This window comes from Thamnophis sirtalis, unplaced genomic scaffold (assembly GCF_051295495.1).
Source record: "Thamnophis sirtalis isolate CommonGarterSnake01/CBP01778 unplaced genomic scaffold, rThaSir2_p1.2 scaffold_8, whole genome shotgun sequence".
Lineage (NCBI taxonomy): Eukaryota > Metazoa > Chordata > Lepidosauria > Squamata > Natricidae > Thamnophis > Thamnophis sirtalis.
Genome location: NW_028261388.1, coordinates 14,991,989 through 15,136,167, shown reverse-complemented (window position 1 = coordinate 15,136,167; position 144,179 = coordinate 14,991,989). Strand labels below are relative to the sequence as shown.

Below are 144,179 nucleotides of genomic sequence, written 5' to 3'. Positions count from 1 at the left end.
TTAGAAGAAGTGAAGTATACCACAAGAAAATTACTTTGTGTGTATATTTGAACAGTTCTGTGCCTTGAGAAAAGCAAGAATGCTGTACGGCCTGTTTGTTGTAAAGGTAAAAGTTCCCCTTGCACATATGTGCTAGTCGTTCTTGACTCTAGGGGGCAGCGTTGTCCGAAGACGCCTCCGTGGTCATGTGGCCAGCATGACTAAATGCCAAAGGTGCACGGAACGTTGTTACCTTCCCACCAAAGGTGGTTCCTATTTTTCTACTTGCATTTTTACATGCTTTCAAACAACAAAGCACAACACAAGAGACGAAGCCCCTCCCCTTTAAAGAGGAGGGCGGGAAAGGGAAAACGAACCAGAAATTTTATTGCTTTAAATTGCCCATGTATCATTTTCTCCTTTGGATTCATCCCAAGTGGGATGAATTTCCCTAGTTGAAACAGAGAAGACCTGTTTACCCTTTGCCTACAGACACATAGCTGTGGTGATGTATAAATATTGGCAAATACATAAATAAAGAAATAAAAGGGGTGGGGGAAACTTTCGCCACCAATTGAAGTTAAGCACTAAATCTAGCGGATGTTTAATTGATTGCGATCTAAAATTTGTAGCTGGGTATTACGGGTTATTAATTAATTCTAGGAAGAAAAGGGATGGATGGATGCCTGGACACCTGCTTATTACGCAGTTATCTGCTGATTTATTTATGAATTTCTTTCTTTCTTTCTTTTTTGGCTTTTCTTTGCCCAGCCATAAACTATGCCTGGAGAGAGGGTTTTACAGGTAGGAAATAGGAGATAGGAGGAAATATTAGACCCATGATGGCAAACCTATGGCATACGTGTCACAGGTGGCACGCAGAGCCCTCTCTGCGGGCATGCGAGTTGTTGTCCCAGCTCAGCTCCACCGCACATCACCCGCCAGCCAGCTGCTTTCTGGGTTTCTACTTCGTGGGGAGGGAGGCGCATGTGGGACACTCATGCTCATGTGCGGGAGGTGGGGTTGCATTCACATCCATAGGCCACACATGGATGTGTGGGGGCTGCACATGGGGGTCCACATGGACATGTGTGAGGGAGCACATGAGGGGGTCATACGTGCATGTGGGGGGATTGGGTGCACACCGGATCCCATATGCATGCACAGGGGGCAGGGGGCATGGGGTGGGTTGCACGTGCATTGCATTATGGGTATGCATGTGCCCAAAAGGTTAGCTATCACTCTACTAGACTGTCCTTTTGGCTTCTTTTGAGGGATTCCATGATATTACATAATTGTCAGCCAATGAGAGGAATAAACACCACCAGGAAATGCATGCTGGCTTACTTCTTGTTGCGTGGCAACCACAATTTAAATTTCTCTCACAAGGAAACAATATTATAATATCGTCCCACTCGTTCTAAAGAATTTTTAAGGGGAAATAAGACAACAACCGCCTGGTTGCCAGTAAAATTCCCAAATCACTACCAAAATGGGGGAGATGTGAATTGATGAAGAGAAATAAATGTGTTTTAGCTCACTGTTACTTGTAAAAGATGTAATAGATCCCCAAATTTCTTTTTTTTTTAAATTTGGAAATTAAAAACAAACAAGCAAATGGTGGTTTGCAACGTAGTCACAAAGTTGTGGATAATCACCAAGGATCGTAAATGAATGGATTATCTGGAACCATGCCAATCAAATTTCAAAATCTTTCTAATACTGTAGCATTGCTACTCTGTGCTGAACTGAAAAAGATATTGCGAGTCTGAAACGGCTGGAGGTTTGAGCTCAAATGCTGGTTCCAAACCAGTAGCGAAGGTAAGAAGATTTCATGCCTGCCCTACACATGGTTGCCCGCTTTTGAACTGCTGGTTTGGCAGGAGCAGGAGCATGTGATGGGAGCTCACTCCCCTCTCCTGTGGAGCAAGGCAGTGGTGGGTTGCAGGTGGTACGCCCCAGTACAGGCGTACCGGTGCCTCCCCAGAGCACCGGGTACCGTTCCGGTACGGTGCTCTGGAGGACCCGCCTGCCCGTCATCCTTACCTATCTTTAAACTCTTCAGTGCTTCCGGCACGCGCACACCACGTTCAGCGTCTGCGGGATGCTCCGCCGAGCAGCTGGAGCGTCACGGAGGCTCGCGGAGGTGTCGCTGGAGGGTAAGATGCATGTGCATGCTGCACGCATTCATGTGGAGGATGCCAGGCCCCGTTGCAACCGTACTGGTTGCAACGGGATCCGGAACCCACCACTGGAGCAAGGGGTCTTGAACACCGGCCTGCCAATCAGCAGCTCAGTGTTCTAACCCCGTGAGCCACCGTGCTCCCATGCCACAGGGTTAGAGTGTCTGCATTGACTTAGAAATTCAAAAGTATTCTTTTTTCAACAGAATGATATAGTATGAGTGTCCGAAATATCATTATTTCTATTCTAGAATACAGCTAATCGCAGTGAATAAGAGAACTGGCACTGGGACTGTAACATTCCTTGAGGCTCATAAATATTTTTTGAGCACCTGCTTCCTTGTAAATTCAATTGTGTCAATTTTATGGACACATCCACACTGTTTTCTGGGTGATAATAAGGAAATAAATTGTTGCATTTTTCCAGAACATTTTTTTTTTTAAAGTTCCAGTCTCACTTACAGCCCTCCAGTATCACTGGCCTTATCCCACCTAGCGATTCTGAAATCAATCAAGGGGAACTCAGTGTTAGTACCTAGAGCCATGTAATACATGAAATTTCAAAATATAATTTTGTGACAATAATAGAACAAAAAGGGACAATGCATGAACTCCAGATGTTGCCAACCCCAATTTTCCTTGTCAAGGATGACCAACAACAAGGGGGTAATAAGCGGCCTAGTTCAGCAACATCTGGAGATCATATATTATGCATTCATATAATAGAGGATATGTCCTGCCAAAGTATTGCTGCAAATCTGGAGGCCTCTTTAGTGTCATTTGCCAATGCTTTATATTACTGTATCGCAACAAAACGTTCCCAGTGTTTTTATATCTACATTCTATATTTTTGTGACATGCTACTTAAACCCCTTTCATGGCCATTTTTCATATCCTACATTCCCATTGTTAGAAAGTATACCTCCCTAAGAGAAATCCCAAAATGGGTAAACTGAATCACCCAATTCCAAAACCAAATCTTCTTTTAATGCTTTCTAAGGGGTCAAAGAGCCACACTGAACTTGACCATAATTCTTATTCAGACATAACGTAATACATTTTTGCTATATAGCCAAATATGACCAAAAAATAAGGAGTCTCCATGAAATAATTTTGAGAGAGGGCGAAGAACAGTGTGTCCACCCAGAATTGTCCTGAGGGTGTTATTAGCGAATGACATTCTATGTTATAGATATGAGTGCTGCGCAAAACATTCAAAAGTCTTTCACAATATGTAGTAGCACAAGTAAGGATCTCTTCAAATTGTCGATGCAGCAATGCTTTTGCAACATTTAACACTTTGCTTTGAAAGCTTTCCCCAGCTGCTTTTGTCTGCGCATACACACAGCCACTTCCATGCTGCTTCCACCTTCTATTCAATGGTACTTATGAGTTTAGCAGATTCCCATTTGCAAATTGGTTTTTCAGGATTAATGCTGCTTTGTTATTGTTAGTTGCGAAGCCGTGCCCAACCCATCATCACGAACCCATGGACAATGTTCCTCCAGGCCTTCCTGTCCTCTACCATCCTCTGGAGTCCATTTAAGCTCATACCAACTGCTTCGGTGACTCCATCCAGCCACTTCATTCTCTGTCGTTCCATTCTTCTTTTGCCCTCAATCTTTCCCAGCGTTAGGCTCTTCTCCAGTCAGTCCTTCCTTTTCATCAGGTGGCCAAAGTATTTGAGTTTCATCTTCAGGATCTGACCTTCTAAAGAGCAGTCAGGGTTGATCTCCTCTAGGACCAGTGGTGGGATTCAGCCAGTTTGCACCTATTCGGGAGAACCAGTTGTTAACTGTCTAAGCAGTTTGGAGAACTGGTTTTGGAAGAAATCTCCTTTTGTTTTTTTCCACTTTACAGGGCTAATCCTGTAAGGAAGGCAGGAAGGAAACATTCTGGTGTTGTTTCTAGACTAATCTTTATTGCCCTGCTTACAGAAACTGCCTCTCCAGTTAACCCTTAGTACATTGTAACAGCTAAGATGATGTGCCCATCAACCTGAGTGACATTGAGTTGGCCATGCCCATCCAGTCACATGACCACTGAGCCATGCCTGCCCAGCTGGTCATTAAGGCAGAGAACCGGTTGTTAAATTAGTTGAATCCCACCACTGTCTAGGACTGACTGGTTGCATCGCTTTGCAGCCTTGCTGGAGTCTTCTCCAGTACTATAGTTCAAAGGCCTCAATTCTTTGGCACTCAGCCTTCCTTATGGTCCAACTTTCACAGCCATACTTTGCAACTGGGAAAACCATAGCCTATACTAAAAGTGACTATGCACACATTTGTTGGCAGGGTGATGTCTCTGCTTTTTAGTATGCTGTCTAGATTTGCCACAGCTTTCCTCCCCAGGAGCGAGCCTCTTTTAATTTCTTGGCTGCAGTCCCCATCTGCTGTGATCATGGAGCCCAGGAAAATAAAATCTGTCATTACCTCCATTTCTTCCCCATCTATTTGCCAGGATTTGAGAGGGCTGGATCTTAATTTTCTTAATGTTAAGTTTCAAGCCAACTTTTGCACTCTCCTTCTTCACCCACATCAAGAGGCTCTTTAGTTCCCCTTCACTTTCTGCCATTAGAGTGGTATCATCTGTATATTTGAGGTTGTTGATATTTCTCCTGGCAATCTTAATTAAAAGGCCTCCACAGTCTCTTCCAACTCTGCTTTTCTGTTTATCTGCTATTCTGAAGCTTTATACACCATGTTCCTGAACACTGAAGTACCTCTTTGGAATGCTGTATTCAACCTGATGTTAATAAGGCCACCATGTTAACTTTATAGTCTCTGTTTTTAATCTGTTGCTTGTACATGCAATAGCAAAGCAATAAGTCATAGATCATAGTTACAATCATTAATCATAAGCTACAACAACAAGTGATAAATCATAGACACTAATAAGAGAAAGTAGTAGGACAGATGAGAAGATGAGAAAAATGAGACAATGAAGAAGATGCTGATAATCCTTGGATGTTGCATTTTTACATAAAGTCATGTGAAATTTTTTTTCTGAGTTAATTCTGGATTGCTCAGATAATAGTTGGGGGAAGCCTAATCGGGCAATTGTAAAGGAATCTCGTGTGTTTGAGGGGATAGCCTGAAGGATGGCATTTAGCCATAGTTATAGTCTTCATTTATAAACATAGACTTCAAAGGATAATCAGAACTTCAGAAAAAACTGCCTTCCATTGAGGACTTGTACATTGCAGAGTCAAAAAGACAGCCATGAAAATATATACAGATATTTTCAACTGTTTCAACTCCTACCCCTCAAATCGACGCTATAGGCCACTGCACACCCAAACAACTAGACACAGGAACAGTTTTTTCTCAAATGCAATCACTCTGGTAAACAAATAATTCCCTCAACACTGTCAAACTATTTACTAAGTCTCCATTACTATTACTATTAGTCTTTTCATCACTCCTACCACCCATCTCCTCCCACTTATGACTGCAGGAGAGTAGTGGGTTTCAATTTTTTTTAGAACCTCTTCTGTAGGTGTGGCCTGTTTTGTGGGAGTGGCTTGCCAGCCATGTGACCGGGTGGGAGTGGCTTGGCAGTCATGTGATTGGATGGGCATGGCCAACTTGTAAAATGTGATGAAACCTACTTAACAACACTCTTGCATAGCAACTAAAATGCTGGCTCAGTAATTCTGGCATTTGAAGTACGCAAGTCTTAAAGCTGTCAAGTTACAAGACCCTTGGACCCCTAACCCTGTAGGAAAAAAACCCCCAGGGGTGTTCCAACTTGACAGCTTTAAGACTTGTGGACTTCAACTCCCAGAATTCCTCCTCTCACTCTTCATCTTGATGATGTGCGGACGGGCGGGGGGAGGGAGCTGGAACTGGTTCTAAATGGCACTGTAGATTTGTGGAACCTCTTCTATAGAAGAGGTTAGAACTGGCAGGAACCCCCCCCCTGCTGCAGGACTATAACTTTGTTGCTTGTATCCATACAATTTATATTGATATTGATTGTTTCCTGATTGCTTATTTGTACTCTACGGCTATTATTAAGTGTTGTACCTTATGATTCTTGACAAATGTATCTTTTCTTTTATGTACACTGAGAGCATATGCACCAAAAACAAATTCCTTGTGTGTCCAATCACACTTGGCCAATCAAGAATTCTATTCTATTCTATTCTGTTATGCATAATATAGGATGAGTAGTGCGAGAGCCTAGAGGTTTAGCTCTTGCCTCACAATCAGGAGGCTGTGAGTTCGATCCTGGGTAGAGGCAGACATTTCTCTCTCTCTGGGCATGATGATATATCTGCTCAATATAACACTTAATTTCATTAGTTGCCCAGACTCCATCCTGCAAGGGGGTCATTAAAAGAAGAAGGTGATGCACAATATAGGCTGCAGGTTGAATGCTGATCTAGTTATATTTTGGGTAAATTCACTAGGATTAATGAAACAACGTGGGTTGTGATTAACCTAATCACACAGATCTAAGTGGATCTAACTAAATATAATTAGTGTAACAAAAGGCAATTTCCAATCCATTTGGGATAAGCAAATATTGTCCTGCTGTTTTTGGCTGACAAACAAACAGTGTAGCAAAGAGAATAATTATAAAACCCAGAGAGGAATTGAGTTGACAGTATATAGACCTTGTAGAAAATGAGTAAGTATGTAAGGAGGTACAAGTGATCCGAAAATTAGAATTAAATATTCAAGAGGGTTTTAATTTTGTGAGCGCAAGCATTTTGTATTTCAATTATTTTAATTCTGTTGTCCCGTTTATAGAAGCTTTATTATATTGTTCATCTCCCAGGGTGATGTATGCAATGTGGGCAGCCATGTAAATTTTCATCAATAATAAACAGACAGGCAGATAAACCTTTATACACTCTTCCTGCCAATACCATCTTTTTAAATGTGGTATCATGATTCAGCTATGTTGGTTTGTAGCTGCTACAATCCTCAGACAGATTAAGCTGAACAACTGTAAACTGAGGAAATAAATTTAAAATAAACTTAAATCCCAATAATCTTCTCTCTCTTTTTCTGGACGAAGCTAAACGTCGCAATAATAACCAGTTTCAACCTTTTAGAATTTGCAGAGCAGGAAGTCAGAGCATGTTGCAAGTCCCAATTATCAAAAAAAGTATATCTGATGGAACCTAAGAAATAAGGCCTACTCTTGGTGGGCTCTTCTTTGGAACATCATTCCCTCTGAACTAAGAGGCCTTATTGCAGAGGTGGTATTCAGCAGGTTCTGACCACTTCTGGAGAACCGGTAGTGGAAAGTTTGACCAGTTCAGAGAACCGGTAAATACCACCTCTGACTGCTCCTGCCCCCATCTATTCTCTGCCTCTTGAGTCCCAGCTGATCGGGAGGAAATGGAGATTTTACAGTATCCTTCCCCTATCACGCCCACCAAGCCACGCCCACAGAACCGGTAGGAAAAATGTTTGAATCCCACCGCTGCCTTATTGGTTTTCTGTGAGGTCTTGAAAACATGCTTTTGTTAGCAGATTTGGAGACCCCAGGCTGACCAAGAAAGATGTCTAATTGTGTTGTCACCACTGTGGGATGTAATGCTTGCGGGTGGGTGTGTATTAAATTGTGTGGTTTTTTTTAAAAAACTATGAATTTCTAATGTTGTATGCTCATTGTGTGTGAGTTGGGTGGCCATATAAATATATTGTCAGGCCTGCAGCGATTCCTTTTAGAATTTTGGCCTGCCATGCTTTCTCTTATTTCATTATGCTGTTTCATTAATATAGTTGATGGGAGGGGGGAATAGACGGGAGTAGGATTGTGGAATGTGTTGTTGTCATTCTTTTCTAGAACACCAAGATCATCTTTTGTCTCCGCACCTTTACACCTGACCGGAAGCAGTTGGGCGTAGACGCCAGCGTGGAAGAAGAAGATTGGACCATTTGATGGATTGTGAGTGTGGGGACAAGATCATGAACTTTTAACTGGGTGGAATTCTGATGTAATTTCCAGAATTGGGATTAACACAGCTGTGCTAAGATGTCTGCTTTATTAAATTGGAACTTTAAGGATCATTTTGCCTTGGATTTTGATTTAATTCTACATGATACTTGGAACGCTGACATATGTTTAATAAAAAGTGAATAAATAAAACTTGTAGCAGATTTGGAGGATGGTTAGTTTTATTAGGGCTGCCAAATTGTGCTACAAAAATCCAAATGACCACTAGATCAATGGGACCAAAGACATATATAAAAGTTTCTCTGCTCTCATTTATCAATTACCTAGATTTTTGCAGCTCAGGTGTGGCAATTCACTTTTTATCTAGAGAGAGATGGCTGATTTTGCTTTTGTCACTTTATGTCTTGTTCATGTCCACTTATTTGGGCAAGTAGACCTGAAACAATTATATATTAAAGTATCTAAGCAACATGACAAAAGCTTTTTGGAGAAGTTTTAAGTAGTGCTGAAAAAAATGCCTGTGTGATCTCCGTAGTGTGCTAACAGACCTCTCGGTACATAACAATCACCATTTCATCTGTCCATGTGGATTCTGTGAGGATTTAAAGAAATGAGGCACTGAATTACTTTTTGTCAACCCAGAAGGTGGCCTGGCCGAAGCTGTCTTGGAGCTTCAGTACCGCCACACTGGACCCGAGAGATGGGGAGAGTGGATTAGCGATAGCTAAAGTTTTGAAATCAAAATAAAATACTTTCTCTTGGGAACTAAGTACATTCTCACACCTGGCCAGAGGAAAGAGGTGTGATATCACCAGATCATCAGACAGTGCCTTGATTGGACCATGTGACTGACTCAGAGGAGGTATTCAGCGGCTGCGGGAGGCTCCACCCCTCCTCCCCCGACGTAATGCATGAGCATTGCACATGTGCAGACTAAGCAGATATAAGTGAAGCGATAGGGAAGGTAAGCGAATCCCATCCCTGAACTGATTGATTGCGGTTGAGCGAAGAACTTACTTTTAATCAGACACAATTTAGCGACCGTACAATGACATTAATGGTTTGGAAAACAATTCTGCAGAAATCAGTGGTGCCAGTTCTGTTTACGTTGTGTACAATTCCCTGGAGTTGGAGTTTGGGATTCGAAATATCTGAGGGGCTGGTTCATGTTTTCATCCAATACATACAGGTGAAACTCGAAAAATTAGAATATCGTGCAAAAGTTCATTTATTTCAGTAATGCAACTTAAAAGGTGAAACTAATATATGAGATACATGCAAAGCAAGATCGTTCAAGCCGTGATTTGTCATAATTGTGATGATTATGGCGTACAGCTCATGAAAACCCCAAATCCACAATCTCAGAAAATTAGAATATTACATGCAATCAATAAAACAAGGATTGCAGATAGAACAATATCGGACCTCTGAAAAGTATAAGCATGCATATGTACTCAGTACTTGGTTTGGGCCCCTTTTGCAGCAATTACTGCCTCAATGCGGCGTGGCATGGAAACTATCAGCCTGTGGCACTGCTGAGGTGTTATGGAAGACCAGGATGCTTCAATAGTGGCCTTCAGCTCTTCTGCATTGTTCGGTCCCATGTCTCTCATCTTTCTCTTGGCAATGCCCCATAGATTCTCTATGGGGTTCAGGTCAGGCGAGTTTGCTGGCCAATCAAGCACAGTAATCCCACAGTCATTGAACCAGGTTTTGGTGCTTTTGGCAGTGTGGGCAGCTGGAAAATGAAGTCAGCGTACCCATAAAGCTCGTCTGTGGAAGGAAGCATCAAGTGCTCCAAAATCTCCTGGTAGATGGCTGCATTGACCTTGGTCTTAATGAAGCACAGTGGTCCAAAGTCCTCTTTTCTGATGAGAGGAACTTTTGCCAAAAGCATCAAAAACTGGTTCAATGACCGTGGGATTACTGTGCTTGATTGGCCTCTCCATTCTTCCTCCATGCTCTGGGTCCTTGGTTTCCAAATGAGATGCAAAAGTTAGTTTCACCTTTTAAGTTGCATTACTGAAATAAATGAACTTTTGCACGATATTCTAATTTTTCGAGTTTCACCTGTATGTAGTATTAACTCAGGGGAAAACAAAAAGGCATTTCCCTCTAGAACACAATGGAGCCCTTTCGAAGCAGCATTAATGGCAAGGTCATGAGTCATCCTTTTTGCTCCAATGATTCAGACATTGTGTGACCCATGGGAGGTCACTGCCCATGTATAGAACACAATTAAATCAAGGTTAGACAAGCAGGTTTCATTTAATACAAGACTGAGGTGCCAAAAATCTTACTCTGGTTCCTTAAACTATCAATAGCTTAGAGGTTTTTCTAAGACCTCAGGCTGGGTGGCTATTCTGGAAGCTGAAAACCAATGTGCCATTAAGCCAGCCTCATAAGCAATGCAGCAATGTGTTCACATATTGAACTCTATAACTGAGCATTTAATTAAAACCCAGCCAATTGTGCTTCATTGAATAAGTGATGACTAAACAAATAATGGCCTTGTGCAATATATTAACTTAAGTATTGCATTGCTGGTTAAGTTGCCTTCATTGTCAGAAGCCTAGATAGGCAGTTCTGTTGCAGAACCTGAATTTTCTTGGCTGGGAAGAGAAGATCTGATCCATCATATGAAAATAAGAATTTGTTTATAGTCCCTGAAAAGTTAGACTAAAGAGAATAACAACAGAGTTGGAAGGGACCTCGGAGGACATCTAGACCAACCCCTTGCTCAAGCCTATATTATTTTGATGTGGCATGGGTCTTTTTTCTCCTTGCATTGAGGTTCCACTGTTACCCTGTTTCCCCGAAAATAAGACCTCCCCGGATGATAGGCCAAATTGGGCTTTTGAACGCATGTGCTAAAATAAGCCCTCCCCCTAAAATAATCTCTCCCTGAAAATATTTAACTGCATGGCAGCCAATCCCCGCCATTTCCTCTGGTTGCTTGCCAGGCAAACAACATGAAGTGAGGAGGCAAGACCGGAGGGGAAGAAAAGGAGGGGAGAACATGCCACATGCACCCCACATGCCCTTAGCTAATGACCACTCCTGCAACCCTAGCCACCTCACCCCTTCTGTCACGCTAATGGCCACCGCAAAAAGAGCAGCAGGCCCAGCGATGTGCAATACAGCAGCAGCCATGAGGTGACCACGATCACAGCCCCCTGCACCTCAAAAATAATAACACCTCCCTGAAAATAAGGGCAACCATTTATTTGGGGGGGGGGGTCAAAAGAAAATAAGACCCTGTTTTATTTTTGTGGAAACATGGTACCATTGCCTAATCATCAGCCCATTGGTGTATTCAAAATATTTCTCCTCAGTGCATTTTGGTAATTAGCTATGCCCTCAACAAGTTAGGACTGCATATTGAAGGGTCCTTGATGCTCTCTGAGCTTGATTGTTTTCTTGAAGTTTCATGACCCAAACCAGGTAAAACCCAGCTCAGCAAGCACCAAGGACCCCTCATTTCAACCCTGGACAGCATATTGCTATGATATGAAGGCATTGTAATGATACAGCAAGTATAGGGTTATGCTACAGATCTCAGGTTACTGTCAAAAGTAAATCAGAGTCCAAGGCAAAGTATTGCTCAAAGTTCCAATTTATTAAAAGAGCCATGTTGACATATCTGGGAAAACCCGAATCTGAAAGCTTCCCAGTTTTCCACACCTAGTTGAAAGTTCAAGATCTTGCCCCCACACCCACAAGTCCCAAGTCCATCACACGGTCCGATCTTCCACTGCCATGTTGGCAGCTTCCACCCATCCAGTTCCGGTCAGGGTGCAGAGGTGCAAAGACAAAGGATGACCTTGGCTTTCTAGAAAGAATTCTGTTATGGCTACATAGCATCTAACTCCTTACAATCCTCCCTCCCATTTTCCCACAATAGAAAATGCATAGTAGAATAATAGAAAGTGTGGCAGGCCAAAGATCCAAAAGAAAAGATGGCTGCAGGCCTGACAGAGGAACTGTTCCTATTCAAGGTAAAAGATGTAAATGATCAAGTGACTGACAGATCATCTGATCTATGATAATGGTGATATAATCCATTCAGTCATGTCTGGCTCTCAGCAATTCTGTGGGCCTGGTCTCGCCACTTCTTCCAATCTTGCAATACTTCTTTGAGTTGTTCTATGTTCTGGTTGGTGTCAGCTTTGATAGTGTCCAGCCACTGTATTCTTTGACAGCCTGGTTTCTTTCTACCACTAACTCTTCCAAACGTAACTGATTTCTCCAGTGAATTCCCCCATATGACATGGCCCACACAAGTTAGATGCAGTTCTGATTTTTTCTTCTTCTAGTAACATGTCTGGTGTAATCTGCTCCAGTACTTGCTTGTTAATCACATTTGCTGTCCAAGGAATATACAGTATGTAATAGTAGAAGGGGTAGTTTACTTTATTGTCATTGCACCTTGTACAACAAAATTAAATGCCATCTTCAGTGTACATTATAACTATAAAAATAAAACACAAACACACATCCTTCATTTCTATACAATTGAATTGAAAACTCCTGAAATTGCATTAATATTGCACAATACAGTAGAATTCAATATGGTTACTGCCCTGGGATAGAAGCTGTTTTTCAGCTCATTTGTCCTTGTTTTTATTATCCGGTACCATCTGCCAGATGGTAATAGTTCAAAAAAAAAAAAAAAAAAAAAAGGATGCCCAGGATGAGATGGATCTTTAAGAATATTTTGAACTTTCTTAGGGTAGCGGGAGCTATAAAGCTCTTCCAAAGAGGGGAGAGGGAACCAATGATCCTCTGGGCAATGACGTTGACCCTCTGGAGCGCTGTCCTATCTGCCCCTGTGCAATTGGCAAACCATATACGGGAGACTTCTCCAGCACCACAGCTCAAATGAGTTGATTTTCTTCCTGTCTTGCTTTTTTAAGGCCAACTTTCACAACTCTAGGTAGCCATTGGGAACACGATTAGAGAGAACTGACTTATATTTGGTTGTCAGGCTGAGGTCCTTATTTTTCCATATTTGGCTCTTGTTCATCATTGCAACCTAATACAATCTGATATTTGTATATGCTTTGATTTTTTAAAATGTTTATTTATTTATACCATCCCCCCCTTATTAGAGAGATTGCCAGGGAGGACAGACAATTTTTATCTAGGCTTTCTCCTCCAGGACACTAACCCGGTTACCATGTATGCAATGGCAAAGTTCTGTGCTGCTGTAATGTCCATAAGAAAAAAATTGGCTACAGAAGTATAGTACCATCTTGTACCAATTATCTGGATATACCTCTAACAATCTTTGGACCATTATGTTATTAGCAATAGCAGTTAGACTTATATACCGCTTCATAGGGCTTTCAGCCCTCTCTAAGCGGTTTACAGAGTCAGCATATCGCCCCCACAGTCTGGGTCCTCATTTCACCCACCTCGGAAGGATGGAAGGCTGAGTCAACCTTGAGCCGGTGAGATTAGAACCGCTGAACTGCAGATAACAGTCAGCTGAAGTGGCCTGCAGTACTGCACCCTAACCACTGCGCCACCTCGGCTCTTTTCCACTTTTATTATCCACTTTTAATGTCAATACTTTTTAATTATATTTTAATGTTAGTATTTTTAATATAATTTAAAAACTAATGTGTATTGCTGGTCTTTGACCGTAATAAAGATTTTACTTACTTACTTACTATTTATACCATCCCACTTAGGGTACAAGAGCACAGGGTGTTATACTTAGTAATCCTTCTCTGTTGTTTTCCCATAACAGCAGCCTTTTGATATAGCTTGGGTTGACTCTGGACCCTAACTAAGAAAATGAAATTCAGTGTAGAGAAAAGTAAAATCTTACACTTAGGCAAGAGAAACCAAAATTACACATATAGATTGGGAGAAACCAGGCTTAATAGCAGTACCTGTGAGAGGGAGTCTTAGTGGACAACCAATTAAATATGAGCCAGCAGTGTGCAGCGGCAGCCAAAAAAAGCCAATGCAATCCTAAATTGCTTTAACAGAGAGATACAATCAAGATCAAGTGAGGTCACCACTCTATAAAGCCTTAGTAAGTCCACACCTAGAATACCGCATCCAGTTTTGGTCATCACACTATAAAAAAGATGTTGAGATTGTAGAAAGAGTGCAGAGAAGAGCAACCAAGATGATTAGGGGACTGGAGACTAAAATATATGAAGAATGGGTATGTCTAGTCTAGTGAAGAAAAGGACTAGGGGAGACATGATAGCAGTTTTCCAATACTTAGGGGCTATCACAGAGAGGAGGGGGGGGGGTCAAGCTATTTTCCAAAGCACCCGAAGGCCAGACAAGGAATAATGGATGGAAACTGAACAAGGAGAGATTCAACTTGGAAACAAGGAGAAATTTTCTGATTGTGAGAGCAATTAACCAATGGAACAGAAATTCCCTTCAGAAATTGTGGGGGCTTCATTACTGGAAGCTTTCAAGAAGAGACCGGACCGCCATCTGTCAGAAATGGTGTAGGGTCTCCTGCTTGGGCAGGATGGGGTTGGACTAGATGACCTACAAGGTCCTTCCAACTTTGTTATTCTATTATTCTGAACAGCCCTTCATTCCTTTTGTGAGGCATTAGGCGCTTGGATCTTTCTGTGGTTGTTACAGCTGGATTAAATCAATGTCACCAGATCTTACGGGCCATCTTTCAAACAAGAAAAGCCAAACTTTGCATCCTGTTTGATTTTTTTTTTATTTGCATGTAGATACTTATGTCAGAGTCCAAATTACATCCCTTCACCAAAGATTTTACTGGTAGTAATAATAATAATAATAATAATAATAATAATAATAATAATAATAATAATAATAATAATAATAATAGCCAAAGAAGCTGAAAAATGTTCGCATTTACTGTATATGGATGATTTGAAACTCTATGGAAAGTCAGAAATAGAAATCCAATCATTGACAAACACAGTCCGAGTATTCAGCACCGATATTTCAATGCAGTTTGGCCTGGAAAAGTGCGCCACTGTATCCATAAAAAGGGGCAAAATCACTGCATGTGAGGGAATTGAAATGCCCAATGGCCAATTAATTAAATGCAAAGAAAATGAAGCCTACAAATACTTAGGCATTCTGCAGTTGGATAACATCAAGCATGGAGAAGTAAAAACTATTGTCAGGCAAGAGTACACCAACAGAGTTAGGAAAATTTTGAAATCTAAATTGAATGGTGGAAATGCAATCAAGGCCATAAATACCTGGGCAATACCAGTTATAAGATACACAGCTGGTATAGTTAACTGGACACAAGCTGATTTGGACCTTTTGGACCGAAAAACCAGGAAACTAATGACAATGCACTACAGTTTACATCCACGTGGTGATACTGATAGACTGTATCTGCCCTGAAAATCAGGTGGCAGAGGATTATTACAAGTGAAGCAAACAGTTGAAGAAGAAAAACATGCACTGGCTGATTATTTAAAAGAAAGTCAAGAACATCTATTAATCGAAGTAAAGAACAAAAATCTACTGAAGGCCCAACAGACAAAACAAGAATACAGAAAAGATGTGATAAAATCAAGAATGGAGAGTTGGCAGAACAAAGCACTGCATGGCCAATTTCTGGAAAAAATAAAAGATAAAGTGGACAGTGAACAAACTTGGTTATGGTTAACAACAGGTACATTAAAGAAAGAAACAGAGTCACTAATCCTGGCTGCGCAAGAACAAGCTATCCGCACAAATGCCATTAAGGCCAAAATCGAAAAATCCTCTGATGATGCCAAATGCAGACTTTGCAAAGAAGCTGATGAAACTGTTGATCACATACTCAGCTGCTGTAAAAAAATCGCGCAGACTGATTATAAATTGCGGCACAATTCAGTAGCACAAATGATCCATTGGAATTTGTGCAAAAATTATAATATTAAAACAGCAACAAACTTGTGGGAACATCAGCCTGAAAAAGTCACCGAAAATCAGATGGTCAAGATCTTGTGGGATTTCCGTATACAAACGGACAAAATACTGGCGCATAATACACCAGACATCACCTGGTTGAGAAAAATAAGGTCATGATGTTATGATAAGATTAGCAAATGGCTAGCAAACTGAACACCAGCTGGCAATTTTTGGCTTCACTGTTCATGATATAGGCCAGTGATGGATAACCTTTTTGGTGCCAAGTGCCCAGCAAAACCCCAAAATGCATTGCGAGCACCCCCCATGAATGCGTCCTCCTGTGCCTGTGCCCTGCCCCCCCATGCATGCGTGTGTGGTGCCATGCATTGATGTGCATCTCCTGCGCACTTCCTGGCTCATTTTTGGCATCCAGGTTGGTGCAGGAGGCTTTCCAGATCCAAAACAGACTGCCGGGGGGCATGCATGGGAACCCCCCAAATTGCAATGCAAGCACCCCCAGCACATGTGCTCCACCCCCTGCGCATGCGTGGCAGAGACCCAAAAACCAGCTGGCCAGCAGGAGGTGCACATTTATGCACGGTGGAGCTGGGCTGGGGCAACGGCTGAAGTGGCCACAGAAAGGATATAGGCAGAAGGCAAGGCCCTATTACTAAGCCAAGAAGCACATACTTCTGGTGACACACAAACATGCAAATAGCCACAATTTTTACACCTGCCAAAAGAAAATCAAAACTGTGCCTTTCAAGCATTTACAATGTTTTCTATCTCTGGCAGCCCAAATTAAATAATGTACACTGTTCTTAAAGTCAGGCTGACATTATCCATGTTTTTGTTTGCAAACCAAGCTCATAAATGAAACAGGAGCCAGATGGAAAAACCTACTGCTAGTTAGGACGTAAATGTGAAATATCCTCCCTTTAAAAAGGAAAATGGGTTACTTTAGATCATGGGAACACACTTTTTATTTTTGTTACTTTTTCTCCCCATTACTGATGACACATTTCATTGTACACAACCCATTTTTTGAATATATCCCTGCAAGATTTCCCTCCACTTAACAAATAAAGATTTTTCAGTTTCCAAGAAAATGAAAGATACTCCCTAAATTGTAGAAAGGCTATGATGTCAGCAAAGATTATTATTTATGTTTCCTTCTGTAAGAATTTACAATAACAGCCGTTTTGAAGGAGAAGCCTCAAGAAACAACATTGTAGGGTACATTGAGAAAGAAATAATTTTTCAAATAATGAAGTAAAACTGTTGCTGGTACACCCAAAGGTGCTTTTTCAGGAGGCAACTGGACTTTCTTGTTTATTCTTTTGAAGACGTTTTGCTTCTCATCCAAGAAACTTCTTCAGCTCTGACAGGAGAGTGCGGGATGGAAGGATGTATACTCCTTGAGTATCTCCATTTGCATTCTTTTTAGAGGGTCCTTGAAGCACTTGGAGGTTTATCTGTGGCCTCAGGGTCACCTGAGTGGTGCTCCTGGTTCCTGCAGTCTGCAATTTTTCTCTGGAAATCCATTTCTACTCCCACACCATTCAAAGGGTGTTTATCCCAAATTGTATAGCTAAAAATCTGTAGAGATTCTCAATCATCCAGGTCATGGTTATCCCAAAAGTGCTTTTTCAGGAGGAAACTGAACTTTGTTTTTTCTTTGAAGATGTTCCGCTTCTCATCCAAGAACCTTCTTCAGCTCTGACAAGATGGTGGGGAATGGAAGGATTTATATTGCTTGCAGACAGCTGGTAATCTGCATTCTTTTAGCGGGTCGTTTGAGGATGCAAGGAATATAAATCCTTCGATGCCCTACTATCCTGCCAGAGCTGAAGAAGCTTCTTGGATGAGAAGCGAAATGTCTTCAAGAGAAAAAATAAGAAAGTCCAGCTTCCTGGAAAAAGCATCTTTGGCACAACCATGAGTTGGATGACTGAGAATCTCTACAGACTTATTGCTGACACAATGCGGGAGTAGCAGACTTTTTCTCTCTTTTATTGTAATGTTATAAATCTTAATGTGTTATTTTAATGCAAATTTCAATGCAATAATATTTCTATAATATAATAAATTAAACGTAAGGCTTTCCCCTGTCCAGTTGTATCCAACTCTAGAAGGCAATGTCCATTTCTTAGCTGAGGGAGCCAACATTGTCCAAAGACTCTTCTGTGGTCAATATGACCAACATGACTATATGCCAAGGCTGTTACTTTTCCACCAAAGTGGTACCTATTTATCTACTCGCATTTACATGCTTTCAAACTAGATGGGCAGGATCTGGCGCAAGTAACAGGCACTTACCCCATTACCTCCACTAGGCCAATAAGATCCCATAGATTAGGCCTCCTCCGAATCCCATCAGCCGGCCAATGTCGACTGGCAACTACCCGGAGGAGAGCCTTCTTGGTGGCTGCTCCGACCCTTTGGAACGAACTCCCCGTGGAGATTCGTACCCTCACCACCCTCCAGACCTTCCGCGTAGCCCTTAAAACCTGGCTGTCCCGACAGGCCTGGGGCTAAAGACTTCAACCCCACCCGAATAGTATGACTGTTGCGCTTTTTAACGATGTATTGTCTTCATGTTTGTAACTTGTTTGTCCTTCCCTCCCCTTGAATTGTGAGCCGCCCTGAGTCCCCTCAGGGAAAAGGGCGGCATACAAATAAAGTTGAAATTGTTTGGTGCTTGGGTCTCGAACCTGGGCTGTCAGTTTTCCAGTTGACAAACTCAGCATCTTTAACTGCTATGAACATTCTATTATTTAAACAGCTTAAACTGTTGAAAATAAGAGAGAAGTAAAAATTCTATGTATTAATATCATTCAGTGTTAAATATTGAAAGCATAACATTATGACTATGGCATATCATATCAAAGTAATATTTATGTGATAATAGCTTCCATTTGAAAAGAATTACTTCAGTATTAAGATCCTCACTGTATTATTATTTTCTGCGTGGGTGTGATAAAAAGGAATATAAAACAGACAAAATTTCAATAGCAGACTTTCTGAGTCAGTCAGCCCATTTAGAAATTTGAGAATCTCTTGTTGATCTCCCAAAAAGGATCCCATGAGCCTTTTGCATGAATTATCTTGCAAAATAGCTGCCAGGGAAGGTGTAACCAGATACAAATATTTCTTCACCAGAAGGCATTCTTACAAAAATTGATATTCAAAGGATGGTGTTTTGCTTTGCAAGATGTCCATATTCCTTTTAATTATCCTCAATTGTAAATAAAATGCATAAGTAAGTCTTATGGTGCAGGTAGGTTGTTGTATGCCAAAAGATGTATCTTTAAGAATCATGATATATTATTAATTTTTGTCTAAGAGAATTTCTTAGACATCACAACTTTGAAGTTTGATTTTGGCAGTTCGAATCCCTAGCGCCGCATAATGGAGTGATCTCCCATTACTTGTCCCAGCTTCTGCCAACCTAGCAGTTTGAAAGCATGAAAAAAGGCAAGTCGAAAAATAGGGATCACCTTTGGTGGGAAGGTAATAGCATTCCGTGCGCCTTCAGCGTTTAGTCATGCCAGCCACATGACCACGGAGACGTCTTTGGACAGTGCTGGCTCTTCGGCTTTGAAATGGAAATGAACACCGCCCCCTAGAGTTGGGAATGATTAGCATATATGTGCGAGGAGAACCTTTACCTTTTACCTTTTAGAGATCACTGGGAAAACCCAAGATATAGATTAGACTGGAAATGTAAAAGAAATATTTGCAAAAATGAAATGACAATTTCTTTGCGGTTGCAAAAGAAAGAAAGAAAAAGAAACACAGAGAGAGAGAGAGAGAAGGAAAGGGAGAAAGACCTTCTCCACAGTAGACCCATTTTTGTTCTTGATGGCATTCTCCATCAGTGCCTCCCAAGGCATTTGGAAAGCCAAACACTCAGCTGAAGAAATACATGGTGAAATCACAGGTTATGTTTAATTTGGCCCTGAGGTGCAAGCCTTCGGTTGCCAGAGTCCATGGTTCAAGGAAGAGATGAGAATCAGCAGAGGATGTTGGGTATGCGTGCGTCCCAAAATGAGTTGACTTTGATAACATTGTAGTTACATTCTAAAATTTATTCCTAGCTTTTGGCCAAAAAAGCATCACTGTCTCTCTGTTGCCATGGTTAATCAATTCAATTCAATCATTTTCCACCCCTTTTCTTTTCTGTTTTGCAGCTTTCTGCTGCTTTGCAGAACATATATTTGTGAGGATAAGCAAAGGTAAGAGAAGTGAAGGCCCTAAAATAAACTAATTAGATCTGCAAATGAAGTGTGACATACACAGTTGGATCTCCCTTGATCTCCGGACTGATTTGCCAAGTGATATTTTTTTTTCAGATTAGAAGGACAGATCCAAACAAAACAAAATAAAAGCAATTTCTTTTAACCATGTCATTTTTTTTTTCCTGAGGTAAAACTAAATCTCCCACATTTTTATAATTGTGATAAAAAAAGAAATTAATACTTTAAATAAAAAGAGCCTTACAGTATTTATATCCATCCATCACAATCCTTAAACATATGATTTAATCTAGATTGTAGAGAGATATCTGTATTTATTTCTAGATATAGCTTTCTCCATGATTGCATTAACATGACGGCATCATTTCTAACCATAAAATTTCGTTAAGAAAATAAAGAAAAAATAATAATTCAGCAATGTCAGTGTCCTTTGGTATAATGACCATTTTGCCATAAAGAAGTTGCCACTGGTATTATGAAAAATCTGATTTATTCAGTGCCTTTAACCAAGCTGTCTCCTTTTGGAGAACTTGAAATATTCTAGTAATAAACAAAAAGAAAGAAAGAAATTCAAAGATGATGTCAACTGGAATATAAAAGAAATAATGCTGTAACTTAAATCTCAATTTTATCTCGTTTGTAAGGCAAGAGCATATTCAAAAATGCTGAGGCCTTATTTTCCTCAAAGGGTGATTTATCATATATCATACATAGTCATAGATAAGCCAAGACTATTAGATGCCAAAATGCACTGAAAAATCAGGTTTGGGCTTATCCACAAGTATATACTGTAATACTTTTTAAAAGTCCCCACATTTCCCATATATACTGACAGATAAGTCCATATCTGGATAATTTGGCTCCCAAATTTTTAACCAACAACAAAGAATTTTGTGTATCTGTGGGTCATCTTATCTCTGGATGGCGTATTTTGATTAAAACTTATATGGGCTTATATGCAAGTATTAGGTGTTGATGGAATGTAATACCATGGATTCCCAGGGGTGCGTTCCCGGGGGTGCGTTTCAGACAGTGGTGGGATTCAGCCAGTTCGCACCTATTTGGGAGAATTGATTGTTAACTTTATAAGCAGTTTGGAGAACCGGTTGTTGGAAGAAATCTTATTTTGTTTTTCTCCACTTTACAGGACTAATCTTGTAAGGAAGGCAGGAAGGAAATATTCTGGTGTAGTTTCCAGCCTAATCTTTATTGCCCTGTTTATAGAAACTGCCTCTCTGGTTAATCCTTATTACATTGTAACAGCTAAGGCGAAGCGCCCGTCGACTTGAGTGATGTTGAGTTGGCCACGCCCACCCAGTCACATGACCACCAAGCCACGCCTACCCAGCTGGTCATTAGGGCAGAGAACCAGTTGTTAAATTATTTGAATCCCACCAGTGATTCCAGAGGAATAGGAGAAAACTCAGTCCAGGTACTTTGTGTTACATATTGGGACTGGAGCAATAGGCTCCACCAAGGTCCTCCATTCTGGCGGGAAAATACTCAAAGCCGATTGGCTGATCTGTCTGACAGCTCCCTATAAAAGGGCTAGCTGTCAGACAAGCCAGCACTGGATTTGTATAGAGTTATCTAATAAAGAGCTATTTGTTGTCACTGAAGCCTGAGTCCTGTCTCATCCATTCACCCTATCTAACACTTTGTGTGAGAAAAAGAGAGTGAGACAGACTCCTTAACAGTGGCTTGGTCGGGCCAGATTCTGTCTACAGATGTGGACGCAATAAAGAACTCATCTTGGACGAATCTTCATGTGTCATTCTTGGTTTTTATGCGTGACCATTGCCACCCCTGCTTTCGGCATGGTTTTTTCGCCTACCCAAGTCTCCAGAGGTTTTCTAGGAGCCTGGGGAGGGTGAAAATATCCTCCCCTGCCCCCCCTGGATGCCCTCTGGAGGCCTCAGGAGGCTTCCCTGAAGGCTCCGGAGGTTGAAAAATGGTCCTATGAGCAAACTGGAAGTCCGTTCCTGAACTTCCAGTTTGCTCGTAGGGCCGGTTTTTTTGCGCTCCAGAGGTTTCCTTAAAGCCTCCAGAGGGTGAAAAAAGGCCTCAAAAGAAGGCCGAAGTCACCTGGCCCGTGCGTGCATATGCGCTGGCCAACTAACAGGGCAACACCTCGCGTGCCCTTAAAAATGGCTCCATGTGCCACCTGTAGCACGCATGCCATAGGTTCGCCATCATGGGTATAGTTTCTTCTGCTTGAGCGGGGGGCTGGACTAGAAGACCTCTAAAGTCCCTTCCTGCCATTCTATTCTATTCTTTTCTATTCTTTTCCATTTTATTTTATTCTATTCCGATACAATTTGAAGTGGGCATTTTGCCCATTGATTTCAACCCGGGAATTACAATTAATGCATTCCCCCTAAATGGCTATCCAGTCTCCACTCAGGTACAGAGTACGGGTCCAATGAATGGGGGCATGCCACATCTTTCAGTGATTGATTTCACTGTGGAACTGCTTTTACTGTTAGGAGAGTGAGTGAACTATTAGGAATAGGCCAGGAGTGGGATTTGGAGGTACTCCAAAACTGCACAGAACCTTAGCTAGAGGTTCTCCCGAACCCCTGCGAACTCCCAGCAGTCCATCCCTGTAGACTGTAATTAACTCACGTAACAATACTGTTGCATGAACCACTCTGGTTTAAAATTACTGTCCAGATGCAAGACGAGATGCTGGTTGTTTATTTTACTTATTACATTTATATATGCTGCCTGTTTCACTGTCCCAAGTGGCTCTTAGTGACTGACAATAACATAAAATCATAAATATGAAAGGCATTAAAATTAAGGTTAATAATAATTAAGTAGAATAAATAAATAATAATAATCAACTTAACTGACCAACTAAGAGCACAGAGCAAAGGGGAGGACTTTGTCTTTCACTCAATCAACCTCTTATATTCTGTATTGTATCTGTATTCTGTTCTGTAGACACCTCTGCAACATGCATATCACTTTCATATGTTCCCCCCTCTTCTAACCCATCTCTCTCTCTCCAATATCATCAAGTCCATCTCTTTGGTTTGATGAAAATGACACTTATAACTTACTCTGCGATTCTCCTCCCGTTTCATTTCAAGAAACTGCATCCTTAAAATTGCTATATTCCAGTGAGGGAACTCTCCTTGCTAGATCTTTGAATATTTTTTTATTGTGGATTTGCTTTCTTGTTCTAAAAGGTTCAAGCTCATCTCCTTTATTTCCCCATACTCTGAATATAAAACCAAATACCAAGAGCATTATGAGCCATGCTTTTCTGATTCAGTTACTTCAACAGAAGCAATTTTCCCATTCCCTGAACATTACACAAACTTTTATTTGACGTGGTTTCTTCAGGCTTTCTTCTCGTCCCTCGGTTGTCTCATTGTCAGAACTTTTTAAAAACCATTTTAAAGCATTTTTTACTATCTATTCGCCCCAACCGGTAGTAAAAAAAATGCTTTAAAAAGTTTTCAAAAAGGTCCGATGATCAGCTGTGAAACAATCATTTGTGCCTGGTTGTCGGTGAGGTTCCTGCTTGTTGCAAGGGCCAGTTTAGGTCAAGTCCAGCTGCTTTTACATTGTGTGTGAGTCAGTTGTGCAGCTTTTGTGTTATTTTTGTGTAAAGTGTGATAGTTGGTTTTTGAGCTCTCTGTGAGGTTCCTGCTTGTTGCAGGGGCCATTTTAGGTCAAGTCCAGCTGCTTTTACATTGTTTGTGAGTCAGCTGTGCAGCCACACCCACCCAGTCATATGACCACCAAGCCATGCCCACAAAGCCACACCCACAAAGCCACACTCCCAGAACCGGAAAATGTTTGAATTTCACCACAGCCAAGGACTCACCAAGGTCACTGATGCAGGTGTCCACCAAAGAAGTAAACTGTTCCCCAAATGAATGGATGATTGGACATCATAATTAGACACTGTGAACATCCATGGGTTGGGAGAAGGCAAAGCTATTATTTAACCATGCAAGCATCGTGTGGGAAAAACCAGAGCTGGTTTTGCTTCTTCAGTACCAAAATGGTGTATCCAATAAAGTTTTGCTTTGGGGATTACAAAGTTCTTGAGAGTGCCTACTTTTTGGAGGGTTCGCTAGTCAGACCATTGACAGAATTTAGCAATAGTGTTGCTGGCCCCAATTATAGTTGTTAAGTAAGAACTATCTACAGTATCTTGCTTGCTATCATGTACTCTTTTCCCCTGTCTTCACTATTTTCTTTGATTTTCTTTGTCATGGATGATTCTTTTATCAGCTTCTTTTTTTCATTGTTTGAGTTGGAAAACTGTCATCCTCTTGAAAGAGCTGAAGTATACCACTCACTGTTCTGATACTTTTACTTTTTCTTCGAGGACCACTATAAGCGTGTACTTGCTACAGTTGCCAAGGTTTTTGGCAGGAACACACACATGTTGTAAGCATTGCAAGTCACAGCTGCAGAATCCTCTCAATTTTTTTTCCGGTTTCGTTACTTCATGCACCACCAGAAAAAAATCTTTCTGTTCCCTGTTCAGTTTCTCAAGTTAGTCAAGTACAAACTCAGAACTTAATGATGGATATTTATTAGAGGCTACCATATTTCCCTTACAGGAAAAAAAATGGCTGCAATAGAAATGAATTCCATTGCAAATTGCTCATTGCAAATTGAGAATAACATTACCAATAGTTAAGTTCTGCTCATAGGCCATCATCATACCCATTGCTTTCCCTGGGACAGATATTGTTAGGTTAGCTTTCACAATGGAAAGAAGGGCATCCAGAAAAAAGACAAATTTTGGACTTCTTCTTTAAGGACATTAATAAGGTTGAGGATCTTATTTTAAAAAGAAAGGACTACAAGTCTTTGATACTTATTATTATTCAATTGTATCACAGCGGCCAGTTGTTTCGCCAGCATTGGTTACTAGTCGGGCCCCACCCAGGGGCCTAGGACGTCATAACGTATTTTCATAATATGCGTGCAGATCCAAGCAGTGCGGCTTTTTGCATTTGACTGATGGTGATTTTGTCAATTTTTAACTGTTTTAAATGTAATTCCAGTGCTTTTGGAATAGCACCCAGTGTGCCAATTACCACTGGAATTATCACTGCTGGTTTGTGCCATAGTCGTTGAATTTCGATTTTTAAGTCCTGGTATCTTGCGATTTTTTCATGTTCCTTCTTGGCGACCCTGCTATCACCTGGTATTGCGATGTCTATGATTGTGACCTTATTTTTCTCAACCAGTGTGATGTCTGGTGTATTATGCGCCAGTATTTTGTCGGTATGTATATGGAAATCCCACAAGATCTTATCCATCTGATTTTTGATGACTTTTTCAGGCTGATACTTATTATTATACAATTGTATCACAGCGGCCAGTTGTTTCGCCGGATTTGGCATTGGTTACTATTATTATTACACAATTGTATCACAGCGGCCAGTTGTTTCGCCGGATTTGGCATTGGTTACTAGTCGGGCCCCACCCAGGGGCCTAGGACGTCGTAACGTATTTTCGTAATATGCATGCAGATCCAAGCAGTGCGGCTTTTTGCATTTGACTGATGGTGATTTTGTCAATTTTTAACTGTTTTAAATGTAATTCCAGTGCTTTTGGAATAGCACCCAGTGTGCCAATTACCACTGGAATTACCACTGCTGGTTTGTGCCATAGTCGTTGAATTTCGATTTTTAAGTCCTGGTATCTTGCGATTTTTTCATGTTCCTTCTTGGCGACCCTGCTATCACCTGGTATTGCGATGTCTATGATTGTGACCTTATTTTTCTCAACCAGTGTGATGTCTGGTGTATTATGCGCCAGTATTTTGTCCGTTTGTATACGGAAATCCCACAAGATCTTGACCATCTGATTTTCGGTGACTTTTTCAGGCTGATGTTCCTACCAGTTTGTTGCTGTTTTAATATTAAAATTTTTGCACAAATTCCAATGGATCATTTGCGCTACTGAATTGTGCCGCAATTTATAATCAGTCTGTGCGATTTTTTTACAGCAGCTGAGTATGTGATCAACAGTTTCATCAGCTTCTTTGCAAAGTCTGCATTTGGCATCATCAGAGGATTTTTCGATTTTGGCCTTAATGGCATTTGTGTGGATAGCTTGTTCTTGCGCAGCCAGGATTAGTGACTCTGTTTCTTTCTTTAATGTTCCTGTTGTTAACCATAACCAAGTTTGTTCACTGTCCACTTTATCTTTTATTTTTTCCAGAAATTGACCATGCAGTGCTTTGTTCTGCCAACTCTTCATTCTTGATTTTATCACATCATCATCATCATCATCATCATCATCATCATCATCATTATTATTATTTAATTAATTTGTATGCCGCCCACTCTCAAAGAGACTCAAATTAACTTCCAGAGAAGAAAAAGATTTTACTCCATGAAGATAACCTGGAAGGAGTGACTTAAATTTAATGAGTTAACTGGAATCAAGATGTTGGCAAAATTAGCTCAGAAAAGCACCTAGGATTTGCATTTCCCCTTTTGCCTATACAGCCAGCTATGACCCCTACATAACCCCTACATGACTTCATAGGAATCTGACAACAGCCAATAGAATATTAAAGGGCATGTTCTTGCACAGGAACAGGAAGCTCAAATTCAAAGCCTAAAGCAAGTATAAAACCCACCCACTCTCAACTCCATTTTGTCAGCTGCCCAGAATCGCATGTGGTTCTACTTCATCAATAAACCATCTTTCCATGCAGGATATGGCTCCTAATTTGGTCCTTGTTCCCCAGTTGTTTGCAGGGAAGAAGCTCAGCTTCTTGTCCAATGCATACAGATCTCTGGGATTCTGGAGTCTCCAAAACTGTGAGGCCAATTCTCCAACTTTCTGCTATGACTATTATCAAATGAAGTCATCTTTTTTCCCTGTTGTTTTTCTGCTGCAAGTTGTTTGACTTGTTTGTCTATTTCAACTCCATCGGAGCAGCTCTGCAGTTAAGAACTCTGCGATGTTCTTTTTCTATGCCAGCAAAAAGCCTCCTTTGGGAGATTTCTGGATTTTGCTCAGAAAGAGAAGAGGTCGTGTTCACCTCTTTGTCGGATAAGCCATGCCTCTTTAGGAAAATTACATGCATTCTGAAAGAAGGACAAGGAGCACAACCACTGATCCACACAGATAGCATTGCTGATTTCATTAAGTGTCAAAATCTATACAAAACTGGGGCGGAGAGGAACTTCTCTTCAATTCCCTTGTGCTCAGGGCCAACCCTACCATTAAGATGATGAGCCACGGTGGCGCAGTGGCTAGAGTGCAGTACTGCAGGCTACTTCTGCCGGCTGCCTGCAACTTGGCAGATTGAATCTCACCAGCCTCAAGGTTGACTCAGCCTTCCATCCTTGCGAGGTGGGTAAAATGAAGACCCAGATTGTTGGGGCCAATAGGCTGACTCAGTAAATGGCTTAGAGAGGGCTGTAAGTGCACTATGAAGCGGTATATAAGTCTAAGGGCTATTGCTCTTAAGCAAACTCTACTAGATTTATAGAGTATCTTTATGCTATGGATCTGTTCTTTGTGCATATAGGGGAGAAAGAATACTTCATTATATCTTAATAATTAACCTGCTCAGTAATCTTTGTTGGAGAAATAGCCAGAGGTGTTATAATGATTAATACCCTTTAAGTTGCACTAGTAAACATCTATTGTATGGATATACTGTCTGAAAAGCTACCAAGAGCAGCTCTAGAGGACCCAATATCTTATCGTGAGAGAGGACCCTTTACGGGTTACTGGGGTGGGAGAAGTATTAGCCCCCCCCCCTCAATGTGCCCTCTTCTACTCACCACTTCCTGGCAGCAGATTATCATTTAACCCATAGTTATCCAGTAATTACCATTTCCTGAAGAGTATCAGAATACAGAATAGAGTTGGAAAGGGCTTTGAAGGTCTTCTAGTCCAACCCCCTGCTCAAGCAGGAGATCCTATAACATTTCAGACAAGTAGCTGTCCAGCCTCTTCTTAAAAGCCTCCACTGATGGAGTACCAACAATTTCTGAAGGCAAGCTGTTCCACTGAGGCAGAGATGGGGCCAGGCCATCTGACAGTTATCAGCTTCCTTTGGAGTTGGAGATAAGTGAGGCAGAAGAACAGCTGGAGCCTGTTCCCAATGTGAGCATGCACAGAGCTGCTAGAAGGGTTAAGGAACAAGGGCTGACTCAGGAGTATAGGCCCAGATGGATGGTGAATGGCCCCTCCCATAGGGAATAAAGAGGCGCAAAAGGGGAGGGGAGTTTTCAGGAGAAAATTAATTCACTTAATTAGTGTGAAGATTTGTTCATGACCTTCAGAGACTCCTTGCCAAGTATTTACTTGTACAGCATTGTGTTTTGAAGATATCGGCCTGGCAGCTCTCCAAGCCTGATAAGGTCTGTGGTTGTAAATTCACCCTTGAAAGACTGTTTGCCGGGACTTTGCTGGATGTGAATGAGAGGAATTCACATTAGCTTAATAAAAAGGGTTTTTTGTCAGGACAAAGAGTCTCATTGAATGAATGTGTGAAGCCTAGGTCAGAACACTTTCATCTACCCTGATTTTTTCACAATTCAATTTCATTGGTAAGACTGCTATGTGCTATGGCTAATTTGCCTTCAATCAGATGAACATCAAAGTATTTTTAAGGTGGAAAAACACCTTTGGGATGGTAGAAGCAGAAATTCCTTTTTTTGTTATTCCTTGCTATCCATTAGGCATTGACAACCTTAATTTCCCTTAGTTCCAGAAAAATTTTAAATAACTTTTTAGCACATTCTTTTTTTTTTTTGGACTATATGTTTTCTGAAATTAAATCCTCGGAACTGGAACATGTTTTGACACAGTGTTCCAGAAGAAATAGACTGGATATGTGTCCAAATCATGCATAGTACTCTTTAAATGGCTTCTTGTTCAAAGGATTGATTTCTGTGAATTCATTGATGCTGGAATGGCACACTATGGAAGAAAACAGGACAATCTGCAACATTTGTCATCATTAATTGTACTTCTGATTTGTCCAGACTCACAATTTTTCTTGCTGGATTACACAATCTTTGAAAACATCACAATTGTTAAAAACATTTTTGAAAGCATCACAAAATCAATAGTAAAACAGTTAGGACAATAGTAAAATAATTAGGACCAAGCATCTCATTGGAATCACAGGAGTCCTTCGGGATTGGGCGGCATATAAATTTTATAAATAAATAAATAGAATGTATAAATTGGGAGAAATCTTTTAAATCAATTTATCTTCTGGTTCCATGCAGGAATCCACTACACTAAAACAGTGACCATTCAGTCTCTCAATCTTGAGAGCCCACAACTGTTTTAATGCATACTTAACGATATTTAATCAACACATAGAATAGAATAGAATAGAATAGAATAGAATAGAATAGAATTCTTTATTGGCCAAGTGTGATTGGACACACAAGAAATTTGTCTTTGGTGCATTAGCTCTCAGTGTACATAAAAGAAAAGATACATTCATCAAGAATCATAAGTGGTTAAATGCAGCACTGCAGGCTACTTCAGCTGACTGCAGTTCTGGGGTTCGGCTGTTCAAATCTCACCGGCTCAGGGTTGACTCAGCCTTCCATCCTTCCGAGGTGGGTAAAATGAGGACCCGGATTGTTGTTGGGGGCAATATGCTGACTCTGTAAACCGCTTAGAGAGGGCTGAAAGCCCTATGAAGCGGTATATAAGTCTAACTGCTATTGCTATAAGGTACAACACTTAATGATAGTCATAGGGTACAAATAAGAAATCAGGAAATTATCAATATCAATATAAATTGTAAGGATACAAGCAACAAAGTTACAGCCCTGCAGTCATAAGTGAGAGCAGATGGGTGATAGGAATGAGCTTTTGTAAAAACGTATCTTTGTTTTATTTATTTTTTTAAATATGTTTGTCTTCTCAGTTTATAGAGTAGGCAACTTAAATCAGGCTGAGTGCAAAGCGATCAAAATCACCGAGGAAATATTTTAACTTTAACCTCAGCAACCAGCTGTGCCTACCCAAGTATTTGGGGAGTTGCTATCTTTCTGTTCCTTTTGGTTTTAATGTGCTCTGTAATTGTTTCTACTATTGTTGGGTTTTTAGGTTGCACCTTGGATGTTTTCACTGCATTATTCATTCTACAGGAGCATCCAAGAGTATTTATTTAAATTGTTTGAAGTATCTGAAATAAATAAACAGGGGCCCCTAATTGTACAGTCATTTGTTTCCTTTGCTGGTCTCCCTAAGAAAAATAGAATTCTGAATAGAATTCTGAATAGAATAGAATAGAATAGAATAGAATAGAATTCTTTATTGGCCAAGTGTAAATGAACCAGTGGTGGGTTACAACCGGTATGCCCCGGTTCAGGCATACCGATGCCTGCCAGGAGTACCAGGTACCGTTCCGGTACGGTGCTCCAGAGGGCCCACCTGCAATCCTTACTGGATTTGAGCTTTTCAGGGCTTCCGTGTACACACACGGAGCATACAGCGCCTCCCTGCTACTCCGCCGAGAAGCTGGAATGTCGCAGAGGTGACGCATAGCATCGCAGGCAGTAAGTACGCAGGTGCTTGCTGCACGCATGCTGTGCGCATTCATGTGGTGGATGCCCGGCCCTGTACTGGTTACAATGGGATTTGCAACCCATCACTGGATTGGATACACAAGGAATTTGTCTTTGGTGCATATCAGGGGTGGGTTCCTGCCAGTTCTAAGCTCTTCTATAGAAGAGGTTCCACAAATCTACAGTGCTGTTTAAAACCAGTTCCAGCTCCCTCCCCCCACCTGTCCGCACATCATCAAGTTGAAGAGCGAGAGGAAGAATTCTGGGAGTTGAAGTCCACAAGTCTTAAAGCTGTCAAGTTTGAACACCCCTGGGCTTTTTTCCCTAAAGGGGTGCAAGGGTCTTGTAACTTGACAGCTTTAAGACTTCCGTGCTTCAAATGCCAGTTTCTGAGCCAACATTTTGGTTGCTAAGCAAGAGCGTTGTTAAGTGAGTTCCACCACATTTTACAAGTTGGCCACGCCCACCCAATCACCTGACTGCCAAGCCACTCCCACCCAGTCACATGGGTGGCAAGCCACACCCACAAAGCAGGCCACACCTATAGAAGAGCTTCTAAAAATTTTTGAAACCCACCACTGGTGCATATGCTCTCAGTGTACATAAAAGAAAAGATATATTTGTCACGAATCGTAAGGTACAACACTTAATGATAGTCATAGGGCACAAGTAAGCAATCAAATCTAAAGAAAAGATATTAAAAATAACATGAACCATTACATACGCTCTGATTGATTATACCAGTAGACATTATACCAGTAGACGTTGGAGTGAAAAAATATCCTTCTTTAATATTCTAGCGAGGCCATCTTTCAGGATAAAGGAGGAAGTGGAGGACAAGGAGGAGGGGGTGAGGGGCAACACCCCTCTAGTCCTTACCACAAATGGCCAGAATTTAAGAAATTTTAATTTAGCCATAGCCTAAAGTCTGTTGGAGAGTGGGTCGGTGGGGGGGGGGGCATGTTTTCTATGACTTTTTTTAAATCAGCAGAAGTCTAGGGAGGGAATTCAATTCAATTCAATTTATTAGATTTATAGGCCGCCCAATCCCGGAGAACAAAACAAAAACAAAATAAAATAAAAATAATTTTAAAAATTCCTCAACACGCATATGTTCTGATCGGGGCTGGACCCTACATAATAAGGTCAACAGCCCCAGGCCTGCCGGAACAGCCAGGTTTTAATGGCTTTTCTGAAGGCCATGAGGGTGGGTGAGGTCCAGTCCTCTGGAGGTAGCTGATTCCCCAGGGTCAGAGCAGCCACAGAGAAGGTTCTCCTCCGAGGCCCCGCCAGCCGACACTGTCCGGCTGACGGCGTCCTAAGGAGGGCCACCCTGTGGGATCTTATTGGCCATTGGGAGGTATGTGGCAGTAAGCGGTCTCGCAAATACGCTGGTCCTGAGCCATTTAGGGCTTTAAAGGTAATGACCAACACCTTGAATTGAGTTCGGAGGCCAATTGGCAGCCAATGCAGCTCGCGGAGGATAGTGTAATATGGGTGTACCTCGGTACACCCAATATCGCTTGTGCGGCTGCATTCTGGACTAGCTGTCATCTCCGAATGCTTTTCAGGGGTAGCCCCATGTAGAGCGCATTGCAATAATCCAGCCTTGAGGTGACAAGGGCGTGAGTGACTGTTTGAAGTGCACCCCGATCCAAGTAGGGCCGCAATTGATGCACCAGGCGAACCTAGGCAAAGGCCCCCCTGGTCACAGCCGACAATCTTAGTAATGATATCACTAAGAGCAAAACATGAGCTGGGAATTTTTGTATTTTATCCTATCATTAATACACCTATGGAAGTGCTAGCATAATTGCTTTCTCGGGAAAATGGATGGAAAATTGATATTGGATAGTTTGCTGTGAAATATCAGGAACAAGGGAGACATAGCTGAGCCGAAAGTAGATATGTCCAGAGGTTCAAACAAAAATTGAGGTGGTATCATAAGCACATGCTAAAAGTTAGGGCATTAATGTGCATTAATGTATGCATGTACAGGTAGTCCTTGACATATGACCACAATTGGGGCCGAAATTTCTGTTGCTAACTGAAACATTTGTTAAGTGAACCTTGCCCAATTTTATGACCTTTCTTGCTGCAGTTGTTAAGTGAGTCGCTGCATTTCTTAAGTAAGCCACCTGGTTGTTAAGTGAATCTGGCTTCCCCATTGACTTTGCTTGTCGGAGGGTCGCAAAAAGGGGAATCACATGACCTTCACAAATATGAACCAAAGTTGCCAAAGGTCTGAATTTTGATCATGCAACCATGGGGATGCTGCAAAAGTCGTTAAGTGAGTAAATGGTCATAAGTCACTTTTTCCTGTGCCCTTGCAACTTTGAATGGTCACTAAATGAACTGTTGCAAGTCAAATCTGTAAAAAGGATTGGGTCTTCCAACATGCAGTTCTGGTTGCCATCTTTTACTTCTTTCGACCCATTGTCTGCAAACCGCCTTTCCTCTATTAAATGACATAGAACTTGTGCATTTTACGGCCACTCCTGCAGGCCAATGGCATGAAAATACATTTTCAAAGTGCGGCTTGGCTCCACAAGAACCCGACAGGATTTTGCTCCCGTGCCAGATGAAACATGATCGTGTGCCAGCCCTTATATCTTGACAGTGCCCTTAAAAATCTGCAGGCCAACCTCAAATGATCTTTGTAAAGAAATAATGCTCGATGGAAGGCTTCTAAAATTAGATTTTTGATTAAGAAAAGAAAGGGACATTCTCTTCTAAAGTGGAATGGAAAAACGCTGGGAAGTAAGGGTTATTGAATATGTTGCCTATGAAAACGTCACTCAAACAGGCCTGTTTTAGATGAGAAAAAAAATGGCAAAATATTGGTGTCATTCTAACCCATGTTGTGAGTTTACTTGTGGGTTCGATTATTTTTATCAGGTAAAATGGGGTTGCACCAGAGGTGGTATTCAACAGGTTCTGACCATTTCTGGAGAACCGGTAACGGAAATTTTGAGTAGTTCAGAGAACCGCTAAATACCACCTCTGACTGGCCCCGCCCCCATCTATTCTCTGCCTCCCAAGTCCCAGCTGATTGGGAGGAAATGGGGATTTTACAGTAACCTTCTCCTGGAGTGGGCTGGGTTTGGAGATTTTACATTATCTTTCCCCTGCCACGCCCACCAAGCCATGCCATGCCACGTCATGGCCACTAAGCCACACCCACAGAACCGGTGGTAAAAAAAATTTGAATCCCACCATTGGTACACCTATCGTAATACACATGTATACATATTGCAATGCACACATATTCTATTGAAAGGTACACATATTCTAATTTGTATGAGCACATATATATGAGTGCATTTCCCCAACATTTAATAATACAAATGCAAGCTTAAGTAGAAACAGAGCAAGCATCCATCTTAATAAATCTTAAGTAAACAAATACGTATGTTGGCAATTATTTAAGCAGAATCAGATCTGCCCACATTAAAAGCTTAATAAGGGGGACAAGAAACAGATTTCCTCTGAAATTTAAAAGATGAAAACGGCAATTTAAAAATGATTAATAACGCCATTAGTATGAAACCGAGAAAACCAAATTTGGGTGGAATTTGAGGTTTTGCTAATAGGGCCATTTGCTTTTAAAGATCTAAAGCAGCCTTTCCTATTTATTCCTCTCTATGTATTCTAATTCTCAGAATTCATGTATGACAGGTTGGGAAAGGTTGATTTACAATCTCTACAGCCCCGAGGACTCTTTTAGAACAGAGTTGGAAGGGATCTTGGAGGTCTTCTAGTCCAACCCCCTGCTTAGGCAGGAAACCTTACACCACTTCAGACAAATGGTTATTCAACAGCTTCTTAGAAATGTCCAGTGTTGGCGCATTCATAACTTCTGGAGGCAAGTTGTCCCACTGATTAATTGTTCTCACTGTCAGGAAATTTCTCCTTAGTTCTAGGTTGCTTCTCTCCTGGATTAATTTCCACCCATTGCTTCTTGTTCTACTCTCAGGTTTTTTGGAGAATAGCTTGACTCCCTCTTCTTTGTGGCAGCCCCTGAGATATTGGAAGACTGCTATCATGTCACCCCTAGTCCTTCTTTTCATTAAACTAGACATACCCATTTCCTGCAACTGTTCTTCATATGTTTTAGCCTATGTTTTAGATTCTAAATCAAGTCTTCTCACACTTTAAGATGGGTTGATTTCAACACCACCCCATATTTTCCAACTAGAAATGATCCTATCTTTGAAAAAGGCTATTTCTTATGCAGGTAGTCTGTAAATTCAGTTCATTTCGTTCGGAATTAAAATGGCAGTGGAAAAAAATGACTTACGACTGTTTTTCACACTTACGACAGTTGCAGCCTTCCCACGGTCATGTGATCAAAATTCAGACGCTTGGCAACGGATTCATATTTATGACGGTTGCCGTGTACCAGGGTCACGTGATCGCCTTTTGCAATTTTCTGACAAGCAAAGTCAATTGTGAAGCCAGATTCACTTAACCATGGTACTAACTTAACAATTGCAATGATTCACTTAACATGTGTCAAGAAGATGGGGTAAAATGGGGCAAAATTCGCTTAACAGCTGTCTTGTTTAGCAACAGAATTCTTGGCAGACAGGTGGTTATAAGTTGAGGACTACCTTTACTAGCTGAATGCCTGGGAAGGCAGGGACTGGGGCAGTGAATGGTCTCACATCTAGAAGATGATGAGGCTGAGAGCGAAGGAGAGGTCAAACATGTCATCAGTCAAGAGATCTAAGTCCAGCCCACCTTGAATTCCATTTTCATCTACCGCCAATTTGCTTTGACTGTTAGTAGTTCAGATTCTTGTAGGGAGCTTAAGCTTGCAATAAACCTATATATTCATTTGAATATATTTCCATTCATTTGAGCTGCTTCGACTTCCTGATTTCTCCGCTTGACATGACGCAGGGAAGGAAGGCAGAGTCTGTCAGCAGGCTGATTGTGGCCATTGATGGGAAAGTGCGGCTAAAACAGTAACTGGACTGCTTCTTTCATGAAGAAGCCGATGATGGATACCTGGATGAATCAAACATACTGTACCATGAAGCCGGAGTGGCGCAGTGGTTATAATGCAGCATTGCAGGCAAACTTTGCCACAGCCTGGAGTTCAATCCTGACCAGCTCAAAGTTGATTCCCCCTGCTATCCTTCCAAGGTCGGTAAAATGAAGACCCAGATTGTTGGGGGGTAATATGCTGACTCCGTAAACCGCTTAGAGAGGACCGTAAAGCATTATAAAGTAGCATATAAGTCTAAGTGCTATTGCTATTGAAAAGAATCATTCCACTTTACTTAGCAATACCGCCCCCCCCCCCCAAAGAGGAAAAGACAAGTGTTACTTGGAAAGTTCTTATTTACTTATAAACACAGATAGGGGTGGGTTCTGTCAAGCACTACGGCCGATTCGCTTTTAGGCGTGCTGCACATGCGCTTGATGCATGCCTGATGTGCACTGTGGGTACATGTGTAGGGCAATAAAAAATTGTTCTGTGCATGTGCAGAAACGAAAAACAAGATGGCGGCACTTATGGCGCAGTTCGGGGGCGTGGCAGGCCTGGGTCGCTGCCGGTTGCGCCAAACCACTACCGGTTTGGATGAACCGGGCCAAACCAGTAGGAACCCACCACTGAACATACACCATTCTTCATGTATCAAATAACATTGTTGACTATCTGGAGAAGAATGTGTGTTAAATAGGTGCTACTCAACCAATTCCTAGCAGCCACACACCCAAAGATATTTAATTGCATTGTGGACCTGGAGCTCAATAAAGAAACTTTCAGGACAGCCAAGTTAAAAAAAAATAACAGCCTTCTTTTTCTTTTCTTTTCTTTTTTGCTTCCAAAGGGTTTTATTTCTTTTAAAAAACACAAATATTTCATCATTCGTCAATCATTAAAACATTGAAGTACAATTTTTTTGTATGCCCCTCCCTCCCTCCACCCCCCAACCCACTCCTCCTCCCCCACCCCGATTTCCCAGAACCCGTACACGGTATGGATTTTTAACAAACACAGTCTAAAATCTATTGAGAAAAAAGAAATAAAGAAATTAATGACATTCTACATTGACCTTAGCTTCTTCTTGCTGAACTAACTTTAAACAATTTAAATCATTTCTGATCTTAAGCATAGGCTAACTGGAATTTCTTGGTCCCGTATTTATTTTGTATATAGTCAATCCATTTTTTCCAGTCTCGTTTATATCTCTTATTTGAGTGATCTTTAAGATATGCCGATATTTTAGCCATCTCGGCTAAGTTTGTGACTTTCAATGTCCATTCTTGAGTTGTAGGCAAGTCTTCCTTCTTCCAGTATTGCGCCACCAACAGTCTTGCTGCCGTTATTAGGTGCAGAATCAAGTTAGTCTCTACCACTGTAAAATCAGTACATATACCTAATAAAAATAACTGAGGAGTAAACTTTATCCTTCTTTTAAAGATATTTTGCATAACCCACTATATTTTTATCCAGAATGTCTTAACCTTTTGGCAGGTCCACCATATATGATAATATGTAGCATCGAGAGAACCACACCTCCAACATTTAGGCTGTGCCTTCTTTTTCTTCACAGTGTCATTGATGTTCTATGCTCCATTTTTTTTTTTTTTGCTGGCAGAAAAGTAACATAGGACAAGTTGCAAAAGTAACTGGTAGAGTCTCCTAATTTTAGATCCTCTACCTTCAACAGCACTGCTGACAAAGGTAGGTTTGCTTGGCTACCACGAAGGAGGATGGACTTGGCAAGGCTGGCTTGGTGTCTGGAAGGATGCGTTGTTTGAGTGGCAGGTCCCAGCTGCTCTCCCTCTCTGTGAACCGTCAGGCGAGCTGCCTCTGAACCCGAGTCTAGCAATCGTCCGGATCTAAAAATAGCCTGGTCGACTGGGACACAGAGATGTACAGTGAGACACCATGAGACTTGGTGGGGAGCAGAGGTATTTCATGGGAAGAATCCTCCACTCCTCTGCTCACAACAGAATCCCTGATGCCACCAGGCTCAAAATTTTAGCCTCAGACAACCTGGAACTACGCCGCCTAGGGCCGACCTAAGTATAGTACACAAAATTCTCTGCTACAACGTCCTACCTGTCAATGCCTTCTTCAGCTTCAACCTTAATAATACACGGGCAAACAATCGATACAAACTCAAGGTTAACTGCTCCAAACTCGATTGCAGAAAATACGACTTCAGCAACAGAGTGGTCAATGCCTGGAATGCTCTAGCCGAGGTGGCACAGTGGTGGCACAGTGGTTAAGGTGCCGAGGTGGCACAGTGGTGGCACAGTGGTTAAACGCAGCACTGCAGGCTACTTCAGCTGACTGCAGATCTGCAGTTCAGCTGTTCAAATCTCACCGGCTCAGGGTTGACTCAGCCTTCCATCCTTCCGAGGTGGGTAAAATGAGGACCCGGATTGTTGTTGGGGGCAATATGCTGACTCTGTAAACCGCTTAGAGAGGGCTGAAAGCCCCATGAAGCGGTATATAAGTCTAACTGCTATTGCTATTGCTATTGCTATTGCTCTACCTGACTCTGTTGTTACATCCTCAAACCCCCACAGCTTCAACTCAAACTGTCTACCGTGGATCTTACCCCATTCCTAAGAGATCCGTAAAGGGGTGTGTGCATATGTGCACCAATGTGCCTATCGTTCCCGTCTATTGCCCCCATTTATTTGTATTCATTTCCTTTGTTCATGTTCATATTTATACTTATACCTGTTATCTTGTACATGTTTGACAAACCAAATACAATAAAAATTAATTAAATTAGAATAGGACTGAGAAGAATTCTCTACCACTTCATTCTAGATCCCTTCCCTGCACCTGAATCCTGGGCGGCTGAGTTACAGGTAGTTCTTCCCCCCCCCCAAATATTTTATTTATTTTTACTATATAAGAGCAAGCAACAACTTCAATGTCTGTACAACTTGTGTGTTGTCTAGTTACAATTACTTTGAGGAATAGTCATCATCATCATCATGTTCATTAGTAGTGATCATATAGCAGCAGTATTTTCTCCACATAATACTAATACTTAATTGTTAATACTAAATCATATTGATAATGGACATTCAATTAAGTTCTTGACTTACAACCATTCATTTAATGATGGTTCAAAGTTACAGCGGCATTGAAAAAATTGACTTACAACCACCAGGAACTGTGGTGGCGCAGTGGTTCGAATGCAGTATTGCAGGCTGACTCTGCCCACTACCAAGAGTTCGATCCTGACCAAGGTTGACTCAGCCTTCCATCCTTCCAAGGTGGGTAAAATGAGGACCCAGATTGTTGGGGGCAAGAGGCTGACTCTGTAAAATGCTTAGAGAGGGCCGTATGAAGCAGTATATAAGTCTAAGTGCTATTGCTGTCACTATTTTTCACACATATGAATGTGGCAGCATCCCCATGTTCATGTGATCAAAATTTGGGCACTTGGCAAATGGCAGGTATTGGGTTCAAGAGATCACCCTTTGTAACCTTCCCAGCCATCTTCCCACAAGCAAAGTTAATGGTGAAAGCCAGATTCAATTAACGAACGCATGGTACACGTAAGTGATTCATTTAACAACGGTGGCAAAAAGGTTGTAAAATGGGGCAAAACTCACTTCATCACTGCCCTGCTTAGCAACCAAAATCTGATGCTCAATTTTGGTCATAAGTGGAGGCCTACCTCTATTTATAGACTCAGGTTTAGAGTGCGAGAGCCACGTTCAGAAAGCTGGATTGACAGATTGCAAGGATCATTGGATTTCTTCGTCCAGGTTCATACTATGTCGGACACTGGAGGTTTTTAAGATGATGTTGGATAACCATTTGTCTGAAGTGGTGTAGGGTTAACTGCCTAAGCAGGGGTTTGGACTAGAAGACCTCCAAGGTCCCTTCCAACTCATTCTATTCCATGCCATCCCAATCCCATTCCATTCCATTCCTATTTCTATTCCATTCCTATTCTATTCCCATTCCCATCCTATTTCTATTCCATTCCTATTCCTATTCTATTCCCATTCCCATTTCCATTCCTATTCTATTCCATTCCTATTCCTATTCTATTCCTATTCCTATTCCTATTCTATTCCCATTCCTATTTCTATTCCATTCCTATTCCTATTCTATTCCCATTCCTATTTCCATTCCTATTCCTATTCTATTCCCATTCCCATTCCTATTCTATTCCCATTCCCATTTCCATTCCTATTCCTATTCTATTCCCATTCCCATTCCTATTCTATTCCCATTCCCATTCGTATTCCTATTCTATTCCCATTCCCATTTCCATTCCTATTCCTATTCTATTCCCATTCCCATTCCCATTCCTATTCTATTCTATTCTATTCCCATTCCTATTTCCATTCCTATTCCTATTCTATTCCCATTCCTATTCCTATTCTATTCCCATTCCCATTCCTATTCTATTCCCATTCCTATTTCCATTCCTATTCCTATTCTATTCCCATTCCCATTCCTATTCTATTTCCATTTCTATTTCCATTCCTATTCTATTCCCATTCCTATTTCCATTCCTATTCCTATTCTATTCCCATTTCTATTCCTATTCCTATTCTATTCCCATTCCCATTCCCATTCCTATTCTATTCCCATTCCCATTCCCATTCTATTCCCATTCCCATTTCCATTCCTATTCTATTCCCATTCCTATTTCCATTCCTATTCCTATTCTATTTCCATTCCTATTCCCATTCTATTCCCATTCCCATTCCTATTCTATTCCCATTCCCATTCTATTCTATTCCCATTCCTATTCCATCCCATTCCCATTCCCATTCCCATTCCCATTCCCATCCCCATCCTATTCCATTCCCAATTCCATTCCATTCGTTGACATATCGGTCAATGCATGCAAAGGAAGGGTGCTGTGAAGTCCCACTTGGACTATCAAGGCATGGCAACGTGGGTAGTGCCCGGCAGCATCAACCCATAGAGTATGCAAAATGTGGCTTTGGATTAATGATTTGGTAGTTCAGCCTTTAACAGCATCCCTAGTAAGTAAAGCTATCTTCTTTGTCTGAGGACTGAGTACTCTTCACACATATTCCTGTCTGCAGAAAATTACCTCTGCATGAAATTGGTTGCTGGGTTCTGGTGGTTACAGTCCTGCCTCTATTTCCCCCCCGTTGCCGAGCACATCCCCATGGCTTTTGTGCACCTTGAGGCTGACCACGGAGAATTCCACACTAAGCTCTAGCACCATGATTTCTGAGAATTGAAGTCCACACCTCTTAAAATTGCCAAGGTTGAGAAATGCAGGTATTCCTCGACTTAAGAGTAATTCATTTAGTAACTGTTCAAAGTTACGGCGGCACTGAAAAGAAGTATTTCACACTTATGACCGTTGCAGCATCCCCATGGTCATGTGATTCAAATTCAGGTGCTGGACAACCGACTCATATTTATGACGGCTGCAGTGACTTGGGATCACCTTTGCAACCTGCTGACAAGCAAAGGCAATGGGGAAGCCACATTCATTTCACAACTGGCTTACTAACTTAACCACTGCAGTGATTCACTTTGTCTACACAAACACACACATAGAAAACAGAAATAAAACAGAATAGCAAAGTTGGAAGGGACCTTGGAGGTCTTCTAGTTTAATTTCCTGCTCAGGCAGAAACCCTACACCACTTCAGACAAATAGTTGTTAAATCTCTTCTTTAAAACTTCCAGTGCTGGAGCATTCGCAACTTCTGGAGGCAAATTGTTCCATTGATTAATTGTTCTGTCAGGAAATTCCTCCTTAGTTCTAGGTTGCTTCCCTCCTTGATTAGTTTCCATCCATTGCTTCTTCTCCTGCCCTCAGGTGCTTTGGAGAATAGCTTGACTCCCTCTCCTTTGTGGCAGCCCCTGAGATATTGGAAGACTGCAATCATGTCACCCCTAGATACTTGAGAGACCCCTACATACTTGAGAGACCGCCTGCTGCCAATTACCTCCCAAAGACCCGTCAGATCTCACAGGGTCGGCCTCCTCCGGGTTCCGTCCACCAGCCAATGCCATCTGGCTACTACCCGGGGGAGGGCCTTCTCTGTAGCAGCTCCGGCCCTTTGGAATGAAGTCCCCGCGGAGATCCGGACCCTCACCTCTCTCCAGGCCTTCCGGAAAGCCGTCAAAACCTGGCTGTGCCGGCAGGCCTGGAGTTGATGAGTTCCCTCCCCTCTCGACTGGTATGGCTGTGTGATTTTTGTGTATTTTAATTATGTGTACTGTTGTTTATGTTCCCTTTCCCCTCTGAGTTGTTCGCCGCCCTGAGTCCCTCCTGGAGAAGGGCGGCATGCAAATAAACCAAATACAAATACAATACAATAATAGTCCTTATTTACACCCACACCCACATGATATATACAGGATACATACATACACACACACATGCACACAGACAGACACACACACACACACATATATATATACATGCATGCATGCATATATTCCTGTAAGGCATGTGCAAATGTGCAAATAGGCTAAATTTCCTAAAATAACATTAAAAAAATCTATGGCAAGAAGGGTGGCAAAATGGGGCAAAATTCGCTTAGCAAATGACTCACTTAATAACAGAAATGTTGGGCTCAGTTGGGGCCATAAGGACTGCCTGCTGCTTTAGGCTTAAAGCTGGAGACAAGAAGAAGCCTCCACTATGGGGACACAACTGGGGAAAAAAAGGTAACTGTGGCATGTCAGATGTAAGTAAAGGTTGATGAACTGTTATAGATTCTCTTGACCTTTTCTAAGCCCTGTGCTTGTTGGGGGATGGAAAGAAACAGTGTGGCAATCCCCAAGGGGATAAAAAAACAAACCCCCATTCTGTGCCTGTTTCTGCTGCCAGTGATGGGTTACTATTTTGCGTGAGCAGGGGGTTGGACTAGATGACCTCCAAGGTCCCTTCCAACTCTGCTACTGTTTACTCTCTCTCCTCCATCTCTCACTCCTCTTGATCCATCTCGACAAGCGAGAACAGCAGCGACGCCTGCAGGGTTGTGGTGTTGTGAGTCCGAGAGTTGTGACTCCTCGCCCCCTGCTCCCTAGTGATTAGAGGCGGCGGAAAGCATCAGAGCAAAGAGGGAGGGGCCCAAAGGGCGCCCAGGCAAGTGGGCTGGCCCTACACAGCCGCCTTTCCTAAGATCTAGCCGGGAGCAGGAATTGGCCGCCAGGGGGCAGCAGCGCGCAGAGAGCCTGGGTTTCTGATTCAGGCGGGCAACAGGTTGGTTCGACTTCCCCGCTTCTCGCCTTAAGCATTCAGTCCGGCGCTCATCCTGGCCAAGGGCAGCGAGGAGTCAGGACGGCTTCTGCAGCCGCCTGGGGGCTGAGAGTGGCCGACCTGGGCTTAGGAAGGCAGGGGGAAGCGCTTCCTCCGTTTCCCGCAAGAAGAGCAAGGCGGGACAGGCGGAACCCTTCAAGGAAAAAAGTTTGCGGCAGAAGTTTGGGGCGCTGATCCAACACCTGCGAGCAGGTGTATCTTTTTCCCCTTCTTCTTTTCCTGGGGAAGCCAAGCAGGTACGGCCCCCGAAGCCTCCTTCCGAGGTGTCTGCGGGACTCTCTGACCCCCGGGACGGGCGGATTCTGGGGACGGACAAGCAGTCAGCCCGGCATGGAGCGGCGGTGGCCAGCCAAGCACGCTTGAAGCCTTCCCGGATCCAGCCGCTTTTCTTCCACGCGAAACGCGAGTGGAGGAGCCGAGTAACGAGGCTGCCTGCCTGCCCAGCCGGAGGAACCCTCCCCTCCTTTGCACCCAGCACCCAGGAGTAAACACACACCCCCGGTTGGTTCCGAGGATGTGACGAGCCGAAGAGTTTGGATGTCCACGGTGCAGAGGCTGCGCCGCGCCCGTCCCGTCCAGCTTTAGGTCTACCCAGGTGCGCGGATCGCGAAACTTTTCGGGCTGTGCCAGGGAAGATGAAAGCCAAGGAAGTGACCGGGGATCCCTCGGCTGCCTCCACCTCTTCCACCCAGGATGGATCAGTCCTGCTGGTACCGCCTCACCCGTCGGATCGGGATCCTTTCGCTGGAAGGGAGCGGGTCGAGGCCATCGACCTGACCCTCGACGGCCTTCTGTACGCCCGGAGCAGCGAAGAGGAGGAGGACGAGGAAGAGGAGGAGGAAGACCAGGACGAGGAAGAAAACGCCCGTCTGAAGGAACGAGACCAGCTCTCTGGCTCCTCCTTGGTCCAGGAAAGTCCCGGCTTGCCGTCGGGCAAAGACGCCCTGGACCGGGTCCTGGATACCTTCCTGACCTCAGCTTCTGGCAACTCGGACAGCCCTTCGGCGGCGTGGTCATCTTTCTTCGGCTCGGAGATCCCCGAATTGGCCTCAGGGCTCCCCGCCCGGCGCTCCCTCGACGGCAAAGAAGAGGGCGCGCCCCCGGACGCCGCTTCCCTGCTGCCGCCTCCGCCTCTTTCTCCACGGGCCACCGCCTCTCCTTCCCTTTGGAAGGCGGTTAAAGATGCGGAGGGAGCTCCTTTTAAGAGCCCGAGGGGCAGGGCCCCGGCCCCCGCAGTCTCGACGGCGCTGCCTAAAGGAGGACAGCAGCAGGAGGGGGAAGAAGAAGAAGGAAAGCTGGTTCCCGGGGCTGGCCGCGCCGTAGAGCCTCCCGCCTCTTCCCCTTCTTGCAAGCTCCTGGCGGGGCGCTCCCCCCTGGCCGCCCCCTCCGCCTGCCCTGAGTTTCTCAACGTGCCCATCCTGCCTCTCAACCCGGCTTACTTGGTCGCCCGGACGCGGCAGCTGCTGGACGTGGACGAGTGCCAGGAGTGGAGCCCTTTCTGCGGGCACCCAAACGCCGCCGCCTCGCCCGCCTCCTGCAACCTCCAGGACTTCCCCGGTTTCGTCTACCCGCCCAAAGAAGGGCACCCGCCGCCGTCGCCGCTTCCCCCGCCGCCGCCGCCTCCTCCGCTTTATCTCTTGGGCTCCGTCGGGGACTTTCAGCCCAGCTTCAAGATCAAAGAGGAGAGCCTCGCGGCGGCCGTGGCCAATAACGGCAGCGACGGCGGGCCGAATTTGGGGCCCGGGACTTTGCAGGCTGCCCCGCTGCCCTGCCCGGACTACGCTCCGTCGATCGCCGCCCCTTCGCTGCCCAAGAACAATAGCATGAGCAGCCTGGAAGCCGCCGCAGCCGCAGCCGCCCCGTCGTCCAGCCTGGATTGCGTCCTCTACAAGGCGGAGATGGGTTCCGGCGCCCTCTCGGGCTCCTACGGACTAGCGCCTTACAAAGCCTCCGCCGCCAGCGCCCTGGCGCCAAGGGAGACTCTCTCGTTGCCCTCCACCTCGGGCGCCCCGCCTCAAGGCCTCTACCAGCCTCTCGGCTTCCAGGGCCAGCAGCAATTTTATTCTCCTTACCTGGGCTATATCAGGTAAGTGGGGCTAACCTCATTAAAACGTAAATACACAAGCGGGGAAAAAAATGACATCAGTGGAACTCAGAGTAGAAATAAAATGTAAACAGGGGAAATTATTTGCGTGAAAAGATAAAGTTGGGGTCGCTGAAATGCCCCCTAGAGCAGTGTTTCTCAACGTTAGCAACTTGAAGATGTCCGGACTTCAACTCCCAGAATTCCCCAGCCAGCGAATGCAAACGCTGGCTGGGGAATTCTGGGAGTTGAAGTCCGGACATCTTCAAGTTGCTAAGGTTGAGAAACACTGCCCTAGAGAATCCATCAAAGAAAGCAAATAAGTAAGGGCAACAAGGGAAAGGAGGGGGGATGAGGAGGGAAAAGGAGAAAGGGTAAAGCAGAGGAAGTAAGGGAGTGAAAGTAAGAGTAGGAGAGAGGGTAAGAAAGAGGGGAAAGAGAGGGAAAGAAGAAAGGAGGAAGGAGAGGAAGAAAGAAGAAGGTAGAGAAAGGAGGTTGAGAAGAAGGAAGGAGTAATGTTGTTACAAAATAAGATGGAGCCAGGGGGTGGCAAAAAAGGGACCCAAACTGTATTATGTATGTGTGTAAAAATGAGTATAGAGTCTAATGACGAACAGACAAATGCTAAATAGCAATTGTAAGAATGTATATCTATGAATGAATTTGAAAGGGAAAAATAAATAAAAAATCTGTTTTAAGAAAAGGTAAGTGGGACTTCTTCGACCCACCCTGGCTCAAAGGAGCATCCCTCGATTATCACACGATACAACCAGTGGCAAAGAATTCTACACACACAATTTACCCATCTATTATTTCCGATGAATGATCACAATGTGCCCTTAAGTCAGTTTTCGATTCTTGGGGACTACCCTGGCAGATCCGTATTCTTTCCAGCTGTAGGGAAAACCGACTCACGGTAGCCGCTTCAAAAGCGACAAGGGGGCAGAAGGAGTGAATGAATCCAGATTAACTGGCTTTCAGAAGTTGTGGGAGCTTTTAACACGGGAGGCTTTTTAAGAAGAGATTGGACAGTCATTTGTCTAAAATGGTACGGGTCTCCTGCTTGAGCAGAGGGTTGGACTAAAAGACCTCCAAGTGTCCTTTGTATTCTGTTAATTATAGATTTTGAGGCTCATTGGTGCCCGAAGCACTGACAAATCTTGGTGCCCCCCCCTCCTTTGTACATGCTGTACAAATCTTCATTGGTGTTTTTTCCCCCCCCCTCTTTCTCACCTTTGTGGTTTTCCTTTGGGCCTGGTGCCCTAAGCAGGTGCTTAGTCTGCTTAATGGTTAATACACCACTGGATACAACCCTGCTTCCCCCTGCCCTCGCCCCCCCCCCCCGAAGATGCCCTGTCAGTATGACTGGCACCTCTCAAGTTATGGAGAACCACCGTAAACAAAGAACATCCTGTCCTTTCTGGCCCAGGAGGCGCATTAAAAAGCTCAGTGGGAATTTCTTTTAATTCGATCTTTTATCAGTAAGTGGGAAAGATAGTGATTTGTCTCCTCAAAATCTATAATTGACAGAATAAGAAGGAAACTTGAGTTACTTATAAAGTCATGAAGGTGGGATGCGACTCTAATGAATAAAATAAATAAATGAACTAAGCACAGTTAGATCTCATAAGGATGGGATTTGGAGGTCTTCTAGTCCAGGAAGGATGGGATTTGGAGGTCTTCTAGCTTCAGGAAGGATGGGATTTGGAGGTCTTCTAGCTCAAGCAGGGGAGCCTATACCATTTTGTTCAATCTCTTCTTGAAAGCTTCCAGTGTTGGAGCATTCACAGCTTCTGAAAGCCAGTTAATCTGGGGTCTGGATTCGTTTACCCCTCCTGCCCCCCTTGACGCTTTTGAAGTCTAGCGGCTACTGTGAGTCAGTTTTCCCTACAGCTAGAAAGAATATGGATCTATCAGGGTAGCCGCCAAGAATTGAGAATGACTTAAGGGTACATCATTATCCTTAGTAAGAAATAATAGATGGGTAAATCGTGTAGAATGCTTTGCGATGTGTGAAGAGACAGGTTTTTTTTTTAAAAAAAAATTTGGCAAATCTGTAAACAAAGCCAGGGGAAGAATCCAGCTTTTTCATTGCTCCGTGTCTGTGCTCACACACATTGCAACACTCCGATTTCAGAATAGTTCAAAAATAGCTCTTTTTTAAAAAAAACAAACCTGGTGGCTAGCTTTTCATCTTGGTCAGCTTGACTTTTTGATGGGCATTTCCACAGGGTGTCCTTGGCAAAAATTACACTGCCTTCTTTTAGAGGTTTATCAACTTTCCAGTTCCAGCCTTCGTGTTTTCCTAGTGGTGTCCCATCCTTACGAGATCTAACTCTGCTTAGTCCATTTATTTATTTTATTCATTAGAGTTGCATCCCACCTTCATTAGTTTATAAGTAACTCAAGGTGGCAAACATACCTTGGTGGCGCAGTGGTTAAATGCAGCATTGCAGGCTACTTCAGCTGACTGCAGTTCAGCAGTTCGGCTGTTCAAATCCCACCAGGCTCAAGGTTGACTCAGCCTTCCATCCTTCCGAGGTGGGTAAAATGAGGACCCGGATTGTTGTTGGGGGCAATATGCTGTCTCTGTAAACCGCTTAGAGAGGGCTGAAAGCCCTATGAAGCGGTATATAAGTCTAACTATTGCTATACCTAATGCTCCTTCCTATTTGCCCCAGTGACAACAGCCCTGTGAGGTGGGGTGGGCTGAAAGAGAGTGACTGGCCCCAAATCTCTCAAATGGCTTTCGTGCCCAAGGCGGGATTAGAACTCACAATCACCTGGTTTCTAGCTCAACCCCTTAACCACTACTTTACTTCCCTAGAAAATCAGGCAGGATCTGCTCAATACTGCCACCTGCTGGGACTGTGTTGCATTCTCCTGCTGTGATTTTACTAGAATGTCTCCCAATTAATGTTCCTTACATGACTTTCCATTAATGTTGGACTACAAATCCCATTTTCCTCATTCTGGGAAGTTAGAGAAATTGTCATCTGGCACCCCTTGAAAGATACCAGGTTGGAGAAGGTTGGTGAAATATTAAAGCTGTCCAGTGGAGCAGGATGAGTGGACAGCTATGAACCCTTATTAAAGTATGGATCATAACAAGGCCTTTGGTTTTTCCACTGAAATGTATTCCAAATGGCCTTTTTCCATTTCTCAGAATTCTCAAACATTTCATCCCAGCTTATCTGGAGAGCTTCAGGTTGAAGAAAAGGCTGCCATAAAGATGAAGAGGTGGGGGGTGTCAACCTATTTTCCAAAGCACCAAAGAGCAAGGGAAGAACCAATGGATGGGAAATTAATCAAGGAGAGAAAAAAATCTAGAACTAAGGAGAAACTTCCTAACAGTGAGAACAATTAACCAGTTGAATGCCTTGCCTTCAGAAATTGTAGGTGCTTCATCACTGGAGGCTTTCAAGAAGAGACTGGACAGCCACTTGGCTGGAATGGTATGGGGTCTCCTGCTTGAGCAGAGGGTTGGACTAGATGACCTCCAAGGTCCCTTCCAACTCTGTTATTCTATGTTAAGAAGTCTAGGATAGGACTCTCATGAATAATAATGATTGTCTGGTTGTTCACTTTAGTTGCTTAAGGCTGTGTGGCTCCATTGTGGGACTTGTTTTTCAATGGACAAAAGTAGGTTGCGGTCGTTAATGATTAAATGCGCTTTGGTTAATGGCGATAATTCATGATCACGACAGCTCATTATTCTGCAAAACCATTTGCATTTTCAGCATGGGAATGTCAGTTACAGATGTTGGTTGTCTGATTTCCTCCTTTTAACAAACAAAACAAAACTTTTGGTCTTGCTTGTTGATACTTATGGAAAGTTTGGTTCAACTGCAGATTTTAAAATATTGAATTGATATCCACTTTTGGATTAGCATTGGGATAAATTAAATCAAAATGGACTTTTCCTATGCTTCACATAGTCCTTTGCTGTGTGACCTGAAATTAAAATATAACTAACAAGATTGTTGTGAGAATAAAATGGACTAGGTAGCATAAAACCATATTTTCTATGTCACCCTGGAAAATAGGCAATTCTGATATATACTAAAGGGTAAATGTGCAAACCCTTTTCCCATTGTCCATTATGTCTAGTTTAATGAAAAGAAGGACTAGGGGAGACATGATAGTGGTGTTCCAATATCTCAGGGGCTGCTACAAAGAAGAGGGAGTCAAACTATTCTCCAAAGCACCTGAGGGCAGGAGAAAAAGCAATGGATGGAAACTAATCAAGGAGGGAAGCAACCTAGAACTAAGGAGGAATTTCCTGACAGTTAGAATAATTAATCAGTAAAACAGCTTGCCTCCAGAAGTTGTAAATGCTCCAACACTGGAGGTTTTAAAGAAGAGTTTGGATAACCATTTGTCTGAAGTAGTATAGGGTTTCCTGCCTAAGCAGAGGGTTGGACTAGAAGACCGCCAAGGTCCCTTCCAACTCTGCTATTCTATTTATCCGTACAATTTGCCATTAATGAATCTCATTATATTCACTGACGTTATTGTAAATGTCAACATTTGTGTTTGCTTATTATGAGTCAAGCTTCTGCAATACAAATGATGCTGAAAAAAATATGAACAGCTGGCATACAGATAACTGTGTCTTATGAGTTAAATATAAGCTGTTTCTCCTAAGCCATATTGGTAGTCCTCAACTTTCAATAGTTCACTTAATGACCATTCAAAGTTACAGCGGAACTGAAAAAAAGTGACTTAGGACCATTTTTTCACACTTACAATGTTGCCGCATCCCTGTGGTCACAGAATTAAAATTGAGATGACTCACATTTATGATGGTTGCAGTGTCCTGGGATCATGTGATTCCACTTTTGCGACTTTCTGACCAGCAAAGTCAGTGGGAAAACCACATTCACTTAACAACCATGTTCCTAACTGAACAGCTGCATTGATTCACTTAACAACTGTGGCAAGAAAAGTCGTAAAATGGGGCAAAATTCACTTAACACATTTTTCACTTAGCAACAACAATTTGAGGCTCAATTGTGGTCACAAGTCGAGGACCGCCTGTAGTTTGCAGCATTTGTATGACACTTTCACTATTTATGGTAATCATGCTTTACAATATACATACTAGCTGGATACCCTTGCTTCACGCCGAAACTATGTGATCAGGAAAGGCAGGAGAAATCTGGTTCACTCTGGTTCAATCTGTTGGCTCAGTGGTGGTCGGCAATTGAAACACATAAGGGAATATCGCTCCTGCCACCTTGAGTCCAGAAGCAGTTCCAAAGGTGGAAGGCATATACATTTTGGTGACATAGTGATGTTTAGTACTGTAAGGAGCCCCAGACCGCTCCTGAGTGAAGGAGTGGAATATCTGCCAGTTTGAACTGAGGTAACGGAATGTGAGGCAACTGGCAGTCAGAACAGAGTTCTTTTCAGATGGGGTGGGGGAGTAGAATGTCTAACTCCTTAGCATCAGAATGTATTAATATAAGGCTACTGGCAGTTGGAACAGAGTTCTCTTCAGGTGGGGAGGGGGAGTAGAACTCCTTAGCATCAGAGCGTGTTAATTACTATATAAGAATTAAGAAAGATCGGATGGTCATTTTGAAAAATCCTTTCTTAGAGAGCACCTAGAAGCGAAGAGGACATATGTGCCAAATTTCAAATTTGTAGGCTTTATGGTTCTGGAGATTTTGTGATGACTGAGTGGTATTTGACTTAGATAGATAGATAGATAGATAGATAGATAGATAGATAGATAGATAGATAGATAGATAGATAGATAGATAGATAGATAGATAGATAGATAGATAGATGGATGATAGATATATATAGATATAGATATAGATATAGATATAGATAGATATAGATATAGATATAGATATAGATATAGATATAGATATAGATATAGATATAGATATAGATATAGATATAGATATAGATATAGATATAGATATAGAGATATAGATATAGATATAGATATAGATATAGATATAGATATAGATATAGATATAGATATAGATATAGATATAGATATAGATATAGATATAGATATAGATATAGATGATAGAGATAGAGAGAGAGAGAGAGAGAGAGAGAGAGAGATAGAGATACATATAGATATAGATATAGATATAGATATAGATATAGATATAGATATAGATATAGATATAGATATAGATATAGATATAGATATAGATATAGATGATATAGATATGTAACTGTAACCTCTGTTAAAGACTATGCACCAGATTTTTAAGTAGGCCTTTCTCCTAGTTAAAACTTGGTAGATGCACAGAACTAGCCCTTGTGATGGGAAACTGAAATTTCTGCTTTGTAAGTAAGTGACGTAGATACTAGATTTACCTGGTGTGACATCAATGCAGAGGTGAAACTCAGTCCAGCTACTGGATGTGTTGATGGAAACATTTGAAGAGATGTGAAACCAAGTGGCAGGTTTTGTTGCACATAAAAGCCATCAAGGTAGGGTTTAATGGTTGATGGGGGTTAATAGTTCATACTTTGGCTAAGAAAATATCATCAACGGCCCAGCCATCATGGGTAAATCTCCTCGGATAACTCCTAAATGGCAACCTAAAAATCTTCCTCTCAAAGAATTTAAAATTAAAAATTTAATGTAGTTTCGAGGAAACACCTATTTGTTAAAAGACCAGAATATAATAAAACAACAGCCCTTAGACTTATGTACCTACTTCACAATGCTTTACAGCCCTCTCTAAGCAATTTACAGAGTCGGTCTATTGCCCCCCAAAATCTGGGTCCTCATTTTACCCCTCCTCGAAAGGATGGAAGGCTGAGTCAACCTTGAGCCTAGTGAGATTTGAACTACCAAATTGCAGGTAGCAGGCAGTCATCAGAAGGAGCCTGCAGTACTGCACTCTAGCCACTGCGCCACCGTGGCTCATCATCTTAATGGGTAGGATTGGCCCTGGGCACAAGGGAATTATAAGTCAAGCAAGGCAATGGTTAAATGAGCCATACCTGATTTTATGACCAGTTTTGCCATACAAAAGAATTGTTAAGCAAATCGTACAGTTGTTAAGCAAATCACCTGGTTGTTGAGTGAATCCAGCTTCCCCCCCCCCCCAATTGATTTTGCTTCTTAGAAGGCTGGGTAAGTCACAAGTGGTGATCACGTGACCTCAGGATTCTGCAACCATCCTAAACACAAGCTGGTTGTCAAGCACCCAAATTATGACCGTAGGCCATAGGGATTTCTGATCATCTCACAATCAGGAGGCTGTGAGTTCGATCCCAGGTAGTGACAGGTATTTCTCTCTCTGGGCGCAGTGAAGTAAGTATCAGCTGTGAACTCTGAGTTGGCGACAGGAAGGGCATCCGGCCAGTAAAACACTGCATTCAGTTGTTCCAACGCCACCCCAGGCAAGGGATTACAGGGTCATTAAAAGACAAAAAAAGAGAGCAAAACCCCAACCCATGGGATTCTGGTATGAGAATTGATTGTAAATAACTGTTTTTTTAATAGTACTGTTGTAACTTTGAAGGATTGCTAAATGAATGGCTGCACCTGCCTGCATATATTTTAATCCTTCTAAACCACTTTTCTCCCAGTAAGCTCATTCCGCAGTAAGCAGGGATGGTGGTTTTCTTTATTTATTTTCTTTATATACATCATTCCCACGCATCCAATATCTTATTTCATGATGTAATTTGGAGGAGGGAATCACCCGGTGTCATGATTTCCATCCTGATTCTGCTGCCATTATGTATAAGAAAGGGTTAAAGTGGAAAACCTGCAGCTGCTTCCTCTGGAACTATCCATGTTAAATTACCCACCAATGGTTCAGGAAATATTTATGCCTTTCAGTCTTGGTCAATAGATAGATAAAGGGATGGGTGGCCTGTAGGTTCTTGTCTGTTGTTCATTTCTTTCTTTCTCTGCTCCCCCCTGCCTTTCCTACTTTTGCTAGTCCACTGTTTTTATGACCAATAAAGAAACACCAAGTGGCATTTTTATGCCGGCTGAACTGAATGGGCTGTGCGCTTATCCTGATCTGGAAATCAGGATTGATTGTGTTGGGGAAAATGTCCATCTCAGTTCAATTCCAAGTAGGGAAAAAGACACTGGAAACATGGTGGCTGCTTGGAAAGATGGTTTTAATAGTGGACCATGGATCACATGGTTTGAGGTCTTGGGCAAAAAAGGGCAGAGATGCTGAGAGTATCTGAGTTTTATATCTTCTTTGGGCTTTTTAATTTGAGCTTGTATTCTGACTGGTTGTCAGACTCTCATAAGGCCATGCAGGGGCAACTCTGTAGGCTGTCCCAAGTCCCAAGTCCCAAGTCCCAAGTCTGGTTGACTCTTGCTGGGAGATGATGTAACGAAAGGGCTTTGGGATTCCTATTATGGCTCTCCCTGAAGGTGGTAGATCTTTGTTATGTAGAATAGACCTTAATGGCCCATTGACAAAGGTGGAGGGCTGAATTTCTGCTTCCCTTTTAGGGGAAATATTCTACCCTTTTAATATTTCCTAAAATATCTCATTTTCCTAGGAGTGGGGTGGGTGCTAACTTCCCACAATTGGGAGTAACTTTGCTGGGTGCAAAGTTAAACTGGAAATGACTATAATCGATACAATTAAAATCTCCCTTGAGACTTTTATGAATATGTCCATTCAATTTTAATGGCAATAATGTGGAAGTGGTTTGCATTTCTTCTGAGATGCTTTTTGAGCTTGCCTTCAATCTTTTGAATTATCTGGTGTCTCCCAACCAAGAACTAGCCAGGACAGGCCCTGTTTAGCTTCCCTTAAATAGTTTTGTTTAGCTTCCGAATGATCCAATTTGATTTCCTGTTGCTAAAGTCTCCTGGCTTCCTTTCAGTCTCTCCCCCCTCCCCCCAATGGGACTTTGGTCTCATCCAATAATTCTCTCTTCTTCTACTATGGGTGCCAGCAATGGGAAGAAGTGATTTATCTCCCAGGGCTTAAGAGGAGATTCAGCTGTTCAGAATGCTTGGAAATAAATAACACTCCAGGAGCTGCTGCAGATTAGCCAGCCATAATTTTCCGTAAGCTGAGCTCCACTTCACTCTCATTAGTTTTCTTCCTCCAGCAGCTGGAATTTAAAGTGTATTTTGCACATTTCCACCTTAAAAAAAAAAAAGGAATATTGCTTTGAATTTTTGGAAGTTAAAACCCACCCCCGCTCCTAGAAAAATGAAATATTTTAGGAAATATTTTTAAAAAAGCAGAATATTTCCCCTAAAAAGAGAAGTAGAAACTCAAGAGAGGCAGAAGCACAGCCGCCCTTCATCTTTGTTAAGGGGCCATGAAAAGCCTGAGACAGTCTATTCTACATAACAAAGGTAGGATTAACCTCCCACCATTTCACCACATGGCACCTGGGAAGAAGCAATGCTCAACCAAACTTGGACTCAAAACACAGCCTGCAGAGTTGTCCCTACATGGCCCCATGGGAGTCTGACAATTAATCAGAATACACGCTTAAATTCAAAGCCCACAAAACCAGGGATTTACAGCATCTCACCCCTTTTCTTCTTCACCTTGAAGCATCTTGAAGCATGTGATCGCCCTTTTATGTTCAAGCTCAATAGCAGTTAGAGCAATAGCAGTTAGACTTATATACCGCTTCATAGGGCTTTCAGCCCTCTCTAAGCGGTTTACAGAGTCAGCAATTCACCCCCACAATCTGGGTCCTCATTTTACCCACCTCGGAAGGATGGAAGGCTGAGTCAACCCTGAGCCGGTGAGATTTGAACCGCTGAGCTGCAGAACTAGCAGTCAGCTGAAGTGGCCTGCAGTACTGCACCCTAACCACTGCACCACCTCGGCTCAAGCCATGTGATCCTGTCTACCATTTAACCATCTTTCCAAACAGTCAACATGTTTCCAGTGTCTTTTCCCCCACTTGGAACTGAACCCAGAAGGACATTCCTTCCAACAGAACGATGCTAGTGGGTAGAATACTTGAATGAGGTCTAAAAAATATTGGCATATTAAAGTTGGATGTTGAGGTTGATTTACTCCATTGTTTTTTAATCTAGTTTGTAAAGAGATGGTCTGGGGAAGGCTTCTGAAACCACAGCTTCTTTTCCAGGCCTGTTAATTGACAACGAGCTGTTGGAAGAAATGTCCTTCTGGGTCCAAGTGGGGAGAAAGACACTGGAAACATGGAGGCTGCTTGGAAAGATGGTTTTTAATGGTGGACAGGACCACATGGTTTGAGGTGGGGGGAAAGGGAAGAGATGCTGAGACTGCCCTAGTTTTATTCCCTCCCTGGGCTTTTGAATTTGAGCTTGTATTCTGATTGGTTGTCAGACTCCCATGGGGCCATGCAGGGGCAATTCTGTAGGCTGTCCTAAGTCCCAGGCTTGGTTGAGCCTTGCTGGGTGATGCAATCTTCCCAGGTGCCCTGTGGCGAGATGGGTAGAGGGCTAATCCTCTCATGTCCTGAGGGCCATGTCTTAATCCCTTCACCCTGGGGCTGAAGGAGATGGGCAGGGAGCTGCTTTGTCTTTAAAACACGTTTCTCCTTTTCTCTTCCAGGGAAACATAATATTTTGCCTTTTTAATATTTCCTAGATTATTTCATTCTTCTAGGAGAGGGGTGGGTACTAACTTTCTACAGAGCCCAAGAAGTGGAAGAGAAGACTGAGTAAATCTATAGGGATGGAATATCCTGTTGCTGTTGCTCAACTGAGCAATTTTGCTCTTGGCTTCCTCTCTGGAAACCCTGAGCTAGAGACTTCCTTTCATGATATGAGGATGTGCTTCTGTATTTTGTTGTAAGATTCCCTTCTTAATAAAACTTGATGTCTTTATTCTTTTTTTAAAAGGAATATGCAGACATGTAAGAGGGGAAATTCTGAACTGAATTCTTGGATGTTTAAGCCAAGACGGTTCTAATGCTAGAAGTATTTATTCTGACATTTATTTATTTATTTGAAATGTACATCTTTTGGGGGCATCTTTAATTTGCCTATAACTGTTGTGGTCTGCCAGTGGCCAACGGAGCTGGCAGCAGATTCAGACAGTGAGGAAGTTGGGAAGGAACATGGGCCAGTCCTGGAGTCTGGGGAAGGCTCTGATGAGGGCTCTGTGTCAGAGGCAGAGAGGGGGCCAGGGCCGTATGCCAGTTATCAGCTGCCTTCAGAGTCAGACATCAGTGAGGCAGACAAACAGCTGGAGCCTGTTCCCGGTGTGCGCATGCACAGAGTTGCCAGACGAAACAGCTAAAGAATAGGGGTCGACTTGGGAGTAAGACCACAGGTGGACGATTAATGGCCCCTCCCAGAGGAAATAAAAGAGGAGCGAAAGGGGAGTGGGGTTTGCAGGAGACAGTTAGTTCACTTAATAGGTTCATGACTCTCCGAGACTCCTACCCAAGTTCTGCAGATATCGGCCTGGCAGCTCTCCAAGCCAGATAAGGTCTGTGACTGTAAATCCTCCCTTGAAAGACTTTGTTGGATGTGAATGAGCAGAATTCACTATAAATTAATAAAAGGGTTTTTTGTCGGGACAAGGAGTTTGTTTCATGCTCTTGGGAAGCCTGAGTCAGAACAATAACCAGATCTTCAACCCCTTATGTATCGTAGATGGAAGCAGATGAGCACTTACAAGAGACAGTTTAATAGCTCCCTCCAAGAGCTGTTGTATTTGTCCTGCAACCTAAGAGGGTTGACTTGTGTTCATAACTCTTTGGAAAATCTCCCTTATTTATCAAGCGCCTGCTCTGTTTTTTTCTAAACCCCTCAGGGTTTGATTATCCTCTGTAGACTAAGATTTGCTTCCCTCTTAACTTTCGGTTTCTTATTTTTGTCTATTTTGGTTTAGGTCTGATGCCGAAGCTGGTCAGAGCCCTCAATATGGGTTTGAACCTTTGCCCCAGAAGATCTGCCTTATCTGTGGTGATGAAGCTTCTGGGTGCCACTATGGCGTCCTCACCTGTGGAAGCTGCAAAGTCTTCTTCAAAAGAGCAATGGAAGGTATTCTTTTTTTTTATTATAATAATTTTATTTTTTATTACATGGATAACATCACATAACAATAGAAAAAAAAACAGAGGGAAAAGGAGAGAGAAAAAAACAAGGAAAAAAACCCCATCATCACATACAATATGTCATTTGATCGCAGGTGCATCCCTACTACGTTTCCCCCCATATACACATCTCTCTGTTGTATATTTAATAGACACCACAATAACCTAGGGTTTAAAAAAAAGGGGGGGGAGACAAAAAAGACAAAAAAAACCCATCATCACATACAGCATGTCGTTTGGTTACAGGTGTTTTAACATCTGCATCTTCAAATAATATTTACCGTCTCAATTATTTCATCTAATATAACTAAAGGCCTCATTTTCATTCTACAATATATATTCAGTTAATATTAGCATTATTTTTCCACAGAAAGTATACTTCTATTTATTGTTAGCCTTGCATTTCATACCAGCAATGGAAGGTATTCTTACAGTGTTTTCTTCTGGTTGCCTTAATTTTAAACTGATATTTGTTGGGAGACAATGGTATGCCAACAGCATTTCAGCAAGAGAGAGAGAGAGAGAGAGAGAGAGAGAGAGTGTGTCTGGATATATATGTATGTGTCTGGGTGGGTGTGGATTTCTAAAAGGAGGTAAAGGAACTCAGGTTTAGCACCACCGACACAGGTGCTGATTGTAGGAAAGAGTAGAAATTGCTTGTGTGGGTGAAGAGGGAGAAGGAGAGGGAAGGGAGGGGGAGGAGAATTTGGAGGGGGAGGAGGGGTTGGATATTGTTTTTATAATATGATCCTGTGCATATAACCCATCATGTTCAAGTAGAACAGGGATCCTCAAACTACAGCCTGGGAGCCAGATATGGTCAGCTGAAGCCATTAATCTAGCCTGCAAGGGACCTCAAGGCTCCCCACTTACATCTCTGGAGCTAAGCAGCCGCCATGAGAAAAAGTTGGCAAAACAGCTCAGTTCAAATTGGATCTGACCAAGAAGGAGGCTCAGTAGAAGCACCTCACTGAGGACTACAAGCAAAGGCTTTCCAAGCAGAGGAAAGGCCTGTAAGAGTGCAAGGCCAGGGACTAGCACCTGGAGGCTCAGTCAGCTGAGATGGTCAGCCAGTTCCAGGCCATGATGCAGTCCCACTGGAACGAGGCCCTCCGGCTCTTTGCCACCAGCGGCACTTCCCTCCAGCCTTCGCCCAAAGCTCTGCAGCAGGGGGCTGAAGGAGACCCCAAGTCAGAATTTCTGCCCCCCCTACGACCCACACAAAAAGACCCCGAAGGGGGAGACTCTCTGCAGAAACAAAACCATTCATTGCACGTAGTTTGAGGACCCCTGATTTAGTGCAATATAAAAAATGCAAATAATTTTTCTGTGGACCACCAACATTTTTTCACGGATCACCAATGGATTACTGGTGATCCGCAGACCAAACAGTTGGTTATTGCTGCTGTAAAGCGGTATATAAGTCTAAGTGCTATTGCTGTTATCCTGTACATAGCAAGGTTAAGAATAGGATTTTTTTTAATATTTCCACTCAAAACTTCACAAAATCTCTTTAGGCTGCATTCAAGAACACTATCTTTAATTAAAGATGACATGTGCCGTATTGAAGAGGCAATGCTTAATTATTTAATTACATAATTATAAAAATATCTTTGAGAGAGAGGTAACATGTACTATACTGGAAAGGCAGTGCTCAATTCTTTACTTAATGATATCATTATTTAAAAAAACCACTTTAGGAGAGACTTATCTTTCTTTCTGTGATACACAGGAGAAAAGCTTCTTTTAAGACAATGCCTGACTTAATGCATGAATCTATTGCCTGAAAAGTAGGGAGGGGGGGAATCTTGTTTCAGAAACGCTGCTTTTCCCCAGCTGTAAATTTTATTTGACACCCTGTTGAGTACAGTTTTCCAACGTGTACCAAATATCCATTCGGTAGCTGGCTGGCGGTATCGTCCTTCCACCAACGGCTGTGAAAGAATTGGTCTGGATTGCAGTAACTGAACATATTTAGCATGCAGAAGGTCAAAGGTCACTGACAAGAGCTGGGCGACACATGATATGAAAGATTTCGCTCCAAGAAAAAAAACTGTGCCGTCCCATTTGTTTCCTTTTTCTATAGCAGAGTTGATTTTCAACTGTTTTTAGGCATAATAGAAGATTGCGCTCAGGGTTATTTCAACTCCCTTTAAAAAGTTTATCCCTTCCCCAGCTGCCTGTCTGTCTGTCTGTCTGTCTGTCTGTCTGTCTGTCTGTCTATCTATCATCTATCTATCTATCTATCTATCTATCTATCTATCTATCTATCTATCTATCTATCTATCTATCTATCTATCTATTTCACCTCTACGATAAGTGTGCACCCCTCAAACTAAGATTTGGATTATTTATTATTTTACATGATTTTTGTTTCCCGAGACATGGGACAGAAGCAAGCATTCCTCCTCCATGGCTCACTCCAGATTATTAAAATGTGTACCTAAACAGATCTGTGTGGCTAGAGTTACATTTTACATTCCAGGCATTTTGATAGAAATCAGCGCAGCTTACTGAATGAGTGGTGTGAAAAAAAACCGCCTAGCTTCAGAGGGATTGTGCTGAAGCTTCCTCTTCTGACCTAGGCTTCCCAAGAGCACGAAGCAGACTCCTCGTCCTGATAAAAGCTCTTTTATTTCGGTTAAAGGGCATTCCTCTCCAGCAAAGTCCTGGCAAACAGTCTTTCATGAGATTTCACAACTACAGACCTTTATCAGGCTTGGAGAGTTGCCAGGCCGATATCTTCCAAACGCCATGCTGTAGCAGACAATACTTGGCAAGAAGTCGGGAACAGATCTTCACCTAATGAAATGACCTAATTGACTCCTGCAAACTCCCTTCCCCTTTCGCTCCTCTTTTATTCCCTATGGGAGGGGCCATTCATCATCCACCTGTGGCTTTACTCCTCAGTTGGTCCTTGTTCCTTAGCCGTTCCTTTCTCCTGGCATCTCTGCACATGCACACACTGGGAACAGGCTCCAGCTGTTCTTCTGCCCCATTGATCTCCGACTCCGAAGGCAGCTAATAACTGGCATACGGCTCTAGCCCCCGCTCTGCCTCTGACACAGAGCCCTCATCAGAGCCTTCCCCAGACTCCAGGACTGGCCCATCTTCCTCCCAAATCTCCTTACTGTCTGAATCTTCTGCCAGCTCTGCTGGCCGCTGGTGGGTCACAGTGCTGTGTGGCTAGGGTTACATTTTACATTCCCAGTCATTTCAGTAGGAATCAACACAACTATGAGTATGTATGAGTGTTGTGAAAAAACCTACTCACTTCAGAAGGATTGTGACGGTTTCCTAACAATATATGTGTTTCTGTCTGATGCTAAAGGAGAGCAATCGGAATGAAAGGTAGAGATTGTAACGCTGGGGACTTACTTCTGTGGGAAAATGCTTTGTGGAATATCATGAGTCTTTCTGAATAAATATACTTTTGTGCTTTTAAATATAGCACGCAAAAATACTGTTGGATTTTAGCCCATAAATGTACATGCTCTACTACTTTTTTTTAAAGATGCCACAAATTTCTCTGTTGTCCTAATGGAAGTAATCTTACTATCATATTACTAGGCAATGATTTGTTTAGTGACTGTTTGAAGTTATAATGGCACAGAAACAAGTGATTTAGCGTGTTTTTTTTTCCACACATACTACCGTAATCATAAATTTATATCCTAAATAGCTGATTATTTATGATGATTGCAGAGTCCTGGGCTTCATGTGATCACCTTTTTTACAACCCTCAGATAACGTCAATGGGCTTAACAACCATGATTCACTTAAACAACATGCTCTACTAACTTCACAACTGCAATGTTTACCAGGGTTGGTGGGATCCTACCGGTTTAACAACCGGTTTGCTGAGCGCGCATGCACAGTTTAGAGAATATTTACCTTCCAGATTGTTTCTTGGGAAGGAAGACAGCTGAGGTGCAGCAATCCACTCTGGAACGAACTCCCCGTGGAGATTCGTACCCTCACCACCCTCCAGGCCTTCCGCACAGCCCTTAAAACCTGGCTGTTCCGACAGGCCTGGGGCTAAAGACTTGCTGCCCCACTTCGAATGGTATGATTGTTGTGCTTTTAACTATGTATGGTTTTTATGTTTTTGTAACTCTGTTTGTATTTCCCCTCCCTCTTTGAGTTGTGAGCCGTCCTGAGTCCCTTTAGGGAAAAGGGCGGCATACAAATAAATTAAACCTAAACCTAAACAACCCAGCTGGGAAAGATAAAGGTAGGTAAAGCGCAGGAGCGGGCGCGTGGGCCCACACGCTAGTGGGAGTGAACCGATTCGCTCCCAGCTGATCTTCGAAGCTACCAGTTCATCTAGTACAGTGTTTCTCAACCTTGGCGACTTTAAGTCTTGTGGACTTCAACTCCCAGAATTCCCCAGCCAGCGAGAGCTGTACTTGTCTTACCTGATGGGTTTGAAATGAGCATCCAAAACTTTGTTTTCCTCTTCCCCCGTCAACAAGTATGATCGAAAGATAAAAAATTGGAAGGCTTTGCCCTCGGGCCAGTCATTCTCTCCTAACCCAACTAACCTCAGTTTCACCGTTCTAGAGAAAAGAGGAATAAGAAACTGCATTAGGTAGGGTTGCTGCCTTGAGTTACTTCTTCAAAACGATAAAGGCGGGTCCCAAAGGTGCTTTTTCAAGAGGCAGCTGGACTTTCTGGTTTGTCTTTGAACACGTTTCGCTTCTCATCCAAGAGGCTTTATCTCTTGAAAAAAAGCACCTTTGGGATAACCGTGACCTGGATGACTGACAATCTCCATAGACAAATAAAGGCGGGATAATAAATAAATAAATAAATAAATAAATAAATAAATAAATAAATAAATAAATAAATAAATAAATAAATACCGTATTTTTCGGAGTATAAGGCGCACCTTCCCCCCCCTAAAAGAGTGCGGAAATGTTGGTGTGTCTTATACAACGAATACAGCTATTTTCAGCCTCCCGAAGCCCTGCCCCAGCATCCCATTTTTTGTGAAAAACTGGGGAAAATTTTGACTTTTTTTTTTGCAAAAATGGATGTGTTTTTGCCTCTCCTGAAGACGCTGAACCCTGCAGAGTGCTCCTGGGGGCCGGGGAGGACAAAAACTTTTTTTTTCTTACTTACCTCTTCAAAATCTTGGTGTGACATATACACCGTTGCTTCTTATAGTCCAAAAAATAGGGTGGGTAAATAAATCCAACCAACCAACCAACCAACCAACCAACCAACCAAACAAACAAACAAACAAACAAACAACACACACTTTAATGAACTGCAAACTTACTGTTTTTTAAAAAAAACAAAAACAATGCTTAGCAGTTTTGAAAGCCAGAAAGTTGGTTGTTTTTCAATAAAACTTCATCAAGATAACCAGGGCTGATTGCATTGCTTGATACACTAAAGTACAGTTAATTAAACTGTATGCAGGGGTGATGGGTTCCTTATTCCCTATCTCTCATTATTTGGATGAGAGCTCTCACACGTTTCAAGTGGCTTTGACTTGTATCTTGAGCAAGCCATGGTTTTCCACATTCTTGGTCAAACTAGCAACTTCCCAGAATTCTACCCATGGGTCAAGCTGGGTGTGAATTTTTGAAGATGAATCCTAGAAGATCTGGAAGATATCAGCTGGGCAGAAGCTGTTTTTAGCATACTCTTTGATGACTCAGATTATGTTGATATTGATAGTATACACATACACTATGTAGTATACACTATGTGTTGTTGTTGGTTTTTTTGCATTTTTTGACTGCACAAGATTGAAAATGAAGGTGGATCCTTGCTGACTTTGTTCCTTAAGGCTACCTTTTGATTTGTGGCACAATTAAGTGCTGGTCTGCAGCAGCTTAGCTTGTACATTACTTTTAAACAGCTTTCTTCTGGTGCCATTTTTGTGCCCCATAAATACAAGGCAGGTAGGACTGCCTTAATTGCAAGTGTCCAATTTATTTAACGTGAGTATTTTCTTTTTAATAAATGTCATGCAGTAATGGATAAAGTGTGCCTTTCCCCAAAGAAATGAGCAGCATCAATCCTGCTGTTAATTCTCGGGTCAAAACACAATCATCGGGGTAAGAGAGTGAGGTGAAAGTCACAAAGGAGGTAGAAATGGCTAAGAGTACCAGCTGTCTGAATGAAGGAGCAAATAAATGAATTTAACACATTGGCTACAGAGGAGCTGATAACAGGGAGATTATTTCTCTCCTCGAATTGGAAGACGGTGAAGCTAAATGTCTATGGAGATTCTCAGTCATCCAGGTCATGGTTGTCTCAACGGAAGTTTTTCAAGAGGCAAACAGACTTTCTTGTTTTTCTTTGAAGATGTTTTGCTTCTCATCCATCAATGCTTCTCATCAACTCTGAAGAAGCTCCTTGAATGAGAAGCAAAACTCTTCAAAGACAAACAAGAAAGTCCAATTGCCTCCTGAAAAAGCACTTTTGGGAGAAGGTAAAAGTGAAGGTTCCACTTGCCCAAATGTGCTAATCGCTCCTGACTCTAGAGGGCGGTGCTCATCTCCATTTCAAAGCAGAAGAGCTAGCGCTGTCTGAAGACATCTCCGTGGTCATGTGGCCGGCATGACTAAATGCCCAAGGCACACGGAACGCTGTTACCTTCCCACCAAATGTGGTTCCTATTTTTCTACTTGCATTTCTTTCGAACTGCTAGGTTGGCAGAAACTGGGACAAGTAACAAGAGCTCACTCCGTTATGGGTCACTAGGGATTCGAACCGCCGAACTGCTGACCTTTCTGATTGACAAGCTCAGCGTCTCAGCCACTGAGCCACCACCTCCCCAGTCCTCGACTTACAACAGTTCATTTAGTGACCGTTCAAAGTTACAACAGCACTGAAAAAATGTGACTTTTCCCCCAGTTGCAACTTTTGCAGCATCTCCCGGGTCAAAAATTCAGATGCTTGGCAACTGGTTCATATTTATGACCGTTGCTCTCCTGCTTGGGTGGGGGGGGGGGTTGACTAGATGTCCTACAAGGTCCCTTCTAACTCTGTTAATCTGTTAAAAAAATGGTTCTGCAACCTTCTGACAAGCAAAGTCAGTGGGGAAGCCAGGTTTGCTTCACAACCGGGTTACAAATTTTATCAACTGCAGCGACTCACCTAACAACTGCGGCAAGAAAAGTCGTAAAATGGAGCAAGACTCACTTAAGACATTTCTCAGTTAACAACATAAATTTTGGGCTCCATCGTGGGTCACACAGTTGAGGACTATCTGTACTACTTAGGTCTGATCCTGTGTAACTTTTTCAAGCTCAGATATTGAAGGCTTCTTCATTTTTGGTTTCCAGGAGTGGAGATTGACAGCTCTCATACCAAAATCCTTGAAACCGCTATGCAAATACAGACAAGCTTTATATTTTATTTGCATTGTTTGTGGAGGAAATAACTTGCAATGAATTTGAATTTGAATTGAATTTCCTTTATTTGTATGCCGCCCTTTTCCCTGGGGGGACTCAGGGCGGCTCACAATTCAAAAAGGGAGTGGGGGAAAGACAAACAGTATTCCAATATGGAAACAATACAACATATTAAAAGAGAGCACAACAGTCACACAATTCGGGTGGGGTTGAAATCTTAACCCCAGGCCAGCCGGGACAGCCAGATCTTTAAAGCAGCGTGGAAGGATTGAAGGGTGGTGAGGGTCCGAATCTCCACGGGGAGTTCGTTCCAGAGGGTCGGAGCAGCCACCGAGAAGGCTCTCCTCCGGGTAGTTGCCAGTTTGCACTGGCTAGTAGATGGAATTCGGAGGAGGCCTAATCGATGCGATCGTATCGGTCTAGTGGAGGTAATTGGCAGTAGGCGGTCTCTCAAATACCCAGGCCCACTACCATGAAGGGCTTTATAGGTGATAAGTAGCACCTTGAAGCGCACCCGGAGATCGACAGGCAGCCAGTGCAGCTCGCGGAGGATAGGTGTAACGTGGGTGAAGCGAGGTGCACCCACAATCGCTCGCGCGGCTGCATTCTGGAATAACTGAAATTATGGTATTGCACCTGTTCACATAAGGTCTGTAATATTGTTATTCTGAATTATAACTCTCATTCAGGATTTATTATTATTATTATTTTTTTGGCATGCTAGTGACTGAAAACTTTGAGAACTGTAGCTGTAGTGCCTCTGGCAAATATCAGGTAGAAAATGCCTATTTAAGCAAGCAAACACTATTAGGCATCCTAAATGTGTTTGTAGGTCTTTGGTTGTCACAAATATTTATGCCACAATGAGTTGGAATTAAATTAAAAAACTAAGTGAGCTACCGGACAAGGATAGAGCAGACATACTGCTATATAATCAGATTTATATCATATTAAACTTTGAAATAATTTACTGGGTGTAAGCATTCAACGCAGCTCAAGCTATACTAGGGCTGTCTTAATGCATGGGCCTGATGGGCACTTGCCCAGTGGGCCCCACAAGCATAGGGGCCCCATACTAATCTATGCATGTTAACCTTCAATGCACCTTGTGTCATATAAATACAGCAACATATTTATTACATTTTACTGCATTTTTAAATTATTACTAACATGAAAAAATATATCTTTAATTTTATCGACCATTTACATTTTTATTCCTGTGAGTAGTTGTCATAGGGGCCCCACTACATTGCTTTGCCCGGGGCCCTTAATGCTGTTAAGACTGCCCTGCTAGACAGTCAATCAGAAGTTATTGTTTCATCAGTACTAGACACCTTGAGGCCACAAGTATTAACAGAAACTTGAACTATGCCAGCAGATTAAAAGATTATCCTTAAAGGCTTTTCTTTCACTTCCCAGCACCTACAACAAGAAGGCAGCCAATTCATGCTGGGTGGGGAATTATGGGAGTTGAAAATCACACCTCTAAAAATTGCTGAGGTTGGGAAACGTTGCTTTAGCCGATTTACAATACAAGCTTGCCAATTAAGACTCATTTACACACAGACACACACGAATATGTGTGTGTATATATGTATATGTTGTATTTGTGCTGATAAATAAATAAAGGGAGACTAGTATAGATCTATTTCAAGCTATTTAGCTCTCATCAGCTAGCCATACCCTTACTGGGATTCGAACCTGTGCTGTATTGCATCTTAGGCAGATATCTTAACCATTGAGCCACAGGTCCTCCTCCTTATCAGCTGAAGCCAGGGAGGTAGGTATATATTTAGTGTCACAACCCCTGGTATGCTCCAATTATGGGAGGAAGCTAACTGCTTCCATTATCTGTCTATCGGCTCGTCACAAGAGTCCATCACGACAGAAACCCAATATTTTCACTGTTGCCTTTGTTACATTTGTTGTATTTGTGCTGATAAATAAATAAAGGGAGACTAGTATAAATCTATTTCAAGCTATTTAGCTCTCATCAACTAGCCATACCCTTACTGGGATTTGAACCTGCGCTGTATTGCATCTTAGGCAGATATCTTAACCATTGAGCCACAGGTCCTCCTCCTTATCAGCTGAAGCCAGGGAGGTAGGTATATATTTAGTGTCACAACCCCTGGTATGCCCCAATTATGGAAGGACGCTAACTGCTTCCATTATCTGTCTATCGGCTCGTCACAAGAGTCCATCACGACAGAAACCCAATATTTTTACTGTTGCCTTTGTTACATTTGTTTTATTTGTCTCAGCACAATACAATAAATGTAACAAAGGCAACAGTAAAAATATTGGGTTTCTGTTGTGATGGACTCTTGTGACGAGCCGATAGACAGATAATGGAAGCACCTCTTCTGGGAAGGCTGTCCACAAGGTACAGGAGTGTTTATGGGAATTTTTGACCATTCTTCCAGAAGCGCATTTGTGAGGTCACACACTGACAAGTTTACGTGGCCTACCACTTCGTGGCTGAGTTGCTGTCGTTCCCAAACACTTCCAGGTTCTTATAATACAGCTGACAGTTGACTGTGGAATATTTAGCAGCAAGGAACTTTCACGACTGGATTTGTTACACAAGTGGCATCCTATCACAGTTCCACGCTGGGATTCACTGAGCTCCTGAGAGCGACCCATTCTTTCACAAATGTTTGTAAAAACAGTCTGCATGCCTAGGTACTTGATTTTATACACCTGTGGCCATGGAAGTGATTGGAACAACTGATTCTGATTATTTGGATGGATGAGCGAATACTTTTGGCAAAATATTGTAGATAGATAGATAGAGAGGGCGAGCATGCTTACTCTTGGATCTGAAGCATGCTTACTCTTGATCTGTAAAAAAAGGACTGTATTACAGAATTGGAATCAAATTTTATTTAAACAGTTAATTGTCTAAGATCAGGACCAGCTACGTCAAAATGAACCAGCTGCCTCAGGGGACAGAATTTTTAGATGCCGTGAAAGGAAGCCAGTTGATCTGTTAATGTTTTATGTTTATTACTAGGGTTTTCCCCCCGCTCATGTCCCAAAATATCACTTGGCTGACTTGGGATATTATATATTTTGATCTGGGGATCTGCAGGGGGAACCACAAGAGGTGGCTAAGTACTGCAAACCGCACAATATGTTGATCTGATCCTGATCGTGACCAAACCTTTACTTTCCCCTAATGAAAAACAGAAATTAATTCAGGCTCTGGACTGGAATAACGCATATGCCAACACACACAAGCCAAAAACATTCCAGACAAAAAAAAGGAACATAGGTTTAAAGCGAAAGCTGTACAATGTCAAAGAGTACAAATGTCAGCAAGTGTTGGTGGACAACTTCCTTTTCTCCCTATAATCAGGAATTCCTATGAACCAAATGTGGAAGCACAATGGCATCTGCGTGATCTTACAGCAATGAGGTTGGCCCTCATATCCTCCAAGCTGTAACAGGTTCAACCCTGGTGAAAGGGTTTATATGACAGATCTTATCTCCAAAGTTGCCTATCGTGCTAGAAAAGGTGGCAGGGAAGAGAAAAGGATGACCAGAAGCAAAGAGGATGGATTCAGTTATGGTATTGATCCATTGGTGGGTTTCAAAATTTTTTAGAACCTCTTCTGTAGGTGTGGCCTGCTTTGTGGGAGTGGCTTGCTGGCCATGTGACCAGGTGGGAGTGGCTTGCCAGCCATTTGACTGGGTGGGCGTGGCCAACTTGTAAAATGTGGTGAAACTCACTTAAACTCTTGCTTAGCAATCAAAATGTTGGATCACAAGCTCTGGCATTTGAAGCATGCAAGTCTTAAAGCTGTCAATTTATAAGACCCTTGAACCCTAACCCTTTAGAAAAAAACCCAGAGGTGTTCAAACTTGGCAGCTTTAAGACTTGTGGAGTTCAACTCCCAGAATTCCTCCTCTCGCTCTTCATCTTGATGATGTGCGGACGGGCGGGGGGAGGGAGCTGGAACCGGTTCTAAACAGCACTATAGATTTGTGGAACCTCTTCTATAGAAGAGGTTAGAACTGGCAGGAACCCACTCCTGTATTGATCAGTGCACCATCAGTGAGAAAGCCAAAAGAGAAATCTAAAGAAAGAAAGTAAATGGAGAGGAAAAATAGGGAGGAGATGGAATATTTGCATTCAGTTTTGGTCGCCATGATACAAAAAAGATGTTGAGGCTCTAGAAAGAGTGCAGAGAAGAGCAACAAAGTTGATTTTAAGGGACTGGAGGCTAAAACCTATTGGAAGAATGGTTACAGGAACTGGGTATGTCTAGTTTAATGAAAAGAAGGACTAGCAGTGATCCAATATTTGAGGGGCTACCACAAGGGATGCGGTAGCTCAGTGGCTAAGATGCTGAGTTGATAGATCAGAAGGTCAATGGTTCGAATCCCCAGCGCCGTGTAATGGAGTGCGCTCCCATTACTTAGCCCAGCTTCTGCCAACATAGCAGTTCGAAAGCATGTAAAAATGCAAGTAGAAAAATGGGAATCACCTTTGGTGGGAAGGAAACAGCATTCTGTGCATCTTCAGTGTTTAGTCATACCGGCCACGTAACCATGGAGATGACAGCACTGGCTCTTCGGCTTTGAAACAGAGATGAGCACCGCCCCCCTAGAGCCAGAAACGCACAGCATGTATGTACGGAGGAACCTTTACCTTTACTTACCACAAGAAATTGGGGTCAACCTATTGTCCAAAACACCTGAAGGCAGGACAAGGGGCAACAGATGGAAACCAATCAAGGAGAGGACCAACCTAGAACTAAGGAGAAATTTCCTGACAGTTGACAGAACAATTAATCAGTAGTATAGGGTTTCCTGCCTATTTCCTGCAAGGTCCCGAATGAATATTATCATTCATGCATTCGGAGGAGCTGATTTGTCTTTGTTGTTTGTCTGACGTGGACCTGAATATTTGGATTTCCTTGTGAATTCACTTGTGAGGTATTCCTAAAGCCCCAGCAGGCGGGGAGGATCATAGGCTGAGAAAGTAGCAATAGCAATAGCAGTTAGACTTATATACTGCTTCATAGGGCTTTCAGCCCTCTCTAAGCGGTTTACAGAGTCAGCATATTGCCCCCAACAACAATCCGGGTCCTCATTTTACCCACCTCGGAAGGATGGAAGGCTGAGTCAACCCTGAGCCGGTGAGATTTGAACAGCCAAACTGCAGAACTGCAGTCAGCTGAAGTAGCCTGCAGTGCTGCATTTAACCACTGCGCCACCTGAGGTTAATATGAAAGGTTTTGGTACAGGTTGAGCTTGGCATTTCACCTTCCTGCCTTTTGTGAATATTTGACTGCACTCAAGGAAAGGAGAAGCAGCAGAGACCTGTTGGTGGCCCGCCAGTGGAGCTGGAAGCAGAGTCAGACAGTGAGGAGGTTGGGGAGGAGCATGGGCCAGTCCTGGAGGCTGAGGAAAGCTCGGATGAGGGCTTTGCATCAGAGGCATAGATAAGGCCAAGGCTGTCTGGCAGTTCTCAGCTGCCTTCGGATCTAGACAGCAGTGAGGCAGAGGAACAGCTGGAGCCTCTTCCCAGTGTGTTCATGTGCAGAGCTGCCAGAAGAAAAGAACAGCTAAAAAAATCAGGGTCGATTTAGAAATAAAGCTACAGGTGGACGGTGAATGGCTCCTCCCATACGAAATAAAAGAAGAGCAAAAGGGGAGTGGGCTTTTGCAGGAAACAATTCATTTGTTCGTTCGTTCGTTCATTTCAGGAGTGTGAAGATCTATCCGTGAATCTCAGAGACTCTGTGCCAAATCTTTCCTTGCACAGCACTGCGTTTGGAAATATATTTACATGGCAGCTTTCCAAGCTAGATAAAGTCTGTGTTCATAAATTCACCATTGAAAGACTCTATGCCAGGCCTTGCTGAATGTGAATGAGAGGAATTCACATTCGTTCAATAAAAGGGGTTTTGTTGGGACCAGGAATCTACTTTGTGCTTTTGGGGGAAGCCTAGATCAGAAGAAGACCCTGGCATGTTTCTCCCCACCCCCCAACTCTGCCAGAAATGGGTTCTCCCAAGGCTCATCGCGCTGGTGCCACTATTTGCGTCATGATGCCGTGAGGTTCATCGCCCCATTGAGCACCTTTATCACCTGTTTTCTAATTTACCTAATTAAAATATGTAAAATTAACACATTTTATCTCGGAGGTTGATAATTTCCCAAAATTTGTAGACCAGTGTTATCAAACCACTCCACAGCATCAACATATGATTGCCCCTACACACGTAATTGCCTTAAAGAAGATTGACCTCACAAGTAGTTTTGTATCTCGTAGTTGCATGCACAGAATGTGGAAATGAGAACTTGAATTTGAAAGTCTGCTGGACAATCACTGAGTGGATATTACATTGACGTAATGACTCAGGCTTGTTAGCTCTGTGACTCTGCATTCTGCACCAAGGCTAACTTACAAGTCATTTTCAGATACAATGCCAAATGGATAAGAGCAGGATTTTAAAAAAATAATTCAGAGCTTTTTTTAGTGATTGCTTTTCTGGGGGGAAAGTACTTTATCATATAATCTGAGACTAAATGACATGAAATTGGAATTGAAATATATTCTAAAATTACTTGATGGAAGCTCAAATTTGTACTTTTAGTCTGAGAATATTGAGAGGAGGGGAAAAAAGGAGAGCATTTAACTTTTTCCCTTGATCACTGCGGTTTCTGATTATGATTATTTTATTTGTTTCATTAATTAATATGCCACCCTAAACGTAGCACCCGTGGAGTCTTACAGTGGCAGAAATAGTCACAAAAGTTGATAAGAACTTTCCTGACAACGTGAACAATTAATCAGTGGGATGGCTTGCCTCCAACATTTGTGGGTTTTTAAGAAGAGATTGGATAGCCATTTGTCTGGAATGGTATAGGGTTTCCTGCCTGAGCAGGGGGTTGGGCTAGAAGACCTCCAAGGTCCCTTCCAACTCTGTTATTCTGTTATTGTCAGATCCTCTCCATTAGATAATTAGGAAAGAAGACCACGAGACTCCACGAGTAGAAATCAAGTGTACTTTTACTAATTATAAATGATTAAAGGCATAGCGAAGCGAAGTCTGATTATTTAGGCGCGAAAGCAATTGATATATAGAATAGCCCATTCCCCACCCCTTGGCATCACAGTTACAGTCCAATCATAATTCTCCCAAGTGTCAGGTGTGAGATAACTTCAAAAGGCATCACGAAGATGGAATGTCGGTGCCGTTAGTCCTGGCGGGAATCTCCTACGCACGCGTAGTCCGACAGGCAGCTGAACTCCAGAACCTTCCTCCAGCACAATGAGTAACCCCTCCCAAATACCATGCCCTCCCTCCCCGTTTCATGGCAGTCGAAGCAACAGCAAAGCAGAGGCTGACAGTTATTCTATTCTACATTCTGCAAAAGCCGGATCAAAGGAAGAAAAAAAACAAACCCATAGCAACAACAGAAAAACACCCTAGCATTAGTTACTAAATCAATTGTAGCAGATTGAGTTTGGTCAACAAAATAAATTATAAGCTATTGTCTCAAGCCACAGCGTGTAGGTTCATAGAACCTACAGTGGTTAAATGCAGCACTGCAGTTCAGCAGTTTGGCTGTTCAAATCCCACCAGGCTCAAGGTTGACTCAGCCTTCCATCCTTCCGAGGTGGGTAAAATGAGGACCCAGATTGTTGTTGGGGGCAATATGCTGACTCTGTAAACCGCTTAGAGAGGGCTGAAAGCCCTATGAAGCGGTATATAAGCCTAACTATTGCTAACTATTGCTAAACGAACTCACGACAGCTTGTAGTTTGTGAATCATGGAACTTGGCACTCCTTTCAACTTAGCGCTAGCTTTACCCATAGAAAGTTGGTCTGGGGTGAATATATTTATTCGTTTGTTTGCTTGTTTAGTTTCTATAGCTGTCCAACTCAACCAGGTGACTTTGGGTGGCTTAAAATTCTGAAATTATAAAGCAATTAAAAAAATTAAAACAATAAAAACACCCATAAAAACAAACAGAATAACAGAGTTGGAAGGGACCATGGAGGTCTTTTTTTTTTAAGCAGATTTTTTATTATTATTTTATTATTATTATCTACAACACCTTGCAGTCCTTATATCAACATTGTCATACCTGTACATGTATATAATATTTCGCTTCTATATTTACACACTTTATACACAGTTCTATATATATTTATATATATTGTTTTTTGGCTTAATTAATTTTATTCCTGTTTTGCAGCCATTTGGACCAATTGTTCCAAATTTCATAATATTCTGACTCTTCCTTATCTTTTAATTTCAGTGTTAATTTGTCCATCTCTGCACAATCCAAAGTTTTTTTTTATCACTAATTCATCCGAGGGGGTATTATTTTGTTTCCAGCATTGGGCAAATGCTATTCTAGCTGTAGTTAGCAGATGTGTTAATATGTACTTAATTTTCTTTGTATATTTCCCTTTGATTATTCCCAGTAGAAAGATTTCGGGTTTGTATTTTATCTGTTCTCCTGTGATTTCTTGCACCCATTTCCCAATTTTTGTCCAATATTTTTGTGTTTCCGGGCAGGTCCACCATATGTGATAATAAGTCCCTTGTACTTTTTTACACTTCCAGCTGGAGGTCTTATAATTCAACCCGTTGCTCAAGCAGGAGACCCTATACCATTGGACAATGGCTGTCCAATGTTGGAGGCAAGCCATTCCACTGATTAATTGTTCACGCTGTCAGGAAAGTTCCCCTTAGTTCTAGATTGGATGTAATCATTGATAATTTTCCATCCATTACTTTCTGTACTTTTATATATTATACTTACAATTTATTTTTTATATTTGTATGATGATTTAAGACTGTAATTCTGGGCTCAATCACAGTTGTAAGTCAAGGATTACCTGTAACCAGGGGTGGGCTGCTACAGGTTTGCACGGGATCGGGAGAACCTCTAGCTAAGATTCTGCAGAGTTTGGATAACCGGTAACTCTCACATCTGGCTGGCTCTACCCACTCCACCCATCCCGCTCCTCTCAGGAGTCTCCCTGTGGCCTGTTTTGGATGTCAGGTAAGTGCAGGGCCCACCCGGAGGCTCGGGGAGGGCAAAAAATGGGCCTTCCAGAGGCTCCGGAAGGCCAGAAATGGGCTTGATTCCAGCCTCCACAGGACCTCCAGAGCCTGGGGAGGTTGTTTTCGCCCTCCTGGAGGCTTGAGAAAGGCCTCCGTAAACTGGGGAGGATGAAAATATCCCGCCACCATGGTGTAGGAGGCCAACTAGGCCAGACCCACCATTGCCACGCCCACCCAGCAACCAGGCAGAGAACCCATTGTTAAAACTTTTGAAGCCCACCCCTGCCTGTAGCCATTGAACAATCTTGCACATCAACTTGGAGGAATTTTGGCCCATTCCTCTTTCTGCAACATCTCCATCTCAGGGATGATGGAGGGTCAGGAGGACTGGTAACTTTAGGTCTTTCCATGTTAGAATAACATTTTTTTTTTCATCTTGTGTGTTTCTTTGCTGATTCTTTATTGGGTCTGCTTTTCATGACTACATTTTATAGCAATAGCAATAGCAGTAGCAATAGCAGTAGACTTATATACCGCTTCATAGGCCTTTCAGGCCTCTCTAAGTGGTTTACAGAGAGTCAGCATATTGCCCCCAACAATCTGGGTCCTCATTTTACCCACCTTGGAAGGATGGAAGGCTGAGTCAACCCTGAGCCGGTGAGATTTGAACCGCTGACCTGCTGATCTAGCAGTAGCCTGCAGTGCTGCATTTAACCACTGCGCCACCTTGGCTCTTAAGTTGAAATGAATGTGTGTGCCTCAGGAACCCACTGTGTGTTCTGAGTCAGAGCACTGAGCCACTTCTATCCTTGCTGGTTTGCAGCAAAACTCTTCTAAACATTTTTTCCAGATCAAAGTTGGCACAGATTCTCTCCTTCAGATTAGCGTGAGAAGCTTCTTAGGGGCCTGCATCACTGGTGTGAAGGCTCATGACGTTGCTGACTAGACAATCATGAGAAACAATTTGAAAGAGATATCGGTGGGCATGGAGACGTGCGACACCAAGGCTCTAAAAACAAAATAGCATTAGTTTTCTCTTTAACACCTGAACCTGAAGTTCATGCTATGAAATAGCAATACCCAAAACACTTAGATGTATATACCGCGCCACAGTGCTTTATAGCACTCTCTGAGCGGTTTACAATGTCAATCCCCCAACAGGTCAGGCGTGTCAAGCTCGATTTCATTGAGGGCCGCATCAGGGTTGTGTTTGATCTTGGCGGGATGGGAGGGGGGGCATGGCCAGCTCGATGTCACTCGTCAAAGCTCCATTTTCGACTGCAACCGTCTTCTACAGCTCTCTGCTGGCGGAAAGAGAGTGTGTGGCCTCATCGGGACTGCAGGCGGCCATTGCGGCCAAAAACAGAGCCTGGGCAGGCCTTGCGTGGCCTCCCTGAGATCTGTTTTTGCTGGCAGGCTGGTCCTTCACTGTTTCCAGGGTGGCCCTGAAGGCCAGATCTAAGCACTCTGTGGGTCGGATCCGGCCTTTGGACCTTGAGTTTGCCCCCCCCACCCCCGATCTAGGTCTTCATTTTACCAACTTCAGAAGGATGGAAGGCTCAGTCAACCTTGACACCCATTAGGATCAAACTTCAGGCTGTGGGCAGAGTTAGCCTGCAATACTGCACTTTAACCACCAAGCCACCAGGGCTCAATTAATGTGGAAGGTTACTATGCAACAGACAGTTGTGACAACAGGTATCCCGGTAGGTGAAAGAGTGAGTGACATCCAATCCACTTGTCTTTTAAAAGCTACAAGATGCCATGCTAGTTTAGAACATATCCTCCTTTAGAATGGATGTAATACTAATCTGCTGTTGCTGTGGAAGTTCCCCACCAGGTAGGAGCCAACTATTCTATGAAATTATGTATTTCAGGTACTTGTATTTTTAAATTAGAGCCGAGGTGGCGCAGTGGTTAAATGCAGCACTGCAGGCTACTTCAGCTGATTGCAGTTCTGCAGTTCGGCTGTTCAAATCTCACAGGCTCAGGGTTGACTCAGCCTTCCATCCTTCCGAGGTGGGTAAAATGAGGACCTGGATTGTTGTTCGGGGCAATATGCTGACTCTGTAAACCGCTTAGAGAGGGCTGAAAGCTCTATGAAGCGGTATATAAGTCTAACTGCTATTGCTATAAATATTTTTTTTATCTAGCCTTCATTATTTCTGTAAGTAATTTATGGTGACAAACACACTATATGTCAGAGTTCCCCAACCTTTCTGGGTTGACAGCTCAGAGAGGCGTGGAGAGCGGGGGGGGGAGAGGGGATGGTTTTATGAGAAGGGCAAGCACATGTGTATGCGTATGCGCATGAGCGCTCGTGACATTTGTGATGACACTCTTACGAATGGGGCAGCAAGTGCCTGCAACAATGCTCACGCAAGTGGAACTGTGTATCTGTGTAGAGGCGTGCACTGGCTGGCCAATCATGTGGCCCGGTGGCATTAGACCACAGCTTGGTGGTGGGCCACAGTCCACAAGTTGGGGTCCCCTGCTTTATACTCCTTCCTCTTATTTTCCACACCACAACAACCCAGTGAGATGAATTGGACTGAGAGAGAAAGAGAGTAACTGACCCAGTAACCCAGCTGGCATTCACCATTTCACTGGCACTCAAACCTTTCTTGATTTCTAGCTCAGTGCCTTAACCAAACCAGACTGGCTCTCTATTTGTATGTTGCCATGTCTGCATTTGCATGCATCTTGTAAGATGGTTTGCATGGTCTAAGATAGTTCCATGCAATTTATCAAACTAGGCATACACAACTCAATACTAAAACATTCAAACACGGACAAAGTCTTTTCCATTCTAATTAGAATGTTTGAAAATCAAATATTCAAATAAGTAATAGTTGAAAACCAACTGGAGCGCTCAGATAAATTTAAAGTTTAAAGCAGCTTGAAACAAGTTAGCCAAGGCTTATCTGAAAGACCATCTAAGTTGGAGAATCTTCTAAGGAATAGGAAGATGCAAGTCCATAAACTTGGGACCAGCAACCAAAGTCCCTGCCTTCATTGTCAAATAACATACATAGTTACAAGCATTGTCTCTAAAGTTGATTCTTACAGTCTTAACCAATTCCTCAGATTTGGCGGCAAGGCTTAGATTCTAGATGGTTTAGGCTGTGGTGAAATAAAATGACCATCTCCTCCTCTTCCTCTACCACCACCACCACCACCACCACCACCACCACCACCACCACCTCCTCCTCCTCCTCCTCCTCCTCCTCCTCCTCCTCTACCACCACCACCACATCCTCCTCCTCCTCCTCCTCCATCAACCTCATCATCTTCATCATGACATTCAGCAAAATAATTCATGTGATTCTGACAGAGTATCGGGCAATACTTGTTAATTGGCTGGATTCATGGCTTTCTTCTATTAAGAAATGAATTTCATGTTCCAACAACCATCTACATCTGAAATAAATCAGTCATGTGCATAGTGATTTATGATCTCTTACTCTGTTTAGTTTCAGTGGTTAATTTGATTAAGAGATATTGCTGTGCTCTGCTTGCTCAAGGGATACCACTATTATTTCATTTTGTTCAGTTGCTTTTACTTCTGCTTTTGTACATTCTAGGTTGTAGCTCGGGGTGGGCTTCAAAAATTTTAGCAAGGGGTTCTCTGCCCAGTTGCTGGGTGGGTGTGGCTAGCATGGGCTTGGCCTAGTCAGCCGCCTGCACCATGGTGGAAGGGGGCCTTTTTTCCCCTCCCCAGGCTCTGGAGGCTTTTCTCGAGACTCTGGGTGGGCGAAAACAGCCTTCCCAGGCTCCAGAGGCCTCTGGGGGCTGGAAACGGGCTCCTTTCCAGCCTTCCCAAACTTCCAATAGGCCTGTTTTTTGCCCTCCCTGAGCCTCTGTGTGTGCCCTGCATTTATTTGCATCCAAAACGGGCCGTGTGGGGACTCCTGGGAGGCGCGGGTGGGGTGGGCGAGGCCAGCCTGGAGTGAGATTTGGGGGTTCTCTGAACTGCACAGAATCTTAGTTAGAAGTTCTCCCAAACCCCTGTGAACTCCCATCAGCCAGGTCACTTTGGTAGATGAGTGTTTTATATGTATGCATTGATTTAAGTTTTTGGAGGGTAAAACGAGCTTCGTTTTGGGATTTTCCTTTTCTGCTGTTGTAAACAGCCATCTTGATGTTGGGAGTTTCCCAACTCATGTATTCATTTTATTTACTATTCAATGTAATATTAAAAGAAGATAGATTGGAAAAAAAGATGAATATGTTTTTTAACTGGAGGAAGAAACATCAATACCACTATTCATGATTATTAAAATTGCAAGGGCTTTGCAAGCTCTAGTAATGAAAGTTAAGGACAAAAGTGAAAAAAAAAGGGGGACTAAAATTAAATATAAAGGAGACCAAACAGATACAACCCACCAGCTTTCGGAACTGGCAATGAAAATATTGAAGTGGTGGGTAGTTTTTTGGACTCAACCATCAGCAATAAAGGAGCAATCAATCAAGAAATATGACATAGACAAGCACTTAGTAGGACAGCCATGAAGGTCTTGGAAAAAATATTCAAATGCAAATGTCTGTACCAGGGATGTCAAACTTGATTTCATTGGGGGCCCTATCAGGATTGTTTTTGACCTTGGGGGATCCAGAGGGTGTGGCCAGCTTGACATCACTCGTGCCAGGGGCGCCTGTGGTGGACTGAATGCTCTGGCAGTGAAAACAAGCTCCTGAACTCAGTTTTTGGCTGCGACGGCTTCGTGCAACCCTCTGCCAGTGAAAATGGAGCTTGGGAGAGCTACCCGCGGCACTCCTGAGCACTGTTTTCAGTGACAGACACACCTCAGGCCGGTCCTTTGCTGTTTCCAGGCAGCTCCACGGGCCAAATCTAAGCACCCTGCAGGCTGCATCTGGCCTGCTGGGCTTTGAGTTTGACCCCCCTGTACTGTAGGGTCATTTGAGCCACATCTTTTGTGCCATAATTCAGAACTCTGGGGAAGGCTCTTATTTGCCTTCCTGCACCCAAATGGCTGCAGCCTGTTGTGTTGTGAGGACAAGTGTTTGTTTGCCTATTACTTGTAAGGTTATCAGAATGGAGATGCCACTCAACTCCATAACCAGATCCACTATTTCAACTGTGATTTATGATAATACTTGATTTCTTGCCTGGGGAGGGTGAAAATGGCTTCCCCCCCCCTCCCCGAGGCCCTCTGAAGGGTGAAAAATGGCCTTACGGGCAACCTGGAAGTTTGGGAACAGACTACCAGTTTGCCCATAGGGCTGTTTTTCGCCCTCCGGAGGCTTCAGGCAAGCCTCCTGAAGCCTTCAGAGGGCTAAAAATGGCTCTACGGGCAATCCAGAAGTTCAGGAACGAACTTCCGGGTTGCCAGTAGGGCTGTTTTTTGCCCACCAGAGCCTTCAGGAAGCTCCCCTGAAGCCTCTGGAGGGAGAAAACAGCCGAAAATGAAAGCCGAAGTCAGTGCGCTGGGTTAGCCATGAGCTACAATAGGAATTGCCCAACAAGCCCCTTCGTTGCATCAGGAGTCCAAACCTCAACCCAACCTAGCTCAGACAATCTCCTGGGACTTGTACATGGGAGTCTGACAACAGTTAATAGAACACATGTTCTTGCACAGGAACAGGAAGCTCAAGTTCAAAGCCCAAGAGAAGGTATAAATGCCCCCCCCCCCACTCAACTCCATGTAGTTAGGTATCCAGAATCACATGTGCTTGGTGTTCTGCTTCATCAATAAATGCACCCTTTTTCCAATCAGTCTCCAGCCTCCATTTTGTCTCCAGTGCCCTTCTCCTGGCTTGGAACTGAACCATTTCTTCCAACACTCGCTATATAGAAAAAAATATCGAAAATATTATAAATCAGAAAAAGTACTAAGCAACGACACTTAGAATTTGGCCTCCCAAAAAGTGTTAAATATATGGCTAATATTAAATGGTCTTGTGCCACTTCAATACCATTCTCCAAATTTGGAGTTAAGCAAGCGCCTAGCATATTTTTTTCTCTAATAGTCACATATTTTATCCCTCAAGAGATGCACAGGAATTTTCATGCAAAGGTCAAAGAAATGATGACATTGCCTAACTTCAGCATTCAATAAACACAAATATTTAGCCTGCGATGATTATAAGTTTGACCAAAATCCATTCAAGTTGTTCCTTAAAACATCTGTTCGGACCAAAGTAAACAGTAACAAATGACCACATGTTTAGAATTAAAGTAGGAATGAAAAAAACAATGTCCTAATCAAGCGTGTCAATTTAAGTTCAACTAAAATCAAATCTTAATGAAAAGTTTCAGTCAATGGAGTAAAAAACCACATTGGATTCAATTGCTCCCACAATGGTGAACTAGAAGCCAGTGCAAAGATTACAAACAGAACATTATTGGTTATTGTAGTTAGCAATATATTTATCCTTCGTTGTTGATTTGATGATGGTTCAGCATCTGAAACGGTGGTGGGGTACGGCCAGGTACGGCCATACCGGTAGTAGTCGGGAGTAGTGGCTACCCTACTGGTACGGTGGCTCGCTTGGCCCACCCACCCATCTGCGTTCCATACCTGTTTTTGAAGCAACTGGGCCAATTGTGCATGCGCGCACAGCGTGCGGCACCTGCATGACCTCCGATGAGCAGCTGGATGTCGCAGGGGCGGTGGAGTGCGCATGTGTGTGCAGCGCACATCAGGCGCATGCACAGTGCACGTCTGGCATGTGCACAAACAGACCACGAACAGTATACCAGTAGCAGCAGTAAGAGCAACCCACCACTGATCTGAAAGTATAAGTATAATCTTTATTGTCATCGTACTTAAATACAACGAAATTGGTTTTAACCTCACTGGTGCAAAATTATAACAGAAACAAAAAAAGAAAGAAAAAGGGGAAAAAAACTAGCGTGTGCATGGAGTGATTGTGATTGTATTTAAAAGTCTCACAGCCCAAGGATAGAAACTATCTTTAAACCTGTTTGTTCGGCTGGCTATGCTTTGATGTCTTCTGCCTGGTGGTAGAAGTGCAGAGATACTGACCAAGGTGTGAATCATTTCTGAGTATCTTCCTTACTGTGCTAAAGCAGCGAGATCTGGCGATGACATCCAGTGGTGTCAGAGGGCAACCAATGGTTTCTTCTGCCGAATAGATCACTCTCTGTAGTGCCTTCCTGTCTGCAGCTGTTAAACCAGCATACCATACTGTAATACAATATGTGAGGACACTTTCTAGAAAGAGATCATCAGCCGTTGTTCCACCTGATTTTTTCGCAGGATTCTAAGGAAATGAAGTCTCTGTTGGGCCTTTCCAATCACCAGAGATGTGTTGTTTTTCCAGGTGAGATCTTGACTAATAAGCACTCCCAAGAATTTGAAAGAGGAAACCCTCTCCACACAGCCTCCCTTGATATACAGTGGGGCAGGTTCCTCTCTGTGCTTCTGGAAATCTAGCACCATCTCCTTTGTCTTACTAGTATTTAGATGTAAGTTGTTTCTTGAGCACCATGCGGATACCTTCTGGCCCCAATTTTGGGTAGAAGACCTTGAAACAACTAGTGTGTACTTCATGGAGCTGCATGCTAAACTCTAATGTGTGAATAGTTCTCCTCCTAAAACTGGGCTATGTTTATCCAAGGCTCTTAAATCATGGAGGTCGTGATATGGTGGGTAAGCTACATGTGGCTTAGAGGGAAAAGAATAGGCTTTCTTTGATTCACTAGATGAAGGGTGTCAAACTCAAGCTCCGTTGCCTGGATCCAGCCTGTGAGGTGCTTAGATCTGGCCAATGGGGCCACTATGGAAAGAGCAAAGGACCGGTCCATAGTGCTTCCACCAGTGAAAACAGAGCTCGAGAGGGCTGCGTGTGGCCCGCCCAAGTTCTGTTTTCAGCTGTGACCGCTTCCTGCAACCCTGTGCCAGTGAAAACGGAGCTCGGGAGGGTCGCACTCCATTTTTGCTGGCAGAGCTCTCAGGCCACCACAGGCGCCCCCGACACAAGTGATATCAAACTGGCCATGCCCACCCTGGCCATGCCCACCTGGCACCCCGAGGTCAAACACCATGCTGATGTGGCCCTCAGTGAAATCAAGTTTGACACCCCTGCGCTAGGTAGATGCTAAATTGAAATAGGATCATCACATGGCTGTCCCACTTCCAAAAGAATAAGCTCCAGGGCAGCTGTAAAATTCAAGTTGTTCAGTGTTTAGCTACCCAGTATTGAATTCAAACTTGCCTCTGTCACCACCATGCTGTGACCCCCACCCCACTGCCCCGCACATGCGTGCACAACTTTCTTGGAGCCTGGGGATGGCAAAAACGGCCTCCACCGCACCCCTGGAGGCCCTCCAGAGGTTAGAAACAGCCCGGTATGTCCATTTTTTGCCCTCCCCAGGCTCCCAAGGCTTTCTAAGAGCCTGGAGAGGGCAAAAAACAGCCCAACACACAAACTGGAAGTTCAGGAACGGATTTCTGGGTTGTCCATTAGGCCGTTTTTCTCCCTCCAGAGGCTTCAGGAGGTTTCCCACGGCTGAAAATTAAGGCCGAAAATCAGTTGGCTAGCATGCGCATGCGCGCTGTAGCTGACAGAGCAATGCCTCACGTGTCCTAAGAAATGGCTCCGTGTGCCACCTGTGGCATGCGTGCCATAGGTTCACCATCACAGTTCTATCATGTATCTTCTATCATATCTCTCTATCTATCTCTCTATCTATGTCTCTATCTATCTCTCTATCTATCTATCTCTCTATCTATCTATCTATCTATCTATCTATCTATCTATCTATCTATCTATCTATCTATCTATCTAGCTAGCTAGCTAGCTAGCTATCTAGCTATCTAGCTATCTAGCTATCTAGCTATCTAGCTATCTAGCTATCTAGCTATCTAGCTATCTAGCTATCTATCTAGCTATCTAGCTATCTAGCTATCTAGCTATCATCTCTACCTATCTACCTACCTACCATCCCCCCATCTCTGTCATCTGTATCTATCTCTATCTAACACACACACACACACATCAGTCTGTCTGTCTGTCTGTCTGTCTGTCTATCTATCTATCTATCTATCTATCTATCTATCTATCTATCTATCTATCTATCATCTATCTATCATCTATCTATCTCACAGTGCAGTGGTGTCCATGGGGGAGGGCATGTCAAAATGGCAGTAATGTTGTCATAGTCCAAGCCTTTCTCTTGTTTAATTTATCTCTCAACATTGAGTGTTTTCTATATGTTTCAACATTGCATGTATATACAGAAGAGGCAGAACAATGTTGCAGATTGGCCTCCAAGTACACTTCTCTGAGGGAAACATTTGATACCCCATTTGGCAGACTCTAGGAACATCTTAAGATTCAGGAGACTGTCATTTCTAATCCTGTCACAAAACCAATTGGGTTTGGAATAGTCACTTGGATGACTCTTAGCTCTAGGAAGAAGAAGGCAATAGCAAAAAATTTCTGAAAATTCCAGAAAACTGCAGGGACTAGCAATCACCAGGAGTCAATATTGACTCAAAACATACACCCAACACATACAAAGCAACATATTGTGGAATAGGCTGCTGCCTGATTTGGGTGAGTGAAGGAAATGAGATGCAGAATGCACGTTTGTTTTTCCCTTGCTTTCAGTTTTGATTATGAAAGCTTCAAATGAACATAGATGTAAATAATCTGCTGGAGAAGTGTTATTTATAAACCAGCCTAGCTGAATGGTAGTACTAGCCCATTTGTTTCTTTGTGTATCATAGGCTGTTGAAACTGGTTGAGTTTAATTCATGGGCTGACAAAGGTCAAAGTTATATGAGGTTTCAGTTGTTGACTATAAACAGCCCTTGGAGAATTGAATGATGATACTTTTGAAATAACTTGGGTTTCTTTGAAGGAACCTCATTCATCATAGTATTTGTTATTACTGTCTTCTTTCCAAACTGGTGGTCTACACCTCCAACCAGTTACGTTCTCTCTAGAGATGATCCAGGTTATGATTGTTGCATTAGGAAGGTAAGGCTTTATTTCTGCTTGGTCTCCTGCTTGAGCAAGGGGTTGGACTAGAAGACCTCCCAGGTCCCTTCCAACTCTGTTATTCTGTTGAGCTTGATGCTCAACACACTATTGAAAAGTCTTAAATGGAAATAGGGAACCTAGGCTTGAATGGAAATTTGCAGCTAGGTTTTCCTAATTCCATAGTAAGACTTTAAAATATTGACAACTCAAAGGTGAAAACTGTCTTTTCCTGCTTCGAATGAGGCACTGTATTGAAAGGTACAAAATGTCTGCTTGGGCATATTTTTTTGGAGCAAAAGGATCTGTTATAAAATATATATTTGTAGTCCATGTCTACGACCAAGCAGCTCACCAATAACAACTGACTGATCGTAATAACTCACTTGCAATGTCATGGTGACCCTCGCATTGTTAAAGTCCATAAGATGCTAGGGCTTCCATCTGTTGAGTCATGTTAAGCAGGAACAGACTGGTTTGTTCCTATTTTAATATGACCCAAAGCAAGGAAAGGAAAAAAAAGAGAGCAAAATGTGACTGCTAAGAGGCCATGCACTTATCCTCCAAGTATTCAAGTATTTCTTCCATTAAACTTCCCACTAAAACAGAGAAGTACCACAGTAGATAATGAAGTTATTTCCAAGGTATATTTAATTAACGATAAGAAGGAAGGAATAGTCAAAGAGAGATTAAATAACCAATGATCTTATATACTTATTATCTTGCCAGAATAAATATGCTCTGCAGTTCTTGAAGTAATCACGTCATTCATTCTGGCTGAAGACCATTTTATAGGCTGTTCATCTTTTACACCTGCAAAAGATTCTAAAAGGATGAAAATGAAATTGAGTTACATTGATTTCAGGCTGTATTTTAAAATGGGCATGATTGCTTTTTTCTTCATGACAATCGGGTGTGCAGAATAATATGCCAGTCAAGTTTAATGAAGAGGTCTCTGCATTTGTCATCTGCAGATGCAGATGATTACTGAGTCTGTCATCTGCACCTCTGGTGCATAACTGTCTGGTTTGGCTCTGCAACCCAACAAGACAGACACAGACTTCAAAGGATAATTAGAACTGCAGAAAAAACAATTGCTACCAACCTGCTTTCCATTGAGGACCTGTACACTGCATGAATCAAAAAGAGGGCCGTGAAAATATCTACAGACCCCTCGCATCCTGGACATAAATTGTTTCAACTTCTGCCATCAAAACAATGCTATAGGGCTCTGCACACCAGAACAACTAGACACAAGAACGGTTTTTTTCCTGAATGCTATCACTCTGCTAACAACTAACTAATTCCCACAACACTGTCAAATAATTTACTAAGGCTGTATTACTATTATTCTTCTCTTCCTTCCTAGTACCTATCTCTTCCCACTTATGACTATAACCATGTTGCTTATATTTTTCAATTTATATTGTTTTATTTGTTTACTAGTATGATTTGATAGCTTATTAGTAACCTAGTAAGCTATCACTAAGGGTTGTATCTTTTTATTGATGAATGTATTTTATTCTCCTTATGTACACTGAGAGCATATGCACCAAAGACAAATTCCTTGTATGTCCAATCACACTTGGCCAATAAAGAATTCTATTCTATTCTATTCTATTCTATTCTATTCTATTCTATTCTATTCTATTCTATTCTATTCTATTCGTCCTGATTAGAGCTGGTGTCCTTTTATTTTGTATGGAAGCTTGGCTGAATTAGGGGAGAGCACTTTGACTGAACCACCATACTATACTGATAAGTTGCTTAACTTTTCCCTTTTCTATTTTCATTTCATTTTCATTTCATGCTGGCTGTTTTGATGGTGTAACAGCAGAACTGAATTGCTGACATTTCTCTTTTCTTTGCCCAATTGGAGTAATTTTCACTTGGGGCAGCATAAAGTCAACAGTGTTCAAAGCAACCACTAAATTTAATAAGGAGCCAGGATGTCAATGATTTTTTATATTTTATTTATATATTTTTCTTTAGTAAACATAAAAACTCAATATCTACATGAACAATGTGTTGTCTGGGTACAGTTAGCTTTGAAAAATAATAGCAATATCAATAATATTCATAGCATTGATAATAATCAAATAATAATAAATAATAATGATAGTATTTGCTTATCCATACTAATAAACCTCCCTTGTATAGTTAATCATTCTCTTAAACTTTTGAGTTTCTAACTTCTGTTTCTGTTAACTAACCATTGGTAAAAATATTCTATTTCTTCCTTCTCCATTATTTTGAGTGTTAATCGATCCGTCTCTGCACATTCTAATATTTTTTAAATTACATAATAATTTAAAATCTAATATATTAAATCTAATATATTTAAATTGCACTTTCATCTGTAGGATTTCAAATTTATAGTACATCTATCCAACTCCTACCAACTTGGTCCTAATATCCAAGGAAAGAACCACATTTTTAGTGCCTTTTTAAAGGCCAACAGACACGGCTCAATAAAATTTACTTGTGTGTGTGTTTGTGTGTGTCTGTGTGTGTCTGTGTGTCTGTGTGTCTGTGTGTATTACAGCCAAGGAGGCGCAATGGCTCACTGGCTTAATATATGCAGGAGAAGTCTATGCTCTGGCAATTTGAGTCTTAGCACCATATGATGGAGTGAGCTCCCATCACTTGCCTCAGCTCCTGCCAACCTAATAGTTCAAAGGCATATAAAAGAGCGAGTAGATAAATAGGTACCACTTCAATCAGAAGGCAACAGTCTTCCATATTTCACGGTATGGTATTGTGTTGCAATGTGATGTCATGCTGGCCACATGATGACGGAATTGTTTTTGGACAGTGCTGGCTCAAAAGCTTACAGATATGTAAGCCCCCCCCCCCAAAAAAAAAAGTTGGGAATGATTAACACAGTAAAACCTGCAGGGACACCTCTACCTTTACCTGAAGTACACCTAGAATACTGCATCCAGTTTTGGTCACCACACTATTAAAAAAAAGATATTGAGACTCTAGAAAGAGTCCACAGAAGAGCAACCAGGATGATTAGGGAACTGAAAGTTAAAACATATGAAGAATGGGCATGGCTAGTCTAGTCAAGAGAAGGACCAGGGGAGACATGACAGCAGTGTTCCAATAATTGAGTGGCTGCCATAGAGAGGAAGGGGTCAAGCTTTTTTCCAAAGCACCTGAAGATTAGACAAGGAATAATGGATGGAAACTGAACAAGGAGAGATTCAACTTGGAAATAAGGAGAAATTTTCTGACAGAGAGAGCAATCAACCAATGAAATAGCTTTGCCTTCAGAAGTTGTGGGACCTTCATTACTGGAAGCTTTCAAGAAGAGACTGGACTGCCATCTGTCAGAAATGGTGTAGGGTCTCCTGCTTGGGGGGGGGGGTTAGAATAGATGACTTACAGGGTCCCTTTCAACTCCGTCAATCTGAATCTTTTATATATTACAACCATTGTGGCATCTTTTCTACAGTACAACTTGTGTCCTGAATAATATAGCAATAGCAGTAGACTTATATACCGCTTCATAGGGCTTTCAGCCCTCTCTAAGCAGTTTACAGAGAGTCAGCATATTGCCCCCAACAATCTGGGTCCTCATTTTACCCACCTCGGAAGGATGGAAGGCTGAGTCAACCCTGAGCCGGTGAGATTTGAACTGCTGAACTGCTGATCTAGCAGTAGCCTGCAGTGCTGCATTTAACCACTGCGCCACCTTAATAAGTTTTGCATTAGCTTGTTTTGCATCTCATTGATTTGGTGGGAGAGCAAAATATGGGCATATGTAGCTTGTTTCCTCTTCAGATTGATAGGATTCAGAAGTAGTTCTCTTGGATGGATGATACTGCAATTCTGAGCATCTCTTAAAGCTGAGCTTCAGATAACTTCATAGCATTGTGTGTTTTTTTCCCCCCTTTCTTTCTTGCAGGTCAACATAATTATCTGTGTGCAGGGCGGAATGACTGCATAGTGGATAAGATTCGTCGAAAGAATTGTCCCGCATGTCGCCTGAGGAAGTGCTGTCAAGCTGGCATGATACTTGGAGGTAGGCACTTGGAAACTTTTTTAAATATAATTTTTATAGATTTTCTATTAATTACATTTGTTAGTGCTTAGCAAACATCTGGTTGCCTGGGGATTTAATTTGCTTAGCAATACAATTTTCGTTCTTAATCTCCACCTTTTTTTCCCAACCACTGATAAAATAAGTTCCATGTTTGATAATATTCTGTATCTTCTTTCTGTTTATTTTTCAGTGTAAGTCTATCCATTTCTGCCCCATCTCTAGTATCTTCTTAATTATCTCTTTATCTTGCAGTTTCTTCAATTTTCCAATATTGTGGGAAGGTAATCCTCCCTGCTGTTAAGACATGTAATATTAAATACATACTTTTTTAATCAATTTTTTTCTCATATCATCCTTGATAAAAACAGTTCAGGTTTAAAATCTACATGTTTCCCTATTATCTTTCCTAGCCATCTGTGTATTTTTGCCCACATTTTTTTTTTGCTTTAGCAGAAGTCCACCACTTCTTGTGGCCTTTTTTAAATTACATTTCTATCATATTTTTAAACATTTTAGCTAACCTTGTTGCTAGTTGTGAAGTCGTTTCTGACCCATCGCGACCCCATGGACAACGTTCCTCCCGGCCTTCCTGTCCTCTACCATCCTCTGGAGTCCATTTAAACTACTTCTGTGACTCCATCTAGCCACCTCATTCTCTGTCATCCTTGTCTTCTTTTGCCCTCAATCGTTCCCAGCATGAGGCTCTTCTCCAGTGTGTCCTTCCTTCTCATTAGGTGGGCAAAGTATTTGAGTTTCATCTTCAGGATCTGGCCTTCTAAAGAGCAGTCAGGGTTGATCTCCTCTAGCACTGAACAGTTGGATCGTTTTGCAGTCCAAGGGACTCTCAGGAGTCTTCTCCAGCACCATTAGCTAACCTAGCAGGTGGTAAATGCCACCTATAAAACATTTTATATAAATTTTCTTTATAAGAAATTGCCATTGTCGATCTGTAGTTCCTTTCCCATAAATTTTGCCATTTCTTTAGTTCTATGTTATAGCCAAAGGTTTTTTTCCCCCCATTGCACCCCTGTGTCTTTTGTTTGTTCATCCTCCATTTCTAAATTTAATAAGAAGTTATACACCACCTTAATTAATTTTTCATCAGAGTTCAACAGTGTTTTATCAAAAAGTGTTGGCACTTGGAAACTTTTGATTCATGGAGCGAAATCCTCACAAATATCTCCGAAACTGAAGGCACCACTTAACAGGATCAGAATATTTGCTTGCTCAATGACTCATTCTGTTGTCTCTAACTCTGAGTTCTTGTGGTTCACCTGAATCTTGCGAGATGCAGTAGTCCTCAACTTACAACAGTTCATTTAATGACTGTTCACAGTTACAACAGCCCTGAAACAAGTGACTTAGGACAGTTTTTCACACTTACGACTGTTGCAGTATCCCCATAGTTCCCCTGATCAGAATTCAGACACTTGGCAACTGACTCGTATTTATGACGGTGACAGCGTCCTGGGATCACGGGATCCCCTTTTGCAATCTTCTGGCAGGCAAAGTCAGCGGGGAAGCCAGATTCACTTAGCAACAGTGTTACTAACTGAACAGCTGCAGTGTTTCTTTTAACAACCATGGCAAGCAAAATCGTAAAATGGGGTAAAACTTAACAAATGTTTCACTTAACAACAGAAATTTGGGGCTCAATTGTGGTTGTAAGTCGAGGCCTACCTGAACGTCCTGCAGTAGCATTTGCTTTGCATAAAAGTCCCATTCAGTGACATGTATCATAGATTGGGATGATATCATGCAAAAACTGTAATTATGTGCTTGCATAATTCTGTCTGCCTCCCTGCCTGCCTGCCTGCCTGCCTGCCTGCCTGCCTGCTACCTACCTACCTACCTACCTACCTACCTACCTACCTACCTACCTACCTACCTACCTATGAGCAATGGTGACACAATGGTTAGAGTGCAGTTCTGCAGGCTACTTTTGCTTCCTGCTAGCTGCCTGCAATTTGGCAGTTCAAATCTCACCAGGCTCAAGGTTGACTCAGCCTTCCATCCTTCCGAGGTTGTTAAAATGAGGACCCAGATTGTTGGGGGCAAGATGCTGACTCTGTAAACTACTTAGAGAGGGCTATATATAAGTCTAAGTGCTATTGCTATTGTCTATAAGTCTAAGTGCCAAGGTGAGCCAAGAGCCAAGGTGGCGCAGTGGTTAAATGCAGCACTGCAGGCTACTGCTAGATCAGCAGGTCAGCGGTTCAAATCTCACCGGCTCAGGGTTGACTCAGCCTTCCATCCTTCCGAGGTGGGTAAAATGAGGACCCAGATTGTTGGGGGCAATATGCTGACTCTCTGTAAACCGCTTAGAGAGGCCTGGAAGGCATATGAAGCGGTATATAAGTCTACTGCTATTATTGCTATTGCTATTGCTAAGTGCTATTGCTGTCTATCATCTATCTATCATCGGTCTAATACATTTATAAGGCTACCCATAACCAACTCTAGGCAGCTCCCAATCCTGGCATGGAATACAAGTGTATTATGCACAATACTTGGGTGATGACATCATCATCCATGCATTATCTTTTCCTCCCTCCTGCCCTGCTTCAGATGCCCCTGATCCCGTAACATGCAGTGACCCCCATTATATTATTACAGTTGTTGAAAACTGACATGCAAAACTGAAAGGTGGCATATTGATTCGCTTGTTCGGTTGGAACTTAATACTGTATTAGCATGCACATAATTATTGAAAACTCAGGTCTCAACAATATATTCAGTCTATGTGCTGGCCTGTATTATAAACCCATTTATGTGGATGGGTGGGTAGGCTTAGCTGAGGAAAGTGTTTCATCAATTTTATAAATCGAATTTAATTGCAATCAAATTAGAAGTCATTGCATTTCCAATTTAAAAGAAGAAAGTTTATAATCAGAATTATAGTCATTATAAACAAATCGAATCTACAATAAATTCAGGGGTTTATTTGTTGGGTTCATACTCTTCTTTCCTGTTAGAGGGCCTCTGTCATGCCCCCGTTGGAATCTGACTCTGAGAGGGAAGGCAAACAGCTGACAGAGAGCAGGAGAGTGGCTGCTGCGTTGGCTGTGGAGGAAACTGTGGAAGGGCAAAGTCAGACTGGGCAGAGCAGGGGAGAGGTAAAACAATGGACAGGGGGTTCAGATGAAGACCAAGGCCTACTCCCTCCTCATCCTAGAGAGCTCAGGGAAGAATGCAGAAGAGAGCAACGGGGGGTTGCGTGGCTTATAGCAATAGCAATAGCAATAGCAGTAGACTTATATACCGCTTCATAGGGCTTTCAGCCCTCTCTAAGCGGTTTACAGAGAGTCAGCATATTGTCCCCAACAATCTGGGTCCTCATTTTACCCACCTCGGAAGGATGGAAGGCTGAGTCAACCCTGAGCCGGTGAGATTTGAACCGCTGAACTGCTGATCTAGCAGTAGCCTGCAGTGCTGCATTTAACCACTGCGCCACCTTGGCTCTTATGAGGAAGGAAAGTGCCCCAATTCCCTTCACAAGGCACACCTGGGGATGGAGTTTAAAGGAGAAGCAATTGGGAGGGGAGTTTGTTGGGAACAAATGCTGAGTTCATCTAGTGTAGCATTGTGGCCTGCATTCCTGGCATTCCTCCCTACTGTTTGAAGTATTTACGACCTTCTGCGTGTTTATCTCATCTTGCTGGAATTACCCTTCGCTCTTGGGACTCCCTATCTTGCCCTGCTGGAGTGATTGATTACAGTCATTCTGCTTACAGCATTTAGGCCGCAGGTTTGTGGAGCACAGTTGGTGACAATAAAGGGACTCATACCAATGGCTGTGTTGCCTTTGTGCTATGCCCCAGGGCATCATTGCCTCTGTTCAAGTGCTAGCCAAGTATTTTGCAAAAAAAATAAATAAATCCATTCTTCTCCATTGGTTCTCATCCCGTCTCCGAACTGATTAAGCCTACTAAGCCTATTAAGCATGCTCAGTTCTGATTAGGCTTTGGAATATTTTCCCTTCCAAGTTCTTTTTACATATTTAAATAATGCTACAGGTTTTCTGGCCATATAATGACACTTCCTTGTTCATGGATAATCTTGTTGTGACTGCAGAAGAAATTAAGCTCAGCTCTGAAAAAACTTCTTGGATGAGAAGCGAAATGTCAGAAAAACCAATAAGTCCAATTGCCTCTTGAAAAGCTGGGACAGGTAATGGGCGCTCACTCCATTACGCGGCGCTAGGGATTCAAACTGCTGAACTGCTGACCATTCTGATCGACAAGCTCAGCGTCTTAGCCACTGAACCACCGTGTCCCTTGGTCACAGTTAGAACCATCATATTGTATAAAAAGATTAACACTTGCTGTGGCAATGCATATATTTTTCTCATACAGAGGGGAAAACGAGAACAACCAGTAATGTAGAGCTTTTCTTTTGCAGGTGGTTTGTAAACTTCATTTGGTGCAGAACACACAACTTAGCTGCTGGTTGGGAAAACAAGTCAGATACAGACTATACTTCTGTACCGCAAGCCAATTGGTTCCATGCAGAATTCAAAGCTTGGAATAATGTAGCATACATTGTGTGATCTCATCAAAGTTACCCAAACATTAAGATTTAATATAGAGATGTGTTCTGACCCCCCCTTCTCCGTCCAGGAACGAAAGCCACAAACAAACGTAAATAAGAATACTTTTAATCAGTCCAGACTCTCGTTGGCTGCAAGCCCAAAATAAACAAAGAGATAAGCACTCTGGCAGCAAGTCCTACAAAACTAGGCAATGCAAACAAGCTCTCACAGCAAACCACTTCTCCAAGTTGGTTTCTCTGAATCATGAATGTTGACTTCTGCAAAAGGGCGTGGCCCAAGCAGTCCCTTTTATAATCAGGAGAGGATCTTAATAAACAGCAGCTAAGCGTAATCATCTCCTACAATTACTCAGTTTTTCTTGCCGCCCGAGTAGCCCTTCGATGGCGTGCATCCTGAAACAACTCCCAAGTGTTTTCCTGAACACTCCCTCTGATCCAAGGCTCCGCCGTCACCTGGTGGTCAACCAGTCTCTCCTCGTCCTGCTTGGAGTTGGCACCCTGTCCAGGGTCCTCCACCTCCTCCAGGGCCGACTCATAAGACCCCTCACTGTCGGAATCTGGCGGCAGCTCCAACGGCTCCTGCCGGGCCACAACAGAGATGGTTATTCTCTTCTCGCAGAATACTGTGGCTATTGTGTCTAGTTATGGGTCCCAAAGTTTAAAAAGGATTCTGACCAGTGGGAAATAAAAATGATAAGGATGGTCAGGAAACTGAGAATTGGATCCTTCAAGGAGGTTTGAAGTTTCAGCTCTGAAAAAGCTTCTTGGATGAGAAGCAAAACATCAGAAAAAAAAACAGAAAGCCAGTTGCCTCTTGAAAAAACACCTTTGGGACGATCAAGCAGATAGTTATGGTAGCAATATTCATCTGGATAGCAGTCACACGGAAGACTACCATAGTTTGTTCTCTACTTGTCTATTTAGATTCTCAGTCATCCAGGTCATGGTTGTCCCAAAGGTGCTTTTCCAAGTGTCAACTGGACTTTCTGCTTTTTCTTTGAAGACATTTCGCTTCTCATCTAAGAAGCTTTGTACTCTATAATTCCAGACTTTAGGAGCTGGAAGGCAGATTCCTGTTGACTGCAAGGAAAGTGCTGTGGTTCCTAACTGTAAAAGGTATCAGTGAGTGTGATCTATTGGGGGAACATTGAGGAGCTGTCTCTAGAAATTTTGTTTTGTGTAGTGTTTATTGTGCTTCAGTAGACAAGAACCAGACCAGCATAGCTGCAACAGCATTTATTGACTCAAAATGTAACTGAGGAACTGCAGGCCTGTGATTTATACTCTAGGCCAGTGTTTTTCAACCTTGGCGACTTTAAGTTCTGTGGACTTCAACTTCCAGAATTCCCCAGCCAGCTGTGCTGGCTGGGGGATTCTGGGAGTTGAAGTCCACAGGACTTAAAGTCGCCAAGGTTGAGAAACACTGCTCTAGGCCCTTAACCAATCATAGAACTCAAAAAAGCCCGCCCAAATATAAATGTTCCAATTTTCCCTCCAAAACAGTTGGGGTCATCCAAAGGTTAGTTTCACTTTAGCACAGTTAACAGTTAGGGTCATCTAAAGGTTAGTTTCATTTTAGCACAGTTAACACAACTATATATATTCAATACACAATAGTGTTCTAATTTAGATTCTGGTCCTTGCACAGTGGGTTGAAATGTAAGGTCTGAGTGATTCCTTCCCCAACTGTAATTCTGCTCTCGCAAGGTTCATTTGGATATTGGACACAGGAGTCTGGATTTCCTTCTTAATGGCTTTTGGGTGATAGATAGTCCTCTCCATTAAAACCTGAAGGCTGAGATATTACAAAATCGGGAGCAGATTTTAAACATCGTTACTATGGATTGTCCCTTTAATATGAAGTTGTTGGCTGTCTCTTGGAATGTTTTATTGTGTATTTATCAAATCCTCACTTCTTTTTTAGTACTATTTGGAATCGCTGGCCTCTGTTTAAAATAACAATCGTCCTGCTTTCTTAAAACGTCTGGTTAACTTGTTTCTGAAGTATTATATGTTTTACGATTACTCATACTGTCTTCTGAGGCCTATGCCTCATACTACAAGTAAGTAAATAAATCAGTCTGATCTGCTATCTTGAAAGCTGAGCAGTCCAATTTGTGGATTAATCCTAACTAGCACCTAAAGGAAAGCAGCCTTTCTTTTAATGGTTTTTTAAAGCTGAAAGGTTTAAAATGAAAACGAGGGACACGGTGGCTCAGTGGCTACGACGCTGAGCTTGTTGATCAGAAAGGTTGACAGTTCAGTGGTTCGAATCCTAGCACCACGTAATGGAGTGAGCTCCCATGACTTGTCCCAGCTTCTGCCAACTTAGCAGTTTTAAAGCACATTAAAAATGCAAGTAGAGAAATAGGAACCACCTTTGGTGGGAAGGTAACAGCGTTCCATGCACCTTCGGTGTTTAGTCATGCCAGCCACATAACCACAGAGACGTCTTCGGACAGTGCTGGCTCTTCGGCTTTGAAACAGAGATGAGCACCGCCCCCTAGAGTCGGGAATGACTAGCAATATGTGCAAGGGGAATTTTTACCTTTACCTAAAGCTGAAAACAGCAACATTTTCTCTGTCTGGTACAATCTGGGAGAGATTTGTTTTCCCCCCGAACTCGAATTGTTTGGAACTCTTCATTCAATTTCTGCATGCAGGTAGCCCTCGACGGATGACCACAATTAAGCCCAACATTTCTGTTGCTAAGTGAGACATTTGTTCAGTGAACATTGCCCCATTTGATGGTCTTCCTTGCCATAGTTGTTAATTTTGATTCTGAATTTTGATCACATGACCAAGGGGATACTGTAACGGTTGTAAGGGTGAAAACAGTCCAGTGGTGGGTTCCAAATCCTGTTGCAATCGGTACAGTGCAATGGGGTTTGGCGTCCCCCACATGCACGTGTGCAGCATGCATGCAGACATGCGTCCTTACCTCCACGATGCCTCTGTGATGCCTCTGCGACATTCCAGCTGCTCGGAGGAGCATGGTGTAGCTGCCGTGCGCTCCGTGTGTGGAAGCACCGAAGAGCTCAAATACAGGTAAGAAGCTTGGGCGGGCGGGTGGGCCCTCCAGAATACTGTACCGGAATGGTACCCGGTATGCCTGTCCCCGGGCATACCGCCTGCAACCCACCACTGAAACAGTCGTAAGCCATGTTTTTCACTCTCCGTTGTAACTTTGAACGGTCACTAAGTGAATTGTTTTAAGTCAAGCTCTCTCTCTCTAGCTCTCTCTCTCCCTTTCTTTCTCCCTCTCCCTCTCTTTCTCTCCCTCAACTCTCTCTCTAGCTCTCTCCCTCCCCCCTCTCCCCACATACACATACAAACACACAAGATATATATATATATATATATATATATATATATATATATGTATGTATGTATGTATGTATGTATGTATGTATGTATGTATGTATGTATGTATGTATAAAGAATGGCTTCCTTGTAGATAGATGAAGCTCTATTCTTATTTTCTATAGTCAGCAGTTTCTCGATTGATCAAGTGATCCATGTAACTTTAGACAGTCGCAATAATTTCCAATAAACTTTTCAAGACTGGAAACAGGAGGAAGATGGAAAAATCACACCCTCACTTCTTTCTGTATTGCAAATTGACCACCAAGGAAAGTGAGAAAAAAATGGACTTCACACTCTTATCTCCTTTTATCTGTTCATCAACAGGCGTGTGTGTGTGTGTGTATGTTCACATGTACAAACACACCCTTAAATGGTATATGCCACTTCAACAAAAAATCTTTTTTCCCCAACTTCCAGGGTATGGAAGAAAAGCGATGGTTGGATTGTTATTCTTTGTCTCATCCAAAATTAACAATAATAACAATCCTAAAAGTTTTTCTTGGCTTTTCTCCAGTGATATTTAAAAAAAAATAAAAATAAGGCAGAGATGATTAAAAAAGCACAGTTTAATTATGTAATGCCTCTAAACGATAACATGACTTCATTTGATCTTAATCTTTTGCATTTATCCACTTAATTGCAATTAAATGAACTTCCTTATTATTGGTCGCATTTAATAAATGTATATGCTAGCTCAATCATAAGGTAGCTTTTGGCTTTAAAAAGGGACAACAAAAACTTAAATGCAACACTTATCATCAATATCACCATCATTAGCAGTAGTCAATAACTCATTGTGGAAGAACAATGTATAAAATGCAATAACAGGTAAGACCTTACTCTCCAAGTTTAATGTTCCTCAAAAATTAATTTATGTAAGTTGTTCCATATTATCTTTTATTAATTTTAGTAACAGCCAAATGAAATAACTGTATCATATGATCAAAGTTCGGGTGCTTGGCAACTGGTTCCTATTTATGACAGTCACAGTACCCCAGGGTCATGTGATCACCTTTTGGAAACTTCTGACAAACAAAGTCAATGGGGAAGCCAGATTCACTTAAAAACTGTGTTATTAACTTCACAACTTCAGTGGTTCGCTTTATAATTGTGACAAGAAATATTGTAAAATAGGACAGAACTCACAACTTAACAAGTGTCTGGCTTAGCAAAGAAATTTTGCTGAGTGAGTTAGCAAACCACAACTGGTTGCTAACCACAACCAGTTGTGGCTGTAAGTGTGATTGTAAGTGAAGGATGACTTCATGTAGGCTTTGGGCGTGAAAGACAGCTGAGGTACCTTGAGTCAATCCTTCTCGGCCCTAGGAAAGAAACTGTCAGCGTTCCAAGTAACACATCCGCAAAATTCAGAACTCTGAAGTTAGGTTGGATTCCTCAAAGAACATGTTTATTGGATACATCATATCAGCACAGACAGTGAAAGCCAACTCTAAAAGTCCCTGTGGTTTTTCCCTAATTAAAAGAGCAAATATTTCCCTCTCCAGATGTCCCTGATCACATTGTCCAATGAAACTAGGCTGCATGGTCACTCCTCTCCTCCTTCAACTGCCACCTGTTGGGGTGACCTTGGTTCCTACGAGAAAACTTTTTGCTTTGACTATTAGCCAGCCTATCTGTTCCCCCTCCCTTTTCCCTCTCAGGGTTCATGATGACTATGAGGCAGCAGAAGATGGCTTCAGCCAGGCAGGTTCAGAATTGACAGAAGCAATGGCAAACCTCTTCTGAAAAATCTTGCCAAGAAAAGAATAGGGATTTGTCTAGGTTGTTGCCAGAAATCAAGATTGATTTGAAAACACACTCTTTTGGCACATTTTATCAGCCTTGGGATCCTACTAGGATTTTCAGTCTGGAGATTTCAAGGCACATAGCCAGTGAGTTTAGGATGTCAGGAACAGACAGAATGAAATTTGTGAGTCCTTATTTGTATTTCTTGAATTTTTGAGGGATTTTAAAGCAGAGTTCCCAGTTTTTCTTGCTTTACAGACCCGTGGGGGGAGGGGAAGTTTGCGCAAGCAGCTGGCAAGCGTGCACGTGCAGCTTCATTTGTGCAAGCGGCGTGCAGGCGCCCCTGTCACTCACACAACTGGAGCATGTATGCACATACCCACCTGCTGCTCATGCAAGTGAGGATGTGCGTGCGTGCATGCACGCTCGCCAGCCATTTCCACGGCCCAGTTGCAATCCCCTCATGGCCCACTAGTGGCCAGTGGCCCACAGGTTGAGGACCTCTCTTTTAAAGGACAAAACTGGCATTTTAATTGGACTAATATTTATCTTTGCAGAAGTTAAGACCCTCCCCAATTTCCTGTTTATCCCCTCCAAAATATTAAAAGCGCAGGAAAAAAAGATTCGGGGCTGCAAACTGTATATTTACGTATTTATAAATCCACAGAATTTGTGAATTGGTGCGAAAGCCAATTCTCACACAGTTAGAGGTTAACAGTGTGACACTTGACAAGCCCATCACTTTGTTCCTTTCCACTTTGCCTGTTGGATTATATTTATGGTAGCATCATTTTCAAATGCAATAAACCTCAAATGGTTGATTTTAAAAATCAGTACTCTGTCTATAATTTGGTCTTAAGTTGCATTAAAAAATATAGATAGCTTCTCCAAAAGATAAATGATTTCCCGCTAACCCATGATGAGACTAATATTTAATTTCAAAAGTTAATTAAGTGTGAATGTAATTACCGAGCCATGGAATGTATAACATTAGAAAAGCAATTTCACTAACCTGATTTAAAACTCTTGATCAATGTATTTCCTTATATATATGTATATTTAAACTGCAATTCAGTTACAACATTCACAAATCGTAGTGTGTGCAAGGATATAAAATCTGTTTTATAGATGAGTTGTTAAATGTCTGTTCAATAGAGTTAAAATATGAGCTAATAATGCAAGAAACTGGCTGTAAGCTTAAATCGTTATTAAAGGAAATTACAGCAATTTTGAGCAGAGTGGGGGGAAAGATTAATATGTTTAAAATATCAGTAGTTCAAATAAGTTATTTAATGCATTTCTCAGCAAGTGGGATGTGAAAGAAATTTATCATTTTTCCATACTCCAGATTATAGAAAGCAGAAACAGGAAATACTAAAACAAAAGATATATATTACATGAGAAATAAAATTGGTTTCTAATTCTAACCAAATAAATTATAGCCTTTGTATATATTTAAGCTGGTAACATGGATCAATTATCCATGAACATCCTGTGATTAAGTGCCAACAAGTCATTTTTGACTCCTAATGACCACATAGATAAATTTTTCTCCGTGATTAGGTAAAGGTAAAGGTTCCACTCGCACATATGTGCTAGTCATTCCTGACTCTAGGGGGCAGTGCTCATCTCCATTTCAAAGCCGAAGAGCCAGCGCTATCCGAAGACGTCTCTGTGGTCGTGTAGCCAGCATGACTAAACGCCAAAGGTGCACGGAACGCTGTTACCTTCCCACCAAAGGTGGTTCCTATTTTTCTACTTGCATTTTTTACATGCTTTCGAACTGCTAGGTTGGCAGAAGCTGGGACAAGTAACGGGAGCTCATTCCATTACGCAGTGCTAGGGATTCGAACTGCCGAATTGCCGACCTTTTTGATCGACAAGCTGAGCATCTTAGCCATTGAACCACCATGTCCCTACTCTCCGTGATTATCTGTCCTTAATTTGCTCTTTCAGGTTTTCCCATGATGCACTTGTTACTGAGCCCATTGATCTCGCTTCTGTTTATCCTCTCCTTTTTTCTTTCCTTTTCACATCTGAAGTAGGATAATTTGAACAGTTCAAAAGCATGCAAATGTGAGTAGATAAATACAGGTAGTTCTTGACTTACAACAGTTCATTTAGTGCCCGTTTGAAGTTATAATGCCACTGAAAAAAGTGACATGACTAATTTTTCACACCGATGACTGTGGCAGCATCCCCATACTCGCATGATTTACATTCAGATGCTTGACAACGAACTCATATTTATGACGGTTGCAATGTCCCAGGGTCCCCTTTTGCGACCTTCTGGCAAGCAAAGTCAGTGGGGAATCAGAATTCACTTAACAACTGTGTTGCTAATTTAAGAACTGCAGTGATTCACTTAACAAATGTGGTGAGAAAAGTCGTAAATGTTAGCGTTTGCAGTAATCCAGCCAGCCCACAAGTAAATAATTCAGCAGGATTCATTTATATAAGAAACCTCTTTATATACAATACCATACAGAAGAAGAAGAACTCCGAATCCAGAAGTACAGAATCAAACATCACAGAAGCTATAGAATCACAGAAGCGCTCATATATATATATATAAATCAGTGAACCTAAGCCACGCCCAAGCTCCGAGCCGTCTGGGTCATCAAATAATCCCCATTGGCTGACCTGTTACCATGTCTATTCCAATTCATGAACCTTTAAATACTGACAGTAAAGTGGGACCAAACTCACTTAACAAATTTCTCACTTAACAACATACGTTTTGGGCTCAATTGTGACCACAAGTTGAGGACTACCTGTAGGTATCACTTTGGTGGGAAGTTAACAGGCTTCCATGTCCCTTGGCATTTAGTCATGCTGTTCACATGACCCAGGAAATGTCTTTGGACAGTGCTGGTCCTCTTGGGTAAGAAACGGAGATGAGCACCATTCCCTAGAGTCAAACACACCTGGACAGGTGAAATCTTTACCGTTTTATTTGTACCTTGAGTGAAAACGCTGGGTTGATTTGCTTGTGGATATATTTTCTTGGCTATCCATGATATTTTCAGAAGTGTTCTCCAGCACCAAAGTTCAAAAGCGTTCAACACCCTTCCTATCTTGCTCATTCAAAGTCCTTAACACCCTTTGCTACACGCAAAACCAGCCTGATTTAAATGTGTTTTAAAACATGCTTCAGAAATGACATATCTTCATTCAGGACATACTGTATTTTTCGGAGTATAAGATGAACCAAGATTTTGAACAGGCAAATTTTTAAAAAAAGTTTTGCACTCTGCAGACCTCCCAAAAACAGCCCGTTCTTTGCAAAAATGGGCCCACTTTTTTTTTAAAAAAATGGGCACAAATAGCCTTTAGGAGGCTTATAGAGTGCTCCTGTGGAGCTGGGGGGGGGGCAAAATTGAGGAACAAATGGCCCATTTTTCACTCATTTCTGCCCTCCCCAGCCTCTGGAAGCCTCCTAAAAGCTATGCACAGCCATTTTGGTGAAGGGGGTGGGGTTTCGCGAGGCCAAAAATGCTGTATTCAGTGTATAAGACGCACCCAGATTTTCACCCTCTTTTTTGAGGGAAAAAGGTGTGTCTTATACTCCGAAAAATATAGTAAGCAGGACATCCCAAATCCATTGTTGTTTTTGTTATTTTACAGTGATGTTTATTTTTTATCAATATCAATTTTGTTAATCATTAGTATTCATTATAAATATAAATGCTTCATATTCACACACACACACACACACACACACGTATATATGTATATATGTATGTATATGTGTGTGTGTGTATATATATATATATATATATATATATATATATATATATATATATATATATATATATATATATATATATATATATATATATATATATATATATATATATATTGTGTCACAACCCCTGGTATGCCCAAATATGGGAGGATGAACAAATTGGTGTTCAATCCCGATAAGACTGAGTGGCTTTGGATGTTGCAGTCCGTCCTTGATCCTAGGGGGTGAAAACTTATGCCCCTCAGAGAGGGCCCACAATTTGGGGGTCCTCCTGGATTCGCAGCTGACACTGGAACACCATCTGTCGGCTGTGACCAGGGGGGCCTTTGCCCAGGTTCGCCTGGTGCACCAATTGCGGCCCTATCTGGACCAGGGGGCCCTCCAAATGGTCACTCATGCCCTTGTCACCTCAAGACTGGATTATTGCAATGCGCTCTACATGGGACTACCCTTGAAAAGCATTCGGAGACTACAGCTAGTCCAGAATGCAGCCGCATGAACGATATTGGGTGTACCGAGGTACACCCATGTTATACCTGACCTCCGCGAACTGCACTGGCTACCAATTGGTCTCCGGATGCAATTCAAGGTGTTCAAGCCCTACATGGCCTAGGACCAGCGTATCTGTGAGACCGCCTACTGCCACATACCTCCCAACGGCCGATAAGATCCCATAGATTGGGCCTCCTTCGGATGCCGTCAGCCAGTCAGTGTCGGCTGGCGGGCCCCCAGAGGAGACCCTTCCCTGTGGCTGCTCCGACCCTCTGGAATCAGCTACCCCCAGAGGTCCGGGCCTTGCCCACTCTCACGGCCTTCAGGAAAGCTGTTAAAACCTGGCTGTTCCGGCAGGCCTGGGGCTGTTGACCTTATTTTGTCAGGTAGAATTAGAATCCTTTTTCAGCCTATGAGAATTTGCCTCATTCAGAGCATTTGGGGCAGTGGTGGGTTGCTAACTGGTTTATTACTGGTTTGATCATGCTCGCTCACATGCATGCTTGCATGGTCGTGCAATGTTTCTGCGCATTTCTTTCTTTCTTTCTTTCTTTCTTTCTTTTTTCTTTCTTTCTTTTTTGTCTTTCTTTCCTTTCCTTTTCTTCTTTCCTTATATCTCTTTCTTTTCCTCCTTCCTTCTTTCTTTCTTTCTTTCTTTCTCTTTCTTTCTTTCTTTCCTTCCTTTCTTCTTTCTTTCTCTCTTTTTTTCTTTCTCTCTTTTCTTCCTCCTTCCTTCTTTCTTTCCCTCCCTTCCTTCCTTCTTTCCCTCCCTCCCTCCCTCCCTCCCTCCCTCCCTTCCTTCCTTCCTGTGGTGGGATTCAATTTTTTTTACTACCTGTTCCGTGGCCATGGCTTTGTGGCTGTGGTATGGCTTTGTGGGATGTGGCTTTATGGGATGTGGCTTTGTGGGACGTGGCTTTGTGGGCGTGGCAGGGGAAGGCTACTGCAAAATCCCCATTCCCACCCCACCCCACCAACCTACTTTCCAGCTCTGTTCTCCTGTTCAGGACAACAAAAGATCAGCTGGGAGGCAGCGGGGCGGGGCCAGCCTATTTACTGGTTCTCCAAACTACTCAAAATTTCCACTACCGATTCTCCAGAACCTGTCAGAACTGGCTGAATACCACCTCTGCTTGCTTGCTTGATCCCTCCCTCCCTCCCTCCCTTTTTTTTCTTAAAGCAGCAACAAAGCTCTGGTCTCCATTCCTATTTTATTCCTCAAGTGCTTCTATTGAAGCTTTGTCCCCCCTTTCCCAACTTGATACTTCCAAATTCATTCGTGTTGCAATTCTCAGAATGTCAAGGTAGTACGGATTAAAGCTTTGCCAGGCTTTCTGGGAATGCAGAGAATTGTAATCCTAGTACATCCTCCTGACAGCAAAAGAGAGCAAGAATAAAGAGAAGTTGCCAGTGGAAAACCTTTTCCATGAAATCATTACCAGGATCAAATTTCAGCCGCCTCCTGTTTTTGACCTGCAGCATATCAATCATTCCTAGTTTAGTCATCCTTCTTCTAAATTATATTTGAAATACATGCAAAAAAAAGATAAAGGGGATTAGATAATTGCTTATGTATTAAACATGTATGCAAAAATGTATATATCATATAATATTTGTCCGTATGTTTAGAGGAGTCCTTCTCAAGTCAATTTCAACCACGTACAGGATTGATCAAGCTTACCTTGACATTTATTTGCTTATCAAAACAACATGAAATGGATTGGATCTGTGTAGTGGGGAGGCTAAAATTCAGAGAAAACCTTCGGTCAGTTCAGTCCAACCTTGAGCAAAGAACGGCCAGCAAACCTGTCATCTCTGCTGTCATTCACGATGGCCAATGAAAATCTGTCTTGGGCTGCTCCTCTGTTTCTATTGGACCCTCATCAGGCTGGTGTTCCCTCACTTCGCTGATGGTGTATTTCTGCATTTGTTTGTCCTTGTTTCTCCAAGAATGATTAGAGTTATTTTGAGTGGACCAGGGGATTTGAGAAGGCACCAACACCCTTGCCAATTATTCTCACAGCAAACCCCCATACCAACAGCAATAGCATTTATACACCACTCTATAGTGCTTTACAGCACTCTCTAAGCCAGGGGTTTCAAACTCAATGTCATTGAAGGACGCATCAAGGTTGCATTTGACCTTGGGGCTGGGGTGGGTGTGGCCAGGGTGGGCATGGCCAGCTCAATGTCCTGAAGCCCTCTGCCATGTGGCCCTCTGAGGTTCTTGTTTTTGCTGGCAGAGGACAGCAGGAGGCCGTTGCAGCCCCCCACAAGCTTTGCTTTCACTGGCAGAGGCACTGCAGACCAGTCCTTCACTGTTGCCAGGGCAGCCCTGCAGACCAGATCTAAGCAATTCAATTCAATTTCAATTCAATTTATTAAATTTATATGCTGGCCCACAGTCCTTGAGTTTGATACCTCTGCTCTACACAGCTTACAGAGTCATCATATTGCCCCCAACAATCTGGATCCTCATTTTACCATCTTTGGAAGGATGGAACATTGAGTCAACCTCAATGTCAGGATCGAACTCCAGACTCTAGTCTGTGAGCAGAGTTAGCCTGGAGCACTGTATTCTAACCACTGCGCCACCAGCTCATGTGTCTTGGGGTCTTTCAACTCTCCGCCACCAGAAAAGCTGTCGAGACTCTAGAAAGAGTACAGAGAAGAGCAACAAAGATGATTAGGGGACTGGAGACCAAAACATACAATGAACAGTTGAAGAAATTGTGTATGTCTCGTTTAATGAAAAGAAGGACTAGGGGAGACATGATAGGAATCTTCCAATTTTGAGGGGCTGTCAGAGAGAAGAGGGGGGTCAACCTATTCTCCAAAGCCCCTAAGAGCAGGACAAAAGCTTAACAAAGAGAGATCCAGCCCCCAAAAAAGGAAACTTTCCTGATGGTGAGAACAACTAACCAGTGGAATGGCTTCCCTCCCGAAGTTGTGGGGGATCCATCACTGGAGGTATTTATGAAACAATTGGACATCCAGAATGGTATAGAATCTCGTGCTTGAGAGAGGGTTGGACTAGAAGACATCCAAGGTCCCTCCCAACTCTGTAATTCTGCAATTCTTTACAGCTCAAACTGCAACTCAGAGGAAACCCCAATACCTGTCAACGAGATTTGATCAAGCTTTACTTCAAAGCCATCCTAAGCGTATGCTCCCCCCCACTTTTTAAAAATTTCCGCTAACTCATACCAGCTCACTCAGACCATAAAATGCACATGCCACAACTAGCATGCAAAGAATTCCACAATTTGGCATTTTTCCATAGGCCAGCATGGAGTTATTGCAGGAACCAGAAGATGAGAAGTGAAGCAAAGCAAAGCAAAAATCCTCACCAATGGAAATAATATGCTCCATTTCTGAAGTCTTTTTTACAGGTCACAATTGTATTGGCCCAATTATGTAATCAGTGGCAGTGCTGGGAAATATTTCCTCAATATAAAGAGTACACCGTTGACTCCAAGACTCCTAATGACACTTCCAAGTAAACTCAGATAGTTTCTTCAAATGCATAGAGATCTTTAGATCAGTGTTTCTCAACCTTGACCATGTAATTTGTGAACTTTGACTCCCAGAATTTTCCAGACAGAATGATTGTAGATCACTGAGATTTGATGCAGAATGAATATTTTTCTTTGTTCCTGGATTGGAGAATGAATCGCAATTCTGCTTTTGCAATATCGCAGTGGGTTAAAAATGGTCCAGAACTTCCGTGAATCCAATTGAAACAGCCAGATTTGTTGACTTGATGTTGCCTTGCCTTATCTGGGTTTTAAAATCCAACTCAAGAGTGGTGGTTTTAATATTTTATTTTGGCTGTGTAGCATCAAAGAGCTGGAAGAGTTTTGAAACATGAATGGGTGGGTATGTATATATATAATTTGTCAGGAATATTCTAAAGCAGCTGCATCTCTTCTACACTCCCAGGATTTCTCGACCAGCAACATATCTCAGAATTGCCAAATTTGAAAAATGCTGGTTTAGATATTCTCTGAAGTGAACATCTGAACTTGTGTTTTTCAAACTTGGCAATTTTGAGAGGTGGTACATCCATCCCCACACCACTAGAGCTTCAGGCATCCAATATGCTCTTCAAATCACAGTTTGCCATTACTTTTAACTTAGTGGTTCCTTTCTTTCCACACGTACAAACCTTGAGTTGATCCTTTTAGCATTTGAGCTGAATATCCTCATCAAATGAGTTAGGTTATATGGCTCTTGAAAATATTTTTTTCGTGCCTTGTGCCTTATTTATAAAATAATCTTCTTGGAAACGTGGACTCTTTCTGAGTTTTGCCATTCTAGATGAGAACTTTTGACTTTTACAGGGCTTTAAAAGAAATGATTAAATTGAAAATAAATCTGTACCATGGTGGATGTTGCCTGAGAATTTGAAGATATTATTCTTTTCCATTGGTAGTTAGTTTATGTTGAATCAAATATTCTTGTTTACATTACTTAGCATTGATATTTTCATCATTGTAAGCTACAACATTGGGAATAGTGGTGAGCTCCTACTGGTTCGGTCTGTTTCGGTTGAACCAATAATGGTATGATGGCCTGGGACTCTGGAACCGGCAGCAACCCAGGCCTGCCAGACCTCTGAACTGGTTCCCCAGTTGTCATCACCACCATCTTGTTTTGGAGTTCTGCGCATGTGCAGAACAATTTTAAGTGAACTGTGCATCCACATGCAGTGCACAATGCGCCTCCACGCTCAGTGCTCATTCAGCGCGCGCCCACGAGCAAAGCACGTGCACGAGTGAACCGGCAGTAATGCTGGCCAGAACACACCCCTGGTTGGGAAATGTCCACTTGACTTATGACCAGGATTTCCATTACTAAGCAAGGCAGTTGTTTAAATGAGTTGTGCTCAATTTTATGACATTTCTGCCATGGTTATTAAATGAATTGCTGCAATTGTTAAATGAATTATGTGGCCATTAAGCGAATCCAGCTTCTTCCATTGACTTTGTTTGTCATAAGCCAGCTGTGAAGGTTGAAAAATGGCAATCTTATGACCCCGCTCTGCTGGAACAGTGGTCAACAAATGGCAGTTGTCAGGGACCCAAATTTTGATCACATGACTGTGAGGATCCTGCAATGATTGTAAGTGTGAGTACTGATCGTAAGTCATTGTTTTCAGTGGTGTTGTAACTTCAAACGCTTGCTAACCAAGAGGCTATAAGGACTACATGCCTGAGAATCAAAAAAGGGTGTTAATAGATGCATTTGTTTCCCTTCATACCTTGTCAATTGCATTTTTGTACAACATTCTGAATGAAAGCAGAGATTCCTTCAGATAAAGGGACAATAAGAGAAGAAATAAGAGTTGGGCTAATAGATGGGAAGCTTTGAGTTGTAGGAAAGGATGATAAATGATTGTTATTAGAGATGGAATGAGAGATGAGAAATCTACACAAGCATATGATCCCATCATGACCAAGTCAGCCTATCAATAGATGCTGTGTTCCTCATTGTTCTATTTCCCCCCTTACCTGATTGCTGATTGGATGCCTCCTTTTGCTTCTAGTGATGTCTAGCTGGTACAGCTGTTTCTTCCAAAGGGTATCCTGTTCTTACAGCATCTTGCATGGGGAAATTTGTGCTTAAAAGCAGCGGTCCCCAACTTTCCCAGCTTGTTGGACTGGCGAGGGTGCGTGTGTGTGCTAGGGGAGGGGGGATAGTTCCATGTAAGTGGCAGGTGTGCCTGTGAGCATGCGCAACTCCATTTGCGCTAGTGGTAGGTGCGTGCACCTGCCGCTCTTGCAAATGGAGCTTTGTGTGGGAGTGCATGCATCTGCACTCATGTAAGTGCAGCTGTGTGCGTGGACATGGTCACCCAACACTTAAGCGGCCTGGGTGCAAATGGACTGTGAGTGACTCGGGGATTGGAACCCCTGCTTAAAAGTATTCTAAATGGGAGTAGGAAGAGAAGGCGAATGAAGTGGAAGGTTATATGGATGAAGACAAAGGCTGATAGGGATTAATCAACCATAGGAAGCTAAAGATCTATGTTTCTGCCTGTATCTATAGAGAAAGGCAACTATGGCCATTCCATTTTCACCTGCTCTCTTCCAGCTCCAAATCTTACATTGCACAAAGATGGTATTTATCCAGAAATTCAATCTGTTCTGTTTATGATGCCGGGGCTAACCCATTGGAGAATAACTTTGTAGCTGAACTCAGCACATTATCAAAGATGAGCAAACGTGCTATTATTCCAATCCCCTCCATTTGTTTTCTTCTGCCACCCAGGATATTTAATCAGACCTATCTGTGGCTTACTGAGCGTTATCCGACATTGGGATCCCTGTTCTATTTGTCTCTTAACAAGCTAGAGTCACCAGCCAAGAACCCATAGTTATGGTTCTGACCTATTTGGAGAGGAACAAGCCAAAGATAAGGTTTAAAGCTACACGAACCATGAACATTATTTCCAGGGCTGTTTTCTTACCCTAGCAATCAGGCCGAACCAAGTGATCAAGCAGTGTGTATTACCATGTTTGCTATTCCTAGTTGAGATAAGTTTATAAAGAATTGGAAATAATCATTGTGTAGGAATGCAGCAAATGGATCACACTTCCCTTATCAAATGTAGAACAATGATTTCTTCCCACAGCAGTGCTAAACATGTCTTCAAGGTTATATGAATAATTGGTTTTACTACCATCACTGTTTTTGTGACTGTATATCTCCATAGTAATCCATCTCTTGAAATGGAAAAGAATTATTTAAAAAAAGATGAATGATACTGTCTTTCTCCCTTTTATCTCCATAATAATCCATGTAGTACGTTTGGTTAAAAGACGATTATCTATGAGTCAGGAATTTGTGCCTACTTAAACATAGTATGTGCCTGCTACTGCTAAATTGCTAAATCCCACATGCAGATAATGGCTGTAAGTATCGTTGCAGTATAAATGACATGGGACACAAAATAAAGAAAACTATGGAATAGTTTATAGCAAATACAGTGACCAATTCCTAAGTGATTGCATTTACAAAGTTCTTCAATTGAAATGATGTAGTTCCTGAAGAGTTGTGGTGGCACAGCAGTTAGAATGCAGTATTGCAGGCTGAATCTGCTCACTGTCAGGAGTTTGATCCTGATCCGCTGAAGGTTGACTCAGCCTTCCATCTTTCCAAGGTCGGTAAAATGAGGAGCCAGATTGTTGGGGGGCAATATACTGACTCTATAAAATAAAGCAAGAAGGGACCTAGTGGCTGAGTGGCTAAGACGCTGAGCTTGTCAATCAGAAGGTCGGCAGTTCAGCGGTTTGACTCCCTAGCACCGCATAGAGTGTGCTCCCATTACTTGTCCCAGTTTCTGCCAACATAGCAGTTCTAAAGCTTGTAAAAATGCAAGTGGAAAAATAGGAACCACCTTTGGTGGGAAGGTAACAGTGTTCCGCGCGCCTTTGGCATTTAGTCATGCTGGCCACATGACCACAGAGATATCTTCGGACAGCACTGGCTCTTCGGCCTTGAAACGGAGATGAGCACCATCCCCTAGAGTCAGGAATAACTAGCACATATGCGCGAGGTGAACCTTTACCTTTATAAAGTAAAGCACTACGGTATAAAGCAGTATATAAGTCTAAATGCTATTGCATTCAGTCTTCTCAATCCCCAATGACCTCTCAAGTAACCAGAAGACCCTCTGTTATACTTCTTCTCCCACAACCACATAGATGGCTCTTCCCCACTATTCTACATAATGATGGTTAAGGTAGCTTTTCCAAACAGATCTGACACTCCAACAATCTGGTGTAATGGTTGAGGTGTTGGATTAGAAATGGGGAGTCCTGGCCTATAGTCCATGTACAGCCATGAAAACTCCCTAGCCAGTCATTCTTAGAATATTGTCGTAGTATAGTCTTTATTGTCATTGTACAAAATAAATACAACAAAATTGGTTATACAACGAAATCGGCATCCATTAAAATGAAATTCCATTGCATAAAGCTCTCAGAGGGTCACCATCTCCAATATACACTACATAAATGTGACAAAATACCATAAATAAAGACAAAATTATGCATATACCTACATATATGTCACAGAAAAACAACACAGGCTGGTTTGGATGCATGAATGTTCATGGCGAGAAAACCGAATCCTCCGAATTTGCCAGACTGGATTCTGCCTAATCCAGTCTACCTGAAATATTCTGTTATTTTCATTTCATTTCATTTTTTCATTTTATTAAGATTTATAGGCCGCCCTTTTCCCTGAGGGGACTCAGGGCGGCTTACAATCAAAGGGAAGGGGGTGCACTATCAAAGACAAACAATATGTGAACAAAAGAAAGAAAATAATAAAAACACAACTTGTTATTAGGAAGAATAGGCAGAGGGTATAGGAGATAACCAGGCTGAGCCCGAGGGAGGAGTCAAATGTGTCATCAATCTCGAGTCCCTTCGTGCCCACAAGAAATCTAAGTCTGGCCCACCTTGATTTCCATTTTTAATCTAGCACCAATTTGCTTTGACCCTTAGTAATTCAGATTCTTGTAGAAAGCTTAAGCTTGCAATAAATCTTTATATTCATTTGAACTGCCTGGGTTTCCTAATTTCTGTGCTTGACTTGGGAAGGACAATATGTGCCTCCTTGAGTTCTGTGCAAATCAAGAATGCATTCTCCAAGAGGTTGAATGTTCTAGGGCAGTGATGGCTAACTTTTCACATCACCGCGTGCCAACTTGTGCGCCGGAAATGGCACGCGAAACCATCCCACCTGGGCCATGCGACCTTGCTGGCCTTCATGCGCACGGGACAGTGGTGGGTTCCAAATCCCATCACCGTCGATATGCTGCGCACGGGGCCAGGTGGCCTCGTCAAGCATGCGCACTGTGCACGCTTGCACACTCTGCCGCCCTGCGACACCCAGCTTCTTGGTGGAAGTTGCGCAGGCGCCGCACGCTGTGCGCGTGTGTGCAATTGGCCCATTTGCATAAAAAAACCAGTAAGGAACGTGGGTGGGTGGGTGGGCCAAATGAGCCACCATTCCAGTACAGTGGCTGCTGCTCCCAGATACCAATGGTACACCCGTATTGGGCCGTACTGCCCAGAACCCACCACTGGCGCGGGACTATCGAAACCCGGAAGAGCAGCATTCCTGCATGCATGCATCCATCAGCACCCAAACTTCTGGTTTCCGGCATGAGAACGTGCCCAACAAACAGCTGGCTGTTGGGCATATGTACGACAGAAACCCAGAAGTTCACATGCCGGTGTGTGCAATTGCGCCAGAATGCTGCTCTTCTGGGTTTTGGCGTTCCCGCGTGTGAGAAGGCCAGCTGACCAGTGCGCGTGTACACACAGGAACGCGGAAGAGGAGCCGCATCCCACGCAGAATGGCTCTACGTGCCATAGGTTCACCACCACTGTTCTAGGGCAAGGGTGTCAAACTCGTAGCCTCACGTTGTCATCACGTGACGTATCGTGACTTCTTCCCCTCTTCGCTAAACTGGGTGTGGGTGTGGCCAGCACATGACGCATCCAGTCCATGGGCCACGAGTTAATCATATCTTGGGAAAAACACAGCCATTAGCTACTCCCAAGATAAAATGTTTGGGGCGTATTTTGAATCCACTCAGTACCCAGATGAATATCTGTTTTGAACTGTAATGTTTTTTACTTGTGGGTTGAGTGGAAAAAGTAGATAAAGGAAGCCAGCTCTACGTGGGAGTGGCTGTTTACATCTGATGTAACTTGCAAACTACCAGTAAAATCTATTTATGCATTGGTCTTTCTTTTTAAAAATTAATTTCTAGCTTTGTTATGCTTACTAACATGACATGGTGTCAAAACATAATTGAGAAACTTGGACAGTGCCCAAAAGCGAGCTCTATTGTGGGAAGGGTGGAGCCAATACACAGAATAAGAAAATTACAGGCATCCTTGTTTCTTCCTGCCGGACAGAAGACAAACGAATGGTTTGATACATTCCCATTTGAAGAGGAATTTGGATATATATTGAGAGCAACTGCCCTGGAAGCCGATGAGCATGGTTTTAAAATTGGAAGGAGAGGCACAATCTGTGCCATACTGATTAAACTATTCTGATACCATGTTTTCCCCAAAATAAGATAGGGTCTTATTTTCTTTTGAACCCCCCAAATTAAGCACTTGGCTTTATTTTTGGGGAGATCTTATTATTTTTGAGGTGCAGGAGGCGGCGAGGGTGGTCACTTCATTAATGAGCTGAGGTGGCGCAGTGGTTAGGGTGCAGTACTGCAGGCCACTTCAGCTGACTGTTATCTGCAGTTCAGCGGTTCTAATCTCACCGGCTCAAGGTTGACTCAGCCTCCAATCCTTCCGAGGCGGGTGAAATGAGGACCCAGACTGTGGGGGCGATATGCTGACTCTGTAAACCGCTTAGAGAGGGCTGAAAGCCCTATGAAGCAGTATATAAGTCTAACTGCTATTGCTATTGCTATGGCTGTCGATGTGTTGCAATATTTTCAGGGCGGCTTATTTATGTGGGACAGCCTATTTTAGCGCATGTGCTCAAAAACCCGATTGGGCTTATTATCTGGGGAGGTCTTATTTTCAGGGAAACAGGGTAGCTGCAAGGCATCTTATAAGGTTTACTAGTAGAAATAAAGGAGCATAATGGGGAAAAAATGGGACTAAAACTAAGGATAAAGAAGGCCAACTAATGATAACAGATACAACAAGCAGCTTTAGAGTTGTCTAAAACCCAAGAAAGTCCAGTTGCCTTTCGGAAAGCACCTTTCAGATAATCATGACCTGGAAGATTGAGAATCTATATAGACATCCTGCCCTATAGGCAGGGGTGAAATCCAGCAGGTTCCGACAGGTTCTGGAGAACCGGTAGCAGAAATTTTGAGTAGTTCGGAGAACCGGCAAATGCCACCTCTGGCTGGCCCCAGAGCAGGGAGGTAATGGAGATTTTGTTTGTTTGTTTGTTTGTTGGATTTATATGCCGCCCTTCTCCCAAAGGGCTCAGGGCAGTGTACAACATTAAAAAAACACATATTACAAAAGTTAAAAAGGAAATTAGATAGAGTATCCAAAAACAAACCCAATTAATATTAGCAATAACATTTTTAAAATTAGATTAAAATTAACAATTAAATTAATCATTTATTTTATTTTGTTCAGGCCAGGCTGGCTTGCTGGAAAAGCCAACTTTCTTGCCTTGCTCTCAGCTGCCTTGGAGAATAGGTTGTATTCTCCACTATTGAAAGACTGCTCTCACATAGACTAGACATACCCAGGTTCTGCAACCATTTCTTGTGTTTTAGCCCCCTAATCATCTTTGTTGCTCTTCTGTGCACTCATTCTTTGCTTGATTGTAGTATCCTTCCCCTGGAGTGGGGAGGGAATGGAGATTTTGCAGTATCCTTCCCCTGGAGTGGGGAGGGAATGGAGATTTTGCAGTATCCTTCCCCTGGAGTGGGGAGGGAATGGGGATTTTTCAGTATCCTTCCCCTGGAGTGGGGTGGGAATGGAGATTTTGCAGTATCCTTCCCCTGGAGTGGGGTGGGAATGGAGATTTTGCAGTATCCTTCCCCTGGAGTGGGGAGGGAATGGAGATTTTGCAGTATCCTTCCCCTGGAGTGGGGAGGGAATGGAGATTTTGCAGTATCCTTCCCCTGGAGTAGGGTGGGAATGGAGATTTTGTAGTATCCTTCCCCTGGAGTGGGGAGGGAATGGAGATTTTAAAGTATCCTTCCCCTGGAGTGGGGAGGGAATGGAGATTTTGCAGTATCCTTCCCCTGGAGTGGGGTGGGAATGGAGATTTTGCAGTATCCTTCCCCTGGAGTGGGGTGGGAATGGAGATTTTGCAGTATCCTTCCCCTGGAGTGGGGAGGGAATGGAGATTTTACAGTATCCTTCCCCTGGAGTGGGGTGGGAATGGAGATTTTATAGTATCCTTCCCATGGAGTGGGGAGGGAATGGAGATTTTGCAGTATCCTTTCCCTGGAGTGGGGTGGGAATGGAGATTTTGCAGTATCCTTCCCCTGGAGTGGGGAGGGAATGGAGATTTTACAGTATCCTTCCCCTGGAGTGGGGTGGGAATGGAGATTTTATAGTATCCTTCCCATGGAGTGGGGAGGGAATGGAGATTTTGCAGTATCCTTCCCCTGGAGTGGGGTGGGAATGGAGATTTTGCAGTATCCTTCCCCTGGAGTGGGGTGGGAATGGAGATTTTGCAGTATCCTTCCCCTGGAGTGGGGAGGGAATGGATATTTTACAGTATCCTTCCCCTGGAGTGGGGAGGGAATGGAGATTTTGCAGTATCCTTTCCCTGGAGTGGGGAGGGAATGGAGATTTTGCAGTATCCTTCCCCTGGAGTGGGGAGGGAATGGAGATTTTACAGTATCCTTCCCCTGGAGTGGGGTGGGAATGGAGATTTTGCAGTATCCTTCCCCTGGAGTGGGGAGGGAATGGAGATTTTATAGTATCCTTCCCATGGAGTGGGGAGGGAATGGAGATTTTGCAGTATCCTTCCCCTGGAGTGGGGTGGGAATGCAGATTTTATAGTATCCTTCCCCTGGAGTGGGGTGGGAATGGAGATTTTGCAGTATCCTTCCCCTGCCATGCCCACCAAGCCACACTAGGCCAACCATGAGGCACCCACAGAACCGGTAGTAAAAAAAATTGAATTTCACCACTGCCTATAGGATCAACCAATAGTAAACAATCAGCCAAGGAGTATGCAGCAGACTAGCACTAGATACAATAGCCGCGAAGACTACGGAAAAGTTATTCAAATGCTGTGGTGAGGCTTACCTACAAAGATCAAGAGTTTGCAAGTCACGGTATTTCCTATCAACACTCCAAGGAACTTTAAGGTCCAAAGCTGAACTTGAAGCAGGCTAGAAAGGTTATCGATGCTTGTGAATTTCGGTGCTAGAGAATATAATAGACAGCAGAGAAAGCAAATGATTCACTGAGGATATCAACTTAGATATTCCCTTAACAGCGGTGTTACTAACTTAACAGCTGCAGTCATTCACTTAACAATTGTGACAAGGAAGATGATAAAATGAAGCAAAACTCACTTAGCAACAAAAAAAATTGGGCTCCATTGTGGTCATAGGATGAGGACTTCCTGTGCTTGAACTTGCAACTCAGTATCCAATGAAGTGGTCTACAGTAACCAAGATGTTTGCTATAGGTAGGCCGGTGGACTTATCTGGATTGCTGCGAACATATTACAGTATGGACAGTCACACTTCCTTACAAGAAGCAAAGTGATGACATCTCTATCACATTCTTAATCTCCCAGCAGACTTTTTTGTAACTTCCCATTGGCTTCTTTTCTGAAAGCATAAATATGCTTTCGTAGTTTATTCCGCTCTTAAATTTCGCTTTATTAATCTGCACAGTTCATTTATAAGTATAAAAACATACATTGGCACTGGGCTGCTTCCAAACTCATTGAATTCAGTATTCACTATGTTCTGAAGCAGAAATCTTGTCCGAGCACTTGTGTTTTTTCTGGTAGTTGATGTGCAAGAAAAAACTTGCTGATGTCAGCTACCTCATGACTGTTGTGGCCCACCAACAGCCAGCAGAGCTGGCAGCAGGTTCAGACAGTGAGGAGGGTTGGGGAGGAACATGGGCCAGTCCTGGAGTCTGAGGAAGGCTCTGATGAGAGCTCTGTGTTGGAGGCAGAGAGGGGGCCAGGGCAGTATGCCAGTTCTCAGCTGCCTTCAGAGTCAGACATCAGTGAGGCAGACCAACAGTTGGAGCATGTCCCAGTGTGTGCATGTGCAGAGTTGCTAGGCGAAGGGAACAGCTAAGGAACAAGGGTCGACTTGGGAGAAAAGCCACATGTGGACAGTGAATGGCCCCTCCCATAGGGAATGAAAGAGGAGCGAAAGGGGAGTGGAGTTTGCAGGAGACAATTAGTTCAATCCTGCATTCTTGTCAAGTCTTGCGGCGTCTGAAAGATATCGGCCTGGCCACTCTCCAAGCCTGATAAAGGTCGGTAATCGTGAACTATCTTGAAAGGCTGTGGGCTGGGACTTTGCTGGAGAGGAATTCACTGTAAATTAAATAAAAGGGGTTTATCAGGACGAGGACTCGGCTTCGTGGTGCTGGGGAAGCCTAGATCAGAACAATGACTCACTATTTCTTCATGCCAAATTTGCAAGTCACGTGAAAATTCACGTGGTTGACTTGTTGGTTTTAATGTTTGGGGCCATAATGAATTACAGATGAGGAGCACTGTATTTAATATTCTATTCTTCTATAAAATTGTATCCAGTTTATGTATAAATGTGCATTTTGTACCAAACTTGGAAATACAGTGCACAATTGAGCTTTCTTTTGCCTACCTTAATTTTTATTTTGCAAAAATGCCTGCAGAGACAATGTGAGGTCAAGACGCATTTTGCTCTGTGGGCAGTTAACTTCCCATTAATTTATTTTAATTAAATGATTGAGATGGGGATCCTGCAATAGACCAAGAGTGCTTGTGTGCCTGTTGGTGCCAACTGACACCATATTGTGTTCTTCTGGCTTGTATCATAATAAAGTTGTTGGCCAGAATATTTTATTGCTGTTTTTTTCCTACAGCAGGCTAATATAGCCCTTTGGAAGTTATAATAAAACCCATGCCAGTTAATTACATTCATCCAATTAATGTCATATCTAGTTTTATTCAGAGTACATTCATGGTTACTAAATTTTGCAGGCTACATAAAATTAGATTAGCTGAGCTAAATTTACTGCTGGCAGAAGCTGATTGTTGAGCTACGTGAGTTATTACCCAATGAATACTATCCATTGTGCTGGCCATAATATCATATTGGTAAGTTGCTACGTGATTACTTTCCCACAACTCCAACATGAATCAGATTTAACGTAGGAGTACCTTATAGCATCTCCATATTTTGAAGATTCATGCCATTTTTTTCAATGAATAACAGTGACGTCTGCTTAAGGGTGCACAATAGATACTAGTTGTTGATTGGTGCAGACAAAGCTAGCCAGATTTCAGGATTCGGAATAGAATAAAATCAATGATTTCCTTCTTCTTTCATGGTTTCAAAGGAGATTTGCTATTTTGCTACTATTGCTGGGCATGTTGTTACTCAAAACCCAGGAACAGGAGAGTATGTGTCACAAATAAGTGCAGATTGCTCTAAAAATTGAGCCAAATTAGAAAATGACCCTTTGTTCAAAGCAGAAGATAAACCCCTCCTGTTTCATAAAAGTTAATGTATTTAGTGTGCCCGTACCTATGCATCGATATGCATTCACTGACCAAGCAAACAAGGGATCAGAATAGAATAGAGCTGGAAGGGACGTTGGAGGTCTTCTAGTCCAGCCCCTTACTCAAGCAGGAGATCCTAAACCATTTCATACAAGTGACTGTCAAATCTCTTCTTAAAAAACTTCCAGTGATGAAGCAAACAAGTTTCACAAAGGAAGTGGAGGGAGAAAACCTTTTTTCCTCTTCTTTTTCACTTTGTCTTTCAATCCAAGCTGATCTTTACTCAGACAAGCAGCTTTGCTGCCAGCTCCATGCCATTTGCATGGAGATTTGGTTTAAAAAGTGAGCAAGGAAGTCTCCAACCAACATGGACAGTGAAGGAACCACTATTGTGAGCTGTATAGTATGTACAATTTTAGCCTTCCTGCCTGCACCTTCTGCAAGTGTAAAATTGTTTATTTATTAGAGAAGAAAGTGAAAGGCCTTGAGGAAAGAGGGAGGATGAGAAGTTTCTGAACAGGATAGCTAAGCTCTTCAGGAGGGGCAGAGAAGTGAAGAGAATACCTAAGAACAGGAACAAAACCCTTAGGCAGAAGCAAACATTTGGATTAATGCGAACCAAAGAAGCAAAAGGATTAGGAAGCGCTCAGATGCTAAGGAACTAAGATATCGATGCCAAGATCTCCCTCTAGAGGTTGTTGGAAAGCCACCTAAGGAAACTTCGTCATTGACTATTGTAGAAGACATTTTGACCTGTAATGACCCAGGGCCTGGCATGAAAACAACACAGCCAGAGAACAGGTCTAACTCCCTTTTATTGATCCAACTTTGGCCCCAAACGTCCCCAGGTTTACTATAAGTCCTGGAGGAAAGCTCTCACACGGACCTTCAGCAGCCTCTGGCTGTGAGTAATTCAGTAAGCAAAGGTTAGCCAAATAGTAACCTGAGCCATCAGTTCAATAAGCCAGGTTTATTGTAACCAGGAGCTGTGGTGGCACAATGGTTAGAGTGCAGTACTGCAGGCTATTTCTGCTGCCTGCGGCCTGCCTGCAATTTGGCATTTCAAATCTCATCAGGCTCAAGGTTGACTCAGCCTTCCATCCTTCCAAGGTGGGTAAAATGAGGACCCAAATTGTTGGCGGCAATAAGCTGACTCTGTAAACCACTTAGAGAGGGCTGTTAAAGCACTGTAAAGCGGTATATAAGTCTAAGTGCTATTGCTATTTAACCAAACAGTAACCATGACCAGTAAGCCAGTTTAGCCAAACAGAAACCAGGGCCAGCAGTCCAATAAGCCAGCTTTAGCCAAAGAGTAATCTCCAGGCATCGGCAAGTACACACCAGACTCCACGGATCCAACGCTTGTTCCCGACAAATGTTCCTCCCACCTGCATCCCCTTACACCTCAGTCCCCAGGTGTTCCTTGTGAAGGGGACGGAGCACTCTCCTCCCCGATAGTCGGCTCAGTCTGCGTTGCTCTCACCTTCTCTCTTCTCTGCGTGCTCTAGGATCAGGAGGTGGTGGTCCTTACTCATCGCCTGAGCTCAGTCTCTCCTGCTCTTTCTTGTCTGCAAGCCTTTCTAATCGTGAAAAGCCTTGCCCGGACTGACTCTGCCCTTCCCCAGTTGCCTCCAAGGCCATCGGAGCCGCCTTCTCATTCTCTGTCAGCTCTTGTTCCAGCTCATCTTCCTTGGCAGATTCAGTCTCCAAAGGGAGCATGACACCTTTATGGATCAAACCAAACAAACAAGAAGCCACACTGAGAAAAATACATGTGTTGTGGTGGTGAATGATTCCCTACTGAGGAGAGGCAGCTATGTATAGAACTGATATAACATTGTGGAACATGTGTTGACTTCCAAGGTGTGACAGAAAAAAGATTACTTCCGAAGTGACAGATACCGTCTTCGATAACTTTTCTGTCTTCTCCTATAAACATGTTTTGGAAATTAACACTCCTCCCTGAATCCATGAAGGGATGAATGACATAACTGGAAGAAATCTTGAAAAAATTTCTTGGGATTACAAAGCTCCTGACAAGGAAGATATATATTTTTCTTCAAAGAAAACAAAGCTCCTGACAAGGAAGATATATATTTTTCTTCCATTGTATTTGAGGATCGTGATGCAAGATGCAAGAGAAAACAGGATTCTGGAAGTGAATTGGCTATGGAAATAAAGTCACCACAGAATTCTACATCAGTGTCCTATTCTATCTTCATAAAATACTCCTGGGAAGAGATGGGATACATTTTACAAAATCCGAGAAGGAAATATTTGACAGATGCTTCCCTCTGCCTCCTCAGGAGGATGTGCATTCAAGGACAGCAGCCAAGAAACCAGAACACAATGGGAGAAGCAGAAATGGGGATTTAGGATGGAAAGTCAGTTTCAGAGGTAATTATAGTAAGTGGGAACCGTGGATGTTTTTAACCAATACATAAAATATGGAAATAAACAGGAAGAACTAGAGATCCTAATTGAGAAAGGTGAATATGATAGAATAGAACAGAATAACAGAGTTGGAAGGGACCTTGAAGGTCTTCTAGTCAAACTCCCTGCTTAGGCAGGAAACCCTACACCACTTCAGACAGGAAGGTTATCCTTCCTAAGTGTTGGAGCATTCACAACTTCTGGAGGCAAATTGTTCCACTGATTAACTGTCAGGAAATATCTCCTTAGTTCTAAGTTGCTTCTCTCCTTGATTAGTTTCCAGCCATTGCTTCTTCTTCTACCATCAGGTGCTTTGGCGAATAGCTTGACTCCCTCTTCTTTATGGCAGCCCGTGAGATATCAGAACACTGCTATCATGTTTCCCCTAGACCTTCTTTTCATTAAACTAGACATACCCAGTTCCTGCAACCATTCTGTTGTAACCCTGTTCATTTGTACTTTGAGCACTGTTCCCTCTAAGGTGCGCGCGTGCGCGGCCGCGCACATCGCTAGAAACCTCCGTGCAGAGATTTCTAACTGCCGCGCAGAGCTTTCTACCAAAGCAAACGTGGGGAAGTCCTTTGCAGGCAGCTAGAACTGGCCGCCTGCAAAGGACCTCCCCAGACTTGTTTTGATGAGCTGCCAGTCCTCTTGCTTCTTCTCCTTCACCAGCAAAGCTCCCGCAGTGGTGCCTCTCTCTCCACGCGGAGCACCTGAGCTGGCCCCCGCATTATCCCTCCCCCTTCCTCCTCTGCCATGCTTGAGGCCGCGGGAGCTAGTAGGAAAGCGGCGGAGGTGGAGGCGATGGCAGGGATAACCCAGAGCCCAGCTGAGGTGCTCCGAGCGAAGGAGGAGGCACCACCCGCTGCTTTGCCGGTGAAGGAGAAGGAGCAAGAGGACTGGCGGCTTTGAAATGGTCCCGCCGGCTGCAGATTTGATTCAGCGTAAGCAGGGGCCGAACACATGCTGAGCCGAGTTTGCGCAGTGAGGCGGAGTAATTCAACCCCCCCAAAGAACACGTGTGTGTGTGTGTGTGTGTGTGTGTGTGTGTGTGAGAGAGAGAGAGAGAGAGAGAGAGAGAGAGAGAGTTGGATCAAAATTGGTGGCCAAAGGAGTGGAGGGAAGGAAGGAAGGAAGGAAGCCCTGCCCCCTGTGAAAAAAACTGAAGATGGAGCAGTGAATGAATAAGCCATAAAAGCAACAAACAGTTAATGCGTAAGTAAGCTGAGGAGGAAGTTCTCAACTAAGGAAGCAATATTAGAAAGAAATATAAAAAGCTCAATATGCCAAAACACTTATTTTAGTCTTCATTTAATTACTTGTAGTCTGATGTAACATCTTTTTAAAGTTAACGTTAGTTAGAAAAGATAGGGTACAAAACTTAAATAATAAAAAAAATTCTACATTCATTTTGAAAAATAAATGCAATACTTGATTAATTTCATATCTTTATTTAAAACAGTTTTGGCATGGCATATCATTTTATTGACTCAGTTGGAAATGATGTGGATGTTGTATCTGATTCTGAGGTATATATATATTCTTAAGTAACATAACATATAGCATATTGTCCAAACTTGCTAGACTATTTAATTGATCTTATTACTTTAAAGGGGGAGAGTTTCATGATAAATTATTTTATTACATTTATGTTGTATTTATATATTATATTTATTACATTTATATTCCACATTATATATTTGTATTGTTATTTTAGTGTTTATTGTCAATTTTGATAGATATATTGATATATCAATACTGATTTTAATCATACTAAATAACAATTACTGCTATTATTTATCAGCATTAAATATTTACATTTTTAATATCGAGTTAGTCATATTTTAGAATAATAGGATTATCTTTTAATAGGATAATTGGCAAAATCTAATTCAAATGTGATGGGTTGCATTCCAAAGGAATGTGAGAGGACAGGTTGCCTGCAAAATGCCAGGACCCAGGACCTGTTGGTGCCATGTCTCTCTCTAGCCAGTCTAATGATCTAAAAGCTGAGCAGAAGTCTTTTTTTTTTCAGGGTGAGCGGAAAAGTATAGTGTTTGAGTGGCACTTTTCATGCCTGGCATTCATCAGGCTGAAACCTCGCTCACAATTGGTGCTTGGCGCTTGGAATGTTGCGCAAATGTCCAGCAGACGAGACAGAAGTTCAAACTGTTGCTCTCTTAGGTGCTCAGGCATGAAACTGTGCCGCTCAAACACTATACTTTTCCGCTCACCCTGAAAAAAAATTAGAGGGAACATTGACTTTGAGTGAAGACTTTGGGGTGATTTGTTCAATCACCATTTGTCTGATTTCTTGGTATTCTTGGTAGTCTTTTCCAGTACCAAAGTTCAAAATCATCAACATTTTTAGCTAATTTAAATAAATACAAACTAAGTTCAGAAGAAGGCTACTGAAGGAACTAGCAGAGATGATCACAGAACGACTGTCAGTAACTTTTTGAGAACTCCTTGAGGACTGGTGAGAACCCAGAAGACTGGAAGAAAGCAAATTTCATCCCCATAAGAGGAAGAAAGAGGTCCTGGGTCTTGATGCCCATACTGGACAAAGTTTTCAAAGACTATCAAGCAGCATCTTTGTGAGCACATAGATAGGCATGGTAGAATTAACACGATCCAGCATGGACTTGTCACAAATAGTGACAGACTAACCATATTTCCTTGTTGGATACAATGATTGGATTAATAGATTAAGGAAACCCTGTAGGAATAGTGTACTTCCTTATATCTATCTATATATAAAAGACAAATACCACTCATTCAACATCATGAAATCTCCAGAACCGTGAAGCCTACAAACTTGAAATTTGGCACGTATGTTCCTCTTGTCTTCTAGGTGCTTGCTAAGAAAGGATTTTTCGAAATGACCATCAGATCATTAGTATTTCTTACACAGTAATTAATGTGCTCTGATGCGAAGGAGTTCTACTCCCTCTCCCCACCTGAAAAAAACTCTGTTCCAACTGCCAGTTGCCTCAAATTCCAATATCTCAGTTCAGACTAGCAGACATTCCATTCCTTCATTCAGGAGCGGTCTGAGGCTCCTTACAATACTAAACGTTGGTACCTCACCAAAATGTCTACTCCTTCCACCTATAGAACTGCTTCTGGACTCACGGCAGCAGGAGCGATATTGCCTTATGTGTTTCAATCACTGACCACCACTGAGCCAATGGATTGTTGTGAACCGAATTTCTCCTGCATAGCCCAATCACATAGTTTCATCGTGAAGCATGGGTATCCAGCTAGTTCTTAATAAAATAGTAACATATGAGCTGGATGACATCACTGTTAGATTGCTTCCCAGTTGCCTCAATGACTATATCCAAACAATGCTTATTAATAGCTTCTCCTCAGTTTGGAAGGAAACGTGGAACAGAATGCCAAAGGGTTCTGTCCTGGGACCTTTGTTGTTTAGCATTTAAATCAATGACTTGGATGAGGGAATTGAGTTGACACACACAGAGTCTGCAGATAAGACAAAACTGGGAAAGAAGATCATAAATAAAAATCTAGACAGACTTTGTCAGTATTATACTGCAGCAACAAAGCTGACACCATGTTAAGAGAGGCAGACTTGTCTAAGAATAACCCCAAGGAGAGAAAAATGTGCAAAATAGCGAAGAAACTATTGTCAGTTGAATCCAGACAATTCTACATGCCATCCAACCAAGAGTGAAATTGACCACCAAGCACCAAGTTCTTCTTAAGCTGGTCGTAACAGCATCATGAGTGAAGGAAATGATAACTGACGTGATGTGTAGTAGAAGGCTGCTGTGATGAGATAAAATGAAGGACTGTACAAGGACTACCCATGCCTTCCACCATAGCGTTGACATGATAACTGTGTTCCAATATCTCAGGGGCTGCCACAAAGAAGAGGGAGTCAACCTATTCTCCAAAGGAAATGAATGCAGGACAAGAAACAATGGGTGGAAACTAATCAAGGAGAGAAGCAACATAGAACTAAAGAGAAATTTCCTAATCAGTCTGGGGGGGGGGGGGGGGGAAGGAGGCTACGGTTGGGTTTTCTGAGCACATTGAAACATAAAGAGCCACAGTGGTGCAGTGGTTAAAATGCAGTACTGCAGGCTACTTCTGTGGACTGCTGCCTGCCTACAATTTGGCGGTTCGAATCTTACCAGGCTCAAGGTTAACTCAGCCTTCCGTCTTCCGAGATGGGTAAAATGAGGACCCAAATTGTTGGGAGCAATACGCTGACTCTGTAAACTGCTTAGAGAGGGCTATAAAAGCATTGTGAAGTAGAATATGACTAAATCTTGCTATTGCTAAAGCAACTCTCTGATTATTTTCCGGTTTGGAACAAAGACTTATTTGGTGTTGAAAGGAATCTCTCCATACCTAGGAGTTGGAAGGGAAAGGTCATGTTGCATTTCAAAAGGGCAGTGCAAGTTCAGAAACAAAACCCCTCCATATAAAAAAAAAATTCTGGCAAATGCAAAGTTTTGGTTGGCTTAGAGGGCCACACCCTACATCTCAGTGCAGGGGCAACAGTTTGAGTAAACATTCACCTGTCCATCGTCAACCAAAACTAGAAATGGAGAATAATTCTGAACTGCCCCTGCAATTCTTAATTAAGGAGAAACTTCCTAACAGTGAGGACAGTTGACCACTGGAACGGCTTGCCTTCAGAAGTTGTGGGTGCTTCATCACTGGAGGTTTCCACGAAGACATTGGACAGTCACTTGTGTGAAATGGTATAAGGCAGGGGTGTCAAACTCAAGCCCTGCAGGCCGGATTTGACCTACGGGGTGTTTAAATCCAGCCCATGCAGCCAGCCTGGAAATATCAAAGGATCACGTGCGGGGGCCAATCCCTCATTTTCACCTTCCATGGCCTCCTGCAGCATTCTGCTGGCCACAACCGGACCGAAAAACAGGACAAAAAACAGGCTGAAAACGGGCCACAAATGGGTGGTTTTGGCCAGCAGGAGGCCATGGAGGGCAAAAATGAGGCTCGGGGGGGGCAACATATGGACACCTGTGCCCCATTTTGGCAAGCAGGGTGCTGCCAGAGGCATCTGTCCCGTCCCCCTGGCTTGCTCCCTGTCAGCCCATGGAGGAGGGCTGATCCGGCCCTCGAATTGAATTGAATTGAATTTATTATATTTCTATGCCGCCCTTTTCCCCGAGGGGACTCAGGGCAGCTCACAACCCAAGTCGGGGGGGATAGGGGATACAATAGGGAAAAAAGGACATGGACAGACAATACCACAATTTAAAAGCAACTCAACAGGCACACCATTCGAGCGGGGACAAGAACTCATCAGCCCCAGGCCTGTCGGAACAGCCAGGTTTTGAGGGCTTTGCGGAAAGCCTGGAGGGTGGTGAGGGTCCGAATCTCCACGGGGAGCTCGTTCCAGAGGGCCGGAGCAGCCACAGAGAAGGCCCTCCTCCGGGTGGTCGCCAGTCGGCATTGGCCAGTGGATGGAATTCGGAGGAGGCCTAATCTGTGGGATCTAATCTGTCTATTGGAGGTGATTGGCAGCAGGCGGTCTCTCAAGTACCCAGGTCCAATACCATGAAGGGCTTTATAAGTGACGACTAGCGCCTTGAAGCGTATACAAAGACCAATAGGCAGCCAGTGCAGCTCGCGGAGGATAGGTGTAACGTGGGTGTACCGAGGTGCACCCACAATCGCTCGCGCGGCTGCATTCTGGACAAGCTGGAGTCTCCGAATGCTCTTCAAGGGCTGCCCCATGTAGAAGAAATCCAGTTTGGCACCCCTGGTTTAGGGTCTCCTGCTTGAGCAAGAGGCTGGATCCAAGGTCCCTTCCATCCCTATTTTGATTGATTGATTGATTGATTTCATGCAGTAACACCCTTCAGAATAATGCACCTTCAGAATAATGCACCAGGGCATTTGTGTTCCAATTTAATTTGTAGCACCAGCATTAAGCATTTTTCTTTGTTAACTGTAAACCTTGCATTCTTGCACTTTTCTAAGAGTTGGCGCCTGGTTAACTCTGTCACTGTTTTCCTTACAGTATGGTTCTCTATTGTTCCACCTCTGCTTGGAGACAATAGCTTTCCCCATGAGGTCACTGTAATTTCATTAGTAATCAAAGGGACAAATGAAATGAGCTTTCTTCTCCCTTGCAAAGCTGATCAGATCATAATTGCTCATGATTTTTAGCTTACTTAGTTATATTTATTATGTTATGGCTATGACGCTTTAGGCAGAGTCAAGAGTTAGCAAAGCACAAATAAAGACAATCATGAAGGTAAAGATTCCCCTGGCGCATATGTGCTACTCGTTCCCGACTCTAGGGGGCGGTGCTCATCTCCGTTTCAAAGCCAAAGAGTCAGCGCTGTCCAAAGACGTCTCCACGGTCATTTGGCTGGCAAAACTAAACTCCAAGATGTACAGAATGCTGTTACCTTCCTACCAAAGGTGGTTCCTATTTTTTCTACTTGCATTTTTACATGCTTTCGGACTGCTAGGTTGGCAGAAGCTGGGACAAGTAACGGGAGCTCACTCAGTCATAAACTCTTAAAAAGTCTCTTCTATGGACAGTTACTCTTATTAAGTATGGAACTTCCAGCATATGTACTTTCCTGCTGAAAGAATATGTTTACTTCTTGCAAATGAACAACCAATTTTGTGTATGCTCTAACATCTAGGTGAAGGGTGACCCTCTTGCTTACAAATAAAAGGAAAGAATCCAAATATAGAATCTATGTGTGAGTAATGCAGTAAGTATTAGACTCAGAGTGTTATTTTTGAAAATCTTTCCTGTGGAATGAACTGCAACTCGGCTGTACGGACACTGTGACCCTTGGAAAATTCCCTAAAGATCTAATGAGCTTCAGTTCACTCAGGAAGATTCTAGTCTCTAGAAAGAGTGCAGAGAAGAGTAGCAAAGATGATTAGGGAACTGGAGGGTAAAACAAACAATGTTTGGTAGAGTTGGGTATGTCTAGTTTAATGAAAAGGGCTAGGGGTGACATGCTGGCAGCGTTCCAATATCTCAAGGGCTGCCACAAAGAAGAGGGAGTCAAGCTATTCTCTAAAGGACCTGAAGGCAGCGCAAGAAGCAATGGGTGGAAACTAACCAAGGAGAGAAGCAACCTAGAACTAAGGAAATTATTCTTGACAGTACAATTAATCACTCGAACGACTTGCCTCTAGAAGTTGTGGGTCCTCCAACACTGGAGGTTTTTATGAAGAGTCTTAAATGGCATAAGGTTTCCTTCCTGAGCAGGAGGTTGGACTAGAAGACCTCCAAGGTCCCTTCCAACTTTGTTATTCTGTTAGATGATTGGAAATCTCCAAGGTTGAAAATTGGACTGCTCGAGAGCCGAGAATAATGGTGCAAGATTAGCTTGCCATACACAATAACCCCTTGGTTGTTTTCTGCTCCTTTTGATCTCTGCCTCCGTAGCATTCCAGAATTGCTTACATCAACGAATAATGTAACCAGACGATTGTGTCGTTTTCCATGATGGTTGCAGTTATCAATAGGTACTCTAATTGTGATCCTATTTAATTAAGTCTATTTTTGCACTCATTTTTTTCCTTCTTTTCTTAGCTTGGGGTTGAATAACATCAGTTGAAGACATGCTGTTCGTGGGACAGGTGTCCAGTTCAGTACTGACTTAAATTTATGGCCTCAATTGGGAACTAGGATTCCTGTTGCTAAGTAGGACAGTTGTTAAGCAATGCAGGTACTACAGTTGTTAAGTGAACCACACAGTTGTCAAGCGAATTTGGCTCCCCCTCCTAATTTATTTATTTATTTATTAGACTTATATACCGCTTCATAGTGCTTTCAGCCCTCTCTAAGCAGTTTACAGATTTTTTTAGCAAATTGAGTCAGCAACTTGCCCCCACAGTCTGGGTCCTCATTTCACCCACCTCGGAAGGATGGAAGGCTGAGTCGACCTTGAGCCAGTGAGATTGGAATTGCTGAATTGGAGATCACAGTCAGCTGAAGTGGCCTGCAGTATTGCATCCTAACCACTGCGCCACCTCGGCTCTCCATTGACTTTGCTCCTCGAAAGCCAGCTAGGAAAGATTGCAAATGTTACATGATCCCAGGGCCCTGCAGCCATTATAAATATTATGCTGGTTTGTCAGAGTTTGCTATAGCAATCAAATCCAGAAAGCACACACAGATAACTGATGCAGCGTGATTCGTTAATGTCTCTTTATATGCAATATAACACATAAGTAAATATACAGCTGGTTCACAAGCAGAGGAGAGAATATGGTTTCAGTTTCAATTCAGCAGGCAGACTAGTTTCATTTTAGAGCTGAGCACAGAGCAAAGTGCAGACAAAGAGAACCTCCTCTAGACAGGGCAGTTAAGCTGAACCCAAGCCACACCTAGGCTCCTAGCCATCTGATATGGCTCTCAGTCACCAAATAGTTCCCATTGGATGACCCAGTTGCCATGCCTATTATTGGCTGACCTTGTTACCATATCCTATTCCAGTTCATGAATATTCTGACATGGTTGCCAAGCACTCAAATTTTGATCACTTGACTATGGGGATGCTGAGCGAAAGTCTTGAGTCAAGGGCTCCCTGTAGAACAGAGCAGGGGGAACTATGTCCCCTTTAATGATTTGTGGACTTCAACTCCCAGAATTCCTGAGCCAGCATGGCTGGCTCAGGAATTCTGGGAGTTGAAGTCCACAGATCGTTAAAGGGTCATTGTTCCCCACCCTTGCTGAATAAGGGTAGTTTTCCAACTGGAGATTGAAACATCACACTGATGAGCAAAAAATAAAATAGAAAAAAATTCCTGCAAATAGAGAAATAGAAAGGAGCTCTTTCAATAAAATATCCATCTAAAGGATTTATCCTTTAAGTAGATAAATATGGAAAAAAATACAAATGTAAGAGGAATCTCTAATTTAGTTTCCCAAGTCAGATTTTTAACAAGATGTTACTTCAGATTCCACATTGAAATCATAATATATCACTCTGCTTTGTTCTCCCAGCCTGAGTACACTCCTTCTGGAATGAACACAAAGCACTCTGCTTTAGAAAACTACAGGGGCAGAGTGACCCTGCAGGCAGAATCATGGTCTTCTGTCAGGAAATAACAAATTGGTAAACATTTTTTTACCTGCAGGAAAGATTATGCACATTTAGCCGTACAGGTTTGCTCAGGATGAATTGTCTGATGCATTTTATTTTGACTTCCCTTTCTTCTTGATGGAAATGGGTGGAGGGCTGAAGGAGGGAGGGGATAAATCCAGAACGAACTCTTTTGGAAAACTGTTATAAATTTCCTTCCTTCCTCCCTTTTTGTTTTCTATCACTGTTAAGGAAGCCAGCATATCCCAAATTTGGAATTTTCTGAAAGTGAGAACAATTACTGTATTTTTCAGAGTATAAGATGCACTTCCCCCCCCTCCCAAAAAAAGAGAGGGTGAAAATCTGGGTGCATCTTATACACTGAATACAGCATTTTTGGCCTACCGAAACCCTGCCCCCTTTGCAAAAATGGATGTGCAGAGGTTTTGGGAGGCTTGCAAAGTGCTCCTGAGGGTTGGGGAGGGCAAAATTGAGCAAAAAAACCAGGCTGTTTTTGCTCGTTTTTGCCCCCTCCCCATCCCACAGGGACACTCTACAAGCCTCCCAAAGCTCTGCATGCCCCCCCTTTTTTTGCAAAAAGCGAGGCGTGCAGAGAGTTTGGGAGGCCTGCAGAGTGCAAAAATATTTTTTTTAAAATTTACCTACTCAAAATCATGGTCCGTCTTATACTCCAGTGCGTCTTCTAGTCTGAAAAATACGGCAAGTAGTCTAATGGCTTGCCTCCAGAAGTTGTGGGTGTTCCGTCCCCGGAGATTTTAAAGAAGAGTTTGGGCAGCTGGTTGTCTGAAATACCCTGTTTCCCTGAAAATAAGACCTCTCCAGTTAATAAGCCCAATCGGGCTTTTGAGCACATGGGCTAAAATAATCCCTCCCCCCCCCAAGATACCCCCCCCCAATATTGCAGCACAGCAGCAGCCATGAGGGGACCACACTCGCCGTCTCCTGCCCCTCAAAAATAATAAGACCTCCCCAAAAATAAGGCCAAGCGCTTATTTCAAAAGAAAATAATGTCTTATTTTCAGGGAAACACAGCAGTATAGGATCTCCTGCTTGAGCAGGGGGCTGGACTAGAAGACCTCCAAGGTCCCTTCCAAATCTGTTATTCTGTTCTACGTAGCATCCCACTCATTTCAGAGGATATTTCTACCTTGCATCTTTCAGAGGAAAGTTTGAGAGAGAAACTCTAAAATGTATTAAAAGACTAAGATTTCCTTTCTTGCTGTGGGTGTTCATTTGACTTCTGCCCTGCAATTTTTCTGCCAGGAGCCATCAAAATGTCAGCCAGGTTTGGCATATGTCTTCCAGTTTAGGTGCAGAAACCTCTCATCAGCTTTTACCTGTCCAATAATAAAATGAGCTTTTGGGGGGGGGTTCCTCCTGAGGAACCCACTAATACACACCTTAAAGCATTAATAGCAAGGCGTTTTCAGCAATACTTCGCAGAATGCCATATTGGTTAGCCAAGGGAGTGAGAAGGATTGAAAAAAATTCAGTATTGGCTGGTTGAGATTAAGCAAGACTACTTCAGTGTTTCTGCTGGTTGCCTGAGCCTGAATTTAAGCATTAGCAATTAAAAGGGTTGTTTGGTGGGCCAGTGTAATGGGATAAATGAATAATTTTAAGGATTAAGAAACAGGAGGAAGAACCCCAATCAAGGTAATAGGCAGATAAATGAAATCTGAGTCCTGGGCAGAAATGTAATTTGAGGAAGCATCTCAGTCATGATCCTCCTTAGGTCTCACCAAGATAAAGAGAGACTAACCAGATTATGTTACTGCAACTTTAAGCAATTTTTTCCATTGTAAGCAACCATTATTAATCAAATTCATCCACAATGCAGATCCTGCAGAGTCCCCTAGCACCATCCTTTTCTCATCATAGCTATTTGCACCAGGTAAGTTTCAAACAGAGAGAAGGAGATGGCTGTGGATTCACAGATAAGTTGAGACAAGGGGCTAACCAGTGGTGGGTTCCGGCCGGTACAGCCCGGTATGGCCGTACCATTAGTAGTCGGGAGCAGGGGCCACTGTACTGTACTGTACCGGTACGGTGGCTCGCTTGGCACACCTGCCCGCATGCGTTCCATACCTAGTTTTGAAGCAACTGGGCACTGCACGGCCTCCAATGAGCAGTTGGGTGTCACAGGAGTGGTGGAGTGCGCATGCGTGCACAGTGCACATCAGACATGTGTACAGCGCACATCCAGCACGTGCACGGACCATGTACCAGTAGCAACGGTAGGTTGCCCCACCACTGGGGCAAACTATGAGATAAACCCAGGAGATATCCTGGCTTGGTTTATTATTAACCCAGAGCTTAGGGCATTTGGTCCACTTTTAAAGTGCATGGCGATGATGTCAATATCTTGCTTATTGAACTAAATGGCATTTTCCTATAGATTGTGAGACATTTTCTTTGCTTTGTGCTTGTGTTTCTTCTGACATCTCTGTATCCTTGGATTGCAGGTCGAAAGTTTAAGAAGTTTAATAAGGTCAAAATGCTCAGAGCCTTAGATGTTGTCGCACTGCAACAGCCAGCGGCCCTTCCAAATGAAAGCCAAGCATTGGTGCAGAGGCTTTCTTTTTCACCGAGTCAAGACATTCAATTTATCCCTCCACTGGTCAGTGTCTTACAGAGCATTGAGCCAGAAGTTATCTACGCAGGTTATGATAACACGAAACCAGAAACTCCAAGTGCTTTGTTGACCAGCCTCAATCACTTGTGCGAGAGGCAACTTCTCTCTGTAGTCAAGTGGTCCAAGTCATTACCAGGTAAGAAGGATCTTTTGATGTTGGGAATGGTGCCATCCAGTTCCATTCTTTTCAGGGCCCCGTGTGCAGTTCTGAGCAATGCTGTTTGTGAAGAATGCTGAAGAATAAAGTGTTATTTCTAATATATATATATATATATATATATATATACACACACACACACACACACACACACACACACACACACACACACACACACAAATTACATTTGGGGTTCTACATAAGGGTGATAAGCCAAGAGATCAAGTCTGGGAAGAAAGGAGAAAAGAGTTAGGTACTGTATTTTTCAGAGTATAAGACGTTCTGATGTATAAGAGGCACCTAGTCTTTGGGGAGGAAAACAGGGGGGGGGGAATCTGCCCCGCCTCCCAGCAATTTGCCTCTTTGCAGCAAACAGCAAACAGTACAGACGACACTGTTTGTGGTGTTACATTTCAAACGATACTTGTACAGATGCTGTTAGAATTGATGTGGCTTTCTGGAAGTATACGTTATTCTCGGCTATTTAAAAGAAGATACAATAGCACTGGGTTTCTTCAGATCAAACATTTATTTTAAAAAGGCTTCTTCATTTTGTTAAGTTGTCTAGAACAATAATAAAGCAGTCTTTAAAAAATAAGTCTAACAATTTGAATATTGCTATGCCTATTTATTGGTTGACCTTGTTCCCATGTCTCTCCCAGTCGTGAATATTATAACAGATGGATGTCCCAACATTTTGAGCAGAAGTAGGGAAGTTGCAGCTGGTGGTTGGAGTTGCTGTTCTTGGAGTTCCATCTGATTGCTTTTCTCATATTGAGTCTTTCCATACTTTCTCTGATCTTTTTATCTGTGTGTTCTGCATTTTTCCATTTTCAGTATTAAGACTGAAGCAGGCAGACTGGCAGATTCCAGTGATTGTTAAATATTATCTTTTGATAACAAGTTTTAAAAGTAGCATTTAATAGGATCCCACAAAACAGGGCTGATGATGGTAATACTTTCTCTGGATAACATCGCTCAGCTTTTGATAAAGGCCAGTTTTCTAAACTACGTAAGTTGGATAAGAATTCCCATTGCCAGCACCCACCGTGGCGAGTTGACATGACGGATAAGGATGACAGGAGTTATAGCCAGGGTGATATAAATGTTAAAATGCAGGGCCAGTAAACAGAACCTTGGTGGGTTGAATTCAAATGTTCTAGTCCATATTTTGGCTTACAAGAAACTCTTAGTGATTTGAGCCAAGACAATGTTTTCAAAAACTTCAAGTATTTAAAATCTAAGCTAGTAAAAGATATCCTTATAAAGTATTGTTATGTTTCAGATGTTTTATGAATACAACAGTACGTATATATAGAGTGCTGTTAGGTGGGGTGGGTTAGAGTTTTGGAAATCTACATATGACTGTTTGACTTTGATTATATAATTTACTTTAGAACAATGATGGGAAAATATCATATCTTAACCCTATTTGCTTTCATTTGTTCATCTTGATTTCTTTTCCGATTGCCGCTGTGAATAAGTAAAGAGTTGAAGGATTAAATTTGTCTTGAAGACTATTTGCCAAAATAGTTAAGTCACATATTAGATGTTTGAAGAAACACCATTGCTAACTGTAGTAGAAACTTGCTTGCCATTTCATCTTTGCAAGCATTAAATGTGAATCAGAATAACTAGAGGAGACATCTTATGTAGGAGTTGGAGTGACAAAAGATGCCATTTTTAATTAAACAATATAACTTGATTGTTTCCTGTTGATTTGTGGATTCCTGGATTTAATGTCACTCTCAGCTGCACCCTAATTACTTGTTTCTGTATGAATTCTGAGCCAGGAGAAAAAGGAGATTATAGTTTGGTCCTCTTATTTCCTAAGTATTGTGGTCCGGCGGCAGCCTGCGGAGCTGGCAGCAGAGTCAGACAGTGAGGAGGTTGGGGGGGAACATGGGCCAGTCCTGGAGTCTGGGGAAGGCTCAGACAAGAGCTCTGCATCGGAGGCAATGAGGGGGCCAGGGCCATCTAGGAGTTATGTGCTGCCTCCGGAGTCTCCAAAGTAAGGCAGAGGAACAGGGGGAACCTGTTTCCAGTGCGTGCATGCGCAGAGCTGCCAGAAGTCAAGAACAGTTAAGACAAACGTGAAGATTTGGGAGTAAGGTTTGGAGTTGATTGGCCCCTCCCATAGGACATAAAGGAGGAACAAAGGGATGTGAGCCTTTGCAGGAAGCAACTTTGTTTGTTCTGGTCGGTATAAATTCTGAAGCACCTTTTTGACTCTTTGCTCCATGTGGCCTTGCAAGCTAATAGCCAATTAGGTCTTTGGCAGCATTTCAAGAGAGATAAAGGTGGGTTCTTATCAGCCTTATCCCAAAAGACTTTGACAGACTTCTGTTGGACTCTTTACAAACTATTTGTGACTCACTAAGGGCTGTGAATGAACATAATTCACAGCCGTTGAAATAAAAAGAGGGTTTTTGGGACTAAGTGTGTGCTTTTTAATGTATCAGGAAGCCTAGGTCAGAACACTAAGTATGTGTAACTTCTTCTGGGGTAACAATACTGCTTTGGCCATTTTAAGGTATGTAGTCTTCAACAACCAGAAGATTCAACTTCCCCAGCATCCTGGCTAGAGAATTCTAGGAGTTGAAGTCCACAAATCCACAAACTCTGGCCTAGTCTATGCTAAGTGAGGGGAGCCTTCTTGTCATACATGATAGTAAACCAAAAATGTGACAAAATATAATTACATATTTAGCATCCCTCTTCCTTTTTTTTTTCCTTTCTAGGATTCCGGAACTTACATATTGATGACCAGATAACTCTTATCCAGTATTCATGGATGAGTCTAATGGTCTTTGCGATGGGATGGAGATCATATAAGCATGTCAGTGGTCAAATGTTGTACTTTGCTCCTGATCTAATATTAAATGAGTAAGTATGATTCATGGTGTTGTACATGATCATTTTTTTCAATAGTGTGTTTTTGTATTTATAAAACTATAAATGGGGCCAACAGTTCAAAATAAAAGAAACAATGGTATTCCAATAAAAACAACCAAAATCATTATTAATGTTAGATTTTCCTCTTGCTTTCCTTATTCATATATTCTTTCTCCCAAGTTGTAGCTCTAAGCATCTGAAATGGTTTAAGAGGACAGCATTGTCATTAAAGTAATTCAGTCTCCAGAGTAATATTAAAAGTGTATTAGGAATTAGGGAACTATTATAATGACAAGGAACTATTGAGACAAATAAAGCAGAGTTTAAATTTGTTGAAGTGGTTATTTGATCAATGTTTTAGCTGTTTCATTAGCAAAGAGCAGTTTTAAATTAGTGGGCTGGGATGTAAGCACATGGCTATGTAAGTTTTGGAAGTGATTTTGATGCGTTATCATATTAATTGTGTAATGCTCCTATGAGCATCTAATGTGCAGTGCATTGATCATTGACTGTCTCAGACCAGGAGAGATTCTGGTGAGGAAACTTGCTTGAGTTTAGAAAGAGCGCAGAGAAAATCAACAAAGATGATTAGGGAACTGGAGGCTAAAACGTAGGAAGAACAGTTTAAAAATTGGGTATGTATAATTTAATGAAAAGGACTACGGGAGACATGATAGCAGTGTTCCAATATCTAAGGGGTTGCCGCAAAGAAGAGGGAGTCAACCTATTCTCCAAAGTACTTGAAAGCAGGATAAGAATGGATGGAAACTAATCAAGGAGAGAAGCAACCTAGAACTAAAGAGAAATTTCCTGTCCGTTAGAACAATTAATCAATAGAATGACTTGCCTCCAGAAGTGGTGGGGGCTCCAACACTGGAGGATTTTAAAAAGAGATTGGACAACCATTTGTCTGAAAGGGTGTAGGGTTTTCTGCTTGAACAGAGGGTTGGACTAGAAGACCTCTAAGGTCCCTTCCAACTCCGTTATTCTAATAAAAGTATCTTCAAGTCATAGAAACCTCTTGAGTCTTCAACATAATGGCTAGATCTGAGTACAGTTCAGATTCTTGTAGTTAGAAGGCAGTATCACTCAGAATTAGCATTGTTGCATAGCCCAGTTGAGATGAATGATCTTCAGCATCCCAATTTTTTCTTTGTTGGTCCTCTTCCGATGCAGCTCATTACTGTATTGCTCCTACACAAAATGACAGAATATTATGTATACAAAGATATACCTATGTCAAGTAAGCAGAGCTTGTATAAATAACTATTGTGGCCTGTTGGCCTAAGGCTCCTGAGGTGAGGAGGAGGCGTGGGATTCAGGGTCAGCATGAAGACGACCTGAGAGGTGTGAGGCGAAAGAGGGAATGGAGTTGTCAGAGAGAGAGAGACAGAGAGAGACAGAGAGAGAGAGAGAGAGAGAGAGAGAGAGAGAGAGAGAGAGAGAGAGAGAGACAGAGGCAGAGCCTGGGCCTTTCATCAGCCCTCAGATGGAGAGTCAACAGCCCCCAGGTCTGGAGGTGGCAGATGAGGAAGAGGAGGAACAGCTGAGTCCAGTGCCTGACGTGCAGATGCACAGAAGGCAGAGGAGAGGAGAGCAGTGGAAATCCATGGGCTGATCCTTGGGACGGAAGAGCCATCGCTGCTAGCAAACCCCACTCTAGCTCTGAGCCAATCACTTCCACACGACCTATTAGATCTCATCGATTAGGCCTCCTCCGAGTTCCATCTGCTGGTCAATGCCGACTGGCAACCACGCGGAGGAGAGCCTTCTCGGTGGTAGCTCCGACCCTATGGAACGATCTCCCCATGGAGATTCGTACCCTCACCACCCTCCAGACCTTCCGCACAGCCCTCAGAATCTGGCTATCCCGTCAGGCCTGGGGCTAGATTGTAACCCGCCCGAATGGTATGAATGTTGTGTTTTAATTATGTATTGTCTTATATGTAAAAAAGTCTGTTCCCCCCCCTTCCTTTTGGATTGTGAGCCGCCCTGAGTCCCCCCCAGGGAAAAGGGCAGCATATAAATAAACCTTCTAATCTAATCTAATCTAATCTCTGAGATAAAAGGCAGGGGGCAGAGATGAATAGATGTGGCAGACAACTATTCATCTCCCTGCTGGACAGACTTGTTAGTCTGCTGTGAGAGAGAAGCTGTTTGACGGGGCTGCTGGCATTCCTAATAAAAGGAATCTTTGAGCTAACTTGAGAGGCTTTGTCGTGTTTGTGGAGTTGGGTCAGAACAAAAACCAACCTCTAATATGTTGGTATTACAACTTCCAGTATGTCTATGTTATCCGCTAGGCACAATAGGCACAAGGGACTACAAAATGTTTTCAGAAAATGTAGAAATATGAAAAGTAAATTGTAACTAACCGAAAATTTATATATTTAAATTCTTCTTATTTTATTAGATGTGTACTTGTTCTGACTTGTTTCCTGCAATGTATTAAAGAATATGCAGGTAGCAACCCTCAATTTACCCTCGAGCAAAATTTTGATCACATAAAATACCTGGATTAAGTGTGAAAAATGTTCATAAGTCACTTTTTTGGGGGTGGCTTTGTAAATTTCGAACACTCACTGAACAAACGGTTGTAAGTTGAGGAGTGCCTGTATCTTTATAACTCTAAGCTTTTGGGTTATTACTAACCGGAGAATGAGGATCTATGTAGGTAAACAAGCTTGAGACCTACAAGAATGGATAATGCAGCCTCTTCACCAAGAAAGAAGACTGTTTCTCCAGGTTAGAAAAAGTTGGTTTAAGAACAATCTTCCCAGCTCAGCTTTCTCGTCACTGAATCCTGATTCTGGCTTGCTATAAGAATTTTTATTCCAAGTAGTGCTATATTGCAAAGTGAGGACCGTAAAGTACCCCACAGGATTGATACTTAATTTGTTAGCTTTGGCTTTTCTCTTCTGGGTGATGCGTAAGACAGAGGATGAAAGAGTCATCGTTCTATTCCCTGTGCCTATCCATGTGGCAAATTCCACAAGAGTTTGTCAAGCTACAAGTAAGCTGTGAAGAGTTCCTTTGCATGAAAACCCTGCTCCTCCTGAACACAAGTAAGCCACATCTGCCTCCCCCCACCCTTTTTTCTTTGTGCAAATTGTTGTTAAGTTGTACCCGTCTCACTGAACCAGGTGATGGATGAAAAGAAGCAAGAGTTTTCAATAACATTGTAGCATCCTGTTGTGCGACTGGCCTGTTGCATGCAGAAGTCCTATGAAAAGCATGCACTGATCAGTTCAGCTCTCTCTAAGACAGGGGTGTCAAACTCAAGGCCCACAGGGTGCTTAAATCTGGTCCGCAGGGCTGGCCTGGAAATAGCAAAGTACCGGCCTGCGATGCCTCTGGCATCCAAAACCCATTTTTTAGCAATAGCAGTTAGACTTATATACCGCTTCATAGGGCTTTCAGCCCTCTCTAAGCGGTTTACAGAGAGTCAGCATATTGCCCCCAACAATCTGGGTCCTCATTTTACCCACCTCGGAAGGATGGAAGGCTGAGTCAACCCTGAGCCGGTGAGATTTGAACAGCCGAACTGCAGAACTGCAGTCAGCTGAAGTAGCATGCGGTGCTGCATTTAACCACTGCGCCACCTCAGCTCTATATATTTTTGGCCTGGATGGTCTCCTGCAGCATTCTGCAGACCAAAATGGGGCATGGGGGGGGGGCTACGTGCGCCTCCCGCATCCTGTTTTTGGCCTGGGCGGCCTCCTGCAGCACCCTGCCCACCAAAACTGGGCATGTGGTTTTGGTGGGCAAAGTGCTGCTGGAGGCCATCCAGGCTTAAAACAGGGCACGGGGATGTCCATGTGCCCCCCTATGTCCCATTTTGGCCATCGGTCCTGCCTTCCCCCTGGCCGGCCACAGAGAAATCCAGTTTGACACCCCTGCTCTTAAGATTATTCTGTTTTATTTAGACTTGAGCAAATGTGAAGAAAGGAAAGTAGACTGCCAGAGTTAATGCAGTGAAATAATGTCAAGGAAAGCATCCCAGCAGCAGAAATATGGGCTCAGAAAGCTCAGCTTTCTGTCTGAAAAATACCTGAGCCAAAAGCAGAGGGTCCGGCAAATGGATGGAAGGTTGCATGCATCTGCAATCTTATAATTCACCCAAAGCAAAGGTATTGGACCTGGGTACTTGAGAGACCGCCTGCTGCCAATTACCTCCCAAAGACCCATTAGATCGCACAGGGTCGGCCTCCTCCGGGTCCCGTCTACCAGCCAATGCCATCTGGCTATGACCCGGGGGAGGGCCTTCTCTGTTGCAGCTCCGGCCCTTTGGAACGAACTCCCCGCTGAGATTCGGACCCTCACCTCTCTCCCGGCCTTCCGAAAAGCCGTTAAAACCTGGCTGTGTCGGCAGGCCTGGGGTTGATGAGCTCCCTTCCCCTCTCGACAGGTATGGTTGTTGGTTATTCTTAAAATACTTCTCTTGTTTCTGTATGTTCCCTTCCCCGTTTGAGTTGTTCGCCTCCCTGAGTCCCTGCAGGGAATAGGGCAGCATATAAATAAAATAAAACTTCAAACTTCAAACAAAGGGTTTCAAGAAGACTAAAACAAATATACATCTATTAAAAAAATACAAGGAGGTGTAGTGAGGTCTACTTCCCCCTAACCAGGGATGGGTTGCTGCCGGCGTTACGGCTGGTTTGCTGCGCGCGCGCTTTGCGCATTTTGCAAGTAAAATCCAGTTGTTTATTAGGAGCGCCATGTCGACACAACCTGAGTGAAGCCAGCTCTGACCCCACTCAGTTCACGCCTTGCCTCTGACCCCGTTTGCCCCTCCCCCCAAGGTGTGTCACCAATCACATTCCCCAACAGAGCAATTTCACGCGTCACAGAAGTCACTCCCCCTGGCCGTTGCCATGGAGGTGGCCTTGACTTCGGACAGCTAAGAATCTGCATATACTGAACGGTATATTTCTGTGGTTTGGAATTTGAGCCTCAGAGGTAAAATATTTTTTGTCCCTCCCCTCCCCCCCCCCAAAATACAGTTCCTTTGGAAGGACTCAGAAGCCAAAATCAGTTTGACGATATGAGATCCAGTTATATCAGAGAGCTGGTCAAAGCAATTGGGCTGCGACAGAAAGGGGTTGTAGCCAGTTCTCAACGTTTCTACCAGCTCACAAAGCTTATGGACTCCATGCATGATGTAAGTTGTCTTTTATAATTATGTATACTATAATGATGTAATATAATTTTGTACTATCTTGAAAGCTGGGATATTACTCTGTTTTTGTGCCAGATCATCTGATACTCTAGAGCAGGAGTGTCAAACACAATTTCATTAAGGGCCACATCAAGGCTGTGGTTGACCTTGGGGGGGGGGGCTTGCTGGATGTGGCCAACTGGGTGGGTGTGCCCGACTGGGTGGGTGTGGCTGACTGGGTGGGTGTGGCCAAGTGGGTGGGCATTGCCAACTTGACGCCAATCCCCAAATTGCCAGCATGTTTCCCCTTCGCATTGGGTAAACCAAGCCAAAGCTACGTTGGCCAGATCTTTCCTCTTCGGTCTGGGTAGACCAGGATAGCTCCATGGGCCAGATCTCACCATGTCTGGCTCGTGGGCCTTGAGTTTGACACCCTTGCTCTAAAGAGAGGAGTTGCAAGTGAAATCTCTTCCCTCTATTTCATTTTTGTTTTGCTTTTATCAATTGGAGAAAAAAAAAGTAAAAAAAAGGGAAACAATGCTTGGAGTTACAAAGAAAATAAAAACAAGAGTGCAGAAAATACTAAAAAAAGAAACAAGCAGGGGATACATTCACAAAGGTGGACACATCTAAAAAAAGTTCCACCTCAGCACAATAATAATAATATTTCATTATAATCAGCCACAGTTAAATTTCAGCATCCCTTTTCTCATCCTTATTCTCTTGGCCTGTCAATTGTAAATCTATTTCCCTGTCAATTGACAAATCTATTTCCCTTTTGTCAGATAAAATTTGTTCTACATCTGCCATTTATTTAAGAGCATCTTTTGAACATAGTCTATCCATAGAAGCAGACTTCATAACCAACATTGTTGGCATTGTGGCTATTTTCTGATCCCATTCTTTGACATTTTTCTTCAGTATTTTTACTGTTGTTTTGCAACATTTTACAGGCATATAAATGTTTTCTTCACTGTAAACTTTAGTCCCCTCTGGTATCCAATTTTTGAAAGTCATGCAGTTGCTGATTTCTGTTACCTTTTGCAAAAATCAAAACCGGATCTATTTCCCACAGGAAAGTGTTTGTTCTTTATAGCTAATTCCAAAATCTCATTGTAAACGTTTCGATGCTCCAATTTTAACCAGACCCTTTGCTCATTTATAAGATCAAAATCTTATTTTGGTTTTTGCTCTTTATTTCAGGTGCTTTAAATTCTTAAATTTACGATTAAAAATTTCTTTCTTTCAGGATTAGCTAATAAGCAACTTCCAAAAGTGATTAGAAAGTGAGATTCGGGAACTTAGTGTCCTTTAAAAGTCTCTGTCACAGTTGCAAGCAAGATTGTTGCTTCTGTAATCTACTTTCTCGAACAAAGTAGAATATTTAGCGTTGGTTCTGGCCTCGTTCCATTTCTGGAGCGAGCATGCCCTTTGGCATGTACCGTATTTTTCGGGGTATGAGACACACCTTATTCCCTCAGAAAAGAGGGTGAAAATCTGGGTGCGTCTTATACACATAATAAAGTATTATTTGCCTCAAGAAACCTTGCCCCCTTCACCAAAATGGCTGTGCATAGCCTTTAGGAGGCTTCTAGAGTGCTCCTGGGGGCTGGGCATGGCACAGATGAGTGAAAACAGGGCCATTTTTTGCTTGTTTCTGCCCCACCAGCCCCCAGGAGCATGACCTTTTTTGACAAAAAATGGACCCGTTTTTGTGAAAAATGGGCTGTTCTTTGCTCATTTTTGGCCCCATCAGACCCCAGGAGCACTCTACAAGCCTCCTAAAGGCTATGCATGCCCTTTTTTGATTAAGAAAAATGGACCTGTTTTTGCAAAACAAAAACAAAAAAACAGGCCGTTTTTGGGAGGTCTGCAGAGTGCAAAAACTTTTTTTTTATTTGCCTCTTCAAAATCTTGGTCTGAGTTATACTCCGGTGCATCGTATACTCCGGAAAATATGGTAAGTCACAGAGCATCATGGCCCTTGACTTCCCCTGATCTCCCCTTTGCCCAAAACAAGTGTTAGGATGAATAATATTGTATTCATATGTTGTTCTTGCTCCCAATGGAATTGTATACTATGATTTCAGTAAGTCCAAGTGGTGGCTTCTGCTTGCATTCTTATATAATTCAACTATTACCTTTGGGAGTTTTCTGGATTCATATCAGGGGTGGGTTGCTGGGGTTTCGCAAGGATTTGGGTGATCCTCTAGCTAGGATTCTGCCTGATTTGGCGAAGCTGCCCACCCCACCCTGTCTTTCCCCTCCCAGGAGTCTCCATGCAGTCTGTTCATCATGCAAGGTAAGTGCAGGGTCCTCATGGAGGCTCATGGGCCCGTGACCCGTCAAAACCGCTCTCGACTAAGCCGCGCCCGATTAAACCGCATCGCTGTCATAATCAACAGAGTGACAACAGCCAGCGCAGAGAAAGAAGGGCGCTTTAAATAGCGCTTTGAAAGCAAGCTGATTCAACTTAAGGTAAGGGTTAGGTTTAGGGTTAGCTTTAGGGTTAGGTTAAGGGTTAGGGTTAGGTTTAGGGTTAGGTTAAGGGTTAGGATTAGGTTTAGGGTTAGGTTAAGGGTTAGGTTTAGGGTTAGGTTAAGGGTTAGGTTTAGGGTTAGGTTTAGGGTTAGGTTTAGGATTAGGGTTAGGGTTAGGGTTAGGGTTAGGGGTTAATTTTAGGTTTAGGGTTTACAGCATGCTTCTGTCTCCGCGCTGTTGTTGCCCTGTTGATGATGTCAGCTACGCGGTTTAGTCGGACGCGGTTTAGTCGAGCGCAGTTTTGTGGTGGAACCCATGGGCCTACCGGACGTTCTGGAAGTATGGAAATGGGCCATTTCTGGCCTCCGGAGGGCCTCCAGAGCCCGGGAAAGGTGAAAAACGTGCCTACCGCAAAGTTCGGAAGTCCCGTAACAGACCGTTTTCAGCCTCTGGAAGGCCTCCGGAGCCCAGGGGAAGCAGTTTTTGCCCTCCTAGAGGCTCAAAAAAGCCTCCGGAAGCTTAGGAGGGCAAAAAAATGCTCCCTCTGCCGAGGCAGCGAACCCGTTGCTGGAACTTTAGAAGCCCAACCCTGATTCATATGACACACTGTATCAGAAAATGACCATTTGGGTTGAGTTCACACAAATCCCTAAGCCAGTATTCATCAATCTAGGCAACTGAATTCTCCAGCCACCTGGGAATTGAAGTCCACACAAAGCTACCAAGTTTAAGAAATGCTTCCCTAAACTATGCTGTGGTTGGTTGATTCAGTATTATAAGCTTCAGTTTTCATCAGTCTTTGGTTAGATATCGGATAACTGAGATTTAAAGCAGGATAGCAACAATAAATGACTCTAGGGTTTGTAGCAAGCCATTACAACTTCAGATTGATAAAATACATATTGAACAAATGATTTTATTATATAACTACCCAGTGTTCAGTTTGGACTGGTAGAGTCAGATCTAACACATTTTTATTAAGAAACTGCCACTCGCCAATCAATGATTAACAAAATGCGAAAGCGCCATGCAGTTCTTTCAGATCACACCAGCTCTCTTCACCCCACCCCACTAAGTCATCCTTTGCTAAAAAACAAAACAAAAAAAACCATGGTTTACAGATCACAAACATGGCATTAATTCTACAGCAAGCAATCCAGGGTGAAATGCTACCAGTTCGGACCGGTTCGCTGAACCAGTAGTAAAAAAAAAAATGCTACTGGTTTCGGCAAACCAGTGTTTCTGATGATCAGATGTGACACACAATTTATATTAGCTAGAAAAAAGGATTTCCTGCTTTCTAGCTAATATAAATTGTCTGGCACAGCCAATTCCCCCCCCCTCCCGCTGTTCTACTTACCTTTGGAGGTGTGCTTGGTAGCAGGCTCCGCCCGCCCGCCCGCCCACCCGGAGGTCATCACCTCCATTTTTTAATGCTCTGCGCATACGCAGAGGTGGCCTGTGCACGCTCAATTTGAGAACCAGTAGTGAAGGTAAGTTGATTTCACCCCTGAAGCCATCCCATTTTGGTCGGCATCATGTTTACCCAGTGTATGTGGCAAAACAGCAATGTAGGTTAAAGGACCATTTGACTCAAGGGACCATTTGACCCGATGTGATGCAATTTCCATCTCTGCCCTGTGCCCTCCTCTCCCTCTTCTTTTAATATAGCTTGTGAAGCAACTTCACTTATACTGTCTCAACACATTTCTTCAGTCCCGGGCACTGAGTGTTGAATTCCCGGAGATGATGTCAGAAGTGATAGCTGCCCAGCTTCCGAAGATACTGGCCGGAATGGTGAAACCACTTCTCTTTCACAAAAAGTGACCTGCCTCTCAATCTATCTACAACCCCTACTACCCTCTATCTCTCCTCTCCTCCCCACCCTCCCTCCCTCCCTCCTCCCCTCTCTCTCCCTCTCTCTTTCAACATTTGTAGAGATAACATACAAAAATTGTGTATTTTTAAAAAAATTGTTGGAGAATATTTTGGGTGGATGAGATTTAGCAATGTTGGGAATAGCCCCAGCTCCTGTGTCATTTTGTATGCCTACATTTTATGGATTAGACCTGGATTAAGTCATACTTAGAAGAGACACATCAAATCACAGAGATGTCAAACGTGGATCAGTAATTGACACTGATCTCATGGGCCTCTTTGGTGTCTGGCCAAATCTAAAGCCAGTGTACTCTGTTTGCAAACTTTTACTTGCTGAGCCTATTTCACACATCATGAACTTTTTAAAATTCCTTTGCAAGTATTTTTGGCCCAAGGAATGACCAATACTTATCATGAGAAGTGTTTTATAATAGGCCTGATTAAATTTCTGCTGATAGCCATTTGAGATGTTGTTTTTTAAAGAACAGGAAGTTACCTTGTACATTTTCCCTTCATATTATTCATTTTTAAATTGCTATAATGGAGTAAAACTTCGGCTTTTATTACGTTTCTGTCTCTCTCTATGTGGCTACATGTGTATATGTATATAAATATGCCAGAACATGGTACAATTAAAATAGAAATAATCTTCTAAGCTCGGAATATATTCCCTTTATTTTTCGATTTGTCTTACTTTCAAACACCCAAGAAAGGGACATTTGCAAAATGGAATTCTCATTTCTATTGCATTTGTAATGTGCGCAGATTGCCTGGAATCAATGATCACACCA

At 42.7% G+C, this 144,179-nt stretch overlaps 1 protein-coding gene across 1 annotated transcript; it reads left to right on the top strand.

Moving 5' to 3' along the window:
* Nucleotides 1-43,608: 43,608 nt before the first annotated feature.
* PGR (progesterone receptor) lies at nt 43,609-143,954 on the top strand. The gene is made up of 8 exons (XM_087721124.1): nt 43,609-45,093; nt 56,907-57,058; nt 87,409-87,525; nt 130,650-130,955; nt 133,718-133,862; nt 136,806-136,936; nt 138,875-139,032; nt 143,182-143,954. Exons 1-8 carry the CDS (start codon nt 43,643-43,645, stop codon nt 143,335-143,337), a joined length of 2,616 nt encoding a protein of 871 aa, XP_087577250.1. The 5' UTR covers nt 43,609-43,642; the 3' UTR covers nt 143,338-143,954.
* The last annotated feature ends 225 nt before the right edge of the window (nt 143,955-144,179 follow it).

What these genes read in the sequence shown, in the direction of transcription:
- PGR (XM_087721124.1), top strand. Translation starts at nt 43,643, where the DNA reads ATGAAAGCCAAGGAAGTGACCGGGGATCCCTCGGCTGCCTCCACCTCT. An exon ending in AGCTGGCATGATACTTGGAG is followed by an intron (nt 87,526 to 130,649) that starts GTAGGCACTTGG and finishes CTTGGATTGCAG; the next exon opens with GTCGAAAGTTTAAGAAGTTT. An exon ending in CCTGATCTAATATTAAATGA is followed by an intron (nt 133,863 to 136,805) that starts GTAAGTATGATT and finishes GTGATGCGTAAG; the next exon opens with ACAGAGGATGAAAGAGTCAT.